This window comes from Candoia aspera, chromosome 3, assembly GCF_035149785.1.
Source record: "Candoia aspera isolate rCanAsp1 chromosome 3, rCanAsp1.hap2, whole genome shotgun sequence".
In the NCBI taxonomy this organism is placed as follows: Eukaryota; Metazoa; Chordata; class Lepidosauria; order Squamata; family Boidae; genus Candoia; species Candoia aspera.
The window spans coordinates 120,875,084-120,995,620 of NC_086155.1; the positions used below are offsets into that span (position 1 = coordinate 120,875,084).

At 38.1% G+C, this 120,537-nt stretch overlaps 1 protein-coding gene across 3 annotated transcripts; it reads left to right on the top strand.

The window, feature by feature from the left end:
* Window positions 1-564: 564 nt before the first annotated feature.
* On the top strand, window positions 565-116,073 carry SLC12A7 (solute carrier family 12 member 7). Of its 3 annotated transcripts, none has more exons than XM_063298728.1 (25): window positions 565-888; window positions 53,904-53,998; window positions 55,505-55,627; window positions 56,052-56,198; window positions 59,230-59,284; window positions 62,127-62,257; window positions 63,801-64,027; window positions 65,900-66,114; window positions 67,012-67,179; window positions 69,796-69,894; window positions 70,603-70,660; window positions 70,979-71,153; window positions 74,824-74,942; window positions 76,437-76,535; window positions 77,981-78,100; window positions 79,282-79,386; window positions 80,477-80,645; window positions 85,218-85,413; window positions 88,462-88,631; window positions 90,027-90,158; window positions 92,795-92,902; window positions 94,317-94,433; window positions 99,139-99,320; window positions 114,325-114,458; window positions 115,573-116,073. In XM_063298728.1, exons 1-25 carry the CDS (start codon window positions 693-695, stop codon window positions 115,662-115,664), a joined length of 3,432 nt encoding a protein of 1,143 aa, XP_063154798.1. In that variant the 5' UTR covers window positions 565-692; the 3' UTR covers window positions 115,665-116,073. The 3 variants fall into 3 exon arrangements, with proteins under 3 accessions (XP_063154798.1, XP_063154800.1, XP_063154801.1); XM_063298731.1 differs by lacking the exon at window positions 565-888 and adding an exon at window positions 34,641-34,770 and having other exon boundaries at window positions 115,573-116,072; XM_063298730.1 differs by lacking the exon at window positions 94,317-94,433 and having other exon boundaries at window positions 115,573-116,072.
* Window positions 116,074-120,537: the final 4,464 nt, after the last annotated feature.

Below are 120,537 nucleotides of genomic sequence, written 5' to 3' on the forward strand. Positions count from 1 at the left end.
GGTTTCTTTCTTCCTGTGAGAGATAAAATTAAGCAGCAGATTAAATGGTTATTGCCTGATGACCATTAGCTACTTATCAAAGAATAAAAATGTTAATTATAATCATCTCCAATTCCAGGTATGTATGGGCCAGCTGTAGCTATTTTGTGGGAGATGAACTCTGCACATACCTAGGTGCACACTTTGACTACCTTGCATGTTAAGGAGTTAAATCGTAACATTCAGGACAAACACTCTGAAACTCCCCCAAATCTAGCGTTGTAAGGGTTGTACGTGAAACCAGAGGCGTATGGAGGGAATGTTGAGGTCAGACATCTGCACTTCTCACAGCGTACAGATATCAACAAAGCACGAGAAAGAAAAGATGCATAGCCGTTGCTGGTAACCAATACGAGGGGAAGGCGCTTCCCTCTCTTCCCGCCTTTTCATTTTGGAGAAACGGCCCCTTCGCCCGGCTAATAGCAAAAGAGGGCGGCAAACAAGGTTTGTTGCCCGGGCAGCCGCTCTTGGGGGAGGGGAGGAGAGGCGGAGAAAAGGGGAAGAAAGAGCCGCCCTCGCTGCTCTTCCTGCCACAACTACCCGGGAGGGGGGAGGCGGCGCGCTGTGGTTCCGTGAAGGGAACCGCAGTGGGACTCAGGATCTGTCCAAGCGACTTAGCCACAGACTAGCGCTCCGGTGGAAGGAGCGCTACCATGCCCACCAACTTTACGGTAGTGCCGGTGGAGGCGCCCGCTGGCGGCAACGAGGCCCCGAGTGCCCAAGGGCTACAGCAGCCGGAGCGTTTAAACGAGCCAGCCAATGAGAGCAGTAAAAGCCAGGACTGCGCTGGTGCCCGCCAGCGGCAAGCACAACAAAGTGAGAGTGGCAGCGTGGAGCACGGGAGCCAAGGTGAGTGGCTGAGTTTCCGGCTGCGATGAAAACCGACGAGCGCGTGAGTCACCGAGAGTTGCCCGGGAAGAAAAGGAAGGGTGGGGCGTGCGTGTGCTGAGGTTAAGTCCCTTCTGTCCGGACGTTTGTGTGAGTACGGGGGCGGGGGGGAAGGAATAAATTTCAGCTCCATTTCCTTCACCCTCCCCCCCGGAGTTTGTGAGGTGGTGCCGGGCTGGAAGAAGCCCGACTTAGTTTTTTTGCAGCAAGCATGCAAATTTCGGGCAACTGCCCCTACCCCCAGTACAGAAGCACCTACGGTTGTGCAAAGCAGACCTGTGAGGTCGTTTTGGCTGACTGGAAAAGTATGAAGAAGTTGTTTTTTTTGTAGGTTTGGGACTTTGCTGTTTGTTCTTGGCAGCAGGTCCCACAGGTGGCCTTTCCTGGCAGCTCATGAAAACAAGGAGGAGCTAACTTAGGCATTCTCGGTCACCGAAGATGGGCATTTTTCTACTATGGGAAACTTCTTAGAACAGACCTGCATGATGTATTTTCTTTGTGAAGTTAATTCTCATTCAGCTCAAACGAAATTAGTTCGAAATAGCCATGCATCAGATTACTTCTTAAGGAAATTGTATGTGTAAGTCAAGGATGAAAACAAGTTTTGAGGAGGAGAGAAACAAGTGCACTAGCTGTTTAGGCATGATGGGGCAGTAGATTTGTAGTGTGTTCAATTTCATTCTGTAGTGGAAAGAGGGTGAAATTATTGCAAAATATACTTATAATATATGTAATATACTATATATACTATAGTCTGCCAAGAAAAGCGAAAGCGACGTCCCTCCAAAGGGTCAGACATGACTCACTGCTTGCACAGGGGACTTTTCACCTTTTTTTTCATACTAACTCCCAGATCTCCAGAATGTGTACTATCTCTGTTTTTGCATGATACAGACATAATGTGATTGTACACTTATTGTGCACTGTTGCACTTTAAATTGCAGATAGGCTTTAGTATTTTAAATGCTTATTATTCTGTTCTTGGAAAATTATGGAATTAGAAAATTAGCACATCAGGAAAAAAAATTTAGTTGAGTTGTGTCGTGTCTCCTATTAATAACTATGGAAACGTTGAAAAAATAATTTTAGTGTGGAGTGGGCCCAGTTATGCTATGTTCATCATTCTCTTCTCACTGTATAAATCGGTGATAAAGCGTTGGTTAAACTTTACACCCACCATTTATTTATTTTTTAATTTATAAATTTATTCACAGCCCATCTCCATCTCAGGGGGACTCTGGGCGGTTTATTTATTTATTTATAAACTTATTCAAGGGGAATTGAATATTCAAAGGGAATATTCAAGGGGAATTGAATATCTATTCCCCATTATGAAAGGGGAATAGATTCACCAGTGAAAAAGAAAATGAATGGCATAAAAGAGGATAAATATAAATAAAGTGATTTTAAAAGTTTCTTTGGTTTTCTTCTAGGTGAAAGGCAGAGCAGAGAAAAATATAGCAATAGAAGTAGGGCTTGATATGAATTGGTTTAAATTTTGGGGTTTAGCGGTTGGTTTGTAGTAACATTGGAATGGAATAAAGTACAGGGCTCTGTTTGACGTGCTGTATGCTGTAGACAGTTACATCCTATTTCATCAGATTGCAAAAATACCTCATTGGCATTTGCATCACAACCTCATATATGGTATCTCAAATGTATGTTAATAATGTTAGCCTGTCATCTGGCTGTTCCTTTGCTAGGTTGGTACCTTCTTAGGAGGAGGAGGATAGTGTCTGGGTATTATTTTTTAGGAAATAATTTCCAGAATGGTAGTTGTGTTGCAACAAAGAAAATAAAGTCTAGTGACACCTTTAATGTTGAAATTTTCATAACGGCATACGATTTGTGGATAACTTTCATTTTATAAGATGTATGAAGTATTACCCTGGAGTAGTTTATATATACTCACTTTTCACTGAGAAGGATAGTAAGTAGTGAGATCAGAGAGAAACTCTATAGAACATACAGACAGAGGTGTTTATTAATAGTGACTATTAACAAGCAGTTACTGAGAATCACTTGTATGTTCTTGCTTTAACTAATCTAGTGTGACAGAAATCCATTGTCAGGTATTTTGTAATTTGTAGCATGTAAGCATTACCACTGTTGTAATTGCAAAACTGTAAACATCTATTTTAAATTCATATAAAAGATAGAAGGAAGTATGAAAGTTTTCAGCCAGGAACATTCAGAATTCTGTTAATAAGAATGATTTTCTGTGTAAGAACAACTCACAAAAATATAGAATGCTAGGTCATGGCTGAACGTTTGGTAAAATAAAAATCTATAGGCAACTTGTACTATAAAGATTATCTAATTCTACTATTTTCAGCAGTACCTGATAGATGCTTGGCTAATGCTTTATGTTAAAAGTACCTGGAATTGGTGTGGAGAATGTAGTGAAAATGGCCATAAATATACGAAACATGTCTTATGAAGAAAGATTGAAGGAAATGGAAAAGAGAATACTGAGATGGAACATCATATCATTCCTGAAATCTTTGGAGGGCTAAGCAGATAAAATATTTCAGCTGAAAATTAAGAGAACTTTAATGGCTAACAGAATAAATTTGTAAAAATCAGATTTGTAGTGGTTCCCCCCACCCACCCTTTTTGGAGGATTTTAAGAATGGGTTAGCTGTGTGTGGCTTTTAAGTATTTGATACTATTCTGGCACATGGTGCACTGAATTGTTGCCTTTGCATTCTAAGACTTGCATAAATACAGTGGTTGGTTGGTTTCTTTTCTCTCTGGTTTTCTTTTTAAAGAAGAAACTGTTGGTTTATAGTACACAACAACAATTTGCAAAGTTTTTTGGTTTTAAGCTAGCAAATTGAAGAAATGTGCCTTAGCTAAACAGCAACCAAATTTAATCTACAATATTAGTTGAAGAAACAGAAGTGCAGGAAGAAATAATATACAATATTGTAATGTTTTTATGCTATGCTCTTTGTGTTTTTCCATCATGGGAGCAAATGTGTTGCTTGTGTTGCCTTTTTGAATTAGGAAAGTACTCTCTACTTTCAAAATTGTTCTTTATTCAGCATTTTCATTCACTATTTGATTTGTTCAGCTACGTCTGTTTTATATCCCTTCCGTCTTTGTCCTCCTTTCTCTGTTATTCTTTTCCCAATCTTTGTGCCTTTCCTGTTCATATCTCTGAGGTTTCCTTCCTGCTGTAATTCCTAACTTGTAGATTGTAATCTCATCCATTTGTTTTCACTTTTATCAGTTGTTATAATCAGTTGTTTTAACCAAAGTTCTGGAAGCAGAGTTAAAACTTTAATTCAAGCACAATAATCTAAAAGGTTTATATATTTTATGGTAAACTGGTCTCAATAAAGTATTACCTAACTTTGAATTCCATTAAAAGTCATCTATCTCTCTTGATACCTGTCTTTTTGTTCAACTCTATTTGGCGTAATGGAGATCGCTGTGCCAAGAAATTTTAGGATATTTCAGGTCTGGATATTTTCTGAGAATGGTATAAATTGCATAAAGCAAGATGATCTGACTTGTAGATCTACCTTTTAATGTATATAAGTACTGGATGGAAATGGGAAGAACAATACCAGTAAATCCAAAGGTGAAGATTCTAGCAGATAAAAATATTGAAGAACATTAGCAAGAATGTGTGAAGCTATCTTTTTTTTCCTCTTGAGTTCACCAACCTTCTTTTACAGTTCTTAACTTGTTCATTTCAGTCCTGTGTTCATGTGAAAAACAATTTCAGTGCAGTGTACTTTCAGAACACATGCACACAAAGTGAGAGACACATACAGCAGGCAGTGGAAGAAAGAAAAATTAATGGTGCATTTGTGGCAAAGCTGGCAGATAAACATAGCTTGGGTTAGAAGAGTATTTCAATTTCTGTGAATAAGTTCATTTATGGACAGTGCAGTCCAACATTCTCTTCTCAGACTTTGAAACATTTTAGAACAAGAATTCAGCTTCCAAGAAATCCTGCTGGCTGCAGACTAGAAGGGTGGCAAGGAGAATGAAGAGATGTTTGTTTCTCATCTTATTTTAAGCCTTTTGCCCAAGCAATTTCCCCCTCCAATTGTAATCAATTGGTTTGTCTAAATTTCCTTAGGGGTTGGGAGAAGGACAGGAATTAGGATTCTCTGCCTGTCCTGTCCTGCCCCCTGCCTATCTCTTGTCCCTATTACCTGCTTAGCCTCCTTTTGAGGTTTCTGAAGCTGGGTTTTGTTTATGCGTATTTATATTTCAAAGTCTTTCTCATCCAAGTGCTATTTATGCGTATTTGTAAATCTATCAGTACAAGTTTAAAAAATCTCAATGATTTGCAGTGTCAAGTTGCACTGCCTGGGATAGTGTTGGGTGTGTTGGGATGAAACTATCTAAGTTGGCAGTTGCTTGTAAACAGTGCAGGTCAGTACGAACATTTTCAAGAGTAGGCTGTGGTTCGCTTCCTGCGAAAAGAAATTGAAGTAATGCTCAGGGATTTTTAGGGGTGGTTCTTACTGAATTCAAGATGAAGCGGGTTAGACATCAACATAAGTATAGCCTTGCTTGGGCAGATCAGTGGTCAATTTTTTCATAGAATCATAGACTTCAGTGGGATTCTTGAGGCCTTCAGGTCCAAATCGCTGATCAGTGCAGGATTCCAAATTAAAGCATCTCTGATAGATTGCTACGTCGTCGGAAGAGAATGGCGTTAGTCTATGGTAGCAAAAAATTAGAAGCTAACACCTGACTCTTGTTTTTTGATAGATTGCTGCTTTGCCTCTGCTTGAACACATACTGTAAAGGGGAGCCAACCACTTCTCTGAATCATTGATTTCACTGAAACTGCTGTTACTGTTAAGGAGTTAATTCTGGCATTCAGTCAGAATCTGAGTTCCTGTAATTTCGGTCCATTATTCCCTATCTAGCACTCATGAACAACAAAGAACAGGCCCTGGCCTTTTTTGTGACATATTTTAAGGTATTTAGAAAGTACTATTATATCCTCCCTCATTCTTCTCTTCTAAAGATTAAAGATACCTGGCTCCTTAAATCCCCTTTACATGACTCTGCTTCTAATCCCCTGATCATCCTTGTTACTTTTCTCTGAACCTATTACAATTTTTCTGGATTCTAGTTAAAACGTGCCTAGAACTGGGCACAGTACTTATGTTAGGAGTCTGGCCAGAGCAGGAAATCTTTCTTTTGTTGATGCAGCAAGAAATTACACTGGCTTTTTTTGCTGCCACATCATATCCCAACTCGCAACCATTTTGCAATCAGTACTCTGTTACCTTTTTCATGTACAAACAAGGTGCTTCCCATCTCACATTCAGGAAATTGATGTTTCCTAAGTGAGGAATATTTTCATTGTCTCATTTAACAGAGACAATGATATTTATCGTTTGATCCCCTTTCTCTAACCAGTATAGATAATTTTGAACTTCATTTCTTTCTTCTAAATATTAGCCAACACACTTAGTCTTGTATCATCTGTAGAAATTATAAGCTTATGCTCCATCTCTTCATCCAAGTTAATAATGAAAGTTTATTGAAGAGTAAGACCCAGGACCGAACTTTGTGGCTGCCTATTTGATACCTGACTCCAATTTGATGAGGAGCCAATGATGAACACTTTGGGGTATGATTTTCCAATTAGCTACATAACCTTTTAATTGCCATGCCATGTGATGTGGCACTTTGTCAGCAAACTTAGTCCAACTTCTAGTTTCTGCAGGGATTACCTTCTGAAAAGCCTACGAATAATGCATAAAAAGTATATCCCTTCCCAATTCTTTGCTTATTAATACAGTAAGATATTCAGATCCTTTGAGCATGCGGGTCGTGTTCCGTTGTTATATATAGTCATTAATAGACCTGTAACCTAAGAATATGAAGGACCCCATTTTAAAGCCATTCTAGGCCTATGGTCATCATAACATCCTATGGAAGAAAATACCATGAATTTATGGTATGTATAGGAAATGCTGCCTTTTGTTTGCTGAAGGTATTTTTTCTCCCTCAGCCTTTGTTAAGGTTATGCATAGCTTTAATTGTATTCCTTTTTAGAGGGTTCTTCACACAGAATGCAGAGTAAGTTGTGACTTAAAATTGTTACCTAACAGTTTTAGGCATAGTCCTCACATGGTTCTCCACTCTTCTTATAAGTTGTTCCTCTTTGTGTCTGCTGCTGTGTTTCCTGGGACTTGTGGTATATACTATATACTAACGATGTATGTCTGTACTAGTTGTACTATGCTACAGTTTTTATAAACTTAGTCAAATTTTTTTGTCAGTTTTTTTGTCAACAGTAAATTTTGTTGCTCGGCATAATTCAATTGCTGTTCAAGAATTAATTATATGAATGTTCTTCACATATAAAATATTTCATATACATGTAAAGCAAGGGTAGAAAATTCTATTCTAGGCTTTTCCTAATATCCTAATTTTTCATGTCTTGTGAACATTTTATGTAGAGGAAAATGAAATTATTTTGATTCTCTGTCTTCAGTTATTTCACATGGGGATGAAATTACATGAGGTCCACATACAGTCTAATTGTGTGACACATGTTTATGTATTTCTTTGAAGACAAAATAAGTTACCATGATTAAGAAACAGAACAAGTGGCTGTAACAAAAAGGATAAGCATATAAAACAACATTCTGTAACTTGGTATTCCTTTCCAAATTAAGATAGACTCCTAATTCCCAGCGTTTGGGGAATTCAGTTTTACAAGTAAGTGCTGGTGTATCTTCACTCTTGCTTCACTCTTCTTTGTGCTGTTTCCTTCCAGCATGCTGTGGTAACCTGAAAAGATAGGCTTTCACTGTTATGCTTTCACAGCACAGAGAGACTCATAGGCCACAAATTCCTAGTTGGCCAGGGGGAAAAAAGGCATATGTACTTGACATATGACCCTCCTTGTATCTCCCAAATGAAAGATGAATGCTGAGGATAATTTTTCCCACAGAAAGTTTGATAAACAGCTAACCACTTTGTGCATGGGCTACTGTAATGTGCTGTACATAAGGCTGCCCTTAAAAACCATTTGGAAGCTGCAACTGGTTTAGAATGCAGCAGCACAGGCAATTATGGGCCTGTCAGATCATGCCTATGTAAAACCTTTGCTTTGTGATCTGTACTGGTTACTAGTAAGCTTCCAGGTGCAAGTGGCTTATAGGTTTTCACCCTTCATAGCATAGGGCCTGGCTATCTTCCATTGTTCCAATAGAACAGAATATCTTAGCTCAGGGTTGAACTGTGGAGTTCTTGGTGCCCTCTGAGCCTGGTGGTTTGCTTGTAGACTTTTCATTACCCAACTAGGTAACATCAACTCGCACTGATGATGTTACTTAGTTGGGTAATGAAATGTCTGCAAGCAAACCACCAAGCTCAGAGAGCATCAAGAACTCCATAGTTTCCATGGCTTCTGCTCGGCTGGTACAATTAGGTAGAGTGGGCCCTAGGCCCATTCCATTAAGCAATGCCATCTGAAGGGATCTAGAAAGTGTGCCTTCTCTGTTGTAGCACCTGCCCTTTGGAATACTATCCCTGCCTGCCCCCCAAGATTGGTCCACCCCCTCAACTATTTAAAAGAGCCCTGAAAACACAGCTCTTCCCCCAGACTGGAAGCTTTTTAAAACAACTCTACAAGTAGTCCTCGGTTAATGACCACTCATTCAGCAACCGTTCAAATTTACGATGGTACTGAACGAGTGCTACTTACGACCGGTCCATGAAGTTCTGGCCATCACAGCGCCCCTGTGGTCACAAGATTGTGATCCAGGCACTTGGCAACCAGCTCGGATTTCCAACCATTGCAGCGTCCCTATTAGGATGGAGGCTGAGTCGGAAGATGAAGACAGTTTATTAGAACTGCTGACCCAAACCATGGAAAACCAAGAGGAAGAAGAACAGCTGATTGTCAAAGGGCGAGAGTTGAGCTCACCACCGCCAATCAGAGCCCAAGATAGACACACTGACAGGAGGGCCGCTCAACGGAAAGCCCGATTGGCTCTCAAACATCAACGGCACGAGAACCTAACATATAAAAGGTGCTGAAAGACAGAGGGGGTTGCCGGAGACAACTGCTCCTACAAGCAGTCTTTGCCTTCCAAGATTACAGAAGTCTATCCTTCAGGGTCAGAAGCTGAGCCAGAACTCTTGCTTCTGCCTCAGCCGACCTCAGAGCCTACCTCTGCCGTTGAACCTCCACCCATTCCTGACAGTGCAACAACCTTGGATTCAATTTCCTTCCACAAGCCACGCCTTCAATCACCGGCAAATCCCACCCCTTCAGCGCTTCAACGATTCTCTCCTCCTCCTGTCTTGCCGCAAAACCTTTTCCCTCTTCTGCTCTACCATCAAGCCTTCAACTGTCAGAACCCTCTCTCATCCTTACTCCTTCACCCTCTGGACTCTTCAGCCTCACCATCAAGCCTTTGAGCGACCGAACCTTCTCCCTCAGTGTCACCCCATCGCTCTCTGGACTCTCCTGCTTTGTCATCAAGCCTTCAGCCATTAGAATCTTTTACCTTTTTTCTGCTTCTTCAACCTTTGGACTCTCCTGCTTCACTGTGAAGCTCTCAGCTGTTAGAACTGCCTTCCTTACCACCCTCCTCTCTGCCAAGCCCTCAGTCATCCAAATCATATGCCTTATTGCCAAGCACCAACCTGACTGTATTCCTGTCTTGTCACCACATATCTTTCCTTCTGCATCTCCTGCCTCCTTGCTGAGCTCCTCAACACCCAAACCTTCTGCCTCTTTCCCTTTACTTCTAACCCTACTAACTCAACTCAGCTCCCTATTCTTTTAAAAATCCTCTATATCACTGCCGTTTCTTGCATTCTCAGAAACTCCTTTTTCATTATCACAACCTGAATTCAATAATCTTAAAATTATTGTGTTGTTTTAGTTATTAGGTCTCCTGCTTCTACATCAGCCTCCATTCCTTCCAACCTCTGTAGTACTGTGTTGTAACTACCAGTCCTTCATCCTGCTGTTGACCTCCTGTTCCTGGATCCTCATCTGGTTTCCGAGATCATTCCCACTGAGTCCTGTGGATTATCACGCCTCTGTCTAGAATCCTTTCGCTTGCCACGCTATATTGGATCCTGCTGTTTCTTTTCATCAATAACCTTTGTTGGAATCTTGTTGTAAATTATTATTTAATTTCTTGCCATAAATAAAGTCTTTTTAAAACTAAGTAATTGGTTGGTCTATCAAACAGGACAGTCCCCATGTCATGTGATTGCAATTTCTGACCTTCCCTGCCAACTTCCCACAAGCAAAGTCAGTGGGGAAGCCAACAGAAAGTTGGAAGTTGTGATCATGTGAGGTCCTTGTTTAAGGACCAGCACAGTCCTCATTTAATGGCAACCAGGGACTGTCAGGCTTGCCATCACTAAGTGACACTGTCATGTGACATTGCACTTTACAACCACGTTGCTTAGCAACAGAAATTCTGGTCCCAAGTACTGTCATTAAGTGAGGAGTACCTGTCCTGACTAAGCAAGGACCACACCGAGACGAGGAAGAAGTCTCTAGTGTTTTATTATTGCTATTGTAGACAGAAAATCCTACCAAATCAAAGAAGCGTGGTAAAACCCAGACAGATAAACCCCAAAAGTCAAGGTGGGTCTGTTCTGGGTTTCTTTGAATGATAGCTTGAAGTCTCTAAACTATGCATGCATTTTCCCCCCTGGATAGGGGCCCCTTCCTGCTCACCATCAGAATTCATGACAGTACCTGTATGTTCAAGCAATTGTCATTAGTTACAGAAAAACCTCTTTGTTTATAAGGAGAAATTGATGCAGGTATTCTATTTTAATAATACCTAGAGAAGTTAGCTAAATTGGATTTGTTAATCAGGTTATTTGATTTCCATAAAAGTTTGATTTAAAAAAGTGGTATGGAAAACTTGTGTTCAGTAATACCCAAATAATAAATTATATAATTGTCATAAAATAACCAGGAATCAAGGGAATCAAGAACTTGTGTTTTCCAGTGTTTGGAATGAAGTCTTTTTCACGCATAGATGTATTCCGTTTCCTCTAATTAAAACCTTTGAATTTTTATTTTCTTGATTACAGCATTTTAGGAGCTAAGTATACGTATTCCTCACTTAACAACCACAATTGGGACCAGAATTTTGGTTGCTAAGCAAAGCAGTCATTAAGTGAATCCAAACTGATTTTATGACCACTTTTGCAGTGGTTGTTAAGTGAATCACGGTGGGCCTTAAGCAAGCCACATGGTTGTTAAGTGAATCATGCAGTTCCACAATGATTTTGCTTGCCAGAAGCTGGCCAGGAGGGTCGAAAGTGGCGATCAAGGGATGCTGCAATTGTCAAAAATGCAAACCAGTTGCCAAGCCCCCAAATCGTGACAACAGGGACACAGGTTATGACCGTTGCTGTGTCCCCATGGTCACAATTTGGGGGCTTGGCAACTGGTTTGCATTTTTGACAATTGCAGCATCCCGTGATCACCATTTTCGACCTTCCCGGCCAGCTTCATTCCATTCCACTTCATTCCAAATAATGGAAAACACAACTTCTTGATTCCCTGGATAACAGTATTACTGGGTATAAAGTGAGGACCAGTCATAAGTAGTTTCTTTTCCAGCACCACCGTAAGTCTGAACCATCACTAAATGAATGGTTGTTATGTGAGGACCACCTGTATAGAACCTTGCAACAGTTAGGCTGATGTAAATGATGGACTGTAGCATTTAGTTTGTGACATAATTTTCCCTGTTTTTTTTACATAAGCTGAATTCAAATTTTGGAAACATTTCTTAAAATAATTTTTATGTATTCTATACAGCAGACAGTATGATTTACCTTTATAGGAGGTCCTTTAAACTACACCCCCAATTTGGCTCTAGGTTTGTGCAAACTTAATTCTGTGGTCAAAGCAAGAAGTTAAAAAAATGATTGCATGGGACAATTCTCTCTCTGTCAAAACTGATACCATTATATACTACAAGGTGTCTGACAGGCACATTTAGTTAGGAAAAAGACCCCCATTTGAAGAAAAGAATGGTGCCTTCAAAGTCCTTTCAGTGACAATCCATGTATAGCCATTCTAGTAATTACAAGGATTTTCTAAAAAAGGTATTTAAAAGTACTCAAGGATGACCTTTCCAACTAAAACTGTGTAGGCAGTCCACCCTCACCTCTTCTCATTGTATTGTTGATTGCTGGATCACAGTAAAACAATGACAAATGCAGGCAAAAGGATATCTCTGTAGGTGTAATGATTGCCTACTCTAATAGACTCAGACTCACAAGCAGGAACTTAATGATATCTGATTTATTAAAGAATAGTATGCAAATACAGAGAAAGCTGAGAATGAGCAAAAGCACGCCAAATACAAACTAAAAACCCTCACCTCAAACGTAATCCCTCCCCTCGCCCTGCCGTTGCAAACTCCCCCCCCCCCCCCCCCGTGCTGGTAACCGTTTCTGCTGATGTCCTGGGAAAGGAACCTTGAACACACGAGATAACCCAAACACATTCCAATCCAGCTACTAACATATAACAATCCCACGAGATGGAATCCTCCTCCCCTCCCAGACGAAACACGCATCAGCCAAATGACATGCGAAATGTTACGATGTACCGGCAACATTGGAATGGTGAACATGACATACCGCCCCCCCAAAAACATCAAGGAGCAGGTTTTAGAGGATAAGCTAGATGAAAGCGGCGAACCAAAAGAGGAGATTGTACATCACGGGCAGACACCCACTCAGGGTGGGGAAAGTGCTTCCAGCGAATAAGGTACTGCAGAGTGCCACGTAGCCGGCGAGAATCAAGGACCTCCTTCACCTCAAAATGTTGTTGTCCGTCAATCATGATCGGAGCAGGAGGTGGGGGTTGTGGATGCCAGTGATCTGAGTGTTTGACAGGCTTGAGTAAGCTGCAATGAAAAACAGGATGTAAACGTTTCAGATTGTGTGGCAAATCCAGTCGAAACGTGACAGGGTTAACAACTCCCACAATGGGAAAAGGTCCAACAAACTTAGGAGCCAACTTTTTTGAGGGCTGAGAGGACTTAATGAACTTAGTGGAAAGGTAGACCTTATCACCAACTTTAAAAGCAGGCTGAAGGGCTTGTTGCTTATCGGCGTGCAGTTTATAGGCAGATTGGGCATCAGCCAACGCCTGTTGAATCACTGGCCACGAATCAGCCAGTTGAGCAGCCCAATCAGAAGTGGAGCAGGGCTGTGTGGAGGGTTGAGGCAACTCAGGAATGGGAACAAAGTCCCGGCCAAACACGGTATGGAAAGGGGTGTGCCCCGTGCTTTGATGGACGGTGTTGTTATAAGCCACCTCAGTAAAAGGTAGCAGATCAACCCAATTGTCCTGCTGATAGTTGACAAATGCCCGCAAAAATTGCTCCAGGGTCGAATTAAGAGCCTCCGTAGATCCGTCAGTCTCCGGATGCAACGCAGTGGACAACGCCTGCTTGGTGCCCACCAGCTTTAAAAATGCCCTCCAAAATTGGGAAGTGAACTGTGTTCCGCAGTCCGTGATCAAGCGGGAGGGGCTCCCGTGAATCCGGTAGATGTGAATTAGAAAAAGGCGGGCTAATTGCTGCGCAGACGGAATGGAAGCACAGGGAATGAAATGGGCTTGCTTATAAAAGTAGTCCTTTACCACCCAAATCACAGACTTTCTCTGACTAGGAGGCAAATCCACAATGAAATCCATGGAAACCTCCTCCCAAGGACGGGAGGGGCTGGCCACCGGCTGCAGCAGCCCTTGCGGTTTGCCCCCCTTCCGTTTTGACATGGCACAGACAGGACAAGAAGCAACATAACTTTTTACATCACGTCTCAATGTGGGCCACCAAAATTGGCGGCGCACCAGATGCAAGGTTTTGACAAACCCAAAATGACCAGCCACTTTATCATCATGAGACCTAATCAAAATTTCCCTTCGCAAACTGTCAGGGACATAGAGGCGGTTTTGCTTCCAAGCTAAGCCTCTGTCAAATGTAACATTGTCTCTATTCGCTTGCAACCAAGTGTCAGATTTCAGCTCTAGCAGAAACTGTTGTTGCAATTGCGAGGGAATCGGCGTCCTTCCCCAGCCGGTGAAACCGAAGCAGGGGGCAGCTGTGCACGAGTCTGACTGCGTGTGACAGCTTGCAACCCCAGTTGGGGTGCTGTCCACACTGTACGCACAACGTCAGGTGCGTGGACCGAATCCTGGGGCAGGCAGGAAAGCGCATCAGCCAAGAAGTTTTTCTTGCCTGGAATGAACTTCAATTTAAAGTCAAAGCGACTGAAAAATTGAGCCCAGTGGATCTGCTTAGGACTGAGCTTACGGGGCGTGCTGAGCGCTTCCAAATGTTTATGGTCAGTCCAAACTTCAAAAGGACATTTAGCCCCCTCTTAAGAGGTGGCGCCATGCCTCCAAAGCAGCCTTGACTGCAAAAGCTTCTTTCTCCCAAACATGCCATCGCCTTTCCGTCTCAGAACATTTCCGGGACAGATATGCACAGGGCTTCAGGCGGTCATCAGCATCCGCTTACAGCAAGAGCGCTCCAGTTGAGAAATCGGAAGCATCCACTTGAACCACAAAGGGTTTAGTGGGATCAGGGTGTTGAAGAATGGGTTCAGCAGTGAACAGGCTTTTAAGTTTGTCGAAAGCCAACTGGCATTCAGGTGTCCAATTGAGCAATGACCCCGGGTTCTTCACCTTGTGTGTGTCCCCCAACCCCTTCGTACGTAACAAATCAGTGAGAGGCAATGCAATTTCTGCGAACCCCTGAATGAATTGGCGGCAATAGTTGGAAAATCCAAGAAAACTTTGGAGCTGCCTGTGGGTACGCGGGCGTTCCCACCCCAAAATAGCTTGAATCTTTGCCGGATCCATTTCAATGCCCTTGTCAGAGATCCTGTACCCCAGGTAGTCCAGCTGAGTCTGATGAAATTCACACTTAGAAAGTTTAGCATAAAGCTCAGCCTTTCTCAGTTTGCCAAGTACCTGTTTCTCCAAGTGCTCATGTTCCTCCTCCGTTTCAGTATAAATCAAAACATCATCCAAACAGACCAGTACACCCTTGAACGAATGTTCATGTAGCACTTCATTGATCAATTGCATGAACACCCCTGGTGCCCCCGCCAACCCAAAAGGCAAAACTTTGTACTGAAAAGAACCCAGGGGACAATTGAAAGCAGTCTTCCATTCATCCCCCTCCCGAATGCGGATACGGAAAAAGGCTTCCCGCAAATCCAGTTTAGAGAAGATTTTCCCTTTAGCCAGTTGTGCTAACATGTCTTTTATTAATGGCAGAGGATATTTGTTTAATATCGAGACCGCATTTAATACGCGGCAATCTGTACAAAGTCTCAATGTCCCATCCTTCTTCGCTCGAAACAAGACGGGGGCGCCCACTGGCGAATTTGCTGGTTCAATAAAACCCCTGGCCAAGTTTTTGTCCACAAACTCCCTCAACGCCGCCAGTTCCTTTTGGGTCATGGCATAGATTTTTGGTTTGGGCAGTTGAGTGTCGGGGACCAACTCTATTGCACAGTCAGGTTTTTGATGGGGTGGAAGTTGGTCCGCTTCTTTCTCACCAAACACATCCGCAAAGCTTTGGTATTGCTCCAGCAAGCCCTCCAGTGGGGTGACAGTGAAATGCGGGGTTGCTGCCGCCGCCCTCCCCACTGCAGCCTCCGGAGTGTCGTCCTCCCCAGGGGCTTGATGGAAACCATCCCCAAAAGTCAAAGTCCTATGCCCCCAATTTATATATGGGTTTTGTTGGACCAACCAAGGAATCCCCAGAATAACTAAGTGACCCCCCACAGGCCCCACCACAAACGGCAGCCCCTCACGGTGGATGCCCATTTGCAACGCCACCATGCCCGTGAAATGGATGACTGGTTTCCCCCCCCCGCCGTAGAACCATCCAGCTAGGTGAAAATCATGGGACATTGCAGTGGAAAGCTGGGTAACTCCAAAGCAGCCACCATGTCAGGGTGCATCAAGCAACGCGAACACCTTGAATCGATCAATGCCCAAACTTCAACGGTTCTTGTGCGGGAGCCTAACTTCACTTTAATGGTCAGTGTGGGATAGTTGGCACTCACCGAGATATGTTCGCACCCATCCTCCACCACCTGCCCACAGGCGCTCTTTAAAGCAGGTGGCTGGTGTTTCCTGCCGGCTGGAGTAGATCGGGCTCCCCCTCCCCCCCGAAGTAAGGAATCTCCTTCACTTCAGTTTCAGCCATGGCTGCCTTCATTTTCCTGGGTAGAGAGGGAGATTTCCCCAATGGCTTCCCCAAACAATCATCAGTCTTTCCCTTCGGGTACGCCGCTGCTTGGTGACCTTCCTTCCCACATCGGAGGCATTGCCCTTTCGCATAGCGGCGCTCCCTCTCCTCTTCCCAGGCACGTTGACCGGACTTTCCAGTGGGTGCAGCAGTGCGGGAACCCTTGCTGAACCCAGCATATCTCAGCGCCCGTTTTGCTCTTTATTTAGCTAACGGGTCTTCAAAGTGTAGTTTCAACACCCACAGGAATTCTTCGAACTCCTCCAGCTCAGGGGCATCCGATTGACATAACTGCACATACCAATCGGCAGCCCTCCCCTTGAGCTTAGTGGCAATGGCATTAATCTTGGCTCTTTTTGAACGAAAATACTGCTCCCATTCATCCATATAACTCCTTGCATTGGTAAGGAAGAACGATAGCTTAGTTGGATCTCCATCAAATTTAACGGTAAAGTCCTTAACCCCCACTCTGGGTGGTCCCTTCGCCACAGCTGGGCGGTCGGGCTTCCTTTTAGCTCCCAGGGACCTCCAGTCTTGAGGAGGGGACCTTGAAATTCTCACCCTCCGCGCCCTTGCTTCCTCTCTGTGCCGGGTCCTACTCCTTTCCTCCGGGGAAGTTGGGGGCAAAGAAGGAGTCGAATTCCTATTACTAGACTCCTCTCTCCTCCTCTCCCGGGGACCCCAGTCCATGGACATTTTCCGGAACATAAATTCTAGTGACTCCAATTTGGCCTCCACCAGTTTTATACAATCAGGGGTTTGGGAATCCTGCTTTCCCTCCTGCCTCACCACGGTTGGGGACATCGGGTATCACTGCTTCCAAGACGTTTTGGACGTCCCTGGTAGGGATCCCTGTGTTTCATCCCAGGTGATCAGCTCCCCTGGCGACTCACCGGTCGGTTCAGGGGCTCTTTTACCTCCAACCTCCTCTTCTCCTAGGCTGGAGCTCGACCCCTCTCGCACTTCTGAAAGCTCTCGAGGAGGGACTCTCTTCATTCTTATCACTGTGGAGTCGGGTTCCCCCTCGCTTGATTCCTCGCTTTCCGTGGTTTGGGGATTTGGTTTGCTCATTGCTAGCACTTCTCCCTCACAAAAATAAATCTGGAAAGGGGCTAACGGAAAATTTTTTGATTCTCAGCTTTATGTAATGATTGCCTACTCTAATAGACTCAGACTCACAAGCAGGAACTTAATGATATCTGATTTATTAAAGAATAGTATGCAAATACAGAGAAAGCTGAGATTGAGCAAAAGCGCGCCAAATAGAAACTAAAAACCCTCGGCTCAAACATAATCCCTCCCCTCGCCCTGCCGTTGCAAACTCCCCCCCCCCCCCGTGCTGGTAACCGTTTCTGCTGATGTCCTGGGAAAGGAACCTTGAACACACGAGATAACCCAAACACATTCCAATCCAGCTACTAACATATAACAGTCCCACGAGATGGAATCCTCCTCCCCTCCCCAACGAAACACGCATCAGCCAAATGACATGCGAAATGTTACGATGTACCGGCAACATTGGAACGGTGAACATGACAGTAGGATAATGTTATCAGAGCCACAAACTCAGTCTTTTCAATGACCTAACTGTTCATCCATGTAAGCTGTTTGTTAATCAAAAGGAATTTGGAAAACCAATTTTAGGTTTTGCAACGCTTTTGTTCAAGGTGGGAGGAAAGCTTAATCGTTCCCCCTTTTTGTCTCTTTCAGTCTCTCTCATTGGTCTTGACCACCTTTTCTGCCCCTCCCACCCCATTTTCCAAGCTAGGTCAGGACTACCTGAAGGAGTAGCACCTTTGCTTCAGGGTAGAAATCTCTTAAACTGAGGAGAAGACTCTCACTCTTTATCTTGTGCTCTGACAGCACACACTTACCCCCTTTGTCTCCCTCCACCCATAGCTGAAGTCACTCAGGAGAACTGTTGAGAGAGATAGGCAGTCCTGAGTTTTCCTCTTCACTTGCCAGCTTTCTGCTTATCCCAGAGAGAAATCTCTCTAATCCCTCTGAATGCCCCTCCCCACCCCAAGTTAGACTTGTAGTTCAGTCCTAAGAAGGTGGCTGGGCCATACAGAAGCTGAAATAAATCCCTCCAGTATGTGGTCGTCTTAGATTTTGGAAGCACAGTCTGACATTCCAGCTCCAGGAGAACTCTCATTTCAGGAAGCCAAGGAGAACATTGAGCAAACCAAGCCAGAAGGCATGAACAATGCTGTTTTTGAAAGGGACCCCCTATTTTTCTTCCCTTCCCACTGTTTGAGGATTGATCAAATACTAAACTTCGAGGACCAAAACTGCACAAGCTGCAAAAGAAAGGCAATTCCCCCCCTCCCTTTCTATCCATAAACATTTTCTCTTTTTTGTACTCCATTTCCAAGTGAAATGGTACCTGTGCAAAAGGTACTTCCCCTTAGCACATGTGTGAATGCTACCTCTTATAAATACCTCTCCCTCTTTACTGTGTTGGTACTGTGTCGGGAAGCTTGCAAAATTCTGGTTTTCTTTGTTGTAGCAAGAGTCTTACGTTTCTTATTCTGCCTTTTCCTCTACCAGAACCTCATAGAAAGTGAATCACTTCTAAACTTCCCTCATTTACCCTGATACTCAGTTAACTCTGTGCCTCTATTGTTTAATTCAGCGTGCTCCTTTCTGGATTCTAAATCAATTTCCTCATTGAATTGAAGGTCTAACTATAAATTCCCTGCCTTTTTCCCAGCTTTTTTTTTTTTTAATTGTATGGCATAGCAGTTTGGTGTTCATGCTGCTTTTTCTTGCTGAGAAATCCTTGTGAGGTCCAGCAGCCAGATGTGTAGACTATTCAGCCATGACAAGTCACATTGCCCGGGTGCACCATGAGGAGGTTAGTCTACATTGCACCAAGTTGGGCTGAGAGAGAGTGACTGGCCCAAGGTCACCGAGCCAGCTTTCAATATTCATAGATTATTACTGCTAATGTTTTATATTTTTTGTGCTACATTCCCTATAAATGGTGAAAATAATTGATTATTTGCCTTCATACTATTGGTCTAAATTTTTAGTTAATAATTGGTTGCAGTTTTGGACTTCCAGGACTCATTTAGTAATTTATGGTTTAAAGATCCCAAGAGAATCAGCACTGCAGCGGGCCCAGGTTCCTAATATTTTGAATCTGTAGAAGAAAAGTTGAGGTGCAATAGTTCTCTTTATTTGAGAAGGATCTCTCTTTTTTTTAACTTAGGAAAAAAACTATACATAACAGCAGTTAAAATCAAAACTGAACATATTTCAACCAGTCCATGTAAGATTGTAAATGAGTTTAGAATGTTTTGTTCTGATTTATATAATTCTTATTAAGTAGGCCCTATTGGGTTAAATGATTTTTTGCTTTTGGTGTATTTTGCATTTATTATCTTTGGCAGAATCTCATCAGCAGCTTTTAAAATCAGCCAATTACAGAGGAGTTCATAGTTCAGGTTACTCAAAAATTGGAATTACAATATTTGCCTGGAACAGGCAGACTCTAGGGAATTTTATACTAGTTTTTTTGTTTGCTTGTTTGTTTGCATCTTAGGAAGCTCTTCAAATAATTTATTGTAAACCGCCCAGAGTCCCTCTTTTAGGGGAGATGGGCAGTAATTAAATTTGAATAATAATAAAATAATAATAAAATAAAACAATATCTTGGAAGATAGCAAAATACTTGAAACTTTGTAACCTTGTAAAATAGACATTTCATATACACTGAATGAGTTCCAATCATCCTATTACTTTTCTGAACAAAGATAATGTTCTAATGTCATATTTGCACAATTGATCAACAGATTTATAGTGTATTATATTTCAGCTAAGTAATTGGTTTATGTCTCATGCTATACATAGAATATTTAATTAACATATTAAAGTGGCCTCGGGATATTGTAGGATCTGGCTGGTCTTTGGCTGATCTTAGAAGCTTTGCTGGGTTACCTCTGTTTAATAATCTTGTAAGAAGGCAAAGGCTTCTGTCATACTTTCAAATCAGTATCATGGGTGTGGCCACCAGGAGTTGAGTTCAAGTTACTCAAACTTTGAAATTATGTTATTTGCCTGGAACAGGCTGACTCCCTAGGGAACTTACATTTTTTTTAGTAGAATTTGTTCTACATCTTATTATACTTCTGTAACACTTCCAAACCAACTATCAAGGGCGTAGCCACCAAGAGTTGAGTTGTCTTGAAAAAAACTTTTCCTTTTGTTTACTATAATAATAAGGAAATCCAGTTATTACTGTAGATGCAATGAAGGTTTTAGACTGGATTAGTTTTTTTTTTTATGATTACAGTTTTATAAAATAGTGTCAGTCTGTGTTAATAATTATAATTCTTAAAATTTTGCTGTCAGAGAGATATGAGTATATGGCTTACTGTCAACCACAGATTTTACAGACACTTTAGTCTTTCTGTTAGGATGATCAGTGAGAAATCCTAGATCATATTAATGAACACTAAACTCCATGCTTTTAATCTGTTGGGAAGGAATATATTTTTATCTAATCGTATAAAAGCAATATCACATCTACTTAAAATTTTTTAACTACAGTATTTTAAACTTTTTCAAGATTAAATATAAAATGTGAAGAGTCAGGATTTTTTAAAATAAGTACTGAATCAACGGTTCAAAAATTATCTCCCTTTGCAATGAATTTTAGTTTTTTTATGTACTTGAACATTCTGTTTAATAGATAACATGCCAGTTGCCTGAAAACTATGTTCCAATATAAAATGGATAAAGCAGATATACAAAAATGGAAATCGGTGTAGATTTCTTTGTTAGACACACTAGCTTCTGTTAAAATGTTGGTATTGCCTAGATTCTTATTTTAATTCCTCACCCCCTCCAAAACCCCCCCATCTTTACTACCATTGAAGGGTAAGAAATGACAGTGTTGTACAGTCGGTAAGTGTGTATGTGGAGGAAAGAAACCAGTATCAGTTATGTACTGTTTGACAGTAACTGTAAAAATTGCTTTTTCTCATTTATAATTATATTTAGAGACTTTTTAGATTCTGAATCTCCAGATTTAGAGATTTGAGGAATATGATATGGCTATAATATTATTGTTGATAATATTATCATATAATCCACAATAATCAAGATGGGTCATAGTTGGGAATTGAAAAGAGTTTTCTTGCTTTTGAGTTCTCTTCTTTTACACTTTTAGTAAGACAGGCAGTCAGCTCTATTACAAATCTCTTTTATAGAAAATTAAGTATCAAAATGGATTAATTGAATTGGAGTGTGCTGTGGATCAGTCCCTCAATTAAGTCTTATTTGCACATATGTTAAGTGTGATAAAAAATCTACTTTGGTGGCATTTATCACCAGTTATATAAAATTACCTCCTCCCCTGAGTGTTTTTGGGGTTTGGATACATAGGGAACTTTGTATCTCCATTAACTTATAGAAAGTTGTTTTACATTTATTTTTTATTTATTTTCTATCCTGCCTTAATAATTTTTTAAATAACTCAAGGTGGCGAACATACCTAATACTCCTTCCTCCTCCTCTTTTCCCCACAACAACAACCCTGTGAGGTGAATTGGGCTGAGAGAGAGTGACTGGCTCAAGGTCACCACATTCCTTTGCGGTTGATGGTAATAGCAACCAGTACAGGTAGTCCTCACTTAACAACCATTTGAAGTTATGAATGCGCTGAAAAAACTAACTTGGGACTGGTGCCCAAAGTTACGGCTGTTGCAGCACCCCTGTAGTCACATGATCAAAACTTGGGTGCTTGGCAGCCTACCTGCACTTATGAGTTCAGGGGTGCTGCAACTTCCTCCACCTGCCTATCTCCCCCCATCTCTGCCTTTTTGGGCCCCTGCTGCCCTGCGTTCTGCCATCCCAGCTGACCTAGCCGTCTTCTTGCTCCCACTGCTGAGGTGTGCCCACCTCACTGCTGGGCGGTTCAGGCTGGCTTCAGCTGCAGAAAAATAAAAAAAATGGTAAAGGCAGCCCCTTTGCAAAGATCTCTTGGGTGGGGCGGGGCTAGCTTGGCATTCCAAAGGGGGGGGAAGCGTCCCCTCCTTTTTTTGGAACACAAAGCTAGCTCAGCCCCGCCCAAGAGCTCTTTGCAAAGGGGCTGCCTTTACCATTTTTTTTTTTCTTTTTCTGCAGCTGAAGCCGGCCCGGCCCGGCCCGGCCCAGCAGCAAGGCCGGGCATGCCTCGTCAGCAGCAGGAGCAAGATGACAAGGTCAGCTGGGGTGGCAGAATGCAGGGTGGTGAGGGTGACTGGGACTGGGCTGGGTCAGCTGTGGCTTCCCATGGTGTGGCAAGCAGCCTCAAGCCGTGCAGTTCTGGGGCTGCTTGCTGTCCCACAAGGCAAGGTGCAGGGCGGCCAAAAGGGCAGAGATGGGGAGGGAGCAGTCCCTTACCTTACTGAGGCTTGGTGCTGGGAAGCACCAAGCCTGGAATGGCTTGGATTGGTGTGGGTGCTCGGCTAATGACAGGTAAAATTTGTTTAACAACAGCAACGGGAATTGCTGGGATTGCCATTGCTAAGCGATGCAGTCACATGATGTCTCACTTTATAACTGCATCACTTAGTGACATGAATTCCAGTCTATTGCCGTCATTAAGTGAGGACTGTAGAATAAAGAATTTTTAATTTTCCTTCTGTAGAACGCATGCATTATGTCTTGATTTCAGAAGTGGGTACCTACAGTATGAAAAATTACATTGGCTGAAAAAATTATAAATTAAAGATCAACGTGATTATAAAAAAGGAAACTATCTCAGATATACTATATCCTTTCAAAGGCATGTGAGGAATTTATATTGAAGCAGTCTCCAGTTCATCAGCTGATGTTGTGGAAGTATGTGTGTCGGGTTTTTTTAATGTGATTAGTGTTTGGAATTCAGTTTGTAACCCTGATATAGAATAGAATATATTTGCTTCTATCCAGAAAGTGTTCTCAAGCATATAGGCCATAATGCAGACTAAGGGTGACATTAAAATGAAAAATTGGTCTTGTTTTGAGCCCTAAACACATTCTGTCCCAGAAATTCTGCCAAACCATTACATGCAGACTGGGGCAGAAACAAAACCCAGAATGTTTTGGTTATTTTTTCAGGCAAAACAAAATCTGGAGAGGTATTTGGGGTGAATAGGGCAGCCCCCCTACATATACATAGTACAAGATATATATAAATGTACTACTTTGACAAAAGTGAAGAAAACAACTTAAAATTCAAGAAAAAGAAAAAACTCTATAAAACAGAAAGAACTCTATAAAATGTAGCATGTATTTTCTATATATATAAGAAAACCAGTGTGTTTTGCCCTTCTTTCACTTCCTCCTCCATTTAATTTGTACAAGTAGAATTGACCAGAACAACCTGGCCATCCTAATAGTATAGGAGAGAAAACTGTGTGGATATCCCTATAAAGTGAAACTTGAAAGACTTGTTCAATTTTTAACTTTCCCAGCCCCACACGGATATAGACATTCCAAATATGGAGTTACTTTATAAGCCAAGCCTTGAGATGGGACCTGGAGTGCTTGGGAACTTGAACTGAATTTGTTCTTATGAATTACAATCAGGAAGGGGGATCTAATTACCACCTTTAGTTCTTAGAAATCTTAAAACAGAGGCACTCCTCTGATCATTTAGGGCAAACTCTGATAGATCTACTTTTCTGCTACCAAAGAAATGAAAGACTATCCCCAGGTGCTTAACATAGGCCATTTGGTCAGTTAGTTGCCCTTCTACCCACCAAGTATATGCTTTAGATCTCTTAGTAGAGCTCATGATTCCTTTTTTTTAATACTGACATTTTGAACATGACAGAAGTGAGATACAAAATGATTTCTTGACAGAAAAACAATGAAAATTTAAAAACTTGTCTTGACAGTTGCTTGCACACTCCATTCATTCTCTCCTTATTAATTCAGTTTATCATACTCTGTATCTCACCCTGTATATATTTCACATACCTACCGTGTTTTTAGACTACTTCATATATTTGTTTAAATTGAGTTGTCTACAAATCAATTTGTGCTTTTTCAGCTACTGTTCAGAAACTGGGTTCTGGAAGAAGGTGAGATCTATGTAGTTACAAGGTAGAGGTGGAGATGGGGAGATAAGGATAACATTTTAATGTAGTTTCAGAGCAGCTTAAAAATTGTAACAAGACTCTGGAATTTTGTGAGGAAAGTTGTGTTTTATTTCTGTTGCCTACATAGTAACTCACCACTCTTTTTAGATTGTTTTCTGTTTGTTTGTCTTGCAAGATTGAATAAATTTTTTGGTTAAGAAGAGCCATAGTGGCCAGAGTGATGTTGGAAAATAGGTGTGATCAGAAACACACTTTTTTTTCCCTGAGTGGAATTAGTTTTTATTAACTGTCTTTAGCCTGTTTTAAGGCTTAAACTAATGTTTTTGTGTTTTTGTTACCTCAAAATGGTGGAAAATGATTTCTACTGCTGAAATTCAGAGCTCTAGGAATATTTTTTTTAAAATAAGGCAGGCTACAAACAACTTGGGGCCAGAGATTGCTCCAGTGTTTATTGCCCCTTCTTGCTGATACTACATGCATTTTAGGAACTGAGCTTTGTTTTATGAATGTATAAATATTAAAAGTGCTGCAGAATGACAAGCTTTTCCTCTGAATATTTTTATCATGATACCGCTTTCAAAGGCAGATTTGAGACTGTTTGATTATCCTGTCTGGGATAACAAGATATACAGTGCAATAGAATATTTGTTTCAGAAATCAGTGGCCAAGATTGATTATCTCCATAAGACAAACTTCTAGGTAATATGCCAAAAACATTGCAACCGTTTTTGGTTGGCTTTTAGAAACTGAAATATTTTGGATTACTCTGGGACTGTAGCATAGATACTAATATTATCACCAGCACAGAGATTAAATTTAGGTGTGCAAAAATCACTTGGAGTCTAAAGGTTCTGTTGATTTAGATTTACTCTATAAATCTGTTTTTTTTTCCTACTTCCTTCAATCTTTTAACTTTTTTTTAACAAGAAAAGTATTTCATAATATTCTTCCCTTGAAACAATCCAGCAATTGCTGGTAATTCCATTTTAGAAATAGGAATTAGAAGCTGACAATATTTTATGTTTGAAGGTTTTTTTTATGTTTTTTAACTGGGAGGGAAAATTTGTTTTAGAGGGGAATGTTATATTGAGAATTGAAATGCTATATAAAAATAATGTTTATTATAGTTTAAATTGGAGTAAGAGATTGGTATTGATTTATGTATATCTTTGCTGTAGAAAGTTGGAAGTTATTTTGTAGATGGGATCTAGGCCATGCTTGTCATGCTTTAAAAATGTATAACTTGGTTTGTTTTTTGTACTTTGTTTTGTTTTTTTGTTTTTTGTACTTTTTTGTACTTTGGTTTTTTTTTTTTTTTTGTACTTCTTTGTACTTTGCACCTTTTTAGTTTCCCTTTTTTTCTTTGTAGGTTCTTTTGTTTCATCCTTTTTTGTTTTTATCTATATGTTGAAAAAAATTAATAAAGTTAAAAAAAAGCTGACAATATTTAATACTTGACTAAAACATACAGTAAAATTATCAATATCAAATAGTTCTATCTGGTAAAATAAATAGCAAAGTATATTTAACAGTCTTGAGAAAAAAAATTCTCTTTGCTGTGTTTGTGAGAATTCCAAAGCTAATTAGCTTTAGTTGAAGCGTAATGTTGACTAGACTTGATAGATCTGGGTTATTAACCAGAAAGGCAATTTTGCATGATTTTGATAAAGTTGTTTTTTGCTGTCTGTGTTTTTATGCCTTTAGCGACTGAAAGGCATAATTACAGTTAAGCTGGTCAACTTTTCCCAGTATTTCCCAAGGCAGCAGACATGTGGCTGTTAAATGCATGAGAACACTAATATAATTGTAAATATCTTGAAAACTTGTGTGGTAAGAATAGAAGCAGATTTATATATCTGGATTTGACCAGTGACAAACGTTAATTCTGGTGACCTTTATTCTGACAAAGACTGCTAGAAATAACCTGTTCACAACAAAAATAATTAGATAATGACCTCATGTACAAAGGATCTGGCTTTGCCAGCTGAGTCATATTACCTGGCAAAGCTACTTTTATGATAATAATTGACATCAAATGTTCCATTAAATAGAATTACCCCTAACTTTTTCAATAGGAAAAGTTTGTATGTAGTAGGAATCTAGTGGTGAAGTTTGTATTTATGTTGAACAGAAGTTAAACAATATGAGATTCACATATTTTCTGATCTATGATCATAATAAAAGGGGTTTTCTAGATTCACACATTAAAGTAAGACATGTTTTTCTTAACAATAGCTTCTTGAGTAAGCTAGAGCTGTGATATGTAATTTTTATAGAAAAAAATAAACATTGCAGAAAACTGAAATACTGTATATTTTGTATTTTTTAAAGCACCTTTTATAGGTACAAAATCTCATTCATTCATTCATTCATTCATTCATTCATTCTGCATGGCCACACATCTCAAATATGTTATTCTGGGTAGCTAACCATACTTAAAAATGAGATAAAATAATATACCAAAATCATAAATAACATATATAGCTGCCCAGACAAAAACAACAGCAATTAACATAGCCATGATGCAGGCTCAGCCAGACATCCAGAGCCTTAGGCTTGACAGCAAAACAGGTCTTCCAGGCCTTAAAAAGGCCAGCAGGGTCAAGGTGAGTCTGATCTCCAGGGGAATGATGTTCCAGAGGGCAGGCGCTACAACAAAAAATGTTCCCTTCCTGGGTCCCACCAGATGGGATCCAGGCCATGCCTGTCATGCTTTAAAAATGTATATATAAGTTGGTTTGTTCATAAAAGTATGTTTGGTATATTAAATTGAAAATAGAGTTTATTCAGACACTAATGATACTTTTTGTGTAGAATTTACTTTAAATTGGCTTATTTTTGTTGCAGATAGAACCACAGACTGCTGAGTGGTAAGGAATGCAATGTGTCTACATTTTTGCCATTTTGCAGAAGTAAGCCGGCAAAAAGTTAACAGTGAAAATAGAAGAAATGGTCAAAATTGGAGTAAAACAATTTTGTATTCTGAATTACATCCTCCAGTTATGAAAGAGAAAGTGTTACTTTTCAGAGAACTAAGTCTCAGAACACATTTTGCCACGTGGAATGTTGTTTAACCAGTCATGTTTTCTGAATCTGTATTACTTGCATTATCAGCATTTTTTTTCTACTGAAATTTTCTGAGAATTGAAGGTATTTTGAAATGACCCAAGATTCTCTGCCTTTTTAAAATTTGGTATATTCCCAAATAGAAACTTTTTTTCATGGCTTAATCATTTTATGTACAACATAACTTAAAAATAAATTATTAAGATGCATTTCATAACCCTACTACTTGTAATGTTTTTCCAATCTTTTCACTTGGGGAGGTCTTAAGGAAAAAAGGGGGGGAATTGTTTCTCAGTCGGCACAACTCTGGTCCTATGTACCAAGGATGGACAAAATAGAGAACACGGTGATAACATCACTGGAAAGGTTAGAAATGAATTTTCTTCTCCATTGTTTGGTTTGCTGGAGGGGGTGGAATTTGCTTGCTTGCTTGCTTTACAGTACTTATGATCCACTCCAAAGGACTTTGAATGGCCTACAACAGCAAAGAGAACAACAGATCTAATAATAAAGTATTGCCAGATCAATATCATAAATAACATATAAATAATAAACTCCCTAAATAAAACCCAAGAAGGCCCCTGGATTAAATTTTTTCAATCTATTCAGTTGTGTCCGATTCTCAGAGACTGCATGGACAAGTCCCTGCAGTTTTCTTGGCAAGATTTCGGAAATGGGTTGCCATTGCCTCCTTCCAAGGGCTGAAAGAGAGTGACTGGCCCAAGGTCACCCAGCTGACTTGGTGCCTAAGGTGGGGCTAGAACTTATGGTCTCCCGGTTTCTAGTCTGGTGCCTTAACCATACACCAAACTGGCTCTCTGTAATCAATTAGATGAGACCAAAAAGCAATTTAAATAAAATAGCTTTAACTTGCTTATGGAACTGCAGCAAGGTGGGGGCTGCAGGTACTTTTTGTGAGAGTAGTAGCTATTATAAAGAAGGCCTCCCCTCTCACTCACAGCTTGCAAACCCCATGAGGGAAGGGAATTTTCAGCAGGGCCTCTCATTGTCCAGGCCAGATGATAAAATTCAATTCTGGCAAGATGTTGCCTCCTGCAACCTGGTGCTGCACCACTTGGAGCTTTAAAAGTAATGCCCAGCACTTTGAGCTGGGACCAGAAGTTTATTGGCCACTACTGCAGCAACTTTAGTGTTGGTGTAATTCTGCATTGGCTGGCTTACCTTCCAGTAATCTTGCTACCACCTTTGTACCAGCTGCAGCTTCTGAGCCATCTCCAAAGGAAGCTGCATGTAGAGTGAATTGCAGCAGTCCAGGCAAAGGCTTGAGTTTCTGGGGTCAAGGCGTCTGGATCCAGGGAAGATTGTAACTGATGCCTTCATGATTAGGAACAAGAGTAGGAGGCCTCCAAGAGGCAAACCACCTCCATTCCCTCTCATACCTCTCTCCAAACCAGTGTTTCTCAACCTTGGCAACTTACAGTTGTGTGGACTTCAATTCCCATGCTGGCTGGGGAATTCTGGGAGCTGAAGTCCACACATCTGAAAGTTGCCAAGGTTGAGAAACGCTGCTCCAAACAGTTCTAAGTAATTGGGGGAACACAGTAATTGAGTTACCTTCCCAGAGGCCTTCTGCTTTTGTTCCTGCTCTTAACTTAACCCCAAACTGAACCAATGCTGAATCATGTTGAACAATGTAAATTTTAAGGGGTGGTGGTGGTGAAGGGTGATAATGATAGAAATGAACTGGGGAGAATGAAAAATTGTGCTGTCAAAATTCATCAGTTTTGCAGCCAAATTTTGATACTGCATATGATCCGCAGGTTTCGTCATCCCTGTCCTAATCTGAACTCTGCTAACCAGCCAGGCAAAGGTCGTAGGCTAAAACAGGTTCCCTAGCAGGCTATCAGCATTGTATGTCTGTTTCCTTTGGTGTGTCGGATTACAAGTTGTGCTGTCTTTAATCTATTCTAACATATTTTAGTATGATTTACAAACTCTTGCCCAATAAAGAGTTGTACGCATGCTCTTTTCCCATTTAGGTGACCAAAGAAATAGGCTCTAAGCAAGGTATGATAGTGAAATAGATACTATCTGATAAAGATTTTGAAATGGCAAGGATAGGTAAAGATGTGAATCAGGAGGACTTTGGTGTTGCTTGTGATGCTTAGGTCTAAAGCCTTTTGGCCTGAGCTTTTTTTTTTTTTTTACTTTAATGTTATTTTTGTACTTCAATGTTATTGAATATATTAATATACAGTATATTATCTGGAATATATAGTTGAGATTTGCACTCATGAAATACTTTTCTCTGGGGATCTCAACACAGCTCTTTGTCAAATTAGGTTGAGAACTGATTCAAGCTCAGATGGTTTTTAGACTGTGTGGAGATTTGAATCAGGGTTTTTCTTTATTCTGACTAAATATTCTAGTCCTAACTTGGATGTATTGTGACCTACGAAGATGAATGTAAGAAGACCCAGCAAAGTGCTTTGTAAATAGCTTGTTTAAAGAAGGTTTAAATAAAAGAGTGAGAGATGGAGCCTGTTCATCAGACCCTTGAGAGGCACAAATGGCTTTCCGTATTTGACACAGTGGGTCACAAAGTATGCAGGACCATTTCAGTGAATACATAAAGCAATCACTGATATGAATGTAAAATTTAATACAAAAATATAAGTGGTCTTATTTAAGGGGATGCTCTGGGATTTTATAGCACGCTTAAGTTTGCTGAACTCTCTCTGCCTTGAATTACGCACAATAGGAGCTAATGTTTTATATAACTGTTTCATAGCTGGAAAAGATGTGACATGTGCAGATTAGGCTTCAGAACATGATGCTATTTGCAGAAGGAATATCTAATATTGTAATCTCAGTGATCCCAGGCTAACATTTGTACTTTATTGGTATTGCCATTGCCTAAATACATGGTGCTTAGATGGCAGATGGAGAAATTAAATCCCAGCTTACATAGCAGTTGTACCATCTGTAATGTCAACTTTGGCTCCCCCCTCCCCCGGAAGTTGTTTCTCTATCACATTATTATAATATCTGTCTGTCTGTCTATCAGCTTGGAATCAGGTCTGAATATCAAGCCATCCCTTTTTTAAAAAAAATCCTCCATGGCAATACTTCTGTAGTGATTGTCATGAGTATGTCCTGCGCACAAGGTCCCAGATTCTGGGCCAACATTTCCATATAACAGGGTAGATACTAAGGTTGAGATAAACCTCTCCGGAGCCACAAGCCACATATTAAAGGCATTTTCAAATTGTTAGTGCTGGGCAGCACAGTTGGAATTCTGCGAGCATATTATGAGTGCTGATACAAAATGGCTATTATGAGGAGGCTTGCTCATTCCCCAAAGCATATGCAAAGCCAGTCACAAAAGACCTATTTATCAGGATGTAAAACCAGTGGAAATGGTTCTTGCTGCTGCCTCTGGGTTCCTATAATGCTCTCTGTTGACCCACATCTTAGGTTTGTCTTTTTTTTTTTTTCTAGATTGTTAGGCACATTTAGAAGCAAGGCATCATGCCACAACTTTGTTCTGCCTTTATTTCCTAGGAATACTTGTGGGTTCCAAAGGCATTTTTGGAAATAAAGAAGAGGCTAGGACTTTGATTACAATGTGTGAGAGTCCCATAAAACATTTTTAAATCAAGGTGGAACATGGGTCTGACAAATGAGAAGTTCTGTGAGGAAATGGGTGGGTACTATGTTGGAGACCAGATATATTATATGTTAACATTTTTAATTAAGCTTATCTTATCCCTTCCCTCCTTCCTTCCTGTAATTTTGTTTTTCAGTCAGGTCCATAAAGTGCAAGCTGCTTTTTCTCTCCCCCTCCCATGTCTATTTAAAAAGATAACTACACACTTGGAACTTTGCTAGAGAAAAAATAACTATAAAGAGTAGATTGAAAATGCTAGCAAGGAAAGGATGCAATGCTCTATCCTGTGGTTCTTCTTAAATTGTAGCCTTCCAAAGCAATATTTGTTTTCCTGATTTTTATTGAAAAAGTGATGCCTCAAGCTACATAATACTCATTTGTATTTACTGGGTTGTTTGCTTCTCACTTCAGGAAGCAAAAGCTAGAGTAAGAAATATTGAGATAGAAGAGTAAATACCCAAATACTTTTACAGGGAACTTTTTGTATGTTTAGTTAAACATGGGGTGGTATAATTGTTCATTTATGCCACAGAGCTGTTTCTTAATAGGGTTCAAAATAAAGTGTGCCCAGTTTCCTTAAAAACTGGAAAATATTGGTCAGGTCTGGCAAGTTTCTTTCAGCTGAGATATTTTTGAGTGAGAAGCCCAGTGCCATACGTATATACTCAGGTGTAGTTTGTACTGAATTCAAATTAAAATAGCCTCAGAGAACAATGTTATGCTTATTATAGATGAAGTAAACTACTGTATTGATTATGAAAGAAATGCAGAATATGTATGTGTGAGAAAGAACTATAGATGCAGTATTCCTAAGTATTGAGGTATATTTTTTTTAAGAAGGTTGGACTGGATATCGATTCTAAAAACTGAAGTCTCCTTTTCTGGAAGGCTCTGGAATCTAGCAGTGGAAGGCTGGAGAAGCTGATTCCACAAATATTACCTCTGCATGGGCACGAATTAACAAGCATGTATGAATTATTAAAATAAAAATAGGGTTGCTAGATAATGTCTTTTCAGAAAGAGTTTCTCAGCGCCTCCCCTTTACTCAGTGAAAGCCTTTTTAAAGCATAACTGCTTAAGGACAAAAGCCGGCCAGTGGCTAGCTAGAAAAATGCGGGTGATTACATTTGATCCAGAGACTCTTGGCTTCACAACCATGTCTTACAGAATAGAAATGCAAAGAGAATTTGAATTATAATTCTTTACTGAGAATAAGTCTTCCTGAATCCATTTGGAGTCACTTTTAGGTTTTAATAGGATTATGTGTTTTCAAACAAATACTGGAAATAATGAGCTTCTGGAAGGCACTGGCCTTTTCATTTCAGTGTTAATAATAACCATCATCATTGATCTTTCAGTCACATTTGTAGCTAAACATTTAACATGAAAAATCCCCATATATTCCAGTTAAGGATGGGTGTCTTCAGCAAGCTGAGATTACATAAGAATGATGCTGCATGCATGGTGATGTCATGACACAAATTCAGCCGGTACATACTTGGGTCTTCACATCTGATGCAAATACTCAGGTTGCAGTGTTTACATTATGGCTCATGTTTTGTCACTTGTCACCGCTCCTCTGCAGATGCCCATAAAAGTGTTTCAGAACGGTGGCCTTAGGAGGTACCCTAAAGATACTAATATTCAGAGATGTAACATTGATAAGAGGTTTTCTTATACTAGTTGGAAGACTTACGAATGGAAATTTCCAAGAATAACATGGATATAAAGTCACCTTGTGAGGATTCTACCATCCCAAAATAAATGTATCAGTTGGTCACTATATAGGTGTAGATAGAGATGTGGACAGAGGTATAGACATAGATATTGATACATAACGCCTTACAGACACATGTTTGCCTTACCAATATTTCAAAAGAAAATTTGCAGCAAATGTGGGATTTCATATTTAGGCCCTCTTCTAAACCTGTTAAGTTTATAGCCAGACCAATTTCCATTAAGATGTCAGTCTTCAGAATTGTAGCCTTGCTCTGCTTTTCAACAGTCTCTATGGAAGAGTAGGTACATAAAATCTTCATACTAGATTATGTCTAAAGGCATGTGGTCTACGATAGCAGGAAGTTTTAGATTTAGTTTAGTTTTATTTACATATTAAACCTATGCCACTGACTGTTGAGGTCTCTTGGCAGCTTACACTGTCATTCCTTGTGTTTGTCCCTCATGATTGCAGGGTTTGCTTGTTTTACATTGTAGTCGTTGCCTTTGTTAGAGCAAAGCTATCAATGCATGATGAGACAAGATATTTTATTTTTCAACTAGCTTGTTGCAGAGCTGACACTGAATTAGGCTGAGAGGAATGACTTACTCAAGATAACCTAGTTGGCTTCCATCTCCTAAGGGAGGACAAGAACATGGGTTTCCCAGCTCCTACTCCATCATCTTAACCACTACACCATATGAACTCCCCCTCAGTAACTTTCAAGAAAATATAAAATCCTAACTTAAACCTCAGATATTAAAACAATTTAAAACTGTGACTAATTAATAAAACTAAGGTTTAGCAAAGAAGTTAGGGCCCAACTAGGGAGGAAGTGGGGCAGATACAGAAAAGGCTTGCCCCGAGTCTATGTAAGGGACATCTACGGCAACTCTACTCAGATTAACTCTGTAAACCAGCCAGATTAGAAAGAGGCAGCTATATGTGGCTATGAGAGAAAAACTGCTGTAGCTAAATGCTCCCATAACTCTGTGGCTTGGCATACCCTTCTCATATGTATCTGTTTGGAAACTTAGGTCACTGAGATCCTCCTCCATGTGCCACTCTAGACAAGTTGAGAGCTTAGTAAACCACGGCATTCCATAGCACATCGTTTAGTATATACTTGTTATCATTTTAGGGTTAGATGAAGACATGCCTCTTTTAACTGTTTAGGAATATATAATTTTGGTGTGTGTGTTTGTGTGTGTCTTTGTGCCAATTACTATTCGCAATCCACTCAGACAATTGCTGTTGGGCAAACTGAATGTATAATAAATGCATGTGTTGGACTGGGACTCCATTGGACATGGCAGTTGCAGGATGAGGGGAGTAGTTTTGTGAGGGCAGTAGGTTTTTTAGGCAGGCACTAAATTGGAGAAAACTGGAATAGCAGATTTAGAGATTGGCTAAATCTCTGCTGCTACAAAGGAAATTCCTTCCATGTTTCCTGTAAGATGCACTCTCTGTTAAGAATATCTCACCCCAACCTATAAATATTTTATAAAGGCCCAGATCTTCCTTTGTTACTGTTTGGAGCACTGCAAATTAAAAATAATGCAATTACACTTGCAGATTTAGGAGTTAAAATTTGGTCATGTAAGCTACTGGTATATGAATTGTCCACAGTCTACATAATCTGACATTTCCTGCCTTTATATGCACCAGAATTGCTTGCCTAATGAGCATAGTTTCTCTAATGAGACATCTGTTGTAAACATCAAGTTTACTCTAGGTGTAACTTAAGGCTTTCTACCTGGCGATGTTTGGTGATAGAGATGTAGGCTTTATTCTTACTGTTATGTTTTTGGGTTTATCACTGATGAGCATCCCTCTCAGTTTAATCTGTTGGAGAGAATTGACACTGCACTGCAGCTTGGCTTTGGGTCACATGCATACTTTAAACTGCATGAAGCTCTGATGACTTGCTTCAGAATTAATCCAGCACTATTGAGAGGCAGGATTTGAGGTCTTGTACAAAACGAGAGTGCAACTGTCAGCTTTCTGCTCTTTCACATTTTAACGTTTGGAGAGTTAAATTTCTGGTTATGAGTGAACAAGATTATGTGGAAGATGGCCCAAATCCAGGTGAGTCTTGATTTTTAAGAGACAGAGAAAGAGAAAGGGCAAAGTCTTTTCTAAACTGCTAGTTGTTCCTCTCTCAGTGAAAAGCTTGTTAAAGTCATATAAACTTTTTCAGAAGGTGCATTTTCCTTACATTTTATCAAGCTTAATTCATTATATTAAGTTGGAATTTAATAGTAACATTGTGAAAATATGTTCTTACAATATGCAATATCAGAATCATGTTACTTAAGGCATATTAAGTGTTTTTTTCCAGAACTTCAGTACAATATAGGTAACACCTATTTACTGATACTAAAATAAAAGATGCATTTCTTATAAAATATAAAATACGCATTTATAATATTTTAGGTTAACTAAAATACATAACTTTGGATTCCAAAAGTGGAAGCAAGGCACTGTGGTTAGGAGAGTGGTTAATGATAGTTAAATTATGTTTGATTACTTCGATCACTTTGGTAATAAAAGCTGAGTTCAAATGGAAGAAAGAAACATGTTGTGGGTAAAATCAATTCCAGCTGCTTCTTTCTTCTTGAATGTGCTGCTTCCTTTTCTGATTGGTAGCCCTTCTCCTTTAATTGCTTTGCTGGAGGGCTGTATAAGTGTACAAAATGCCATGTATCTGGGAAGTACTGGATCATGCTCCACAAGTTCTGTTGTTGTTTGGAAAATTCCATTTCCTTATCACAGATGCTTATATTTAGTTGATAATAAACTATTTATATTGCTGTTATATTTATCTTATTTCCCATCTCCTGAAACCCAAAGAAATTCCTTAAAGTTTGTAATGACTTACATCTTACTCTTACTCTTTGTTTTTGATGACATAATTCTGAACTGTTTAGTGCTATTTGGCTAAATTTCAGTACTAAGCCTATAGTTCTGTTGTGCAGTGGTAAGAAATGGCAGGGGAGGTACCACATAAAACTTGATAGTAGAGTATATGATTTGCCTGTATGATTCTTTGGGTTTTACTTCTGAATAATTATTTGACACCTTGGAAATCTGGATTGGTTTTAACTAGTAACTTCCTTGTACTTTTATATTAGCATAGAAACTTAGTATTAATATAGTGTTCATTGAAATTAGAAATACTCTTTTTTTTCAGTATTGTTTCACATTTGAAAAATAAATAAGCCTTTTCATTCAAATGTATGATGAATGCTTAAAATACATTCACGGACATAGAGAGGACCAAAGAAAATATCTGTGTATATATGATTTCAGTGTATATTGAAGCTTTAGTTGACTCTCTAAAATATTTTCATCATAAAAATTATATGCTGGAATTATTTCATATGATTTCTTTGGATTAGGTTGGTAGCTTTGGAATGGGTTGGTAGTGAACTCTGAGTTGTGGTTCTGCTTATAAAAAGCAGGCTATTTATTGTTGAGCTTTAGAGCCTCACCTTGTGGTTCCCAGACTGTGTGTGGTGATGCCCTGGGGATTCCCAGCAAACTCACAGGGGTGCCGCAAGATATTTTAAATTTTTAAGAGAAACACAGAGGTACTTAACATCTGTCAGATACCATACAAACTGCTACTCAAGTTCACACTTTTGGCCTAAGGGCTCTGTGAAAAAATCACTGAAGCACTAAGGATGCCATCATCCAAGGAAGTTTGGGAACCTCTGGCCTGACCTATTCTGAAGTTTATGAGCAGGAAAAAAATTAAAAGGAAACTTAATTTTTTAAAGTATATGGACTGGTTTATCAATACACATCACAGTATAAAGCATTTTAGTTAATTAGAATTCAGTGGTTGCGTTGGCATGTAGTAAATAGTATTATATCATGAATAAGGAGAAATAAAAATCTCGATTATTGTTATACATAGCAAACTTTTATGGATTAAAAAGACTGTTTTTGCAAAGTCTTGGTCAATCATATTTTTCTCCACTCTTTTGAGGCACATGTTTACTGCTCAGTTATTTGGCAATGATGGATGAGGTTGACATAGGAACTTGAGGCCACCCTTCAGATCCACAGCTAAGCTGCTGCTTCAGTGAGATCTCTCAGTTCTATTCAGTGCTGCACAATGTAGTATTTTATGAAATTGTTTTGTTAATAAAATTGCTCTGATCCTTCCTCTGTTATGTTGGTTGTGTCAAATATGAAGTGCACCATTCCAGTTCACTGTGGAAGATGTGATTGTTCTCTGAAGAATGTAAGATATTCAGGAGTGTTTGAATAACAACTGTCAGGAAAGACAAGCTGACAACTAATCAGAGGTATTGTTCTTAGATCGAATCTAGTAGGGTAGCTGACATAGTCAACATTCATGTAATAACAGCTACATCAGTAAAACCAGAAGTGGGAAAGACAGAACAGATATAAGCTGTTGGTGTTTTTACTCAGGAAACAGCTGGGAAACCATTTGCTTGAGTAAAAACAGAAGCATAAAGGTTTAAAATAGTACAACAAGCTGAGCAAGATCTGCCATTAAAAATTGTTATTCATAGTTTTGTTTACAAAATAATGGTCTAACCAGTTAAGATATATGTAGATTTTGTTACAAAGTAATTCCAGAAACTAGGTAGAATGTTCAAAATGATGAATTCGATCATTCTTATAAGACTAAAATAGGCCAATATCATTAATCTCATTTTAGACATGGAAAGCTTTACTCAAGATAATACTCGCCTAAATCTTATGGTGACTTCCCAGACAAGTGATGTGAAAGATTTTTAATTAAATTTCCCAATGCCTTTTTGTTTTAGCAAAAAATACTTGGCTAGCTATTTGACACTGGGGAAAAAATTTTCCCAGGTGAAAATCCATATGAGTTGCTATTTGCTATGAAAATGGGGGAAAATGTTGATTACACGATATCCATATGAGCACGGTTGCTATTTGCTATGAAAATGGGGGAAAATGTTGATTACACAATATCTACAGTTATTTTTCATAGCTAATAACATTACCACAATGAATACTTTCTACAGGGAAAAGAGCATTGGGGATTATATCCCCAGGAATGTTTCCTTTAACCAAATTAGAAATGTAGCCATGATGGTACCTATATCATGGATAGGTAAAGGTAAAGGTTTCCCTTGACATTAAGTCCAGTCATGTCCGACTCTAGGGGGCGGTGCTCATCTCCATTTCAAAGCCGAAGAGCCGGCATTTGTCCGTAGACACTTCCATGGTCATGTGGCTGGCATGACTAAACGTAATGCCATTACCTGCCCGCCGAAGCGGTACCTATTAATCTACTCACATTTGCATGTTTTCGAACTGCTAGGTTGGCAGGAGCTGGGACTAGCAACGGGAGCTCACCCCGTCACTCAGATTCAAACCGCCAACCTTCTGGTTGGCAAGCTCAGCAGCTCAGCGGTTTAACCCGCAGCGCCACCACGCTTATATTTCATGGATACCGAAATATAATATGTCAACAGCAATTCTATTAGAAGTCTCTTAAAATAAAGTGAGTTTATTGTGTAATTTTGGGGGTTGGGTTGGAGTTTGTAAGGAAGTTAGTATCACAGAACTATTAATACAGATTCATACATTTCCTTATTTGATTGCCATTGTTGCTTTCTTAATATGTATTCATTTAATAGCACAGGAGAAGATATTTAGGTAGTTTAGGGTATGCAGCATACTATGTCTAATACTAATATTAGATCTAATTGTTGGGCTTGTTCAAATAGAACTTACAGGAATACGACAACTGCATAAAGAGACTAGGACTATTCAGATACAACAACAAACCTGTTGCAGTGATTTGATATTGCAAGAATATGCAATAAAGAATCTTGGGTTCATAGCTTCCCTTTCCCTGTCATACACTGATGTTATTGTAGTTTAATGGCAATGCATAGTTTTTTCTCTATGTTTGAAGAAGATATTGTTGGCATTTGCCACTATATCAGGCTTTAAAATACTGGTTGGCAGATGTGCTAACTGCTGTTTGCCTATCCAAATAAAGAACCAGGATTGGAAGTCCAGGATTCTGGTAATCCGAAATTGTGGTTTGGCATTTATATGTAAACAAGCCCATTGATATATAGAAATAATACATTTGCAACCCAAAGAAAAGAAATAAAGATGGTTTATCTCTGGGTAGGCTGACTGTTTAGCCCAGTATTATCTATTTTAACTCTCAGTAGCTCTCCCGGATCATTCATGCCCAAATGCATTCCATCACCATTATCCCATCCATTTTTAACAAAGATGTCACAGGTTGGTTCTTGGATTTTCTGCATGCAAATTGTGTGCCTCTGCATGCAAGACAGTTATGTTATTCAGACTTTCTCCATGTATTTTCACAAGTTATACTGTAGCTTTCCTAATATTTTATTTATCAAATGTAAGGTTGATTATGATGATTTAAATTAATTATGGCTGCCCATTCCAGAAGACTCTGGAGGTTCGTAGGTGTAAGCAATGTGTTGATGAAAAGAGTTTCTAATATTGTGTGTAAATGCCATAGTATTCATAACAAAGACTTTTAAAAAGTTAGGTATGGTGTCCAGTTGAGTACACTTTCATGAAGTTGTAAGTACTGTGAAATGTTGCACACAGTCCTGTTTGCCCTTTTCAGTGTGCAGCATTAAGCTTGTCCCTCTTTTCCATCTTTTTAAGAGGAGGCCCTCAAGCTAGTGAGTGCTTATAACATCAAAGGCTTATGTCATCTAAGTTTATTAATTGTTAATAGTTGTAAGTTTGAAATCTCTTGATTCAGAGGCTCTGTGCCACTACATTCTTGTAAATTCATGGGATACATTCAATAAGATCATAGTCTGATGATTTGAAGTCACAGATTTAAATCACGGGTTGATAAACCCATGAGAATTGATTATAGGCTGTGGTGAAAAATCTAATAAGGCCAAAATAAAGGCCAAAGATTAGTATGTCTGGAAATAGTTTGGTGTTGGCAAAGAGCCAGCAAAGTTTATGCCATAATCTATTAACTTTTAGGCTTATCCGATGAGCCTCATTGAGAGGACAGAATACATCCATAGAAAGAGCTGCAGGGATCCTTGGGCAAGAGAGAGATTCAGCTCTTTATATGTGCTATTTAGTGTTTGTTTTTTGTGAGTGGGGATCCTCCCTCCCTCCCTCCCTGTCTATTTATTTATTTATTAATCAAATTTAATTACCACCCATTTCCCCCGAAAGGTGTATCAAAAAAGGTACTATCTATAAACGGACAGATAATTACCGAAATTATACAATTAATACTCAGTATAGCTTTAGTAAATGATAAACCATACCAAGCAAAACACATTGAGTTGCTTTCATGATATAAAAACTAAATGTAAATTTTTGAGCTTAATGACAAAATCTCCACTATATTATTATTTATAAATGTTAAAAAAAGAAAACCGTAAACTTTAGAAACCATATTTAAAGTATTTGCATTTATCTTGCATATATTGGAAGCCATTCTTGCTAAAGTTTAGTTAAACTTCTGTTGTGTATTATACTGTTAGTTTTGCCATTGCTGCATATTCTCCAATTTTAAGTTCCCGATCAGATATCATTTATACTATGTCTTTTTTCCAGTGTGGTGTAGAGTTTGTCCTCACAGCCATAAGCATGTATCTTAATAATTTATGGTATTTTTAATTGATATGTTCTGGAATTATACCTAGTTAAAAAAAACCGTTCAATTTCAGATTTGATTCCTAAGATTCTCTGAATGGTGCTGTGTATGTCTTTCCAATATTTTTTGGGGGGGGGTGTTGCATGTCCACCACATATGGTAGAATATTTCATTTGTCTGGTGGCATTTCCAACCTTTTTTACTATTAGGTAAAGGTAAAGGTTTCCCTTGACGTAAAGTCCAGTCGTGTCCGACTCTAGGGGGCGGTGCTCATCTCCGTTTCAAAGCCTTGGAGCCGGCGTTGTCATAGACACTTCCGGGTCATGTGGCCAGCGTGACGACTCGGAACGCCGTTACCTTCCCGCCGAAGCGGTACCTATTGATCTACTCACATTTGCATGTTTTCGAACTGCTAGGTGAGCAGGAGCTGGGACGAGCAACGGACGCTCACCCCGCCGCGCGGTTTCGAACCGCCGACCTTCCGATCGACAGCTCAGCGGTTTAACCCGCAGCGCCATTACGATTCGTCTATTTTGGCAATTATTGATGGGGCTGTATACCATATGTACAACATTATATACCAGTTCTCTCTCAAGCCATAGTTTGCAGTAAAATTTATAGATTTGTTCCACAGTTCTTCCCATTGTTATATTGTGACTGTTTCTTTGAAGTTTTGCATCCAGTTTATCATATTTTTATTTGTTCTGTCTCCATACCATAAGTAGAAGTTTATATATACAGGCTAATAGATGGACTTGATTCTATATAAGCATTTCAAATTCTGTCATTTTTCTTAATGTCCTTCCTTCATTTTTGAGGTCAGATTTTATTCCAACAATTTGTGGGTACATCAGTCATGGTATGTTCTGCCTTTCACCAGTAATTCTTGCTGTGTCTTTAATCTATTCATGGGGTCTGGCTGGACCATGTTTACATATGTAACTACACTTTTCGTACTGTAATTATCTCCAGCATGAAAAGCGTTTAGAGGAGAGGCTAATGGTGAAATTGTTGGGCTTATTTTCCTTGTGGAGTTCCATACTTTTATCAAGCTTCGTCTACAATGTGTCCTTTTAGGTTTTTTATCCCCTTTGTACCAATACCCTAAATATCTATGGAGCTCCTTCCACTATTGACATTCTACTGTTCGGGGATTTAATCCACTCTGTTAACCATTACTAACAGCTTGCTCTGTAATACAGTTCGAAGATAGGAAGAACAAGGAGGCTCTCCCTGTCTTTTGAGGCTTGTAAAATTTTCAGTTTGCTAATAGTTTCTTGACATTCTTGTAAAGTTTTTTTTCCCCATGAAATTGGAATTGGCACTATTTGAAACAGTTTATCTTGGGTAGTATTTTCATTTTGATAATTGCAATTGATCCTAACCAGGAAGGCTTTAAGTTTTTCCACCTTTCAAGATCTCTTTTAATTTCTTGCCATAACTTGATGTAATTGTTTTGATACATTTCTTGATTATTACCTGCCAAATGCAAACCAAGATAATTAATTAAGTGTGTTGTCTGGCAGCCAGATTCTTCCTGAAATAAATGTTTATCTACTTGGGTTAAATGTTTTGTGATTATTTTGTTTTTTGGGCATTGATTTTATATCCAGAGAATTCTCTGAAGCTATGGATTGTTTTCATAAACAGTTGCCCCTTGTGGTTCTGTTGTAGTTAATACTATGTCATCTGTATAACATTTGAACTTATTTTCCTCTCCACAGATTTTGACACCAGGTATTTGTTTTTTTACCTTGGACCTTTTCTGCCAATATTTCTGAAGTAATGATAAATAATAAGGGAGAAAGTGGGCATTCTTGCCTTCTGCCTTCACTTATTTGTAAATCTGCAGAGAGAGCTCCATTGGCTATAGTTTTTGCTTTTTGCCGTTGATATATGCTTGTGAATGGAAATCCTCTTGAGGTCTTTTTCAGTTATTGTTATCTTTATTTTGGATCTCAGATTTTTATAGCAGGTAAATTAAAGTTTATTTGTGGTCAAGGACCAAAATATTTTGTTCTGTATGCATTTAAATATCTCTGAGTATTAAAAAGTAGAAGTTTTAAGAATGATGACTTCCTGTTTAAGCTAGGATTATCTTGTGATTAAAATATTTGTGCTATCTTTAAGTAACTTGATTTGGTATACTTTTATTCTGTTGTTTTTTCATCATAATACTTGCTTGGGACTGGGTATGAGTATCAGAAAATGCAGATTCTTCCATTTTGCCCCTTCCCTTCACCCTCATTTTGTTTATATTCAGTGTAAATCAAAAGTTACTTAATGACTGCATTCCAATGTGTGCAAAAGGTTGGCCTGATGGTAGTTTGCATAGATCTGCAAATGGATGCATCTACTTAGCTATCCATGAGTTGGTTAACCAATTTAGGGTAATGTTTTAATGTAGATCTTACTCTTTGCATGGGGAAAAAAAGTAAAGTCACTTTTAAAACATGTTAATTGCACTGAGGCTTTTTGTTGGGAGGATGATGGAAGTGTTTCTAGACTTGTTTAGTAGTCAGATTATTGACTGCTAATTAATGGTATCTTCCTGAATTATGTGTGGATTGACCATTACCTCATTTGGCATGCAAATTGACCCCTATTTTGTGATGTTTTTGATAGTTGTGATAACAGCCAGTTTGGTGTAGTGGTTAAGGCACCAGGCTAGAAACCAGGAGACTGTGAGTTCTAGTCCTGCCTTAGGTATGAAGCCAACTGGGTGACCTTGGGCCAGTCACTCTCAGCCCTAGGAAGGAGGCACTGACAAACCACTTCTGAAATCTTGCCAAGAAAACTGCATGGAATTATTCAGACAGTCTCCAGGAGTCAAAAACTGACTCAGAGGCAAAATAAAATAAAAAAATAATGATTTGGGCTTTTTTAATGTACCAATATGTCTTACTATATTTTTTGTAAGATTCTATTGTACTCCTTGCCTCAAATGTAACAGTTTCAGCTTTACTGTTCACTCTTTGCAAAGGTGGACAGCAAAAGAGATTCAAAGATGTTCTCAAAGCTAATTTTAAAAAGTTTAATATTAGCACTGAGAACTGGGAAGTCCTAACTCATGAGCGTTTAAATTGGAGGTCAGCCCTTATTAAAGGCGCTATGGACTTTGAAGAAGCACAAGTACAGGGCGAAAGGGAGAAGTGAGCTAAGGGGAAGGCACGTCAAGCAAATCCTCATTGTGACTGTCTTCCGCCTAGAAACTTATTCCCTCATTGTGGGAGGTTGTGTGGATCCAGAATTGGCCTTTACAGCCACTTACAGATCCACTGTTAAGATTTTAATCCTGGAAGACAATCTTACTTGGCTACGAGTGATCACCAACACACACTCTTTGCAAGCATCATCCAGAAATGAAAACCTACATTATTTTGTATTTCTAAATTTCTGCTATTTTTACTACTCTTAAAATGGATTGCAGGCAGAGAGAGGGAATGAAGTTAGATTACCTCATCATGTCTGGACAAACCCATGACTACATGGATAAAGAATTAAAGTGGAGAATCTCCTCTTCCACTTCAAAAATACAATTTGTAATAGTTACTTGGTTTCAGCATTCTTTTGGATCACACATATTGCTTGTGAAATAAAGATAGGAAACAGTGAAAGTAACTTTACAGCAACAAAGTTAGAATATTTTCATTTTTTTTTTAGGTATATAATCTGGGCATTACCAGGTAGCTATTTTATTAAAGCAGAAGACCACAGGTTATGCTTACAGTTTTCCTTTAAGATAAGCCCAATGATAACAATGCGGGAATTGGAATCTGTATATGATAACACTGATTTCTATAATCTGTGCAAAAATGATGAAACCTGTTCTGTGTCCTGGGTGTACAGTAAGATTTACTAGTTTATCATTAATGTGTTGAGTCTTTTTTTTTTTTTTTTTTTTTGAGAATCAGTGTCAACTTTTCTTGGGTCTTAGTAAACCACTGAATCAGATTTCTGTGTTATTTGAATCAAAGTACACTTGTAAATCTTCATAAAAGTTTAAACTAGTAAATTTTAAAGAATAGAGCTGTTAATTCATGTAATGAAATTCTGCCCAGCCATCAATTAATATTCAGTGCTGTGATGTGGCTGAACCAATAGTGTAGAAAGATGGAGCTTTCAAACCTCTTTTCTTGTAATCCTTTGGGATCTAGACATCCTGCCCCACGTCTTTGATTTGGGGTAGCAGTTTGATAGTTCTTACTGCCATTACCTATCTTCCAGGGAGCATCCTTTCTGGACCCTCAGTGTGTGAGACAGGGCCCTCACCACTGTATTGTATTATTATCAGTGAAAAGGTAAACATGAGGAAAAATGAAATAATTCCTATAATTCAGATTTGTAGCAAGAACGTTAACAGCATAAACATAACTAGAAGTCTCAACCCTTCTGTTTCCCTTTTGGATGATAGACTAAGCTCATAGGATAAACAAAACAAAAACCTTTATTTTTTAAAAAAGACAAACTATAAAAATACTTTTTAAACTTTACCCAAAATGCAAACCTTTGGTGTTGAGGGAGATATATATACAGCTGGCTGTGGGGGGAGAATGATACTATACTCCAGCAGTGCAATGCAAGATGGCTAAAGATGGCATTATTTTATCTCTTTTACTATTATAAGAAGTTTTAAAGAAAATACTAGATCTTCTGGAAGAGGACTCATTCAAAGCTGTCATAAACCACACAATTACTGAACTTAAGTCTATTTTCAAGAAGAGAATGGCTTTTCAGGGCAAAATTCAAATTATTAGCCTGAACATTTTACACCTTTAATTATCTACAATCTTTCCTTGTATAAGCCTACTCATTTATTATACTGTAGTTTCAGGACAGCTCCTATACGTGGCTTTGCTTGGTGAGATCTCACACTGTGTTGAGCCTATAGTCTGCTGCGTTGGTTTCTGTTTAAGATACTCTTTCTTAGGAAGGCAGTTGGAGCTCAGTATTTTTTGCTTTAGAATATAATTCAATCTTTTGTTGTCTCAATCAGAAGACTTCCAGCTCAAGAATTCATTATGTTTCTCTGACTGAGATAGGCGCTCTCTCTGGATAAAAACTGAAAGCATGTTTCACTCACCTCACAGGGTTGCTGTTGTGGGGAAAATAGGAGGAAGGAGTATTAGGTATGAGTTATTTATAAAAATAATAAAGGTGGGATAAATAAATAAATAAAAATGCTTCATTATTATAATTATAAACTCCCAACAACCACTGGACAGAGAGGAACTAGTTCAAAGAAGATCAAACAAAGATGGAAGACAGATACTGAAATTCTATATAGTAGAGATATCAACATCCCAGATGGCTTAGAAGGTATTTACTATTTACAAGAACATTCAGTACTAGAAGATAAAGTTAGATCAACATTCTGATCATACCAAATCAGAAGGCTGCAGGAATTGATGACATATTTAGAGAAATATGGCAAGCTACAGAAGAAGCAGCTAAAGTTTTTAACCAAGCTATGCTGGCAAATGTAGAAAACAACACAGTGGCTAACAGATTGCAAGAGGTCAATCTACATACAAATCCCAACAAAGGAGATTTAGAGCATGCAAATTATCATATCCTTAATTTTACATGCTAGCAAAATAATGCTTAAGATCATCCAGTGCAAATTAGAGCCCTGTATGAAAAGGGAGATACTAAATGTTGAAGCTGGCTTTAGAAAAGGCTGAGGAACATAAGGCACTATTGCTGATGCATGCTGGATAATTGAGAAAGCTAAAGAATACCTCCGAAAAAGTGAGTGTGTGCTTCTTTGATTACAGAATGTGTCAATCATGTCAGGCTGTGGATTGTACTTAGAAAAACAGGAATCCCACAACATCTCATTGTCCTCATGTGAAACATATACACAGGCTTAGGAAGCCACAGTCCAGATGGAACATGGGAAAACAGATCAGCTCCAGGTTGACAAAGAAGTGAGGCACTGCTATATAAAAGGTAAAGGTAAAGGTTTCCCTTGACATTAAGTCCAGTTGTGTCCGACTCTAGGGGGCGGTGCTCGTCTCTGTTTCAAAGCTGAAGAGCCGGCGTTTGTCCGTAGACACTGCCGTGGTCATGTGGCATGACTAAACAGAATGCCGTTACCTGCCTGCTGAAGCAGTACCTATTAATCTTCTCACATTTGCATGTTTTCGAACTGCTAGGTTGGCGGAGCTGGGACTAGCAACGGGAGCTCACCCCGTCACGCAGATTCGAACCACCGACCTTCCGGTTGGCAAGCTCAGCGGCTCAGCGGTTTAACCTGCAGCGCCACCACGTCCCTCAGTGCTATATACTCTCCCCTTATTTATTCAACCTATATGCAGAATGTACATTGAGGGAGGCTGGATTGGAAGATGATGACTGAGGTTTTAAGGTTGAAGGGAAAAAAGTCGAGTACAGGGAAAAGGGACGCGGTGGCGCTGCGGGTTAAACTGCTGAGCTGTCGATCGGAAGGTCGGCGGTTCAAAACCGCGCAGCGGGGTGAGCTCCCGTTGTTAATCCCAGCTCCTGCTCACCTAGCAGTTCGAAAACATGCAAATGTGAGTAGATCAATAGGTACCGCTTTGGCGGGAAGGTAACGGCGTTCCGAGTCGTCATGCTGGCCACATGACCCTAGAGTCGAATTCGACTGGACTTTACGTCAAGGGAAACCTTTACCTTTACCTTTACAGGGAAAAAATGGGATTAAGATTAAATATAAAGAACAAACTCATGACAACAGGTATAGCAACCAACCTTAGAACTTTGAAAATATTGAAGTGGTAGATAGCTTCTGCCTTTTATCAACAGTAAAGGAATCAGGAGTCAAGAAATACAGAACAGACTAGTATTTGCTACAGTAACAACAAAGGCCTTGGAAAAAATATTCAGTTGCCATGCTCGGATGTGTCTATACTTACAAAGATCAGAATTGTATAGGCAGTGTTCTTTTCTATGACACTTTATGGAAGTGTGTTGATGTTTTTGAATATTGATGTTGGAGAAGTCTCTTGAGAATATCATGGATAATCGAGAAAACAAACACATGGATCATTGAACAAAACTCAGAGATCCCACTTGAAGAACAAATGACCAGACTTAAATTATCATACTTTTTGACACTGTGTGAAGACCTAGCTCTCTGGAGAAGTCTATAATGCTGGGAAAGGTGGAAGGAAGGAAAAGAAATGGACAACCAACGTCAAGGTGGATGGACTCAGTTACAGTGGTGTGATGGGGGCCCTGGACCAAATTGGGGACAAATCATGGAGAAAATCTATGTGGTTGCTAAGAGTCAATGTGGACGTGATGACACATAATCAAATATCTATTATGTGTATTTCCTGAAGATAAATTCTTGCACTACTTGTCTCATTGTGTTGTGTTTTTTTTTTAAAAAAAAGCATTTTGTACTCTATGACCCTTAACTGTCCTGATTTTTTTGTTTTCTTTTTGATTCTTCACATACCTAGCTGAATTTAAGAAAGTACCTGTTGTTTTCCATTAAATAAATCATTATTGTAAATTTTTTATTTATCAAATGTATACCTGCCTCAGTTGCCAGGCTTTTGGCAGTTTGCAACAGTTAAGTGCAAAATAAGCATTTGAAGTAATCCTGCATCCAAGGTAGGGCTAAGGCAAATAAAATAATAAAACTTGTAAATCAACCAAACTAGACATCGTCCACCATAGCCCCTTCAGAATACTGACAGTACATTTCATCTAGCTCTGACAGTTGTTGTGATTCAGGGATAGTCCCTTGCTAGTATGGAAAATTACTTGAAGAGAAGGATAATTGATCTTCCCTTTTCATGCAATTTTCTGTATGATGCATATGCTGGAACGATAGAGCACCTAATCTCACAGTTAGTTGGATGACAGTTTATTGATGTGACAGAAGCAAGTGATTTAATAAAATTTTGGTCTTAAAACAATCATTTTGCATAGCTGGAAATTTTTGCCCTTTTTTCTGTTGTTGACATAGTGTCTCTATAACATGGGGTAATAAGTTTAATACTCTAATAGAAGAGAATATATGTAGCTCAGGGTTGAGCTTGGTTGTTTGCTTGCAAACATTTCATTACCCAACTAGATAACACCGTCAGTGTGAGTGTGATGTTTGCTCCCTGTTTATGCAGTATACAGTAGCTTGCCCTGGCAGTTTTGGTGTGGGTATGGATTTTTCCTTGGTAGTTCCTTGATTAGGGTATTGTTTTCTGCTTGATTGTTTGTCTGGTGTTGATCCCTGCTTATCTGGGTGTTGGCTGCTGGAGAGGATGTGTTCTGGCCTTTTTGTTTCCTTCTTAGCTTTTTGTCTCTTGTCAATGGTGTGTAAATGGAGTTTACCTCTATGTGTCTATTGATAGTTGTTCTGTCTGAATGCCAAGCTTCCAGGAATTCCCTGGTGTTTTTGGATTTAACTTGGTCTAGGATGTTCACAGTTTCCCAGTTGAAAATTATGGTTGAGTCTGTCCATGTGTTGTGAGATTAAGGAGTTCTCATTGTGTCTTCTGGCTGCTAGTTGGTGTTCATGGATGCGCTCTGCTAGTCTTCTGCCTGTCTGTCCCACGTAGTGGCTGCCACAGTCTTTACACTGTATGTTGTAGATAATTCCTGTTTTTTTCTTCTTGGGCTATTGGGTCTTTTGGTTTCCTTAAGATGTTTTGGAGGGCTTTACTTGGTTTGTGTGCTGTGGTGATGCTGAGTGGTTGGAATAATCTGTTGGTTGTTTCTGAGATATTTCTGATGTATGGCAGTGTTATCCTTTTCATAGCTTCTGTTGGTTGTGCTGTAGTGAGTTGAGTGGTCAGGCACTTTTTGATAAAGTTGCATGGGTATCCATTTTGTTGATAGATGTTGTATAGGCAGTCTGTTTCCTTTTTCTGGTGTCCTGGGCTGCTGCATATTTGTATTACGTTATGTAAGCCTCCTAGAAAATTTTCTTGAAAAACAACGTATCAGTCAGTTAAATTTAGTAATAAATAATAGATTTGATGGAAGCAAAAAAATATTTGAATTTTTTTGGGGGGAGGATGCTAATTTGTTGTAGAAATATTGTCACATTAGGGCAGTTGAGGAAAAGGGCTGAGGGATGAAAATTGAGCATAGGTATGTACCTATCGGTTTAATCAGTTAGATTCAGCATTATGTGAATAGTTTCTATTTTAACAGTGAGCTTTTTCCTCCTCTCCCTCTCTGTGTACTTCAAATTTGCTTTGCTACTTCAAGTATCTCCAGAGTGCTGCAACATATTTCATAGTTGTGGAGTTAGTTGACAAGGGAAGAAAGAATATACCAGTAGACAAAAAAGCAAATATGTGATTAGATGTAATTATCTGTTCCAACTAGGATAGGACTGCTCCATTTAATTATCTGCTTTTGGGACAGATTATTATTTATACACACACATATCTTTTCAACTCAGGGTGGCGAACATGCATCATACTCCTGCCTCCTACAGTTGTAATCGAAATTATTCAACCCCCATTGCAAATCAGGTTGATTGTCAAAATGTACAGACTTTCAACTGTTTGCAATCAACAAATCAAACAAAAGCAATTGAAATAGTTCAACATAATGAATGCTTCAAGTGATGTCCCCAAGTTCAACTGAAAATGTAACTTATAATGGGGGTTGAATAATTTCGATTACAACTGCATGTCTCCACAACAACCCTGTGAGGTAAGTTGGGTTGGGAGAGAGTTGTACTCTGATCTGGCCAATTTTCGTTACAATAGTAGGTTAAAAACATGAAGAAAATTCACCAGATTGGATCCAAGGGTGTATCGAGGCTGCATGTAAGTTTAAATGATACAAGGTGATTGAGAGACATGTTGAGCATCTTCGTTAGTGTATCTCCCATCTCCATTATCACTTAATGAAGTGCTGCAATTTATACTGGAAATCGGTTACGCCACCACATATTGTTCAAACGTTTGTAAGGTCCTCATTAAATTATATAATTATTATATATAATTGTTTGTTTTGCTATCCCCCAGTTCTTTGTTAAGGTCTCCTACCTCATAAATGGGCTCTTCTGTGTACACAGAGCATCTCTGATACTATCTAGTATTCTAAGAAAAGAAACTTACTGTTCTTTCCCTTCTCTTTGTCAGACATCTTTGTTACCTCTGTTCATGCTCTGAGAAATGGAAAGAACATCTTCCTACTCATTATTCACCTTTGTCTGAACATTTGGATTCAATATTTATTTGCTGTCTAGATATTGGAAAACTCGAAACTTCAGTAAATTTCCATCCAGACACTGAGCAGATGCAGACATGCTTAAAGCTGCTGTGCCATAACCCTTTAACCTCCGGGAGTCTCTGCCCCCTTCTATCAATAGAGTTTTTTCTTGTTTTATAATTATAGTTCCAGTACTGTGATCATGACAGTTTTTAATTCTTTGCCAGATTTTAAAGTTTTTCTCTTTGTACTTACTACACTGTATTACTGCAACAGCATGGAGGAAAAGTTGCAGTGTGGAACTGATGTTATTAGTATCTTAGTTCATATAGATTTTTTTTTCCATTGTCAGAAACAGGCTCCCAATTTCTGTTCATCCAGATTCAAGTTGCTAACTCAGCACTTGCATTAATTTATTTATATATACCAGTAAAGCTTGTGACTTGCATTAGGTTATAAATTCTGATCTCTGATTATTTATGTGATCTTCTAAGAGACATTGACATGGGCATTATTCAAAAGTTTTCTTTATTTGGCTTCAAAATGTCAGCAATGTTTGTGGTTCCTCATTTTAAGAGTAATTTCCAATCACTCTACTGCATTATGATTCTGTTTGCTTTTTCTTTCATGGCTAAATGTTATTTAGTAAACAATATCTAATTTTGAATTCCTCTGATGTAGCTTCTGTGATCTCATATGCTCTTTTTAAATGCTTTTCTATTACTATTTTACCATAATGCCTAAAGGATGTTCACAATTTTATACTTAGAGCAGATGTTATTTGTCTTAGTTAAAGCCCATCCTTAAAGAATGTTTTAAGGCCAGTATTGTTTTATCAGTCAGCTGTGATGGAGATGCCTTAGAGGGCCAGATATCACAGGCATTGTTTCTTTGATTACCAAACTGTTTTGGGTTTTTTTGTTTAATACCGAAATTTGGTTCCAGTGGAGCTTACTTGTGCACATACTGTAGTGCTGTCTTTGGAGATGTGCTTTATCTTGCAGCACCAGTACAGATGGGCTTATGAGGAATAATCCTTCCTTTTCTGAGGATTTGTAATGCTGAGGATTTTTGAAATAAGATTTATAGGCTTCTCAGGGATAAGACTTGCTAGAACTGGAGGTCAATAGTGTCTGTGCTGTTTGTATTTTATGATACTTAGTCCATGTGTTAATAGATCAGGAAGTTGGGAACATTTATTAGTAAGAAAGGAGCTTGCATTTGTTTAGAATTCTTTTACAAAAATAGTGAATAGTTCATTGCTAATCCATTTTAATTGGCTTTTCCCATCAGTTTTCACAATTCATAACCATTTATACCTAGCATCTTCATGTAGCTATATTAACACAATTAGGTAAAGCATCACTTTCATGCTTAATGCTGAGATGGGCATCAAAATTCCTGATAATTTTTAAATATCAAGAAGTGTATAGAGAAGCAGCATGAGACTTCTGTACACTTCTTGATATTTAAAAAGAAAGGATCTGTTGGGAAGATCTTGCCACCTCTGCAAGACCACACCTGTATTTCCTCACCATGTGCCTCCACTCACCAAGTTGATGATAAATTCATAGAGATACTATTCAGAACAGTGCTATTGAGAAACCATATGTCATATCAAAGTCCAGCAATGACCTAACTTCAGGTGAAGGGGCATCAGACCTGAGTGCCCCTGTGGAACCAGAGACACTTAGATCAGAATAAGCACTCCATTTTTGAGGAGGGTGGAACCTGAGAGACACATTAAAAGCTTCAAGAGAAGTGGTGATCAAAGAAAGGTACCAGGCTATTCCCACCCCATACCCTTCTGTCTGTTAAATATTAACGGCACATTTGTTAAGAATGTCAACTTGAATACAGCATATTCATTAAGCAATATGAAAAGCTGTAATAAAGCTTAAATCTGTAAAAAAGGAACTGTTTTCTATAAATAGTCGTCAGTGTCATACTTTGTAACCTGTTCTGGTGAGAGAAGAATAATAAATTATCAGCAAACAAATCCAGTTTGTGTTCCAGTTAACATTCACCCCACTAATCAGTGGATCTGCTCTGGCAGGGATTTTTTTTTGTAACAGTGACAAGAACTTCATGGTTTTGAAAAGTGTATATTATTCAACAATCTGTCAACCACCGTGAAACAGATACAGGGAAAAACAGGGATTTGTCTTGCCTGTTTTTCAAAACTGAAATATATAGCTTAATTATGTTGTTAAATCTTCACTGTGGTGTTAATGTCTTGAAGCATGACTCATATAACATGACCAGGCAAACGTTTAAAGTGTTTTTATTGCTTTACAGTTAGCCTAAATTAGTATGTCTAAAATCATGTTTACTAATTTTTCTTAATGGTTTTCTTTCTGTAATAGCTGTACCCATTTCTGGAAAGATAAACAATTACTTCCTCCTTATTCCCATTGTTTAATGGCTCTGGTGACTTGCATGAAAGTTTTTACGTAAAGGGAAGGTATAATTAGGTTACCAGTCATAGTGGCCCCTGTGTTCACACATGCAGCATTCGGATTATGCCACCACAAGTGTAGCCAAATACTAGCAAGCAGGCTCACACTTTTCCATGCAAGCTCAGATCTCCAATTTAGAGTCTGCTTTGCAAGCCAATGTAATGTTGCCCATATCCCCCCAACTAGGAGGTACATGCGGTATTCTGACTCTCAGGATACCTGAGAGATAAAAGCAAGCAGAAATTCATTGTGCATTGTGCAGTTGAGCTGGTGAAACAAAGTAGAAAAAAAATGACTCTGCTGATGAAGTTGGGAGTTCAGAGAATGAAAAGTAATTGGAGAATGTCCTCTTAGAATCACCAAGAACAGGAACGCTATTCTTGCTTACCCAGCAAACTTTCCTTCTCCAGCAAGTTGTGGTGACATTAACAGCTGAACGTTGAAGAAAAAAATCAAGTATTTTTGTTACTGTGATTTTAATAACTCTTATTTGCTGCATTTGTTTATTTTCCTATAGCCTGCCCTGTATTTTAAGTATCTCAGAGCTGATTAGTCCAAAAAAAACAAAAACCAGCAAAAATAAAACTAATACTTAAAAACACATCACCTCCTAGGCCATGCACATCTCTATCAAATCTGTGTAACTGAGGAAGTAGCCAAATTAGGACCCAACCTAAGAGTCCACCTTGGGTGTGAAGAACCCTGCATTGGTCCTGTCCCAACCTCAAGTCCCCTAATGTCTCACTCAGTGGCTTCATAGCCTGACAGCTGTTTGTCTAAGCAGAAGTATCTCAGCATCCCCTTTGGGCCTATTCTTTTAAAAGATAAAGTATCTATCTATATCTACAGATTATCATAGCCAGATCTCTTACATGCAGGAATATGGAACTGTCGAATTTATAGTAAAAGCTGTGTGATTTAGTTGTATGTTTGCTTCTATAAGTATATTTGTTGTCCCATGGTAGGTGATGGGATCCCACGAGAAAGTAGCCCATTCATCAATAATTCAAGTTTTGAGAGAGGAAGACTCTATGAAGGGAAAAATATGGCGCTCTTTGAGGTAATTTTAATAATTAATTTCAACAACTCCTTGTTACTGTTAGTACATTTTAAGTGCACTAGTTGTTTGCTTAAAATCCATAGGCTATGTTTGCATAACAGAGATAACTGAGTCAACCACTTCCTGGTTAGCTTACTCACTCTGTGCATCTGTAATACACAATCATCAACAACCCAGACAACCATTGTCTTCCAGCTGACACAAAGGAGAGTGGGAAGCTTTCAAAGCCTGCATTTTATTTTTTTATGAAGCTGGGAAAAAAATGGAACAAACCCCCACAATTATTTCCCCACTCCAACCATTCTATTCCCTTTTATCTCAATAAAAGAAGAAAGAAAGAAAGAAAAAGGTCTTTAAAGAGCTCTATTTCCACTGGGCTGCTAAATAACATTTTTATTTATTTGTTATTTAATTTTTAATTACAAAAAGAGAAGAAAATACAACAAAAAGAAAAAAGTACGTTTAGTATGTCATTATAACAGTAAACAATTGCAATTCTATATATACTTACCTAATGCAAATATTATTCAAGTATATATGTATTTCTAATATATTTATATGACTATCATGTTTTTTTAATCTGCTGTATCTTGTATAAATGAGTCCCATATCTCATTATACTTGTCCATATGAAGTCTACATCTATAGGCAATCCACTTGTAAGTACCAAGGGTAGTCAGGTCTTCAATCCATTGAATAAATGGGGCCATACATTTATCTTTCCAATGCTGCTAAAGAACATAATCTCTCTTTCAGAAAAAATAAGGAATAGTTAATTCCTTGCTAGCTCTTAACCATTTTCCAGTAGAAAATAAGTGCATAGGATGTGTTCAGCTGACAATTTAAAAAAAACTTTAAAAATGATTCCCACTCACCTGCATGACACATCATTGCCCCATCTCCTAATGTTTTTGGCTGCCCAAAATAATCCCCACAAACAATATCACAGCCAAACATTCCTTTCGAGCAGTTACAAGGTTTAATTTCTCTCTTATTACAACAGTGTTATATGCATTAATCAAAACAAAAAAATGGTTTCATCAATCAGTTGGTATACAAAACATATTTTTTGTGACGCAGTCCCCAAAGTATGACTAAAAAATTGCTTTCCTATAAATGCTACTGTAAAAGAGAAGTTTTATAGTACCATAACCACAACAAAATGCCCTGTACCATCTAATGATATTCTTTTGTGGCATAAATTTTTATAAGTTAACACAGCTTTTTTCTGCTGGATAATCTCCATGTTTGTTGTTACCGGAAAATGTAATCCAGCACATCCGGAGAAAGCAGGGCTAGAGTATACTTTTTAGATGCCATTTTTTAAGCTCAGTACTTGAACTATCTATATTTTGGGGCCATATAATATTTATAAAAATGACTTGAAAACCTTAGCTATTGGTTATTTCACACTCATTAGCTTTTTACATCACCTTTGTATGTGATTATCTTTATGCTAAAATGTGCTCTTCTCTTACCTGTTATTATGTCCCGAAATTTCAACAGGAAGAAATGGATAGCAATCCCATGGTATCATCTCTTCTTAATAAATTAGCCAACTATACCAATGTTACTCAGGGAGTGGTAGAGCATGAAGAAGATGAAGATTCCAAGCGGAAGGAGATCAAGGTACAAAACGCACACTCCATTCCAGTGGCCATGAATATTAACAGGTTCCTGATCAATGAGCCCTAAAAGTTATGATGCTTTTCTTTTGTCAGATCATGGTCAGACAAGATAAGAACTATGTGGGGAAGATTTATGCAATGGAAACCTCTTTCAAAAATTCTTAACATCAGCATTGCAGTTCAGTAATTTTTCAGTTTTGCTGAAATGCAATTTTTTAGGGGAGAGTTTTATTGAATCAGTGCAGCTAGGATAACAAAACAGAAAATAATGAAAAAAGGAACAAAAGCAAATGTAAAAGTATGTATATAGAATGCACATGTAATCTTTATGAGGAATACAAAAACCTTTCTATTGTGGCCTTTGATAGATAGTTTTTTATCAAAACGATTATTCTAACAGAGTTTACATGTTATCTGGTTTTTAGGCTCCACGTATGGGTACTTTCATTGGTGTGTACTTACCCTGTCTACAAAATATTTTAGGAGTTATTCTCTTTCTGCGACTGACATGGATTGTGGGAACAGCAGGAGTTCTTGAATCATTCATTATTGTGTTCATGTGCTGTGCCGGTGTAAGTATAATATGTGCTTGCTTTGATACTTAGCTGAAGTGTATTCTGCAGTCCTATAATTCTTCCACTCTCTCAATAACTTTAGAAATAGCTGGGAGGGGTATTTATAGCATGCAAGACTTCTGGTAACAGAGGCATACTGTTCTGTTCCTGTGTAGCCATATCGCTTAGAAGCAGTGCTATTGACAGGCTAAAGCAATATCAAGCGTGTTAAATGAAAGCCATCTGCTTGTTTTGTTTATTTCTAGAAAAAAATCACTGTTTTAGATCAGAAAATCTCATAAATAAGCCCTCTTCCTAATTTAAACTAGAATTCAGTTCAAATGCAGTAGTTGTTTAAAAACAAAGTCAGAAGCTGCTTGATGAAAACAAATGAACAAACAAGGCTATGCTAAGGTAGGTAATACAGTTATAAAAATACACAGAATTTCCTCTCTGATTCACAATATTTCTATTAGCTAAAGCACTGGCAGTGAGCTTGTGAGCTGCATATGGAAGGCTAAGGTTAGAGGCTTGAATGGTAATGTGATTCAGCACATTTCTAATCAGTAGAGGCATCCTAGAGATCTTAGGTTGTATACTGTTTCTCTGGACCATCCCAAGAAATAGCTCTGGAAGCAATATTTATTCATATATGATATCTGGGGGAAAACTCCAAGGCATTATGATCTCTCCAAGTCTGATTTCCAAGGAGGACTTGGAATCATTGTTCAGATAAGTCTGATGGATAAAATGCAGTTGTATTTTAAATACTGCAGTATATTCAAAACTAAGAAATGGTATTAAATTTGAAAATAATAATTCAGTTTTTCCCAAATGTGTTCCCATTCAGTGACTAGAAACTATTTAAAATGATACTTTCCAAAAATCTGCTGAAAAATGCCTAGCAAGTTTGTTATCCAGTTGTTGGGTTTTTTACTTTCTTTGCCTGAACAAAATTAGCTTTTTGTGTGCTAATGATTGAGAACTAGGAAGTTAAATAGATTCCATGTCCTTCTTTTGACTGGTGGGAAAAATAGCAAATCTGCCCCATTGTTCCATCTGTTGATATTATACATTTAGAACAGAACATCCCTTTTTTTTTTAAATTAAACTATATTATTATCTTGTAATGTACCTAAATTTCATTTATTTATAAATTCAGTACATTTAGAATACACAATATTATTAATCTGTTTAACTTGCGTTAAGATCATGAGGTATTTAATTTTTCTCTCATTTTATCCTTGATACTGGCCCTGTGAAAGAGAAACCCTATTTTTCACTGGAGGTAATTCATCCACAGAGATCATAAATAGGATATGAAGACAAAGGAAACTCTTTCCCAACAGCTGATTGACTTGATTTATTTCCAATTGTTCTCGCTTCAAATAGCAACATTTCTTAGCAATTTATAGAATTTCCGATGTTGAGAGCCAGTAGATGTGGTTTTTGTATAATTTGGGCTAAAACTGCAAATGGGTCACCTTCAGAATTAAATTTCTAGGCTGGCTAATTCCAAAATTATTCTGAGCAGCTTCACAAAGTTAAACACAAAAAGAGCATACATAAAAACAACCCCCGTGCAAGGGAGCGAAAACCAAATTTCCACAATCCCCACCCCAACATCCTAACCCAAAGCCTGGGGGCAAAGCCCATTTTTAAAAAGAATCCCTAAAAAATGGGCAAGGTGGGGGCCGTGCAGATCTCTGGGAGGATACTGTTCCAAAAGGCAGGTGCAGCAAAAGAAAAAGCCTGCCTATCCTGCTAGATAACACTGCTTGCTCAATGGGACCAAAGCAAGTTGAAATGCATAGGATGGGCAGACACTTAGGGGAGACAAGCAGTCTCTCAAATAGCTAGGGCTTCATGTCTGTCAGCCCTTCAAATGGGCCAGATCAGGAAACCAACTCCATGAAGACTACTGGAATTCTACTTTATTGTTGCAACATATAATAGACTCTTGAAAGCCTAACAGATTCTGTTTCCCCTCTTATACCAAGAGAATCAAGATGTGGCAATCCTGAGTTTCTTTCTCACCCCTTCCTCCCTTTCCAGGCTAAGCTGGTATTCAGGTAATGATTGCTGAATACCTTATTCAAAGTCATCTCCATACTCATCTACAGTAGGCGATAACCAGCACCCTGAATTACACTCAGAAGCCAGTTTGTATCTAATGCGGCTCACATAGCAGGGATCTTACATAGGCATGACAAGGGTTGTCCATCTCTGTTTGTGCTGCTGCATTCTGGATCAGCAGTAGCTTCCAAGTGGTCTTCAAGGGCAGACCCATTGCACTAGAATGCATTGTAACAGTCCATCCACAAGATGACTATGAAAAACTCTTACTATATCATTCAATTTTTTTGTACATTCTTACATCTAAATATTTATGTTAACACAGTTTTCTTGTTAGGTAATTTGTTTTAACCTTTGTAATACAAATAGTGATGTGCATCTTGCAGCAAAACGTTTCTTCCTGTGCAGAAGCTGTTAGAAGCTTGTATAATAAATAAATGGGGCATTTGTAGTGTCATAAGCAATTCCCATCTCTTTCATCAGCTAATGCTTCAGCTCTTCTAAGGGACACAGTTCTTGAAAGAAAACATGTGGCATTTGGTTCTCTTAACTGCTCTGCACTTCAAAATGAAGTGAGTTATAGCATATATAAATGACTTTTCCTTCTAGTTACTAGAAAGGTGGAGTGGACATAAATAATGTACAGTATTCTTCCTTCCCATATCAAGGGTAGAGTGACTGAGTTGTTTCTAGACCAGCAGCCAATAACATTTAAAAAAAAAATCTTACTGTAAAAAATGTTCCTGGATATTGTTGCCACATGGACCATACTGTGTTAACAAGGATGTAAGTTTCTCTTGCTCTGTACTTTTATTTATATATATCATATATATGATTTTTGCTTTTTATAATCATTTACCTTACTGAGTATGGCTCTCCACTGTGAGCTGGACAATTCCTAGAGGCTCCTTTGCAAACAAACGTAATTTTTTGACTTCTTAATAACATTTACTAATATCATTTGTTTTTGTAGACTATGCTGACTGCAATATCAATGAGTGCAATAGCAACAAATGGTGTAGTTCCAGGTAATAACAAAATGTAATTATATCTTAAAATATTTAATACAGTTTATAAATAATCCCCCATTACTGATGAAATATTGATCACTATGACTGAATGGGATTTGTGGAAGGTAGGCAGCAAGGAATTGCTTAATATACTGTTAATGTAAAATAATAATGCTTTCCATGCAGAAAACTGTATTCATGAAAGAGGTACAAAAAGTGAAATACTCATCTTCCAAATGAAACTTGGCCTGATTTGTTCCTGTTGTTGTCTGTTTTGCTAAGACATAATGAATGGAACGAACAAGACAGGCCGTGCTGAGGACAAGATAATGCCAGCTTTCCTTTAATATCTACAGTGCAGCTTTTGCCAGATAAGTTGGGTGGGTGCAGCGGCATGTGCGGCCTCCCCTTTGTTCTGCAACTAGCAGCAGAGAAAAGCTATAACTAAAGGGAGAGACATCCACTCTACTCATCAGTTAGCAGCAGATAACCAATTGGGGACATGCCTTCTAGAGAATAGGAGGAACTGCAGCACTGAAATTCCTGTGGGTCCAAAACAACAAAAGCCAGGAATTTACTTCAGAGTGTGTTTTATTTCAGAAGACAACTACTTGGTTTTGAGCCAAATATACTGTGACTGAGAAGTAAAATAATTCTGTCTTCTAGAGGGAAGAAGAGGGGATATTGCATTAAAAGGATCTTTAAACTAATACTCTAGGCTTATAACTTAGAATACCAGTGGGCTCTGTGGGACTTAATACTTGAATATTACTTACTTGTTTATTTTTAAAAGTAATCTCTGTACCCCCTTTCTCTATAAAAATATCCGAATAGTTTACAATAGCCATTTAATCATTCCAGAGAAAATAAGGGAACACTACATGTGCAGGGTAGTCTGGTGTACAAAAATAAGTTCTGAACTACTCAGTGGGTCTTTCCTCAAGACACATATAGAGAGGGAGCAGAAAAGCATACATTAGGCAGTAGTTACGCTAACATTCATGTTACTAGAAAGGCCCCTGTGTTTTCTGTTTCAGTGCTCTGTTGACCTGTAAATCACTTTTCTTCCTATTGCCATTCCCCCCTCTATTCTGCTAACTTGATTCGGTTTTAAGCTTGGAAACAGATTATTGGCAAAGTCTGAATTAATGCATGCCAGTTTATTCAGCATATTTGTTTTTAAGCTCAGTGTAGTTCAGGCTGCACATACATCTTGCACACTAGAATCAGTTCCTACATGCCTGAGACCTATTTTGGAGAGTTGTATCATTGGACCAATGCCTTCTGGCATCACTTTATGATTCTTCAGCCTGACAGTAGGATAAAGGACAGGGCCATTTCTGCCACCCAGATCTTCCTACAGACAACTTGCTTAGTGGTAGTTCCAGTGTTAACATGTGAGGTCTTAATGAAATTACCCTTCTCCTTCATGTTTGTCAGTGACAGTTTGCACTTTCTCAGCTTGTGGTGAAGGAGCAAAGTGTAAGTCCCTTCCCAACTCTGCTCTAGTACAATCCACAAATGGAGAAGATACATCAGTTTAGATAGCACTATCCCTGTAATGTCTGTCTCCCAATAGGCAGCTAACTTGAAACAAGTAGCATTTCTAGCCAAGGTGTTTGGGAAGTGCCCAGGTCTGACAGTAAGCTGAATCACTGTATTCTCATACATTGGTAAAGTAAAAACTGTAGATACTTTTCCATCTTTAGTTGTCTGTGCATAGAGTCAGCCCTGGTTTTGATCTTCAGAACATGTCCAGAAACAAATCTATCTCCCAATTCATGAGATTGCTTTTGGCCTTCTTCAAATTCTCATTCAGTGTTTACTAATCTAACTTGGTATATAATCATCAACTTTGCATTTGTGTTCTAGTAACATTCTTCCTAGTCACCTCCTTGATACTTCCTTTTTTTTTTAAGGGCTTTGTTAGCTAGTTGGTGAGAACTGATCATTGCAGGAGGTTTGCTGTTGGTGGATTGTCCAAGATTTGCTTTTTAGTTCTGTTTTAAAGATGTTGTGTCAGATATTGTTTGTTTCTAAGCACATGGTATCATTCTGTATATTAGGAATGAGTAGTATGGTTGGGTATATAATATCCTAGAAAGGAGAAGGAAACTAAAACAGCTTACAATATGTGGGAGGAAGAGAGTACCCTTAGATGTGCAGGAATCCCCTGCAGTTATAAGAAATGCCCTTCCTGAATCCAGGACTGAAAGTGTGTGTAGTTTGCCATTAACACATTGAACTCTAAGAAGAGTTCAAGCTCAAGCCATCAACCTATCAATATTAAAGTTAGGATGAAAAAAAATTGTTCACTTAAGTAGATGATCCACCTTGACTGGGAGATCATCACCTCCTCCTCCTGCCTGCCCCTTGATTCTTTCCAGACATTATTTGTAGACACAGGAATTTTTTTAGGGGGGGGAGAGTAACAATGGACTGGGGAAGGGGAAGCATTGAAGTAATGTCACATTATCTACGCATGGGGCGTGCATGCACAGCCACTTTGCTTTGCAGATAATCCCAGCACATCTTGTCTGTGCATACATGTTCACAGCTGAGGATAGCCTTTGAAATAGCCACACGAGTCCTCCAAAGGAGGCATCTGCTTCAAGATTTTGAGGGAATGCTTCTAACAGGCTTTGTGGAATACCCCTTTAGAATGCATTGCAACCCTTAGTATTTTCCACCATTGTTAAGCAGTGCTTTCTTGCCAAAATATTTCACTTAGTCTTTCAAATCAAATTGACTTTCTGGCATGCTTCATCTGATTTGGTGGCCCAGTTAGTTAAGCAGGAGAAATACGGTTGATGTGTTTTATATCATGCTAATTTGTGTCTTTTGAATTTTAATTTCACAGCTGGTGGCTCATACTATATGATCTCACGGTCATTAGGGCCAGAGTTTGGTGGAGCCGTGGGGCTTTGTTTTTACCTGGGCACAACTTTTGCAGGAGCTATGTATATTCTTGGCACAATTGAAATTCTACTGGTAGGTCGTTCATTTAAATTTATACTTTCCTTTTAATGCCAGTGAACTGTATTACACAAGTACTCTAAACATAAAGGCAACAATACTTCCAGTCACTTCATGTAATCTTTGTATTTGGTATGGACTTGGTCTCTGAACTGATACACTGCCTAAATGTAAGATTTAATTTAATAATTTAATTTAATTTAATTTAATTAATCAGTTTGAAATCTTTAATACACTTTAAAATACCCAAGTTAAACACAAATGTTTATATAAATGGAAGATGGCATGCATCATTTTTCTTTTTAATATAGAAGGAAAAAAGGAAGATGGCCTTGAATTAATTTTATTTTATTTATCAAATTTATACCCAATCACAATCTAATCTGACTCTTGGCATCTTACAGCAAAAATAAAACATATCAAAATACAAAAAAACCCACTGACATAAGTTAAGAGGTGTCACCTCCTGAACACCGTCTGGAAGAATTCCATCCTTAACTTCTTCCAGAAAGCAAATAATGTCACAGCCAATGTAAGACATGTTCCCCCACAATAATTGATTGAATATTGATTGTATTGGAATGATTGTTTTAATTAATACCAACTGTTACCAATACCAGTATATTGATTGAATTAATACCAACTCTTTGTAAAATGAGTTACCCCATTCACAGAATTAATTGATCCCCACCTGCATATACCAACCGTTCTCTTTCACAAACACACAAACCACGCTCACACCCTAGAACATAGAGTATACACACAATCCATCCCTCCTTCCAGTAAAAATAGCAGAGAAGAAGAAACAAGACTGAATAGAGCTTGGGTAAGAGAAAAGTAGAAACTGCATTGGGATATGAAAAAAAGGAAGGAGCAAAATTAGATGGCGATGAGGCAAGGTGGAAAGGTTAAATAAGTGGAACAAAAAGCAAGGTAGAAGCTCCATTTACGCATAAACACTGAGCAGGAGCCCCTCTCAAGCAGTATCTAATCCTAAGTGTAATTTGCTCTTTGCCATGTTCCTTCATTTTCAACAGTTGCTTCTCTGTTCTTCTCACAGATGTAAGATGATGGCTCCTCAAATTATAAGAAATTATTTGGGGAGAAAATTAACCTTCCTATTGGGTAAATACAGTGTATAGTAAGATAAGTGTATGGTATCCTTTTTAAAAAAAGCTCCTTCCTTCAAAAGTATTTTGCTCATATGAAAATATGCGCAAAGGGAAATAATAGATGAATTGACTAATCAACTAGTGATTACTTGGTTAAAACTTTTTAGGATATATAACCCTCCATAAAATCTGTAAGCTTTTCAGCAAACCGTTCTTTTCTGTGTGCAGTCTACAAGTGTATCTGGCAGGAATGTATTTTCACAATCCTAATATAATAACCAAGAAGTCAAAAAACTATTTAAGTGATAAGGTTACCAATCATTATCCTTTTTCTTTAAAACCTACATTTTAGTCCCTGATCTTGCTTTTGCTTCTTACTGAAGTGATTTTAATTATTTATGTCTTGGAACTGTATACTAAAAAGATGCTCAATTTTTGTCTTACAGAAATATATTTCTCCTAATGCTGCTATTTTTCATGGAGGCGAGGAGGCCACATTAAACAATATGAGAGTTTATGGAACATGTATTGTTGCTCTGATGGCTATAGTTGTTTTTGTGGGAGTCAAATATGTCAATAAGCTTGCATTAGTCTTCTTGGCTTGTGTGATCCTTTCAATTATGGCTATTTATGCAGGGGTTATTAAAACTGCATTTGATCCTCCAGACTTTCGGTAGGTGCAAGACTACTTTTCTATATCAATGACAATTATAATATTTTTAATCTTGTTAAAAGCTAAAATGTGAAATACGTTCAATAGCAAATAATGCTTCTGATGTTCACATTGGGAAAGGCTAATGTAAGGTGATGTCAAGCCCTTGAAACGTGTCAAAAAATCATCCTAGGTTTTCTGAAATGATTCTGCTCAGGCATATCCATGGATGGGTCAGAATATAGTTGCTATAGAGTCTCAAAGCCTGATTTCCATGTTGTCTGATGTTTCAGATCTTTGAACCACTAATCAAGTGTTTAATTATTCAGCAGCATGTATTATAATAATTAATTAAAATGTTGTGATCTGAGCTTTCATAAGGATGCACAAAGAAATATGGTTGGAGTTTTAGACGACAATCATCTTTGTAAAAGATATTTAAATGAAGCTGTTGTAGCTGCTTGCTTATCTGTGGTAAAGCCTCACATTTCAAGTTTTTTGTTATTATTTTGAATTCACCTTGAATCCATGTGTCCCACACCTGTTTTTGGATAGAAGCTACAAAATAATTCATAGTACTCACCAGTCCTGTTCAGCATTCCTCTGAATACACACAACTTTAAATTGGATAGAGCATGGAATGTACACTTTGTTCTTCCAACTGCCTAAAGATAAAGCTGTATTTCCATTTGCTTGAATATGAATATCTCTGTGGGAACTGGGACCTTACTTTATTAAGATCCAAGTTCATATGGGGAAGGGTATTTGCTTCTGACTCAGGGAGAATACTCCTGTCCTGTTGATGCCCTAGATACATGTCCCTAGGGACATTTGGGAACAAGAGGTTGTGATACCACGTGTTTAGCCCCATTCTGTACCCAGAATGAAGTTTTTACATGTTCAGTTGAACACTGAAAGAGGGCCAGTGTTTCTCTTGATATTGCCAACATTTTAATTTTCATTGCAGTTCCTCCAAGCATATGATTATGCAATCCACATTCATAGCTTTCTTGGTGTACTCTCTAACCTTTTGGATAGTTCATTGTCAAATAGTCAATTATTATGTTCTCAATACTCATTTCAGTTTGTAGGAAAGTTTTTCCTTTAGTAATGGACAATCACACTGGGAAGAAATCAAAGTAACTGTGCATACCCACTCATGCAGACAACCAGAAGAAGCTTTCAAAGCAGCCACACGAGCCATGCACAGAATACTGTTGCTTTAGTGATTCAAAAGAAGTGCACTAGACTTGCTCCCACATTTTATGAAGGACTTGTTTTGAAAGCTTTGTTCAACCCAGGTAAAGAAATGTGAACACTCTGTGTGTGTGTGTGTGTGTGCGCACGCGCACACACACATGTACACACACATTCAAGTCGGTGTTGACTCCTGGTGACTGTCTGGACTAGTCCCTGCAGTTTTCTTGGCAAAATTTTCTGAAGTGGCTTGCCATTGCCTGCTTCCTAGGGAAGTGCCCAAAGTCACCCAGCTGGCTTCATACCTAAGGTGGGACTAGAACACGGTCTTTGAGTTTCTAGCCTTGTTCCTTAACCACTACACCAAATTGGCACTCTGTGCACACTTATATATCCCTTTAATCTGCAATACAGTCATTTAAAACAGAACAGCAATTATTCCAGAAGATACTTCATTCCTAGCCTCTTTCTCCCTTTGTTTCTATTTTTTAAATTCCAGATAGCACTCTGTTTGAAATATTTCTAAGGGCATGTGACATTAACAAAAAGTAATGTAAGATTCTTGTAGAATATTTCCTTCATGAGCAGAGCTGATAATAAAACTAAAAGTAGGACACAGATGTCAACAACTGTTTTAGATTTATTGTCTTTTTTGAAAAATGCTTTTTAAATTATTTGTTTAATTGTCGTTTCTAGTATATGTCTTCTCGGAAACCGTACCCTAGCAAGGGATAAGGATTTTCCTTGTGCTAAATATATTGAAGCAAACAATGTAACTGTAACTACCCGATTGTGGAGAAGGTTTTGCGGCAATAATCCCAACTTAAATGCTACATGTGATGAATATTTTTGGCTAAATAATGTCACAGAAATCCAAGGTATTCCTGGAATTGCAAGTGGTGTCTTACTTGGTGAGTCTGGAATCCAAGTGGAAATAATTTTGGGAAATAGAAAATATTTGAACTAGTGATTTTCAACTGATAATAAGAATGCCAGAAAGAACTTCAGTGTTTTTTTTCCCTTCTGTCAATATTGTCAGTATAAACTGTTCCTTACTTTAAGGGAAGCCCAAACCAAATGGCATCCTTTGTGTAACCCCCTTTCTCTGTGCATTTATTGTAACTTGGAATTCCTGATTTATTGTTGCATGTGTTGAGCTACTATATTATGTTTCCATTTTGATTTATTCCAGCTGTATATGATGTTTTTTTCCCCACAATTTAGAAAGAATGGATGCACATATTAGTGTAAAAATGGCCACATTTCTTAGTGGTTGCCATCTTTTCAATAAGCATGAATTATTCATGCTCTTTCTTACAGCTGATGGGGGGACGTTGAGTCCAAGGCATTTATTCCTCATGTGATTTGGCAACAGTTCACTTATAATTTCAGGCTAGAAACCAGGAGACCGGGAGTTCTAGTCTTAGGCATGAAGCCAGCTGAGTGACTTTGGGTTAGTCACTTTCTCTCAGCCCTAGGAAGGAGGCAATGGTAAGCCATGTCTGAAATACCTTGCCAAGAAACTACAGGAACTAGTCCAGGCAGTCACCAGGAGTCAACACTGACTTGAAGGCACCCACACACTTACAATTAGCAGGCATGTTATCATGGATTCCAGTGGGGTATTGGCCACATCCATCATATCATTTTTATTATGCAGTTATTATGCAGAGAAAGCTTTCTTATCAGTAAGTTTGTGACAGGATGAGTATTAAAGAGTAATTTTAAAGCTTTTTGCGTAGGGACTAGTTTATACATTTTAACAAATTGTTGTGAGTGAACAAAGTATTGTGTTTGTTTCATGGCAGATAATTTGTGGAGCATATATTCAGACAAAGGAACAATTGTGGAAAAACAGGATCTTCCTTCAGTTCCTGTTTTAGATGAAGCAAAAGATGAACAAGTCTATTACATATATACAGATATCATGACTTATTTCACCGTGCTAGTAGGGATTTATTTTCCCTCTGTGACAGGTATTGTTTCACCCTTTTTCCCTCCTATAAGAAAATTTAGTTATTGTGAATTATTTATTTAAAATGTTAAACTGCATTTCAGGGTCCTAACCTCACAGAATGGCATATGTAAGAATAAATGGCAATATAGACAATCAACCCAAATTTGCAAATACAAGTATTTGGAAGTGATTTTAAATTACCCCAAAACTATTACATACTTATCTCTAGTCTGAGCCAGAAAAAACAGAATACCTTGGATAATCAATAGTGCCACCATCATTGTAACATTAATTTGTACAATGTACACATCTTTATGGCTCCTATTCAACTTGTATGTGATGCCTTCTCTCAAAGCTGACTTTAAACTGATCACAAGTATCTTCTGGATTAACCTTTAATTTGTTTGTTGTCATCTAATCCATTACTGGTATCAAATACTGATTTAGAACTTGGATAGCTTAGAGATAAAGTTGGAAATTATGGCTATACTGATACATTTTCATGAATACATTAAAAAACAAACATGCCAACCCAAAGAATACAATGCCCATGACATTACAACCACTATAACAGATCAGAGTTATCACATTATTGTACCTTCATGTTTCCTACCTGATGAGCCATTCACAAGAACAACAGTCAGGGATATCAAAAGTCATTTCCAACAGGGATAGTCTCCTCCTAAAATAGCTTATCTGCTAAAACATTAAAGCAATTCTGCTCCATAACCAGATAATCTGTTTCTCCTGAAGTTGAAGCAAACCGCACATTCTTGCATCTTGCCCAAGAATGAAATATTAGAGACAAGCAGAAATTATTCAGTATGTTTGGGTTCAAGGAAAGCATCCCCTCCACAACCCATTTTTACTAGGCCAGAAAAAGCAGTCAAGTGCAACCATTGTAGGTCTCATCTCTGTAAGACTTCCGTATACATCTCTGGGCAGCACCAATTAAATATTGGTAGCGGAAAAGAACAGTTTCTTCATTGTCAGCACAAATTCTGACATGCCAACAAACGCAGTCTCATTCAACCAAATCTTTATGACATATGTCAGATCAATATACTCATGCAGATCCTGGTTAGCTGCTATTTTTATATATTTCTCCCTCACTGGCCAGGAATTCAGCACAGCAATAACTTCAACACATAAGGACTGTCACCAAAACTATTTAAGTTCTTGAAACTGGGAGTCATAATAAAGTCTGTTGCACTATTTTCCCCTTCTCCCCATCTTTCTCTGACCTTACTCTTGTAATAACTACTTTGGTCACCTCTTTATTAGCCTTCCCTGTAATAGATCTTCAACATACACCCATCCCTTCTCTCAAACAAGCGGGGCAGTCTTCATGCTATATATGCCCCTCCCAGGACTAAAGCAAAGTTGGACAGCATGTTCACAACACATGGTACTTTGTTTCCTTGATATGTTTTGGCAGCAAGTGACAGATTTTTAGTAGCACAACGTTTCCATTTCTTTTTGCAAAGCAACACCTAAAATCTATGAAGTGCCTGTTTAAAGAAGCATTCCCTCAAGATTCCCCCTCAATGAAAAAATCTAAATTTTTCAGCTGCATTCTCTCCTTGCTGCATATTGCCACATCCTCTGCTGCTTGAAATACTGTTTTTTCTCAAGAGTAGATTCAGTTGCAGAAGCGTTTATCACCATTCCCTGAAGACTGGTGACTCTAGAATTTAAACCTCCACCAAGCCAGTATTTATTTTATCATTCAGCTCTAGAAAGCTGATGCAAATTGATGAAATTTAACAGGAAGCTCCTGCTGAAAAGTCCCTAATAATGCCTACGTCCCTCTAAGGGGACAGAATTATTTTGCTCTAGAACACTCAGAGTAAGCTGCCAAGCTAAAAAAGAAAAAGGACAAAATGTTCTGTTCTCCCTCACCTAGTTGGAGAGTGTTTATTTGGGGTGCTGTTCTTTCCCTATTAAGAATAAATATTTGTATTTAAGAAAACACCAGCCACATTTCCAAAAAGACCTTTAATATCCCTTGAGTACATTTCATTCTCTGCATCAGCGATTTTAAACTTTCTATCTTCTGGTTAACCTTTCTAACTGATTCTTTTTCTGCTGAGGAACTTTTTTGGGGTGCTGCAGAAGATTCTGAGGAATAGACCTTATCTCTATATTAAGCTACCTTGTTGAAGTAGTTTTCACTTTTTCATTCCTTGTTACCTGCACTGCTCAAACAGTACAGAACTAGAATGTGATAACACTATTAGTAGATACTATCTTAGGTCCATGGAGCAGGTTTGTTCCTTATCTCATAATTTCATATAGGCAAAAATTGTTCTAGAAATTGGCATACATATTGGATTACTGAAAAATTTCTGTTTGTTTTAAATGCACCTGAGTAATCCCTGGGAAAACCTTGCTGTTCAAGACTTGGAATAAATCTTATTCTGTGTTCACTGTCTTCAAGTGCTTTCCCACTGCTCTTGCATGTCTTCAACAATAGGGTTCCTGATTAAAAATAGAATGTGTAATTAAAACTGAGTATCTCTTTTACACGTAATTAAAAATACTTCTTGGGACAAACATTGAACAGAGTTATTGAATGTATTTCAGTTAATGTGTTAATCTGTGAGTAACGTTTTAATCTGAGACTCGTTTTCAGGTATTATGGCAGGTTCAAATAGGTCTGGAGATCTTCGGGATGCTCAGAAATCTATTCCAACTGGAACAATTTTAGCCATTTCAACTACATCATTTATCTGTATCCTTTTTATGCAATTTCAACAACATCCAATCTTCATTTCTGTATTTAGCATATATAGTAGCATATTGTTAGCTATCTCTATATACTTCAAAGCAAATAGCTAATACTATATATAACAGCAGGTCCTAGTTTTAGCAGAATTCTAAATGTTTCATTTAGGTTTTAGATCTTTATTTATTTTGTTTTTATTTCGTTTCCAAATTCAAAATGAATAGTAGAAATGTTAAGATAGAGCTAACCAAAGCTGAAACCATTTACCTCTCCGTGAATAGGGATGAATAAACACATCCTTGGTTATTTGGCATACATACCTCAATTTGTCTCATAAGTAAAAATCTATGGAATTTAAAGTATTCTGATAAAGTTGCAGTAAGTAGAGCTACACTAGAAGGATTTCATATATATTGTGGGATTATATGAAAAAATACCTATTAGCACATTACAAATAATACAATTTTGAAATTTTATGGGAAAGGGGGCTTTCCTTGCACCTTTTTATTTTATGTATTTGTGAAAACAGAATAATGAGAGCTGAATACAAATGTGATGATTTCTGTGGGAGAGTTAAACACATACTCCACTCTTTCTCAACAGGTTTATGTATAGTTTTTTTCAAAATGTTCTATAATGCCAGTGTACACAGAGCCTTAAGGAGCACTTCACCCAATTTAAATGCTTTAAAGTTCCTTGAGTTGAATATTACAGATCTGTCCTGTATAATTCTTTTTGGAGCCTGCATAGAAGGCGTGGTTTTGAGAGACAAGTATGTAGAAAGAGCTTTTCCCCAGTTCTTTTTAAAACCTGTATATTTACAAGTTAAGATAACAATATTTTAAGTGAATGAATATGTGGAATGAGAAAGTAAAATACTAGAGAAGCTTCTTTTTGGAACAGATGTCCTTCCTAAGCTGCATTTTTGTTCATCATAAGAAATGTGTGTGTGCCCACACCTCGATATTTTTCAGAAAGTCAGAAACTCAGGCTCTGAGTTTTTAAGATTGAGTTAGTGGGTTTGTAAATCTGTATGATTTGCTTAGCTCTCCTTGTTTGTTTAATGTTGCATGTGTTCTTTCCCCACAAGATTTGGACAAGCAGTTAATGGAAACCTAGTGATTGGTACGTTGGCATGGCCCTCTCCATGGGTTATTGTAATTGGTTCATTCTTTTCCACATGTGGTGCCGGTCTTCAGAGTCTCACTGGTGCCCCCCGGCTACTGCAGGCAATTGCAAGAGATGGCATTGTACCATTTCTTCAGGTGAATTTCTGTGTTTAGTTTTTAAGCCTTTTTACATCTTTGCTGTAAAAGGAATCTTTTGGTAGCTGTTTTACCCAATCAGTTTAACTGTAGTTTTGCCCCACTTGTGCTGATGGTAGTGGCTAGATTTAATGATAAGTTTCTGAGGGAGAGCAGGACATTAAAAAGCTTACGATGCAAGGGAAGATCTAATATCATGGCAGCAGTCAAGCCACTCTGTGCATCTGATGAAGTGAACTGCAGCTCACAAAAGCTTACGCCTTTTAATAAAATTTATTAATTGGAAAATGTGCTACCAGATTCCTGGTTTTTTGGATCACATGAGGTTCACTCCATGTACAAAAAGCTATATTAACTAGCCCCCCAAAGGGGGAGTTGTGAAAAGATGCACTACTAATCATGGGCCTCCAGGAAAATGTCTTGATGGTCCACTTCCTCCTTGAAAAGGAAAACACCCTGTTCAGTTCTGCTTTGCTTAATTTCCATGTCCTAAAGAATGCCCTATTTCCACTTTCCGGTATGGATTGGAATTTCAAATGGAACATATTGTGGCTACTGTATTAAGTCAACCATTGATCGTGTCACCTTCTGAAAACTGATTCTTTTGTTGGTGAGAAGCACAACTGAACTGCATTAGATTAAGGTGGTGGAGAGGAGATGGGGCCAGAAACCTGAAGGTATATTACTCCTATGCTTAGATAGTGCTAAAAAATTAACTGATGCTTGCCTGACCATAGCAGCAATCCTTACAGACTAATTTGACCTCACTTCACCTGCTGTGGCTCACAGAGCAATTCAGATGGGCTAAATAAAGCAGGGGACAGTACAATAAGTCTGTTGCTGCTGCTTGCTAACTATAACTGCAGCAACAGTTGCTGCTATCATGTTTGCCTGTTGCAAGAATATTATTTTCATCACATCACCACCTGAATGACATAGTATAGGTCACAATCTATGCTAGCCACAACAACAGAGCAGTTGTTATTCCAGACAAGTGACGAAGTGGTAATAGAATTAGAAAGGGGACAAGGAGGGAGGATCAAGTCAAATCAAGTATGTATCATTAAAATGAGTCATATTACTTGTCTTCATGCTTGTAAGGTAAGACAAAGGGAAATTTTCAGGCTCAGGACACAGATCAAATTCTGTGTAACTTTTACTGATTTCCAGTTGTAATTACAGTTAGCAGATTGATGTACAGAACTGAGCCGTTCCTGCAGTTTATTGACTATGTTCAGTGTAATAAAGGTTATTGTAAGTAGCTGGAAACCTAGTTTGAAATTTATTATAGGTTTATTAGATCTGGACTGCAAAAATCTGGACAGTTGCAGCAAAGAATTAGTTTTCTGTATCTCTTTGTGTAATCTAATGAATGTCCAGAATTTTGCAGCCCAGAGCTGGTAGCCCTAATCTGTTAAAGCCAGTTTGGTCTAGTGGTTAAGGCAGCAGGCTAGAAACCAGGAGACTGAGAATTCTAGTCCCACCTTAGGCATGAAAGCCAGCTGGGTGACCTTGGGCCAGTCACACACTCTCAGCCCAACTCACCTCACAGGGTTGTTGTTGTGGGGAAAATAGGAGGAGGAAGGAGTATTTGGTATGTTTGCTACCTTGAGTTATTTATAAAAATGATAAAGCTGGGATATAAAATAAAAATAATAAGGTGGCATACATGTGTCTACTTTTCACTCTCTGAGCCTAATTTTAATCAGAGTTTATATGTCTGGTAAACCATGGGTTGTTTAATAATGGACTACTGCAAGAATTATCAAAGTATGAGGATGTCAGCCCCTTGGAGAGAAGTTGCAGTTGTTTCGAAAGCATGGAGCAATGTTGAAAATGCTCCTGCTTTAAGTGAGAGCACAGTCCAAATTCTTGCAGTTTTGCCCAGACAAGCCCACAGGATACTTGCCCAGGGAAAACAGATTCCCCATTGAATGTTGACTAAACCCATGGGTCTGATCATCAGTCAAAATCATCCACCAACCACAGCAGTTTTACTTAGTTATATATTTATTTAGGTGGGGAGGGAGTTTGACACAAAGTCATTTATCGTCTTAGGGATATATGATACCAAAGTTTGAAAACACCTGGCTTACTGAAGAAATCAAAACTGGCTTAAGTTCTCATGATAAGCTAACCATAAATCATGGTTTACAACTGCACTGACTCTGTTCATATTGCATGCTAACCAAAATCAAATCACTTTTCAAAATATTCTGTGATGATAATATTCTGTTTTCTATTTGTTTTATGCAGCTTTGCATTATACTGTAATGTAAATATATTTTCCATAGCATACCTTGAAGGTAAAACTATCTCACTGTGAAAAAGTAATGATTAGGTTTTTGGGATATGATGAACCAGGGCAAAATGGCACAATACTCTCCAGATGATTTTGACTGCATCTAGCACTGCCCTTTACTGTTGCCTATGCTAACTAAAATCTCTAGAAATTCATCCAAAACTATTACGAGGCCTTTTCTTTAATAGACCTTCTATTGGAGCTGATCTTTTCAAAGCCTTTGTGATAATCAGTTTTGGTTCTCCTCAGAAGCTGTTCATTGGAGCATATTCATTGAGATTGCCATAGAGCAGAGAATGTTATTTTCAAAATCAAGGGTTTTTTTTTCCTTTCCTCTGGCATCTGATATGATATAAGTAGTCCTCATTTTATGACCATTCGTTCGGTGACCTTCAAAGTTACAACAGCGCTGAACAAATGGTAGTTAAGATCAGTCCTCGGAGTTTCACCCATCCCAGCACCCCCGCAGTCACATGATCGCAATGTGGGCACTTGGCAACCGGCTTGCGTATATGGTTGGTTGCAGTGCCCTGCGATCATGTGATCACCATTCGTGACCTTCCTTGCCAGCTTTCCCAGAAAGTCAGTGGGGAAGTCGACAGGGAAGTTTGCAAGTCACTGGGGTAAATCTCCCCCACCTCCCCCAGCCTCTCTGTGCTTGCGTTGTACTGGCCACTTGCGCACCCTCGCCAAGGCTCGCCATGCCTCCCTTGCTCCCCCTGTGCACCCTCCCCAAGCCTCACCACACCTCCCTCGCACCCTCTGCGCACCCTCCCTGAGCCTCACCATGCCTCCCTTGTACACCTTACCCAACCCTTGCCGTGCCTCCCTCACACCCTTGCGCACCCCCACACACCCTCACCATGCCTCCCTCACACCCCCTCCCTGAGCCTTGCCATACCTCCCTTGCGTGCCTCCCTTGCACCCTCATGCATCCCCCAGCAGCAGCCACTTATCTGCCTGCCAGCCTGCTTGCAAGCCACCTGGGACTTGCAACTTCCTTCCCGCTTCCCCACTCACTTGGTTGTGGAAAGTGGCAGGAAGTTGCCTCACCTAACGACTGTGGGATCCAGTTAATGATGGCAACCAGGACTGTAGGAATTGCCATCGCTAAGCGATGCGGTCACACTTTGCAACTGCATTGCTTAGCACCAGAAGTTCCAGTCCCAATTGCCATCGTAAGTCAAGGACTACCTGTATTCCAAAGATGGCATGCCAATCTAAACTCGAAGAATATGCTCATTTTGAACTAAGCTGCTTCAGGTTTATGACTTTCAAAAATTATAGAAGATAATAATTCTACTTAAGTTGATAATTATGTTTGAACCGTGTATCTTTTCAATAAACACAATTATGCTTTTTTTAAAGGTGTTTGGTCATGGAAAAGCAAATGGAGAACCTACATGGGCTTTGCTCCTCACTGCGTTTATTTGTGAGATTGGAATTCTTATTGCTTCTCTGGATAGCGTGGCTCCAATACTCTCTATGTATGTATGTCTATGTAGATTTTAATGTATTTGACTTGTAATTTATCTTAAAATTATTTTAAAAGAACAATATTATTTTTAGGAAGCACTCCAGCACAGTTGGATATCAAGGCATAGAAAGTTCCTGAGACAGCATCAGAAGAACACTGAAAAAAAGACAAAATTAAACGAACAACTTTAAAAGGAGTAGAATTGCTAAGAAAAAACTAAAGCTAAAATTGAAGAATACTAGGCAAAATAAGATATTTTAAGGAGTCAGGCATACATATAAAGAAGAGTACTGCAATAACAAATGCAAGAGATAATGTGATGTTTAGTTACATCAAAAAGGAAGATAATAATTTTATATTAAAAGAAACAATGCCAGGCATTAGCAGTTGAGTAGGTAGGCTGGGAAAAAGAAAAAATGAAAAATGGATCAAGAATTTCTCCTGCAGATATAATGCAGATTCTTACTTGCATTCGTAACAATATTTACACTGTTGATGATTTGAGATTACAGTTCTCATAAAGTGAGAGAAACTGCATATTGTACTTGTTCTGGGACTACTGACCAAGCTCTCACTCCACTTATGTATAGTATGTCATTCTGTCAAGGATTTCCTATCAGCAGCCGGTAAGATGACACAATGTTGTTGGGCAGGGTGCTTGTGTGACAGAAGAATATGTGTTCAGTAAGAGGGTGCCAAGGGATGCTAGGTCTGTGCCCACGTGTGCTTTTTACTTTTTACCCTTTGAAACTGGATTGCTGCACTGTATTATCAAGCACTCTTGTTGCGTACGTCCTCACAGTTCCTTTGCATGGCATGAGGTTGCAGCGCATTTGTAAACAACCCCACAGTAGGTATAGCATGCCAAGAAATATAAGTTTCCTGGTTCCAGTGGCTGTGAAGGAGGAGAAAATCCCATCTGTAAAGTTGACATAGAAACACAGGTTGGGTGTGTGTGTGTGTTTAAACCTTCTCCAAGTAATGATGGATTCAGGAAAAGGTTTCCTCTTTCTTTCACTAACACAGATGTTAAAAATCTGGTGGAGAAATAGCACTCTTACTTGTTTCTCCACTACCAGCCTTTTACCTTCTTTTACCTGCAGGGATTGCCAAGAGCGAGCAAAAAACTCATAAAACACAAGGTTGAGATAGGCATTGTAGTATATTACGGCAAGGGAGCCACTTTTTATTGTAACTTTGTGAAAGTGTGATGTAGAATCACCCTCTGACAAGTCATCTCTTCCTTAAGACCTCAAAATTCAGTCTTTGTGTTAGTCTGGAATGAACCTTTGCTTTTTTGGAACTGCAGAAAGGCAGTGAATCATATGCAACATGGCTTAAGTACAAAACCTTGACAGACTTGTTGTACCATTAGGAATCTTCGAGATTCCCATTTCTCTGTGTAACCTTGTCCCCTTCATTTTCTTTCCCTGAAGTATCTCTGTTCCCAAGACTAGAGTGAATAGTGCTATTCATTTAAATTATAAACATGTTTTCTTTCTAGGTTTTTCCTTATGTGCTATCTGTTTGTGAACTTGGCATGTGCAGTTCAGACTCTCCTCCGTACACCAAACTGGAGACCTCGTTTCAAATATTATCACTGGTACACCATTTTCTTTACTAATATAATTCTGGAAGCATTTGATTTATAATTTTAGTGTCTTCCTTTTGGGGGAGATTGGTGGTGATGGAAATTTGAAATATAAATAAAAATAAACAAATTATATTTTTATTTACAGTGGGTGTCTTAATATTTCAGCACTCTGTAAGAGAGTACAATTTTGTTTAAGAAACAAAGGGAAGAGTTGTTTCCCATTATTCCATAGAAGCGCAGGAGGGTAGATAACAAGAGCAAAATATTACTTTTGACTGAACAGAATATAGGAACTGGTAATATCTTACACTGGAAAATTAAAAAACAGACTTCATGTATACTCTATCAGTTATAAATGTTCCTACAAAATTTATGAGATTTATTTTTAATTCTAATATATATTCTAGTTAATTGATAATCTAGTAGTGGATTGCACTGGAAATTTCTTATTTAGTATAGAGCATTTATGTATGTATTTATGTAACTGGGCTTAAAAAATCACTGTAAATGAAACCAACTCTGACTGGTATACATCTCAACCTTTGTAAATTAGATTAAAACAAATGGTACACATTACAATAAAATAGCATCACCCATAATTCATAACAATAATAATACATAGAAAAATATAGCACTGGAAATCTGATTCATTCAGTAGTAACCAAGCAAAAGACAGTTTCTATTGCTAGAGGGAACAGATTACACCATTCTGGCACCCAAGGCCTGATGAAATAGCCAGGATTTAATGGATTTGTTTTTTAACCAGGAGGGAGGGGTCCATTCAGATATCCGTGGGAATGCTGTTCCTTAAAATAGGGACAGCATTTGAGAAGGCCCACTTGCATAATTCCCAAAAACGACAGTGAAGGGACACAGAGTGAGCCCACCCTATTAGATCTGAATTTCATCAGATTCTAATTATCGGGAGAAGGTGTTCCTGCAGATAATCCAGTTCCTGAACCATGCAAAGCTTTGGAGGTGACAAACGAACAAAATACATCAAACTGGAACATATAACAAACCAGTTAATAGCTTTGCTTGTAGTATGAAATGCATAGCTCTAGATTAGAGAGAATTAGTATCTGATGAAACATGCATATATTTCCAAAAGAAAAGTGGTTTATGGGTATGTCTTTGGAATGATTCTAAATCATGGCATCTTCTATTTAGAGAGACAGCTTTGTGTTACAAATTTAGCATTATAATTTGTGGACACTGGCTCATTTTGTGACATTAGAGAACCATGTTGCTTAAGGTTGTTAGAAGAGAACCATGTACATCACACTGAGTTCCTTGGGAGAAGCCAGGCATAGCGATATGATTAATTGTTGTATTTGCATTACTCTGTGAAGCATGTTACTGAATAATGTTAGTTTAGGAACTCTTTGTCATTGTGTTAGATTAAGTAGAACATATACATAAATATGACCAACTAAGAACATGTTCCCTTTCAGGACTCTTTCATTCTTAGGAATGAGCTTGTGTCTTGCTTTGATGTTCATTTGCTCTTGGTACTATGCCTTGGTTGCCATGCTAATTGCAGGATGTATTTATAAATACATAGAATACAGAGGGTAAGCATACATATTTATTTAATGTTTGATTAAAAAAAATTAATATGACACATTTGGGGGAAAAGTAATTTTTGTGACATAAAAGTGTAACATTTAATTAAAAGTGTTATACTGTATATGTCATTTAGTACTCAATTTTGTGAAACTGTTCTTTAAAAAAGACACTGATTATATCTTTATTCCATGTGCATTTTTTTTGCTCTTTTGTGCTTTTCCTTTAAGAAACAAGAAAGAAACTGAACTGCATATATTTATGTTAGACATATTACTGGGAATATGGAATTGAATGGATTATATATAGCAGGAATAAGCAACTTGGTGCCCACCAGATGCTTTAAAATACAAATCCTATAATCCTTGGCCACTGCCTATGTAGTTTGTGCTTTTGCAATTTGTAATCCAGCATATCTGGTGAATATCAGGTTGCTACCCTGATATGTAGGTAAATATTACCTTGCATCCACTAATCTACTTATTACAGGGGCTCATAAATAAAAATAATTGACAATGTGGGAATTAGTTGTTTCATGACTGGAAAAAAAATCTAGTTATACAAACCTTTTCATTTTGGGGAAAAGTGCTGGAATGGGTTCATTCAGATTTCAGTGTATCTAAAAACAAGGATGAGCTCAAATCAAGACTTTTGAATGATTTGTGCTGTGAGCCGTTTATTTCAATGAAATGTGTTGTATTTTATATGTAGATAGATACAGGTATAGATATAGATATAGATGACAAATGTTACTTGTGATGTGTTATTTATATTGCAAAGGCTCTGGTCATCCATTCTGGTTACTCTGAAATCCACTAAATACTGAAGTATTTCTTTTAGAGGAGGATTTAAGGATGGTTTAAACAGACTGCAAAGATTACATTCATTTTTGTTCTCTGCTTTGCTTCCACCAGTCAGTAAATTTTAATCACAGATCTGTTAAAAAGTTGTTACAGTTTCAAGCAGTTTATCAATCCTGCATTCATGGACTTTCATTTATGTGAATTCACATTTGCTATATGTCAAAAAAACTGCCAGATGATAGCACTCAAGGAAATTACTTGTCTAAAATAAAGTATAAATGTACAAAGTTGTGCCCCTGAATTCCCTTTATATTGTCTACTGTATCAAAAGAAACTATCACAGACATATGGCATTTGTGAATCTCCCTGTTATTTCTTCTTTCAAGAGCTGAAAAAGAATGGGGAGATGGCATCCGAGGTTTGTCCTTAAATGCTGCTCGTTATGCTCTGCTTCGAGTTGAACATGGCCATCCTCATACCAAAAATTGGAGGTAAGAATGCATTCAATATTTAGCACATCAAATCCTATTTTCAGTTACCTAGGAGTGAACATAACAGAGACCTCACCTGTAGAATGTAGAGCAAATATTCCCCAGTATAACCTTTTTTCGAGTTTCAATTATTACATTACTTACCTGAATCAGAAACACACTTATACATATGCAGGAAAGCATATGTGAAGAAAAGTGTCTTATTGAAGCTTTTTCTTAACTCTTGCCTTATTGAGCTAATTAAACTCGAAGAAGAATTATTTAACTAGCCAGTGCCAGTATCCTGGTTACGGTATCCTAAATTATGTTTAAACAAAAACCAATTTGATCTTGTAGTCATACAGAAGAAGAGAGACAAAGAGCTTGCAAGATGAAGCTTATGGTGGCTCATTCCCATCATGATATACTTCATTCAGAAGCACAGACTTGTGTTGTGTATTTTTGATGAGATGATAATAATTATGGTAGTTGCTAATGAAGCTTTCTCTTTTTCTCTCCATTACTGCAATATATTACCTGCATGTTTTCAGTGTTATTACTCCTTTGTAATATCCTTTCCTATTTAATATTATATCTCTTGGAACTCTGTTCTGTATATTCTGAGTTTAATTCATCTCACTGTTCTTGTCTTTAAGAACTCCTTCATGAAATCTATCTTCCTCCTCCTCCTGTCCTGCCTTTTTATTTCCCTTTCTTGCTGTGTATGAGGTCCTTACCCACATCTTCCTCATTGTACTTTAGTCCTATTCATGACTCATCTTTGTCTCTGCACAGGCACAGATTGTAACCCTTGATAGAATGCTTGTCAACAAAGACCAAGTTCTAGAAATTAGAAATAGAAATTGGTTTTGCTCTCCAACACAGTGTTCCCAAGCTAAATTTCTTATGGTGCCCGAAGCATGACATGGCAAAAAATAATGGGTTTTACTGGTCATGCAGTCAGAGGCTAAGTCTGCTCCTGGTATTTTCAGCATTGAGAATAAAGCCTATAATATTGTGAAATGCTTTGTTAATTGTGTTGGAAAATTAGGATCATGAAATTGCATCCTCTGTAGAGTTTCCTACCATTTATTTTTATATTATACTTCAGGCCACAAGTCTTGGTTCTGTTGAATTTGGATTCAGAACAGTTGGTGAAACATCCTCGGCTGCTTTCTTTTACATCTCAGTTGAAAGCTGGAAAAGGATTGACAATTGTGGGATCTGTGCTCCCAGGAACATATATTGATAAATATGCTGAAGCTGAAAGAGCTGAAGAGGTATGTATATTTGAACAAGAAAATAAGAATAGTAAGACTTAATATTCATGTTTTGATTCAAGTATCACAAAACTGCCAGTGGAAATTCCTTCTTTTTATGTTAATTGAATATTGTAAAGGTTTTTGCTAGACAAAGAATTATGGCTGTTTTGTAAATTGTAAAAACACTTATTTGATAATAGATGTTCCTCTGTTCAATCTAGTCATCGCTATTTGAAAGATTGTGGGTCAATGCAGATAAGGTATTTGTAAGAAATAATTTCTCCTTATTCTTTGAAGTTTTGCAAGCTTCCAATAAAATCTCCCCTTTTTCAGCATTATATTTGCATTTGAGGTTGCCCATAATAATAGTGGTTAGGTTTAATCCTGACTCTATAACCTATGTTTGAAGATAATTAAAGGCCAATCAAGGCAGGGCTATCCTTGGTGCAACGATAACACTAATAAACTTGATGCTGAGGTAAGAGGTAGAAGTTTGTTTGTTCACTTACTTAATAATACTGTTTTATATAGCCATCCATCTCACAATCACAAAAATAACATCAAGAAGTAACCATAACCAACTTTATAGAATAAAATATATGAATATTGTATTAGATTCACTTTGTGGAAATTGAACAAATATATTTTCTTGCATTGGTTATTCATTTTTTAGTAGAAAACAACACTGAACTTTTTCGACAGTAGATGGCAGTAGCTGGAGAAGGATATTTGTTAACAGGGATGCTTCTTTCATTTGCTCTGGCAAGAATCACCAAATTCCTTATCACTATAAGTTTCTGATTTCTAATAGTAATAAAATGTATTGATCGATCAATCTTAGCACTATGTGAGGAAAGACTGTCCACTTAACCAGGTGATAGGAGCTCCCATAGTACAAAAAGAACAACAGCAATAAAGAGTAGGTTGCTGTTCAATGAAAGCCATCACCAAGTTAAGGTTGATTACCCTCTATATACTACGAGGAGAGATTTGCTGTAAGTCTGGTATTTAATTTTTCTTTAGTTGTTAATTCTTAACAATCACATAGCTAGTTTTTTGGCAGAATGTTCTGAATAACCTCGTCCTTCAGAACTTCCAGCATTGTACTCATCACCATTGTAATTGAGTCCATCCATCTTGGTGCTAATCAAGGAAGGCATCTTTAGCTAGAATTTATCAGAACAGTCCATGTTATTGGGATGGGGGAACATGCTATGCATAAAAACAACAACAGACCATGATTCATAGCAGATCCTGACCTACCTAACAAAGATAGTAGAAGATGCCTTGTGCTTCAGAGAAGCTTGTTAAAATTAAACAAAAAATAATCAGAAAGGCTGTTTACATTAGAACCTTCTCCAGTCTAAAACATTTCAGCCCAACATTTCTGTCCTGCATCACCATGTCTCTGTGGCCTTAGGAAACCCTATGTGCTTCCTCTACTTTGGAGTATACAGCATTATGACATAGTTCTGTGTTTTATTTCTCTTTTCCTGCTCATCAATCTGTTTTTGTGCCAGAAAGTAATTCATTGTCGGGTAGAAAATGGCAGCTTTGTGATAGGCAGCCAATGAAGAATATTAAAATGTTTAATATAGTCTACAAAAAAAATTCTGCTAATACATTTTGTTTACAAATTTTTTTCAGTTAGAAGTTATACAGAATGTTAATGCATGTTATCTCAGCTCTGCCATTTTTTCCACAAATTTTTTATAAGAATTTTATTAAGTTTAAAGCAAAAACTACAAAACAAAAAACTACGAAAAGAAAAATAAAAAAGTGAGAAACATTAAAAAAAATTAAAGATTACATAAAAAGTGACTTCCGACTTTCAACAAGAATATATAGCAATTTCCATAATCAATTCCTTACTCTATATCAAACCAAGATCACATTATTTCTATAAATCAATCCATCAGCATGCATAAAAATTACCAAGTACTTGCTCTTTCCCCTTATATTAAAGAAAGAAAGAAAAAATGTCTAAACCAGCTTCCCTCCCCTAAACACCTTTATTCAATTATTTCCTTCCTAACACTACTCTATATATTTCTATCTACTATAGTAAAAATCAAATTATACAAACATATAAATTGTCTACTTTTATAATTAATAATACTACAACCATCTTGACCCTATTAAACCTAAAACCAAGCAATTATTATTCTACTTTATAGATACCTTATAGATCTTAGAAATCAAACAAACCTTATAAAGAAACCAGTGAATCTTAATCCAAATCATTAAAAAGACAGAAAATCATAAAAACCTCATTATCAATCCAATTAAGCATTCTTAAAATTTTTACCCCACTTCGAAATATGTAAAAACATTTACATATCTCCATTTTACATATAAGGCATTTTTCATACAGGAATCAAACAGCCCAACTGCCCCCCCTAAACACTCAGCCTTCTCATCAAAAAAACCTCCCACAAAACAAGTTTTCTTCTCTCCCATAACATTTCCCCAGAAAGCCATAACAGTCCTCCAGAAAAACAGCTTTCTGTGTAGTCTGCAGTTCAGACTGCCGTTTTAACCTCTTCAGCATCAAAATGTAGTCTTCACCTGGCATTACTTTGATCTTGCTGTCGGTAAAAACACCATCTTTACCAAAATCTCCATCTTCCTCTGTAACATCTTCAGCCAGATGACACACTTTAGAAATAATATCTTCCCCAATGTCACGAATATTCTGCAGAATAGCTTGACGGCACTCTGAGAGAGTCTCTTTAAAAGTCTGCTTAAGCTCACAGCAAAGCACTGAGAAAATCTTGAAATCCTCCATTTTTTCAGGCAGTAGATTATGGCACCCCCTAGATACTTGACTCTTGCAGAGAGGAGTTAATAGGTTAATGAAAGAGGTCCAAATGAAATTGGCAAGAGAAAGCACTCTAACAATTAAGTTGTAGAAAAAGTAAACAGAAAGCTGAAGATTCAAAACGGCAAATCTGGTGTGTAGGAAAATATTCAATCCTTCAAATTTGGTACAAAAATAATAACAGGAAGGCAATTATATATTCTCAATCGTCTTTAATCTTTAAATGGGAAAACAAGCCAAAGCTTTAAAAAAAATTAAAATTTTAATCCAAAAATAAGGATAAGCACCAAGAGAGTCTGCTTTTTCTTGATGTAGAAAGCCTTTCTTGGGGTACATGAACTTAAAAAATATATAAACTGGGTGATTTAGAAATGGGATGGCTCGACCTACTGTCCCTTTAAGGCTACAAACGCGGTGTGGAAATGATGGTGTCCCCCACCTCCCATCATCTCTTACCGGATAGTCGCGATCACTGCGATTCTCTGGCTGCAAGATGGCGTTTGGAGAGCAGATGGGGTGATTCTGAGCTTTTTCTTCACATGAAAAAGCTCTGGGCTCCAGGAAAAAGCCTGTCAAGCCCCCAAAAAGTACATGTTGCCAGCTTTGCCTGCAGAGCCCGTGGACACAGCTGCTCCGTCAGCCATGTTCCCACCGGAAGTCGCTCTTGCACAAAATTTAAATTGATTCTTTTTCACATACCTTAAAAGGATAGAAAGTATATTTTTTAATGTATAAGAGCATAAAATAATGTGTTATTAACAGCTATGTTTAGAGAAGTTTGAATAGGGGTTTTTTTCCACTACGACAGGATTTGAACCATTGTCTGCAGTACAGAATTAGAATAAACTTGAGATAATTTGAAGCAAAATGCTTAGAGAAAAATACTTTGTTCTCAGCTTGTGTGAAGTCAGCATTTACTTAAATGTAGAATCCTCTTAAATATTTAACAAGGTAGTGACACTCAGAAGTCTGTTTGGAATACTTCCAGGAAAAGAGAATGGTTCAGCAGTTTGTAAATGATTGCTGATATAAATTTTTAATCACACAGTTTGATCATTTTAAAAGCAATATAGCAATTACTGTATTGTGTCCTAAAATTTAGATGGTATTTTGAGATTGTGCTTTGCTGTTCAAAAACAAAGTAAAAGAGACAGAATACACTGAAGGATGAACTTCAGTTGAGTAAAGAAGGGCATTTCAGCAATATTTTCTGAAGCCTGGCTAAGACTAAGTAGCTTACTTTGCATATAACCAATGTAAGAGATTTTGCATACATAATTATGGAATCGATGAAAACATAGGATAACTTTAAAACAAGGAGAAGCTGTAGTCTGTGCCAGTTTTCCTATGGTATAATATTAATTTATATTTGGTTCCGCAAACACAGGAGATTGCACAACTAGTGTTAATTACACCCAGTCTCCTTCCTTTTTCTTAGTCATACTAATTGCTAAATTTGCACCCTGTGTTTAAGAAGTAAATCCAATTTCCAGATAACAAATGTGATAATTGGTTCAATAATTCATTTCCTAATTTTTAGATCTTTAAATGTTTTCATTTAGCATGTGACTTCTTTCTTTCTGATCTAGCCATGGCACTTGGTCATTTAAACTATCGAACTGATTTTTCAGGGATACTGTAGTTTCATAGTTAGACTGACATTCACGAAGGCTTACATGATACACTAATCCTTAAAATGCTTTAAGATTCTTCATAATTTTTTATCATTTAAACACCTTTTATCCCAATTTGTATTTTTTCCCCTGAAGAACATTCGATCTTTAATGGGAACAGAAAGAACCAAAGGATTTTGCCAAATCATAGTATCATCCAGCGTTAGAGATGGAATCTCTCATTTGATACAATCTGCTGGTCTTGGAGGGATGAAACATAATACTGTTTTGATGGCATGGCCTCAGTCCTGGAAACAGACAGATAATACATTCTCTTGGAAAAATTTTGTTGGTATGTATGTTTTAAAGTTGATATGAGTAGGTTGAGAACTTATATTTATCTAATTGACTATCATGTTGAAAGTTTCAAAGATAACTGTATCCTGAAACTGAAGAGAATTTCACAGACAGTAATTAATACAATCCAATTGAATCTAAACACATTCCCGGTTTACTCTGTACTGAGTCAAACTCCTACTTAGCAACAGTATTGCAGGAAAGCATTCAAAAATGAGATTCCCGTATCTGGTCTCTGTGATTCATATGCAGAGAGAAATTCTTATAAATCTTACTGCATATCCTTCTGTGCAGTTTGGGGCTCTGGGTCAATTATGAGGTACGTTCTCTTGTTTTTTGAGGGTTACCCAATTCATAGTAGTGAATATCAGTACCACTCCAGCGGATGTGAATGTTAAGCTTCTTTCTGCTCCAGTAGATGCAAACTTCACAATGATGAGGACTGTTTTGCTCATCTCTGGAAGTGTTCCTTGCAAGCATGTTACCTTAGCACCATTCCACCAGGTTTGGGTCTGCCTCCACCTCTTCCATGTATCAACAAGTCTGTTAATTGATAACTGCAGGAAAACCTTACTGAATGGGTAACTTTTTCACCCCTTTCTCTGATTCAGATCCTCACCACTCACGTGTTCATTTCTGAGTGGGAGTCGCATCTTTAATCCATTAGCATCCAAGGATCCTTGTCTCCACCAGAGGTATATCAGTGTCTCATTAGTGAAATGATGATTTTAACGCTTAGGGCCTTCCAGGATCTATTCAGATGATAAGTAGCTCAAATTATATCAGATGATGCCAAGAAGGTGATGCTAAATCCACTCTCTTTTACACCTCACATTGCCTATTAGGCATTGATCTATTTGATTTTTATTATTGCAATCCACATACCAGAATACAACAGAGTTCAAGTGGACCAGTTGATCATCCACAAATGGACATTACAAACCATAACAATGGCTGTCACCTAGTTTCCCTGGGGCACACTCAAGGTAGGTAGCAGAGGCAGAACTGTTAGGACTTTCTATTCTCATGGAATGGATCTTTTCTGTACTTTTTTCTGCCAGTCCTCTGCTACCAGGATCCTTGCAAAAATCTCCAGAGAATTAGCCAGTTACATCTTCATTACCATGTAGTGGCCTCAGCAGCTCAGATTGCAGCTAGCTCGCTGAGAATATCTTTAGCTCCTGAGATAACCCTTCCTGCTACCCATCCACCAAGGACTGGTCTACTGTCCTTCCCCTTACAGCTTGAAGGATTTGGTCACAACCTCCCTTAAGGTTAGCGTAGACAGGTCCTTCTAGCTTCTTGGAAGCCTTGCATAAGAACTTGTTATGCAGATAAGTACAGATCCTTTGTGGACTATGCAAGAAAGGAATAAATTCAGTCCCCTTCAGTGTCTTTCCTTTTGGCTTTCCTTTTACATCTGAAGCAGTGTGGCTTGGTTTTTACTTCCATAAAGATATTTCTTCCTTTTACCCTCTAGTGAACACTGTCTATCTCTTTTCTAATGCATTTTTAAAGAGCTTTAGGAAAGATTTGATTATGTTCACCATCAGTATCCCTACCAGTTCCTGCTTGGAATCTTTCCCTAGTTCTCTCCATGCTAATGTCAAACCATTTTGAACTGTTGGAGACAAATCCAAATCATCTTTTTTTCATAGAAAATTGTATTCTTAGTAGCAGTGAATTTTACTTGCTGATAGGGAGAAGTGTATTTCATAGGTTGGGACTCAACCTTATTCTTTATAAAGATAAAATAATCCTTTTCACAGATCTCCTTTCTTCTGAAACCTATTCCCATACTCCATTTAGAAGAAGACATTTTGCCTACTTTTTCCCCCAACCCTCAACATTGCTCCAAAAGTCATTGCATTCCCTCAGTGTTCAAAGAATCCTTCCTTGCTTTCTGCTTCACAAAGTCAGATCATTCCAAAAGGACTGGCATTTGTTTTGGCCTTTTTGAGGTCCTTTCAAGGGATTGGCTCTTTCTCCTCGAAGTCTTCCCAGGTAGAAAGTTGCAGACATCAAACTGTGTTATGATCTAGCAAAGCAACAGTACCTTCTTCAGATCTTTGGTCATCCTAAGGCCACATCTGTCATGTCATAATTGCCCTACCAGGATTATGCAAGGTCTTACTTGGGCCCAGCATTCCACTTTTATCCTTCATTATAGACTTCCATTCTCAGAGAATTGAAGAGCAGTTCTTCTGTCACCTTGTGAGCACGAGACTCTCCTCCAGGTAACAAGCTATATATGTGAATCACAGAGACCATGATGAAGAACTGGTTATTCACACAACCCATTCTCTAATTCTGTTCAGCATTGAGTGACTTCAGCATTCCTCTCAGATTGTGAGGGATTCAGTGGGAGCCATGGCTGGTTATGTGTGTTACACACAGGTGAGGTTTCTGGCAGGAAATTCCATAAGCTATAGAACATGGCATATGTGCTCTGATGTAGTCATATAACCATGTTTGTGCATTCATAAATGACCACTTTGAGAACTAGAGTTACAGCTAAGTAGCCAGTTCTTATTATACACTTTCATTCTGCTGCATATGTTGATCCATGTTAAGATCCCTAACACTATTTACCCAGATAATTGTCTAAATTTCTATTCAGAGCAATTTTGTCTGCTGTTGATGATCCTATCAAAAATATTTTTGGATTTTTTTAAAAAATAAAGATTCCACATTTTTAATATTGCATCTCTTTTGGACTTACATCTCATGCAAACATATTTCATAATTATTAAAAACATCATGCCTAAGCACACCATTACCATGAATCTGTTCTTGCTTGAAAGCCCAAGCTTTAATGTAGAGATGGTATTCACTTGAGCAAAGAAAGGTAATTTGTTTAAGTAATTGTCAGGTATATAAAACAGATCTGTTTGTTATAATTTTCAAATTATAATTTCTAATGTTGTAAAAAATTAAGACACTATTTTCTATTTAAGTTTGGAGCTATAGTTCAAACTCTTTGAAATGCTTCCCATGAATTAAGGGGAAGAGTCTAAAATACTGATTACCCTTTGTCTTTCAGACACTGTACGAGAAACAACAGCTGCACAGCAAGCTCTGCTAATTGCTAAAAACATAGATTTGTTTCCAGTGAATCAGGAACGTTTTAGTGAGGGCAACATAGATGTATGGTGGATTGTTCATGATGGCGGCATGCTGATGTTGCTTCCTTTCCTGCTGAAACAGCATAAGGTACTAGCAGTTATTTTACTTGGGAAACTTTGCAAAGATAGAGATATATTGCTATTGATATATAAATAAAGGTAATTATCTGTCCTGGCTCCCAGGAAACACTCTGCGACAGGGAACTGTTCTCTAATGTTTTATTGCTAATACATAACATTATCATTCTTTCAGATTCATAAAGATGATCTGAAAACAAACAAAAAAAACACAAACCAACCAAACAAAAAAGACAAGTATGACATAGAGACAAGTAATCGAACTATAGGCTATAGATATAATTGAACAGAGGCAATCAGGAAAGACAAATCTCAGAATGAGCTGAGGTTGGTGAGTGATGCTGAGAGCAACAAAAAAAGTTTTCTTAGGATATGTTCAGAACAAGAAAGAGTAAGTACAGCTGTTTACTGAAGACAGCAAAATGCTAGCATGTATCAGCATAGATTTATCAAAAACGAGTCTTGCCAGGCTAACCTTATCTCAGTTTTTGACTGGGTAGCTTTCTTAATAGATTGTGGGAATGTTGCATACAAACAATGTGTCCTGACAAAAATTCAACAAAATAACCTGTGACATTCTAATTAGCAAGCTAATTAAGGGTAGGCCGGAGGCATGGCAACTAAATAAATATATACTGGCTTGAAAATTAAAAAGTGTGCTCATCAGTGGTTACTCATCAACCTGGAGTTAGGTATCAGTTGTGGTTCCGTAAGATGCAGTTCTGGCACTTCGGTTCTTCAACATTTTAAATTAATGATTTGAATGAAGATACGGCTTTCTTAACAGATTTACCAAGGACACAAAGTTGGGTGAGATAATGCCCTAAAATATGGAAACAAAGTGATATTTTAGATTAGATGACTCTTTGCTACCAGCTAGCATCTAATGGTTGTCCAGATTTTTGCAGTTTAAATCTCTAGCCCTTCTTGTGAGATGCCACATCTTGGCATTAGCACTATTAGCTTAGTTCACATAACAGTTCACATAATACATTAGGCTACAGGTATACAACATTCAGTTGTTGATGAACCTGTGCCTCCCGGCATCTCCCACTATTAGCCACAGTAGTTAGGAGCTTCTTAGAAATATGTTTCAACAACACCTGGAGGCCACACATCTTGCACTTATCCACCAACATTCTTTTAACAATAATTTGTTAAATAAATAAATAAGTTATTGTGGTCTGATTTACAACATGGATTGCTAAACCACAGCATCTGGGTTCATCTAAGCTGAGCTAAAAACAAACCATATTGTGGTGTGTTGAAAATAGCCATTATATGAGCAATGCTATGTGACTGCATAAACAAAAGAAGCTTCCAGTTAAAAACAATCTCCTAGCAGCAGCTGTAATTGCCAAAGTAATTACATTTTTTTTAATTCAGTGTACTTTTCTGATAATAGGTGTGGAGAAAATGTAGAATGCGCATCTTCACTGTAGCTCAGATGGATGACAATAGTATTCAAATGAAAAATGATCTTCAGATGTTTTTATACCATCTTCGAATTAATGCTGAGGTAGAAGTTGTTGAAATGGTAAGGTCTAGCAGTTATTGATTAATGCATTTATAAAGTGCTCACTTTCAATTGAAAAAGTGTGATTTCCTCAAATCTATGGAGGAATTTGGTCACCTTGCAATAAGTCCTTCTGGAGAGAGCAGGCAAAGTTCAACTTTTAAGTTTTAATTCCTGTATGGGAAGAGTCTTTTTTGAACCTCAGAGTATTCCTGAAAGAGTATTTAGGATGAATTGGTGCTCCTTTTCTCAATTTTTTTCTAAACTTGACTGAAACCTCATTTTCTCTGCATCAGCCTATAGGAAAAGTTTGTGAGAGACTATGTGCTCCAAGGGAACTTCTCTCATCTATTTCTCTCTCCTTCCCCTTTTCCACGTCAGCCAAAGCTGTAGTGCATTGAAGCACTGGTCAGCCAAGACCCACTGGAATAGAACAATAAATCCAACAAAACAAATACATAACAGCAGAATAGTCACAGTGTAAATAAAGAGTCCTGTTCAGTGTAACTTTGCACCTGTTCTTTCCAGCTGTCAATGGGCTTCCCACTCCGTCTCCTTAGCCACGCAACAGGCAGGAAAGGAATGCCTAATAAAGAATATTCCAGCACATCTAGAGTAGAGAAAGCAATGAGTGAGTGTCACCTACAGGGTAGGGAACAACCTTGCTCCCAAATCTAGAGGGGTGCAATATTCAGACAGGGTATGCGCAAAATACGCCATTTGGCCTCCCCAAGTAAGTAAGTAGATCTAAACTTTAAAAAAAAAATCTAAGCTGGGAAAATTCGACAGTTTACACGCAAACACTTTTTAAGATACAAAAATGTACGTTTATTTGTAAATTTTAATGCCAATTTTTACTCTTGTATGGGAGTTCCGAAGTAGCTTACAAAATAATTAAAGACTTACTGAAAGCATATACCATTTTATCCATTACGTTTTATGATATGAAAGCCTCTGTTCTTTGTTAATTTAAAGCAACATTTTTTCCTGAATGACCACTTTAAAAAAGGAATGATATCCTGTGCCAATAGCTCAGCTTATGTTTCCCAAACTGACTGCCAACTGTTACTATTGAGTGCAAGTACCAAGTAATAGCTACGTTGCTGTTCTTAGACCAAGGAGTCCCAAATTCCCATTTCTATTTATGAGCCTCCATAGGAAGATCCTAGGTTTCTCTTACTTTTCTTTGACTCAGCATGGTAAAACTCTTACAGCTTTTGGAAGTGTGTGTGCACATGCACCATCCTGAGCTTCTCAAGAAATGTTTGTATTAAAAAGGCTATTTTGTCGGATCAAGTCACAAATATTCTGAAGCTCTTCAAAATGGTATACAAACATTCATTTTATACATAAATCCTTCTTGAAAACGTTAACAGGTTTGAATAATGTAATCACTAAAATTCATGAAGAGGGTACATTTCTAATAAGGGCTTCATTGATTTTCATGATGTAATACAGGATGACCTATCCTGCATTTTAGTGCCTTTGGTGACTTCTTAGACTTTGGTTTTACTGAAAAAAATGTAATATTAAATATAAAATGGGAGCTGTTGTTCAATTTATAATGTTTGGCTTCAAAAGTTGAAAACAGCTTTTTGATGGACAACTTTTGATGGCCAGTATCCACATATAACAATTTCTGGGTGCCTAGGAGCTGCCGTGGGTAGTATAATAAGACAGAGTGGATGGAGTCATGATTATCTGGGGAGGGGGGAATCTTTGTTTTCTGAACTGCGTTAAGCATATTTCTGGGCTTATTCCTGTATATTTGCCATTCTAGAATTATAGGCATCTGTGTCACCAATTTAATAAAAGAATGCATTGGCAAGATGCTACGTTAAAAGTTTTTTCCTGTTCAAGGCAGTTCAAACTGTGGCCCTTCAGAAGTTTGTGAACTACAACTTCCAGCATCCCACAGCATTGATTGGAGGACCGCAGGTTCCCCATCTCTTTTAAAGTCCAAATAACCATTCTGCATCCAGGCGCATCCATTGCAAGACAGGATTTTGTTAAAATGACAAAATGTGCATCATGACATGCCCATGCAAGTGGTATCCCTTACATATTTGTGGTCATATCCCAAGTACAAAAGGGTCAGAGTTTGCATCACAATGCACATTTTGTCATCCTCCCCACAGGATGGCCATGTCCACCTTGACATCTTTTTTTACATTGTAAAAACATGCTTTTGGCAATGTTACATGCTTTAAAACTGTTCTGTGTAAATTTGAATCTGATTTGATGCATTTACAGGTGGTCCTCACTTAACGACCATTCGTTCAGCGACTGTTAAAATATATGGCAGCACTGAACGAGTGGTACTTACAACAGGTTCTCAAAGTTCTGGCCATCGCAGCATCCCTGCGGTCATGTGATCACCTTTTGCAAACTTCACTGCTGGCTTCCAGCAAGCACAAGTCAATGGGGAAGCCAGCAGGAGATCACAAATGGAAGTGCCGGAACTGCTGTCGCTAAGCTATTTGGTCACATGCCGTTGCGCTTTAGGACCATGTCGCTTAGCAATGGAAATTCTGGTCCCAATTGCTGTCATTAACTGAGAACTACCTGTACAAATTTTGCCAAGGGCTATACTATAAAATCAGAGGTTATACTTGAAGTTTTACAGTTTTTACAGAAAAACTTACTTATTTTTACAGTTTGAAAATGATATTTCAGCCTTTACATACGAGAAGACTCTTCTGATGGAGCAGAGATCTCAGATGCTAAAACAAATGCAGCTCTCAAAGAATGAAAGAGAAAGGGAGGTAATGAATTTTCTTTAGTTTGGCAGTAGCGTTTTAGTTAATGAGAACATTACTGCTGGATATTCCCGCAAACGGGGGTTAATCTTTTATGAATCATAAGTGTGACAACAAGTCTATCTCAGTTATTTCAGTGGAGAGGAGCAATTAATCATTCAACATGTAGTTTGGAATGAATGGAAAAGTATAAGCACAGCTTCTATCAGGATTTAATTTTATCTCCTTTTCAATATGTTCATTACTCTTTCAGTAGTACTAAATTGCTAATGTTTAGAATCTTAGAGTCTTTGATTGATAGCTGAAGTAGCATGCTGCTAAGAATATCTCAGGGTAGAACTTTATTGTTACATATTTGTTCTTTTCAGTCTTTTTAAAACAATTTAGTGTCATTATTTCAAATTAAAGTTAATATGCTGACATTTCTGTTTCATGTCTTAAAACTGTCTAGCATTCTTTGTTTCTCTTAAGACATTTTACAGATTTCAAAAACCTCTATACTCTTGTGGGGAAAACCACTATTTTAACCTAATTTGTTTTGCAAATTCTTGAACATTTTCAGAATATTGGACTCTAGTCTTTATATTCATGTCACATCAGTGCAGACTTTACATTCAGGTCAGCAGCTCTGATTGTTTGAGTTTTCTCCAGCAAGAGTGAGATTCTTGTCAGTTATCTCACTCATTCTCCATTGAAAGTTTTAAGAGCAGTCAACTTGCCAAAGCTGGCAGTGAAAAAAGACTGCCAGTTTTTAATGTGTTTTAAGACATGGGCAATTTTGCTTGGTTGCATTCTTTCTCCTCTTTCTCTTCAGAAATATTTAATTTTAAAGTTAAACCTGTAAAATTCTGTTTTTTATTCTATAGAACATTAATCTTATTGATCATACATAATGAGTTTCATTGTTGTGATGTCTTTATATCTCAAACAGATAGCATCACTAGTTTAAAATACCTTGAGAATATGTTTTTGTTTTTGGCCTTCCCTTTACGATATCATATTGATCTAACTAGTGAACTGGAGCCTAAAATGAGAATAAAGTACAAAAGAGCTTTAAAACCATAGCTCATCTCTCTTGGTGAAGCTCCAGTATATGATTACTAATTTTCTTATACCAAAACTGTTCTTAATTTAAGAACAGATTTTTTTTTTCTTTTCATTTTGGAAACCATTCAGTGTTTGGCCATGGCACTGACTGCCTGTAGAAATAATTGTACTGGATTTTATCCCTTTTTGAAAAACTAGGGTAAATATTGTGCCCATGAGTGAATGTGATAAAGATTGTGTTACAGAGCTGAAGGGTATCTATTGTTTAAATGTGCTGTGCTTTACTTCTTTTAATGAAATAATTGTATTTCATCAGCTAATGTAATATCCTTTTTCTATATGCTGGTTGTGCCTGGTGGCCTTCCTGTCTCAGATTCAGAGCATCACTGACGAATCTCGTGGCTCAATCAGAAGAAAGAGCCTCTCTAGCCCACAGTGTATTGGCCAAGAGGTAGACAGTCTGCCACCTAACGATATTCAAGAGGAAGAGGTAGAAGATATCCACCTAGTTGTTCCCTTCCCATTACAACACTTTTAGTGCCTCTCTAAACCATAACTGTACTAATGATTGCCACTGCCTGTTTTTTTAATTCTTACTAAATGATCACTATAATATTACGTGTACAGAGTGCCCCTCCCACCTATAAAAGCATGGATTTTTTGTGGAAAATGTGTACCATTCAATAGTGCTTTTCCGTAGTTAACTCTTGAATTAATACCATGGCAATCCTAATTTGATTATGAAGAACTAAACAAAACGGTTCTTTCTGAATAGCTACATCTGTTTTGATTTGTTCTGGTAAGTGCTCATTGACTCCATAAGTTTGTGGTGATGTAAAGGGGGAAATATCTGTTTGATGAATCCATTAGCTATTAACCCTTATAATATGAAGTATGCTTATTAATGAAGATTTTTTTAAAAAAAGAAATGTTGTATAGTACTACATAAAATGTACAGGATTGTATAAACCTTTTGGAATATATCCTGCATTGCCTTACCTGAACAATATCATATGTGAACAGTTCAGTTGAAAGGAAGGCTAAATAAGATGAAATAAGTGCCCTATTAGCAGAATATTGTGCATTTTTCTTGCTTAAGTCATCAAACATCAGAACGTTAACTACTAGTTGTTATGAATGTACATCAGGAATTACTTCAGATTACTCTGTTTTTATTTCAATTATTTCGATTTCTTCTCGGTGTAGAAATTTTCCTTCCATAGACAGGTACATACAAAAGGTCACAAACGTAGATGGAACTTGGTAGATAAACCATCTGCTTTAGTTGCCAGTGTAATTTTGAACTCTATTTAAACAGCTGGATTAAACATTTAAAACCAGAGCACATAGGAGGAAAAGCAGGAGTTTGCATAGGTGTTTTCTGATGGAGTTTTTAAACTTAATAAAAGAACTCCAAGCAGCTAACAGCAATTTTGCAGAGTAGAAGCGTGAACCAAAAAAGAACTTGCACATTAAGCTTAATTATGTTCAGAAATAAATTCAGTCTTCACACTGTAGTTAGATGAAGAAAATAGAGATAGCTTACTTTTTATTCAGCAGATCTGGATACAGATAGATTCATAGTAGAAAGCACTTAATCATCACTGGTTCTTTGTGGACACTTTATGTGTGGAATAGAAAGTTCATGCAGGCGAGATGTTAAAGGACGAGACCTGCATTATGCAGCCCTCCTGCCTGCATGTCTGCCCATGAGGTAATGGAGACTGTTAAAATCCCAAGCCAAAGAAGGAGGAGGAAGAGGAAATCAGGTGACCCACATGACATCCCACAAGCACAATAGAGATATGTCTTGCTAGAGAGACCCCTTTATGCTTATGAGACAATGCTGAGTTGACCCTTGATAATTCCAACATTTTCTACATTTCCCATTAGAATTCACATATATAACTATGTCTTCTTCACTTTTTAAAATTACAAGTTTTGAAATTAGAAATCTATCCATAGGTCACTTGATAAGTCTCATATGAAATCATATGAACTTAAATATACTTTATTGCATGCAAACGGACACTTCTCTTTTCATTCATTCATTCATTCATATCACTGCCCATCTCCCCCGAGGAGGGCCTCTGGGTGGTTTACAATAGAAATAAAATTTGAAATTCAATCCAACCTATAAATAATACATTACATATAAATATAAATAGGAGATAAAAATATGAAATGCAATAAAATCCAGATGGCAGTAAGGTTCTGCTTCAATCCATGAATATATAAGGGGCCATTCTAGGATATCAGCCATCCCCAAGAATAACTATTCCCTTCCCCGCCCCAGGCGCGATGGCAAGCCCAGGTCTTCAGTTTTTTACAGAAGTCCAGGAGAGGGGGGGCTTGTCTCATTTTAATCTTTCCTCAGCTTAATAACAGGCATTGGCTATACTTTTTATTTCTGAATTTTAAACTACTCATTCAGAAGAAATTTGCTATAGTACAGTCAATGAAAATGTGGCACTTCAAGTTCAGGCAAATCCTTAGTTCATGGCAACATGAAATGTTTCTGTAGCTCACCTTTAGTAGGTTCTCTGTGGGTATTTGTCTGAAAGAATAACAGTATCTTCAAATTAGGATTTAGTAGTTATCATCTCCTTTCCATTTTTTAAATGTATTGTGTTTCAAAAGCCATTGTTTATTTTATGTGAAATATTTTGAGGTCAATAGTACATCATGACAGTAACAGTCCTCTAAGACCTGAGCTCATTTACCATGCTTTTTCACCAAAATTTTAAATAATAATAACATTATTCAGTGTTATGACAATGAAATGACTGCTTACTGCATTTCCAACATAACTGCAAGGCACCTGATTGAAGGAGGCTGCCTTGCTGTAAAACAACAACATTTGTTTACTGTACTGATGCACATAACTGTTTTTATTCTTTCATTAATTCGTACTCTTGCCTGTTTACTCCTCTTCCAAGTTGCAGTCCTCCATATGCCAGATGGGCCCATATTGACTTCTGCCACTTATATGGCTTTGGTCAATTTAGGCTTTCATATTATGCTTGTTAGTAATGCTAACACTTGCAGCACTGCAGGGCACTCTTGCTATTTGGTGATACTTTAAATATTCCCTTAGGGGTAGCCTGTTCAGGATGGTGTGGCAGAGAGAATAGAAAAGAAAGGAATGCTATCTCTCTCCCTTCCTTCCTTCCTTCCTTCCTTCCTTCCTTCCTTCCTTCCTTCCTTCCTTCCTTCCTTCCTTCCTTCCTTCCTTCCTTCCTTCCTCTCCATTACCATGACCCACCTTTGTACCTCTTTCTGTTACTGCATGTCTGTCTGTCTCTGTTTCCCACACACTTTTGCTTGATTATACTATTTTATTATTTTTCTACTATTACCGTATAATGGAATCAAATAGATTATCAAAAAGGCTTTTAAAGATCTCAAAAATACTTTTTTGACCTTTGAAAGGCATACATTTGACATCCAAATTGTACTAAAAAGGGTTCACTTTTAATATAATATAGCCAGATTTTAAAATATGCATGATATTATGAAGCAAAGTAGTACCATCTAGAGGAAAAGCCAGTGATGAAGCGGGATTGACTGCGCTCCTTTGTTCACTCAAAAGATAGAATCGTAGAAACATAGAATAAGAAGTATAAAGTTTTTTCTGGTCCTAGTGGCTGTGGGAAATAATTATTAGCCATTTTCCTGTAGCTCCCCTTTATCTACATGAGCCTAAGTCGTCTTTCCTTCAGACTGAAAATCCCAAATTCCTTCAGCCTATAGAGGCTTGTTGATCTTCATGTCCAAGCTCAATTTAGCTCAATGCAGAATTGTGGCTGGCAGGCCAAACTTTTTAGCAGTAGGAAGAAGAAAAATAATACTCTTCTATTTTTGAGTCCATTTTTAAATCCATTTTTTTCTTAATAATGCTGTGTAGAATATAAATATGAAAGTAACTTTTATGAAGAAATGCCCTTGAAATAGAGTATAGATTAGTATCCCAAACCTACCACTTTAGCAATTTCATCTAATGGAAGAAATGTAAAAATACAATGATGAAAAAGGGGAAGGGAGAAATAAGGGAACTTTTTCTGTACACAACAAAGACCCTGGATATTAAATGCATTAAAAGAAAGCAAACTTTTGGAGAAAAAGAAATGCTAATAAAAAAACGCAGGATCCTAGATATGTGTAAATACTTATATGTAAGTATAAATAACTACAAAATGTAATTTAAATTTAGGAAAAATACTGATTTATAATTGGTTATTTAAGGTTTTTTTAATTAACAGTACAAAAAACAAAAAGCATACAAAGTTATAAAAAAGAAAAGATTAAAAAAATACAGACATACAGAATGTATTTTACAGACATATATTATATCAATAAATTGAGGCCATGATTTATTGCAATCATCCTTGGTTATCAATATTACTATTTAATTTAATATTAATACTGCAAACTGCTGAATAGGTGAAGCCATACATTTGTGTTTCCAGTGCTGAACAGTAAGTCTTTTGATTGTAAGTCTGTTTTCTTTATCTACAGGACAACTCCCATGTGATTGAAGTAGAATATAATTGGTTACTATTGACATTGATATCATTATAGTTGTTGTTTATACTACTGGTTTTTAGAAATTCAGGTCAGTTTGATAAGATCAGAATTTTGTGAAAGAGGCTATATGCTATTAATCCAATAATATTGGTTGTTTGTGTTAATATCTTGACAATTATAATGATAGCAACTTGTCTGTTCCAATTATTTATGTGGTAGGTTGCAATAGATGTTATTTCTGCAGGCAAACCTATGAACTCTTTGGAAAACATATATGAATATAAGTGCAAATTATTATTTTGTCCTCCCAAAGCTACTTTTGTGTAAGCTTTTCACCTATTTTCTCCAAAAATTGAAATTCATCAGATATGCATATATTTTGCTGGGCCAGCAATATTAATGGATCCTCTGCAACAACATCGAAGGATGAACTCCACATTATACTTAGAATAACCCAGATTTATCATTTATGATTATAAATTATTATATGTATAATTAGCTTTCAACTAGGGAGTCAAGATCTTGATTGGAATGGATCTTACTGCAAGTTAAAAATCCACTTTTAAGTCCCAGGTAGTACATGATATAAGAACTGGCATCTACCTGTTTTGAGTTTGCTGACATATCAACAATGCTGATCTTTGCTTGGCTTGCTTATGTTTGGTCAGGCTCAGTTAATCCACGACAGAAACACTGCATCCCATGGAACAGGAATGGTTAAATCACAGACAGCGAATGCTGCCCCAGAAAAAGTACAGATGACTTGGACAAAAGAGAAGCTTATATCTGAAAAGCATAAAAATAAAGAAGCATGTATGGCAAGCTACAAAGACATCTTCAGTATGAAACCGTAAGTAGATACAAGGGATAGAAGAAATTATTAAGAATAGATGAGCTCTAGGCTTGTGCATGATGCTCAATCACATATTTCAATGGAGAAAGTGTAAATTATTCTATTTTCCTTTTTACTCATGCATCCTTCTCTTTATCCTAACTTTTCCTTTATTCTTGGTTATATTCTTAATTCACACACATGGGTTATACACCTGCACAGACCCTCATTTGGAATCTTTTAGAACCTACTGAATTGTGTGGTTGGAGCCTCACCTTCCTCACGTACTGTGCAACTAACCTGTTCTTTTTTTTTTAACTATCAGCATGTTAGCAGTGTGTCCATATACTTCAGGCATTTGAACACAAGATTGCTTCCCTAATAAGAGTCCCAGCCCTCATTGTTCTCCAACTACTGCATCATATAATGGATGTGACTGCAGTTGTCTGTTTTGATCTTCAGATGTCTCCCTTACAGATGTACCTCTGTTCCTCTTCTCTGGGCATAGATACAAGACAGTTTCTCTCCTATGTGAAGAAGTCCTTCCCCAGGTGGTTAATTTCAGACAAATTTATCTTCCTCCCTAATGTATGTCCTGACCACCTCTGTGGATGGGTTGCACACCTCTGAGCTCTCTGCATCCAAGGGACTTGGTCCCATCGTGAAACATCCCAACCATCAACAAACTTGATACTCCTTACAGGCACTCAAAGCCCTCTAAGGCTTTCTCTATAGCCAGATTCTCCAGATTATATTGGAGATTTAAGAAACAGGATGGCACAAAGTCCACTCGTGGTTTGAATTTTACATTCCAGGCTTGACATTAGTGTGTCCATCACTCCATTCTGGCAATCCATAGGACAGAAAGTAACAATATTCTTACCAGCAGCTTGGCCATATCAGGATGGCCCCAAATGGAAATTGCATCCTTCAGCAATTATCCTTATCACATCTCATTGGGGCAACCCCAAGGTCAATCACTTTGCTCCACAAGACACAAGTCGTTGCCCAGAAACAGCACTGTCATCCTCTGAAATATTGGCATTTGTCTAGTACTTCAAACAGTAAGGGTAGGCTCTCTCTTTAATAAAGTTATTCCGTGTGTCCATTCTATCCTTTTTCCTTTTCTTTCAACAAGATGTATTTTCTTTTTTAACCCCTTATTAAAGTGTTTCATAAAGGCCTAGCACACCTTTGTCCTCTGCTATTTCTAGCCCGGAGCCTGTCTCCTCTTCTCTGTATGCCTTAGATCCCAAGCTTTCCTCCACCCACCCAAATTCACTTTCACTCATGGAAGATAGCTTTCTTTGGTAGCTGTGACATCAGCTTGTGGATCTAGTGAACTGAAGAGATCCTCCCTTTTGAAGAAGGAAAAGCGCAGCAGCTTTTCACCCAGGTATTTCCTTCCTTCCAAAAGCAGTCTTGATCTTTCACCTAAATCAAGACATTATATTGCCTAATATTTTTCTATCCTCTCAAACCACTGGAAAATTTGTGTCATTTTATTGAATGCCTTTTTTGCTCTGACTTTTTGCCTGGACTGTACAGCACTATTTTACCAAGACCAGTATTTATTTTTGGCTATCCAAGTCCCATCTAAGACATGATCTGTCCACACAGGATTTCTCCAAATGCATAATAGCATCCATCAGGCTTCGCTATGAGCTGACCAAACTCCTGATCTGCACTCAAACAATAACCTTCCTTCAGGTTGTTCCCTGACCAAATAGTGCTGGCTAGACATACGAGCCTAGCTCTCCATCTTCATGCAGCACTATAAACTGGATCTGTGCTCCACAGAAATGCAACTTTTGGAAGGGTTGTTCTCTCCTCAGTTACCTCATGCTAACTAGTTCCTCCTCCAGATAAGAAGGTTCCTATTTAACCATGTGCATGAATCAAAGATTTCACAATGAAGAACTGATTAATTACCTATAACTGCAGTTGTCTGAACAGTGAATTCACATAGTTCACCTTCCTATCTCGGTTGACCTCACTGTTCCTTGAGGTCTGGGGTGTAGGTCTTAGGAACTAGAAGGATTCGGTAAGAGGCTAAGTCATGTGGCCTATTCATATAATATAAGCTGCAGAAATTTCTGGACATAGCTCTGTGCAGGCTCATAATTTGTGTTGAAGAACTGCAGTTATAGATAACCAGTTCTTCTGAGACCACCAACAATTACTTTTTCCAATTCCTGAATTGTGCATTCTTTACTACATACAGACATGGACACTCATATACTTCCAGACATGCTTAATATAAAGTCTGTATATACACAAATCTTTCATGACTTTGCTTCCTTTTTGAAACATGGTGCACAGAGTATAAAGTAACAACTGTAACCCTAACCCTAACCTTAAGGTAGTGACCTAAAAAGCAGGAGACCAAGTTCTAGGCCTCCCTTATGCACGAAAGCTGCTAGGTGACTTTGGGCCAGTCACTCCCTCTCAGCTGTACCAACCTTCAGATGGTTGACTTACGACCAAAATTGGGACAGGAATTTCCATCACTAAGCAAAGTGGTTGTAAAGGCAACTGATCTTCGCTGACTTCTTGCTCTTGCTGCTGACGAGGTGTGCCCATCCTGTCCCTTGGTGAGGCAGCTGCTGGCCACGTGAGGCTGTCTTCCCCATCTCATGAGGAAAGTGTGTGACTTTGGGAAGAAAGCCTCATGCGGCCAGCAGCTGCCTCACAGAGGGCCAGGGTGGACATGCTTCGTCAGCAGTGGGAGCAGGAAGACAGCTATGAATCTATTGACTACATTGGCCCTGAAGAAGTAGTGAAGAAATGATGTGGGAGAAACTGTTCTCAAAAACGCCTACCTGTATTAAATGACCTCATTCAAGGGAAGTCACACACTGTCGCAATACTAACTTTCTTACTCCCAGTGTTAATAGAGAAGATTGAGACAGCAGATTGGTGCAGGGAAATTTTGAGATTGCTCATGGTTTACTACTCCATGGCCTACCCTCACAGGCCTGAAGGAGCTGCTCCTCAGTCTAAGTTTTATAGAGGGCTGCAAAATAAGATGGTGGTTTCTTGTAGTTTTTTTTTTTAAGGTACAGGAATGGCGTTGTTGGCTTTTCTGTCTTGGCTAATTTATTTATTAAGGAAGCTGCTGGTGCTTTTTCTAAGCAATTAGTTAAGGCTTCACAAAAGAAAAGACATGAATAGAATATGCCCTTATCCCCTCTCCCTGCCTCTTATCCCCTCTCCCTGCCTGCCTCAGAATGCAGTCCTCCAACTGTGGAGGAAAAGTGGAGCAGCATCACATCTCAACGTTTGTTACAGTATAAAAAAGAGGTGAACAGGATCCTGACTGTGGCTGTCCTGTCCTGTTCTGTCATTTCAGTTCTGTCATTTCCTAGAGCTCCAATAAAATATTACCACTGAATTGGAAATTCACAGCCAACCACTAAAGTTAATATCTCCCCCCCCCCACCTCAAAAATCACATAAGGCTGAAATTGGGAGAAAATAAGATTTTTCTCTGACTAAAAATCTACCTCATTCTAAACAAATCCATGTGGGGAATATGTTTTGCATATGGGTTCACTGACATCCCTGTTACCATTTTTTTGTTTTCGTCCTGTTAATGTTTTAAAAGTTTTCCTGTATTCTGTGCATTAGTTTTGATTATAATTCTCACAGCTATTGTTCTGGAAAGACAGAATATTGCAAGTTCTGTGCCTTTCTTTTCCAAAAAGTAATAAACCCTTCCTACGTGCTGTTCCCTTACAAATCTGAAAAACATTTCACAGTAAGTTCTGAGCAGAAGGTGTGCTTTTAAGCCGCACTATTTTTTGGAAAAGTCATTTGTCCACTGAAAGCAAACTCCTTGTATCCCTGAGTTCATAAGTTAAATACATTCAAGGATTACTGAGAACAGTTTTTCCCTTTGTCGTTTGAAGTATTTCCAGGTTTTTTGTTTTCCTGAATAATAGGGCCTTGAAGGTTTACAAAAGAGAGAATCAAATACAGGCATAGAAGAACAGACTAAGAGACACAAAGATCTTCACATGTGGATAGTGTTACCAGATATGTTGACAGAATTCTTTACCAAGGGAAATACTGTTAAATAAATATACAGGTTAACAACTGCCCTGTTTACCAACTGTTCAAAGTTGTGACAGTACTGAAAAAGTTTACAGGACCAACTTTACAATTGGTCCTTAAAATTTACAACCATTGCAACATCCCCATGGTCATGAGATTGCCATCTGGGCGCTTCACAACCAGCATGCATTTACGATCATTGCAGCATCCTGCGGTCACGTGATCGCCATTTGCAAGCTTACAGCCAGCTTCCAACAAGCGAAGTCAATGGAAAAGCCAGCGGTAACATCTCAAGTCATGGTCACATGACCTGGGAAAACAATTGTGAATGCTTTTGGAAAGACAGTATAGCTTCCTCTTAGAAAATCAGCAGCTCTTTCATTTGTGCCTTTGAAAATGCAGAACTATAAGTTACAATAAAAAACTTAATGACCACGAGTGATTTGCTTAGCAACCACAGTGGAACTGATGTAAGTCTGGCATGGTCATGATACCTCACTTAACAACTGTGTCACTTAGTGACAGTTTTGCCTGTCCCAATTGTGGTAGTTAAGTGAGGACTCCCCGTATACACATTTCAAAAATACAACCATAAAAGTAACATGAAACATTGTTTTCCTTAACTTTAATAAGTAACACATTATGGTAGCTCATGAAAGTAACATAGCCTTTTGGGATTTCAGCATAACCTAAAAAAAATTTCTTTAGTAAAAATAGGGGTCCATATCATTGCTATATTACTATTTGCATAGCAATACAAGGAACAAATATCTTTGTAACCACCAGATGGTGATATAAACTAAGTAATAATCACACAGAAAGATAGCACCAACCAGGTGAAACTGCCTGCCTAAATAAATAGAAAAAAATTCCTGTGTTTTGCTTTCAAATTGAAAAAGGACACTGTGTATGCCAACATAAAATAACAGCTAACTGGATAAAATATTTCCTCAGAAGTATGAATTACATACTTTGCTTATGAATAATAATAGAGTGATAGAAATAGACTTTCTTGAAGGTATAGAGAGGGTCTCATGTCCATAGCAACTTACAGCATTGCAACCTATCTATGCATATATTTGCATCTGCATATATAGCTTATTGACCTGGGAGAATAATTGTGTATGCCTTTGGAAAAACAGTGTAGCTTCCTCTTAGAAAATCAGCAGCTCTTTCATTTGTGCCTTTGAAAATGCAGAAATGTAAGTTACAATTAAAAAAGCAAGCAGTTTAATTTTGAAAATTCCTATATACCCGAATACTTCATTACCGTAATAAGACTTTAACCCAAAGACTGCTCTTTTGCCTTCCATTGATGCCACATGAAAAGAAATAGTTTGGTCAGGTAATACTTCCCTGAGGAAGAGGAGGAGGAGGAAAGCCACTATTCATATTGCCTTGCCCCTACATGCTTCTCTTCTCACAGAGTAAAGCATAGTAACTTCTCCTTTCTGAATACAATATTCATCTTTTCTCAGGCATCTGGGAGATGGAGTAGTGCCATTTCAGTTTTCAGGGGGAAAACCCCATTGTGGAAGAAATACTTATGATCTGATTTAGGTCAGATGGAAAGCAAGTTCCCAGCAAGGGTCAGAGAACCTTTCTTGAACATATAGAATTGGATCCAGATTTAATCATACTAGATTTAATCATGAAAAAATCTCATTGATTTCAAAGTGTCTGCTTTAAGTAAGACTGAGGTAACCCATAGTCAAATTCATATGGTATTTTAAGAGCATTTATGGTTATTTTCTATACCTAAAGTCCACTGAAAATCTAGGTACCCATTAGGAGCTGTCATGTAGCCTGAAACCTGGGAACTTCTCTCTAGATACAAAAAGAGTCCATGCCCTGAGGAGATGAATGTTCTGTTTTGCTGGGTCAGTCATAAATGGCTTCTTCACTAGCTTTCAGAAATAAAAAGTGCATGAAAAACCTTCAAGGCTAGCCATATCTAGTTTTAATGAGAGTGTTAAATTGAACAGGAGGTTCCTATAATAATTTGGTTTTTAAAATATAGAAAGCATATTATTTACAAATGATAGAAACCTGAAGTCTGTTTAATTTGCTATATTGAAAGTACATGCCACTCAGCATCAGTAATACATTGCATATTTGTTTCTTTTCCATGTAGAGAATGGGGAAATCTGTAAGTCAAATTTGCTACAATTTAGGATGTTTTTTCTGTTTGTCTGTGCTTTGTTGTTGAACTGTTAGTGCATGTATCCTTCCAGTTGGCTTTTTATTACATGCTTATTGTGTCCATATATTATGTTTTAGCATGCAAGTGAGATGGCGTAGCATTCTTCTGTTTTTGTTTTTTTTCTTCTTGTTTTAAAGCCATGTCTGTGCTTATTTTTGTCCTGCTTTACTGTTAATGATATTATCGTTCTCATAAAATGAAGGTCACTTTTTGCTTGTATAAATTATTCGATTTATATAGTTTTTTTAATTATATCAATAACCAGAGATGTATAATAGTGTTTAGATAAAATAATGTATTCATTCATAAATATATAACATTATTTGCAGATATTTCACCAATGACGTTGAGAGTATTTTGGAGAAAAAAAGAAATGTATTTTTGTTGTTGAGTAGTTTGCTGAGCCATAACATGGTTCATTTTATGGCCACTTAAATTGTGAGAATATACTGCATATCCCTAGACTCCCTCCCATGTTTTAAAAAACCAAGAACAGTAGCACATCATCTTATCAAAATAAGATAATCTGGCAAGATATGTCATTTATCCAGGCATAACATCTGACACTGGTGCAGATTTTTCTTTTTACTTCCTTTCTCCATTTTTCTTTTAAAATGCCACTAAAGACACTCTACTGCTTTTATTAGTTTTTTTTTTTTTTATGGAATGTCTCCTGCATTTTCCCTGAGTGAATCATCCTTCTTCTCTTTGAAAAATCTTTCCACAGAGCACTGAAGTTCTGTCACATGTATTAAAAAGCAATTAAGCCTTTATCCACATCCATCCTTATTGTATGGCACGTGACCATCTTGGTCCAACAAAGGTGTTCTGTGGGCAAGTTTTGCACCCATGGATCTGGGTAACTGACTGCATAATATCCAATTACATGTGTATATTGCTCACTTCCTGTGTGTGTATATTCAGCCAAATACATGGAAACCCACGATTTGTTCCATATAGCCTTATTGTTAAACTTATGCAAAGGTTCTGTTCTAACAGTCAGAAATCACGCTGAGACGAGGAGCAGGTCTCTAGTGTTTATTACTGCTACATAAAACAGAATCCTAACAAACTGAAGAAGCGTGGGAAAAAACCAGACAGATAAACCCCAAAAGTTAAAGCGGGTCTGATCTGTGTCTCTTTGAATGGCTGCTTAATTCCTCAGTACTACGCATGCGTTTTCCCCCCTGGATAGAGGCCCCTTCCAGCTTGTCATCAGTACTCATGACAGGTTCATTTTGTTAGACTTATCTTGACTTCATAAAAAAATGCTCAGTTCATTTCACGTTTCTCATTTCAAGTTGGAATGAAATGGAGTAGCCTTCATAATTAATAGTAAAGTGGCTAAAGCAGTGCTTGGATACAATCCAAAAAACGATAGAATGATCTCAATTCGAATTCAGGGCAAGCCATCTACCATCACAGTGATCCAAATATACGCCCCAACCACAGATGCTGAAGAAGCTGAAGTAGAGCAGTTCTATGAGGATCTGCAGCACCTACTGGACAACACGCCTAAAAGAGATGTTATTTTCATCACGGGAAACTGGAATGCTAAGGTGGGCAGTCAAATGACACCTGGAATTACAGGTAAGCATGGCCTGGGAGAACAAAACGAAGCAGGACGTAGGCTGATAGAATTTTGCCAAGACAACTCACTCTGCATAACAAACACTCCCTTCCAACAACCTAAGAGACGGCTTTATACATGGACTTCCCCAGATGGACAACACCAAAATCAGATTGACTACATCCTTTGCAGCCAAAGGTGGCGGACATCTATACAGTGGGTAAAAACAAGACCTGGAGCTGACTGTAGTTCAGATCACGAACTTCTTGCACAATTTAGGATCAGACTAAAGAGATTAGGGAAGACCCACAGATCAGCTAGATATGAGCTCACTAATATTCCTAAGGAATATGCAGTGGAGGTGAAGAATCGATTTAAGGGACTGGACTTAGTAGGTAGGGTCCCGGAAGAACTATGGACAGAAGTTTGCATCATTGCTCAAGAGGCGGCAACAAAATACATCCCAAAGAAAGAGAAAACCAAGAAGGCAAAATGGCTGTCTGCCGAGACACTAGAAGTAGCCCAAGAAAGAAGGAAAGCAAAAGGCAACAGTGATAGGGGGAGATATGGCCAATTAAATGCAAAATTCCAGAGGTTAGCCAGAAGAGATAAGGAATTATTTTTAAACAAGCAATGTGTGGAAGTGGAAGAAGACAATAGAATAGGAAGGACAAGAGACTCTTCCAGAAAATTAGAAACATTGGAGGTAAATTCCAGGCAAAAATGGTATGATCAAAAACAAAGATGGCAAGGACATAACAGAAGACAAAGAGATCAAGAAAAGGTGGCAAGAATATACAGAAGACCTGTATAGGAAGGATAACAATATCGGGGATAGCTCTGATGGTGTGGTCAGTGAGCTAGAGCCAGACATCCTGAAGAGTGAGGTTGAATGGGCCTTAAGAAGCATTGCTAATAACAAGGCAGCAGGAGACGACGGCATCCCAGCTGAACTGTTCAAAATCTTGCAAGATGATGCTGTCAAGGTAATGCATGCTATATGCCAGCAAATTTGGAAAACACAAGAATGGCCATCCGACTGGAAAAAATCAACTTATATCCCCATACCAAAAAAGGGAAACACTAAAGAATGTTCAGACTATCGAACAGTGGCACTCATTTCACATGCCAGTAAGGTAATGCTCAAGATCCTGCAAGGTAGACTTCAGCACTTCATGGAGCGAGAATTGCCAGATGTACAAGCTGGGTTTAGAAAAGGCAGAGGAACTCGGGACCAAATTGCCAATATCCGCTGGATAATGGAAAAAGCCAGGGAGTTTCAGAAAAACATCTATTTCTGTTTTATTGACTCTTCTAAAGCCTTTGACTGTGTGGACCATAACAAATTGTGGCAAGTTCTTAGTGGTATGGGGATACCAAGTCATCTTGTCTGCCTCCTGAAGAATCTGTATAACGACCAAGCAGCAACAGTAAGAACAGACCACGGAACAACGGACTGGTTTAAGATTGGGAAAGGAGTACAGCAGGGCTGTATACTCTCACCCTACCTATTCAACTTGCACGGAGAACACATCATGCAACATGCTGGGCTTGAGGAATCCAAGGCTGGAGTTAAAATCTCTGGAAGAAACATCAACAATCTCAGATATGCAGATGATACCACTTTGATGGCTGAAAGCAAAGAGGAACTGAGGACCCTTATGATGAAGGTGAAAGAAGCAAGTGCAAAATCTGGCTTGCAGCTAAACCTCAAAAAAACCAAGATTATGACAACCAGCTTGATTGATAACTGGCAAATAGAGGGAGAAAATGTAGAAGCAGTGAAAGATTTTGTATTTCTAGGTGCGAAGATTACTGCAGATGCTGATTGCAGTCAGGAAATCAGAAGACGCTTAATCCTTGGGAGAAGAGCAATGACAAATCTCGATAAAATAGTTAAGAGCAGAGACATCACACTGACAACAAAGGTCCGCATAGTTAAAGCAATGGTGTTCCCTGTAGTAACATATGGCTGCGAGAGCTGGACCATAAGGAAGGCTGAGAGAAGGAAGATCGATGCTTTTGAACTGTGGTGTTGGAGGAAAATTCTGAGAGTGCCTTGGACTGCAAGAAGATCAAACCAGTCCATCCTCCAGGAAATCAAGCCAGACTGCTCACTTGAGGGAATGATATTAAAGGCAAAACTGAAATACTTTGGCCACATAATGGGAAGACAGGACACCCTGGAGAAGATGCTGATGCTAGGGAGAGTGGAGGGCAAAAGGAAGAGGGGCCGACCAAGGGCAAGGTGGGTGGATGATATTCTAGAGGTGATGGACCCGTCCCTGGGGGAGCTGGGGTTGTTGACAACTGACAGGAAGCTCTGGCGTGGGCCGGTCCATGAAGTCACGAGTCGGAAGAGACTAAACGAATAAACAACAAACAAGGCTGCTCCACTCACAATTTGTGACTCTAGGTGGAGTACATAAAAAACAATGATACAATACACCACCAATAATAAAACACAGTCAACATATGCCCACCCTGAGCAATCTCATGGTACAGACAGAAGAAACAGGAGATAGAGGTCTTGCAATAACCTGACCATGTGCCGTGTAAAATGTTCTGAGGCCAAAATACTGAGTTCGGAAAAGCCATTCTGAGTATTCTAAAGCTGTTATCACATGACCAGGACAAAATGTCCCATGTTTGTTGCTCAAGACAAAATGAGATTGTTTTTAGGCGTCTTACATTACATATTTGCTTGTTTTCTAAGTCATGAGTGGCATATTTAAAAATGGTTTTAGTATCAGGATGATGACGATGATATTCTGCAAATAATGAATAATTATAATATTTGCAAGTAGTAATGAAAAAGAAAAAACCTGACTACTAGAGGAAACTGCAGGTTTGGCAGGGATGCGGTTCCTGCTTTCATAGGCTCGCTTGAAAGTGAATCCCTGGGCTCTGTGTTCCTATTGTGCTGCAAAAAGTGTACATCATTCAAAATGTTTTCAGTCCTTGTTCCTTTGGAACATTATACACTTGAGGCCTCCCAAATTTGTTCCACTGGAATGCAGCCAATTTAAAACATTCTGACAATGTGATGAGTGGAGCTGTTTTGAATTGAGCTCAGGGCAATTCCCCTCTCCCCCACCCCCTGCACTGTGTACACCCGTAAGACAAATAGGAAGCATGAGCTGTTCTATTACTTTCTTCTCAACTGAACAATTTACCTTCCTTAGTTACGCCAATAGAGGAAAACTGGAATGTTTCATAAATATGACGACTACTCTGGTTTTTTTGTAAAATAATTTTGGGATTCTTCCCCCACCCCCATCTCATCCCAGTTTAATTCCTGTATCAGTCTAGCCACTCGGTGCATCTGGTGAATTGAGCTGCACCTCACAAAAGCTTCTGCCTTGTAGCGACATTTGCTGGTCAGAAAAAGTGCTACCAGGCTGTTTCTGATTTCCTGCTATGCAAGTTAGATTTGTGTTTGGGGTGACCCTTTAGGTATAAAGGAGACTATGAGCATCATGCAATGTAGAAATGCGTATGGATCTGCCCTTTCTTCACCAGTGTTCTTGATTGGAGCTGTTGGCCAAGCAGGAATAGTCTTCTAACTTCCAGACCACATTGCTTCCCAGTTATATGAGGAGGAATCTTTTTAGGCCTTATGTTCATGTCCTGTATGTAAGAACTCTAAAGATAGGTTTTGTTTAGCTTTTTAAAAGCATGAAATGGCTACCATGCCTGGTTTTGGTTATAAGGAATTCCAGGTGCTTTCCGTGGAGGATATTACTGTGGCTTTAAAGTATCCTTAGCTGGGTGGCTGCTGATTTACTCCATCTGGCAGGACCAAACACTTTTTCTTCTGCAGCAACAAGATGGCAGCCACTAACCAATTTCTCATTTCTGCCCACTCCAATAAGCAAAATACTCAGGGTTTTTTTTCTTTGCTTTCCCTTTCCTTGATATATTTTCCAGTGCTAAAAGCCAGCATTCTCAGGCTTTGAGGGAGCCCTAAAGGGTGCCTGTCCCTCTGTTTACTCCAAGACCTTTTGAGCAGCAGAGGTTCCCTTATGTTTCCTTGGGGTGATTGGGTTATCTGAATCCTGTTGGGGAACCAAGGAACAGGTGGATCAGAGAACGTGCAACAGCACTACAGTGCACAGTAGATTCTTCTTCCTCTTGCAGTTGATGGAACTGCTGTCCACCAGAACTTCATGTGATTCTTGATGAGCTCTTTCCCTCTGATTCCAGTGGTCCTTTATCTCATGAGCATGTAATGGGGAGACAGCTCAGAGAATTGCTGCATTAATCTGCCCCCAGAAGTCCTTCCATCAGCGTTGTCTTCAAAAGTGCCTACAGTGAAAACGGTGGCATTCCTTAAATGAATTATCATTTTCTTCGTCAGGCTAGGAAATTACCTTTAAGAGAAGCAAGCACTGACATAAATTAGGGCTGGCAGGGCAGGGGGTGCCTTCTCAAGACCTAATATGTGTTCCCCAGGCACTGACTCCCTTTATACCTCTGTCATCACTATCAGAGGAAGAAGATGATTGTGAATTGGTCCCAATGGGTTCCCTGAAGCAGTACTCACATGGCATCCTGCACTGGGCAGGTGGTGGGTCCCTTTTAGCTCTATGATTTTAATTTCATTTATTTCTGCAATCTATATGCCACTCATTTTTTAGCACCTTTAATTATGGGCCATCAAGTCATTTTTAGCTCCTAACAACCTCCTAGATTTTCTCCATGGTGATCTGTCCCTAACCTGGTCTTTCAAGTCTTGCAATGTTGCACTCATTGCCACTGTAACTAAGTTCATGCACCTTGCTGCTGGTCATCCTCTTTCCTTCCACTTTTCCCAGCATTAGAGACTTTTCCAGAGATTGAGCAGCTTACAATAATACAAAAGTAAAATAAAATTGAAAGTAAATAATAACCCACCCAAAAATCAACAAAGGCTTTTGACAACAGCCACATCTTGACAGATTTTCTGAATGCCGACAGGGTTGGTGCTGACCTGAGCTGGGTGGAGCACTATTCAGAGAGTGGGGTGGCACAGAAAGGCATCCCCTGCTGGTCTTTTAGTGTTGGCAGTTGGTCAAGGATGATTCAAAAGGTACCTTCCCTGCTAGAGCTTATTGGATGGGCAGAAACCAATGCAAGAAGGCAGCCCTGCAGATAACCAGGTCATGAGCCATGTAGATTTTAAAGGTGACAATTAGTACCTTGAACTGCTTCCAGAAGCCACCTGGCAAGCTGTGAATCTCACAGTAGCAGTCTTACTCAAGCAAACCAGGCCGTGCTCTTAATTATTCAAGCTGCTGCATTCTGGACCCATTGTAGTTTCCAAGTAGTTTTCAAGGACAGCCCTATGCAGAACAACTTAGAGTAGTCCAGTCAAGAGGTGACCAAGACACAAATGACTATGAACAAGTCCTAATCCAGGAATGGTCATAACTAGTGCATGAGATGGAGTTATGCAAAGGCCATCCTAGCCACAGCTTCTGCCTGCTCCTCAAGCAGGAGTTTTGAGTTGAGGAGGACCACTAAGTTGCAAACAGTTCAGTCCAGTAGAAAGTGACTCCATCCAGAAATAAAGGTGCAATATCACTGATCTTGGTTGGCTTCCAGACCGACATCCACTCCATCTAGGGATTGAGCCTTGGTCTGGGTTTGCCATCCAGATCTTCACAGTCTCCAGACCATTTTGGCCTCCTATATTGCATAAATAATCTTGATGTGTTGAATTGTTTAGCACACCTTCTGCCACTGGCAAGAAGATGAGATCAACCCATGATGGCTTTCATTCCACTGCTATTGGCTTTTTTGCGAGCAGCATTCAACAAGGCCCTGTACTCTAATGCACGTACAAGCTAGGTCTCGATCCTTTTACTTCCCAGGGGCACCCATCTGTGTACATTTGCACATCAAGAAGTTTTTGCACGGAACTACCTTCCTGAAGGATACTGTTCACAACACCCTATGTAACATCTAAAAATTTTTATGTTACATTTCTCTGCTTAATGAATACCAAGTTTTTTCTTTGGAAAGTGTCCTTCCTGGTAGCCTTATCAACTAGGGAAGATCTCTGTTTCCAGCCTCTTCTGATCACGCTCATGCACAAAGTAACTCTATTTTTCATAGGATCCAAGATCTATGCTGTCATTCTGCCTGCATCCAATGCAACTGCCCCCCACCCCAAGAAGTATTGGTACAGTGGTTATCTTAACCAGAAACTAGCACAGGTCAAATTACCTCTTTATCTCTTTCTGGTAAACTTCTGTTGGCTTTAATTGTAGCTGTGAACTTGCATAGTTCCCAGCTGCAAGGTCCAGTTTTTGTTGTCCTGTCGTAACCCACTTCACAAGGATCATGGCCACCTTGAATGCCTTCTTTCACCAGTGTGTTCAAAGCAGTAACACAGTCCTCAGTATTGACTTTTACAAGACACTGCAAACTTAATTTCCAGGTTAGCTGACACAACCTTCAGCAGAAAAGATTTGGAAGTAGTGCTTTGTTCAGTAGCACATTCAGTAAGGAGTTTCCACTCAGCTGGTACTGCTGTGGGGAGTCCTAGCTAAGAATATCTTCCAGCTACAAAAGGGAACCATGAATTTCCTTTAACTGAATGGATGTTATTCTGGGATTCCTCTAAATCAAAGACCTGTAGGTTTAAGACAGCAAATTCAAAACAATTTGAGCTGGTTACTTTGAATTTGAAATGCCTTGGTTGAACCATTATGAAAGTGTTTCAAGCTTGAAGTCTGCTAATCAAACTTAATGGGGCCCTTTGTGCAGCTATAGTATTTCAGTCAACAGCCAAAACATGCTGTACTTGTATGGCATTCAAAGCATTTCTTCCAAAATATTTTTGAACTGCACATAGTCCTAGTTGGTTATGATACTTTGCTTTTTCAGAAAGTAGAGTAATAATATTTCTATGAACTAGAGGGAGACTTCATTTCTGGACAAATGAAACTCAACCCAGATTTTTATCACTCCATGATAAAATATTGTACACTATAGAAAACCAAATAAATTTGCTTCAAGGAATTCATCCATTCCACAGGTCCAGCTGACCATCCTTGTTCTACCTGAAATACAGGTTTTTTTCTTTGTGAGATGTATCACTGATTAGCAAAGAATTTTATTTGTTAGATTTAGGAATTTTGGGTTGCCACGATGACTTTTTCTTTCATTATCAATGAGATTGTATTTCTGATTGTTGTTATAACACAGGAATGAGTCAAATGTGCGAAGGATGCATACCGCTGTCAAGCTCAATGGAGTTGTACTAAATAAGTCACATCATGCTCAGCTGGTATTACTGAACATGCCTGGACCTCCTAAGAACAGACATGGGGATGAAAATTGTATCCTTTAAAAAAAAAAAAAACTAGGTATAGTTTAAAACTTTAATCAACTTACAAAACAAAAATCAAAAGTCTTCACTGTAACAGATTAATATAACTGTTCTTCTGGAAACTTGTGAAATATTGTGATGTTATAATCAGATTAAAAGTATGAGAATGGAATTGTAAAATAAACAGGTGAACATTTAAGCAGGGAAAATAAGCTGTTTAATGACAACTTACTACAATCATTTATAATCATCTTCCGAACCTTTTCTTGTTTACCAGTTTTAACATACCTCAGAATACAGATATACTTTCATTTGTGAAGTATAAAGGGATATTAATTTCTTCTCACATTTGTTTATATGAATATAGGAAAGAAAAGTAATATACAGCATCAGTAGCAAGTTCCTCTTATTTTGCCCCGTGTGCACATCTTTGAAAGCAGTGGTTTTTGATAATTATGGCTGAAGTACTGGGATTTTTTTACTCTAAATTCCAAGGAGTATATATTTTACCTCTTGTCTTAGGGCAAGTATAACATAGCTGCTGATTCCTTAATAATAGATAAGAAAGCTATAGATACATGCTTTCTTATTTCTTTCTGTTGTCAGCATTAACTTGAGTTTATTGCACCTGCACTGATGTAATCATGTAACATTCCATGATTTGTAAACCAGTGTCTTTGTTTTCAAAAGGGTTAAAAGCAAATCCTGATTAGCCTCATTGCATATATAATGTTATATCAGATTTTAATACTAAGTTGGGAGTCAGGTGGCATACAAGTTTGAGAGAGAGAGAGAGAGAGAGTTGGAGCTGATTGTAACCTGTTAAGCATAAGGAGTTGAGCAACATTATATCGACTTTTTTAATAATTGCCCTTTCAATTGTACAAGGTGCTTTTAAACTTGAATTCATCTCCACATCCACCCAGTGAAAGTAAGTAATCTGCTCGCTCTCTATGAAACTCAGATTCATGGCTGGATATAGATTTGGAAGTACTGTCTGTCTTTTGCTAACATATGTCCTGGAGTGCACATTATGCCTTTTTATGTGAAAGGATATCTTAAGTAATATGATTGTCATATAGATTACATGCATTTATTACAACCTTGACTTCATTGACACCCAGACATGGAGTTTTTGGAAGTTTTGACAGAAGGCTTGAACAGAGTGCTTTTGGTGCGAGGAGGAGGACGTGAAGTGATCACCATTTACTCCTAAAAATTTTACATTGGCAAATGGTGGACTAAAAAATTTTGGACTAGACTTACATTTCTAGTGTGCAGAATACATTTACAGCTGAATCTTATTCTCTCTTCTGTTTATTACATAGATGTTGAACATTTGTTTTCACTGAAGAAATGTGGATGTATATATTTGTATATTGTTAATGTAGAAACCTGGGACTTCTTTTTGTTCTTCAGATGAAGATATGGCATAGATCCTATATGCAGGAAAGCTTTTTTGGATGGAGCAACACATTGTAGTATTTTTTAAAGTAATGATGGGTTAAAAGAAATGAATGAAAAAAAGGTGGTGTCCAGGAATTGTTTTATAAATGTCAAAATTGTTGTTTTACTACTGACCTTGCTGAGGTGCAATCATTTTTCTCCTCACATCACTTCTCCTAGGTTCTGTGCTCATATTTGCTTATAAATTTTCATGAAAAAAATAGTTTGATAAAAATAATTTAGCCATCACAATTATTTAACTATTTGAAAGTGGCACCTCTGCATTTTATTTATTTACCCTTGAGTGTTCACTGAGAAGCTGCCTTAAAAAAATCATTTGTCAATAATAAATGGAGCAAATCAAGTTGCATTCTATACTATATATTCACTTGTTGAATAATCTCATGTTTTAGGAGAGAACAGTAAAAGTCTAGTAAAATAAAATAACATTTGAAGCTCCAGCAACCAGGTCTAGTTGCAGTATCTGCATCAACCGTTAGTATGTTAACTTACTTTGGGTACCTCTACTAGCCAAGCTGGCAGACAAAGACAAAAGAAGGCTATTCTGGCCAATGCACAGATGTGCACAGCAGACTTCACTAGGTTATGGAGTGAAAAGTGCTCTGAAACCACAGATTATCTGTGTAACCAGCCACAAGGGATTAGTTTCAGCCTGAAAGAGACCCAGTCTTGTCTGGGGCTACATTATCTCTCCTTTGTCCTTGTCAGGTGAACTACTTAACCAGACATTAGATGACCCAATCCCAAGACTCAGAGAGCATACCAGAAATGGGACAAGATGAAAACATATGTTGGTGTATTTTCCAATCTACGAGCATTAAATAGATCTAGAGACCCTTGGAGAATCTGGCTGCTGGCATTAAGAACCTCCTCTCATAAGTAGATTCTACACATTTACAGCCACATCCTAGACAGTTTTTTCTTTTTTCCCTTAATTCCTCAAGAGATTTTTCATCCTACATTTTCCCATTATGTTCACTACTATCTTTTCAAGGACTAAGACACAAATTATTCCTAACCTTCACTTTGTATTAACGTATTCACTGTGATAGTGAACTTTCGTTTGGTGAACATGTCTATGTCAAGGCTCCACTGGGTAAGATTACTATTTTTTAAAATACGAAATGGGCACATACTTTTCTATGTCTACTGCATATTAGTGAATTATTAGATGGAATGCCTGTATGTTAACATTAGCATTTCCACAAATATAATGGTTCATATGTTTTTATCACAGAATTAATGATAACTTAACAATAGCTTCATCCACTATAATTTGTTCATTGTTTCCCTAGTTTGTTTTTCTAACTTAAAATTGATAGTTGCTGGCCTGTCATTAGGGATAGTCTAATTACTTATTGATTGCCTATAATGTATTTCACGGTTAAAGTTATACAGCGCTCCATATAACTCCACAAACACTTAGAAAATTGTCCTTTCAAATGACCTTAATAGGCTGCTTTGAAGTACAGTACATCATTTCAGAATCATGGGGTTTGGTGAGTCACTTTGGAAAGACAAAGGGATTTCAAAGGTACCTGGAATAATTGCTTGCCTGATGGAAAAATGTTCAGAGGCATATGCTAATAGTAGATAGAACACATGCTTTGCAAGGAGAAAGTCCCAGATTCAATCATCAGGATCTCCAGGTAGAGATGGAAAAATGTAACTTCCACCCTCCAAGATTCCCCACTAAAAAGGAAATTTGCTCCTGTTCAATTTTGCAATAGAAAGTATTTGGATGTGGTTGGACTCATTAAAATGTACACTTACTTCTTTTCTCTAGATGTTTGTTGTCTAGGTCTTCACCATCATTAGTATTATGGTAGGGTTTTTTCCCCTATTAAAAAGGGGATATAATGTTTGCTTATTTAAAAGGAGTCAAAGGGAACCCTGAGCTGCTGAATAATACTGATTCGATCTCAGTTATTTCTCATTCTAGTATCATAGTTTGTTATCCTTGTTCCACTGGCAGTGGTTAGATCTTATCTGTTCTTCTGTCACTTGCTACATGGAGCGTTGACTCTGTGCAATTGATTTCTATCACTACTTGAAGTTTCTTCTAGATAAGCTCTGGTATCAGTGGAAATACCATGCTGAAAGGGAAAATGAATCATACCTCCATAGAGATGTTTTGCTTGTCAACCAAACCATCTTCTTTTGAGGAGCTTTTAGGAATAATTCCTAAGGATATAGCAACTGGCCCACCACGCTGATGGCATTTACTTAGCAAGCTCTCAATAATATGCCATGTTCCAAAAATGGAAAAATACTCAAAATACGTATTAGCATTTCTTCCTCTGGCAATTAGCTGTCAGAAGAAAAAATATTGCTGGTGGCGTATAAATCCCCTTATTTAGAGAAGATATGGGTGGCTGATAGGGGAATCAGATGTACTTAGATCAACAAGCATTACAACTGGTGGGCCATTGTTTTCATTCTCTGGGCTTTTTCCCCAGGGACACAGAAATTTTTCAAGTAAGGCCTAGCCCCAACACCCTTCCTCTGATGTATGTCCTTGTACCTGTGTATTTCAGTCATGCTAACTGAAGCAAAAGTTGAGCTCAGACTGAATTGTAGCTGTAGAATAAATATTTTATCTTCAAAGTATTTTCTGTGATTAAAGGGCGAATGGCTATATATAAATAGCAGGAAATGCAGTTTCTGCTTCAACTGTGCTAGCATGCCTTTGGGTTTTAGGTAATTTATGAATACCAGATTATGAGGCGTTAACTCAGTGCTAGGATTTGTTTGGCAGTGCAGGGGGTCATGCGTAATCATAATCCACATCTTTAAGGATGTTGCTCTGACTGGAACCTTGGTCTTAGATGATAGCTCCTACATTACACTGGAATTTGCAGCCCCAACTCACTCTAGGATGTTAATTTCCCTTCTATTCTCATCCCATGACAGAGTTAAGGTCTCAGTTAAAATTGTTAGTCTTTGTTTTACTTTTACTTCTCTTTCTTGGCGCATTATGTTTTGGATAGATTTTTAGTGTAGAATAAAGCTTTCATATTTTCACTCTTTAAAGTACACAGAGGCTTCATTTTCTTCTTTGCCTTTTCCCCGTTTGTATTATACCCTTCTTATTGTTAGGTTTCACATGGCGATTCAAATTATTTACACTTTTGTTAGAAGAGCCTACCCTGAACTTCTCTAAAAGCTTTTGAAGTAGCTTATTAGAATCTACAGTTTCTCTTTCTGTCAGTTTGCTTAATGCTATATCTTATTAGTATGAGATGTACTTTTTGTACTTAGACAAAAAGACGTTCTATGATGAGATGTTAAGTAGCCTTGTAATTAACTTACTGTGATTCCTAAGCCAATTAAGTGGAAGAACCAGCATCCTTGCTCTGTGAGGATTCCGATGTAGATCAAAGATGACGGGCTTCAGCTTGGCTCCATCTCACCCTCCACTGAGGCCTCTTCTTGGCCTATATAACTGGAGCCCCAAAGCATTTCCGCATGTGATAATGCTGTCTCGTCAGCTCTGCTCAGTTCAGATTTAGGACAGAAAAAAGGACCTGTCACTGATCTGATTGTGTTTTAACCTAGGATGTGACACCATGATAAAAACCAATGCTAGTTTATATTCTACTCTTGTAAGGACCAATTTGCGTGAAAAATTCAGCAGTGAAATAAACTGGTATTACATCTAATCACAAAAACCATATACATTCTAAAGTTGAATTGTACAATAAAAAATAGGGTCTGATCCATATGCCCTTAGCTTGTGCCAAATGTTTGCATATCTAGTAAAGGCAACCTTAAAGTAGTTGGGGACAATTTTTAAATTGCAAATTGATGTGAAGCTGTTCTTTGCCCGCATTTAAAGATGCTTCTATGCTTCAAAGGAACTGAAAAATAAGGAAATTCATGGCCCAATTGCCTTATAGTTGTGCCCTATAAGCAGTGGTAGTGTCTCTAGAATAGAATTGGATCTATTGTTTAATGTGGGAAAATTAATTCTGCTCATGCAATATAATTTTAATTTAAAAACTATTAAAGCATTCAAAAACCAAGGCTATAGTATGCTTGCTTTATTTATTTGTTTTATTTGAATTTATTAGCCTTGTACTCTAAAAATATTTAACTGAATATTTGCATAATTTGTGTGTTCTCCCTTTACCTCACTGGGCATCTGAAAAACAGTTGCAAAGTGATTCCAAAGGCTTAACTGAGCATGTATTGGGGAGAGGGGGATGCAGTAATGGATGCCAACTATGAAATTCCTGCAGCATTTCAAGCAGCAGCAGAAATAGCCATACTATATTCTTGAGAGGCCACATAGGGTTTGCCTGAACTACTGTATTCCCAAAACCTGCTCTCATTTAAATGAAAAAACAAAAGCAGAGGAGGGAAAGAATTCAACTCACCCCCAGCCCTTCTTAATTTGTGATAACTCTTCTATTTTGATTCCTCCCCTCCTTGCTTCAGTTAAAGAGGATCAGAGGGGGCAGCGCACCATAATGGGCAGGAGGGTCAGGAAGCAGATAATCCAATGGCTTCCTTTCCTATCTGGATGAGCAGTATTTGGAAATAACCGTCCTGCTTTTAGGGATGATGGGGGGAACCTAGATTTTGGTAAAGTACTCTTTAACAGCAGTGAGTTTTAAAAT

What these genes read in the sequence shown, in the direction of transcription:
- SLC12A7 (XM_063298728.1), top strand. Translation starts at nt 693, where the DNA reads ATGCCCACCAACTTTACGGTAGTGCCGGTGGAGGCGCCCGCTGGCGGC. An exon ending in GCACAATTGAAATTCTACTG is followed by an intron (nt 62,258 to 63,800) that starts GTAGGTCGTTCA and finishes TTTGTCTTACAG; the next exon opens with AAATATATTTCTCCTAATGC. An exon ending in GCATTGTACCATTTCTTCAG is followed by an intron (nt 71,154 to 74,823) that starts GTGAATTTCTGT and finishes CTTTTTTTAAAG; the next exon opens with GTGTTTGGTCATGGAAAAGC.